Source organism: Notolabrus celidotus, chromosome 20 (assembly GCF_009762535.1).
Source record: "Notolabrus celidotus isolate fNotCel1 chromosome 20, fNotCel1.pri, whole genome shotgun sequence".
Lineage (NCBI taxonomy): Eukaryota > Metazoa > Chordata > Actinopteri > Labriformes > Labridae > Notolabrus > Notolabrus celidotus.
The window spans coordinates 21,264,298-21,408,476 of record NC_048291.1 but is presented as its reverse complement, the minus strand read 5'-3'; the positions used below and the strand labels follow the sequence as shown (position 1 = coordinate 21,408,476).

Below are 144,179 nucleotides of genomic sequence, written 5' to 3'. Positions count from 1 at the left end.
CATTTGCTAATTACCAGCTGTGTAAGTGCAGCCTCACAGAGCTGCTAGCATGACCATAAACTTTGAATCCTCCATCTGTGTCTTCACACGAGGTTTTAATTATTGTATGTGTGAAACAGAAGATAAGACTTGAGCATTTAAACCCACGTCTGTGTGCTTAATGATAGGTTTACATAGCTAGGTAGAAAACTCAGGGCGCCACTGCCATTTAAATTCCATCTCTCCTCCTGAATGAAACTGTCTAAATGTCGGCCTGACGGAACTTCCAGAGGCCCAGATGAGCTGTGAGCGGTGCTGCACATTTCCATGCACGGGAAGAATAGCGGAGGGAGGCAGCTGTCTCTGATTCTCCACCTGATTTACCAATAACTGACATGCAGAGTGGGTTTCCACAATAGTTCTGCTCTACTGGGCTGGGATTTAGTTTCACACGTTGCGTCAGATGTCAGAAAAACAAGAGGGTCAGAGTTTATTGCAGGCATCAGGAAAAAAAATCAGATTTAAGTCCCCCCCTTGGGTGCCTTCGTGGTGAACCTGAATCTCATCTTTCTGCACACCTCCTCCTCCTTTGCCTCCTCCTTTCCTCCTGTACAGTGTTTTTAAGCATGAAATAAACAAAGAGAACACATACTGTCTGAGTGTAAACCTCAGTGCTGTGCTTTCTTTTAACACGCAGGTTAAGACGAATGGTTGATAAGCTTCAACTGTGTCAGCCGTGAGACTGTGTAATAGAAAAGATGTCCCTCAAGTACCACAGCAGCCAATGGTTAAACTGCTGCTAAACCCTGTGTTAATTCGTTAGGTCTTCTCTGTCTGAGACTTTTTTTCGTCCCTGGACAGAGCTGTTTGAGCTTTTAACTGGACTAGATGACTAGTCTATAGTATGTAAACACTAAATGTGCTCAATTTATTAAACATGGTTAACTAGTGTCCACACCGTATTGCGTGTTGCCTTTTAAATTGATAATTGAAGAACTTCACCTTGGCAGAGCACATCTGTGTTCTGCAAATAGTGCAAAAACAAAAAGGGCTTTCTGGTGGCAACGTGCTGAAAAGATTCCAAACAGAGCGTACATCTACAGAGGTGGAAAAAAGTTTTCAGACACCCCAAATATTGCATTGAGAATTACTCTTAGGTATAGACATATTGAAACTGTCAAGAATTTAGCTTTGTTAGTTTTCTAGTAAACAATAAACAAAACAAAACAAAAAACATTTGTATTTGTTTATTTCTGTCTACTACTTGAAACACAAAAAAGATTTTTCCACAAATATTTCATGACAATATTTGAGATTGTGTAAAATTTTGAGGGTGTCTGAAAACTTTTTTCCACCACTGTACATCTAGATAACTGTTTGGTTTGGAGTGTTTGACAAATGACTTATTTACGTGGCAGACTCAGCCTCTTCTTCAGTGAACTGTAGCTTAGCTTGCGTGTCATTTCCTGGCAGTTCCTCATTGAAGAGGTTGAGCTAGCCAGCATCAATTGTTGCTAGTTTAATTACTAGCGACATGTAACTCAAACATCCCCACTTAAAAAATACTGAAATATCCATTTAAAGACACACAATTTAAACAGCGCAGCTGGGTGGATTTCAAACGGGAACTGCATGTCAGTTGGAAAGAAAAAGAAATGCAGGTCCACCCTCTAGGAGTATGTGGTGGGAAAATCATTTAAAAAGTATGCATGTAGTTTCATGGAAGGAAAGGAAGCATAATTGAGATTTGAACACTACTAACATGTATAAACATGCACATCATCATGACTGAATGCACGTTCAACTAAATTATTTAAAAGTTTTACAAAAATTGTGCCTTAACTCGAAGCTGTACAAAAATGACGAGGTGTGAGCATCGGTAATAAGCGTGGTAATTGTAGGGTGAGTGGCAGATATGTGAAGTGGGATGTGTTGTGTGAAATAAACTACAAAGACAGCAAAAGCCAACTAAACAAAAACCATGGGGCCATGTGGAGCATCATGGAGAAGACAGGATATACTTTGCTGGTTTAACGTTGCTAACTTTAGGTTCATTCAGTCCACAAAACAGTAGAGGGGAAGGAGTGTACACGCTTTGCCGAACCAGGTCTCTTTGTTCACACACATTCACTACAAATACCTCCTAAGGAATACCAACGATCACACACATTGCTACATCAGGCAGGACAGAGTCAGGCCAGTAACACTGCGTTTCAGCTTTAACACAACAGGTAACCTGCACTGTGGGCTGAACGTAGTACAAATATTAACCTGGCATTTGAAATACAAGGACATGGATTAGCTTTATTGTAACTGAAAGCCCCATAAGATTTACATTTGTAATTCTGATTAACCTAAAGTGACTTTTATAATTGATTTTGACATTTCAAATGAACCTCACTGTCTTTCAGGCATACTTGCACCATAGTTTGTTCCCTATGTGTTGGATGAAACTGAAAAAAAGGGAATTTTATGTTTCTTCCTGTGAACAAACAAAGAGCAATTTAAAGGATTTATTACAGCACAGACTTGCTGGGTACAAAGGGAACATTTGTCCACATGTGAGATTCAGGATATACAGTACCTCTCCATTCAGAGAGGACCAGGGGGTAAATGTTTTCATGGACAAGAAATATGGTCCCGCTCACTGGAGTTTGATAACAGCCAGACAGAGGTTAAGTTTATCCACTATGTCCGGAGATAAAGATTCAGGTTTGTTTTTTTCCATTTCTTCGAGGATACACACAGTTCTTATCAGAAAAGTGTGACAAGGGGGGAAAACAGAAAGGCTGAAGTTGTTGGAATAGCCCTCCAAAGGCTGAGCAGTGGTGGTGTGTTTGTCTGTGTGATGCTATTATTAGACATAGGTCCCTTTAATTTAAGATTTTGAAGTATAAATGATGCCTTTTTTAAATGTAATCTGTTTGTAAGAATGGTCATTTGGGGGTTAAAACTGGTCATTTATATTATTATACTTAAAAACTATGCTATCAGTATATCATACAGTCTATTGCATTGTCACCTTCTTAATCAGCACTACAACAGTTGCTGCAGTATTGCAGATTGATAGACTTCCTCTGAGTGTTTTAGCTCATTTTTTTATTTTTAAAGCATCATCTTCAAGTTTTAAATAAGGTATCAAGAAGTCAACAAATAGAAAAATAAATCAATAATTAAATGTTACATTTTAATTTGAAGAACATAAAAAAGTGATGTCATTGTGTCGGTGGAATTAAAAATTAAAAACGTCTTTATTTTTGAGCAAATTACAGAAGTTTTCACTTGAGTGGATTTTATGCAACGCCTTAATGCAAACACATAATTTTTACTTATTTAATTTTTATTAATAATAATAATACTACTACGACCACTACTACTACTACTACTACTACTACTACTACTACTAATAATAATAATAATAATAATAATAATAATAATAATAATAATAATAACGAAATGCATTTTAAAACATATTTTGGTTTGTTAAATGTCCACTGGGATGTGGAAAGAATCAAAATTAGTTCTTGTTTTTGAGTTTGGGTTTTGAAGTTTTTCTGACTCATACAGGATATAAAAAATCATTGAGCAGATTAATCCACCTCAATTTCGCCTGGAGTCTGCCAGGACTGCACAACAGGCTTTCCATGGGAAAGCAAATTAAACGGTAGAGCTGGATTTGAGTTTGGACTTCAGCTCTTTCGGAGGACACACACTGAACTAAATTGATGGAAAAACTTTACTATAAAATTTTTTTTCTTTATTAGATAAGAGAGCTGAAGAAAAGACAGGAAATGTCGGGATGGCAAGCAGCAATACGTCCCAGCCAGGTGGCCAAGCCAGTGATAGCTGCAATGAGGGCTTTTGTCTTGTACATGGGGTGGGCGAATACATTGCTAAACCAACCTGCACAAGAATATTTGCTTTTGTTCAGTATTTTATTGATTTATTTTTACATTACAAGTTGCACCTTCATAGCCTTCCTTAAGCTGCATAGCCTTTCTGACCTTCCATTGGCCATCTTGAATTACCAGGTTGGCCAGTAGCAGGCAGTGTACAGGATGACTTTATGTCCATTGATGTGGCTGCTGTGAAACCAACCAATCAAAGCCCATGCATTTAATTGAAAATGGCTTTTGAATAGCTGTCCACTGTGGTGACATCTGTGCATGAAAGGTTTAAATCCTGAATAAAAATATGGAATTTCTAAAAACCCTTCAAGTGCAACTTTAGCAAACAGTTCTATCTTTCTTTATGGTGAATAAAAACAGAATATAGAGTTGTATAATAACTGGAAATATGATTTTGTCATAGTAAATGAAATATTCAAACAGCAGCTATATTTTTCACCTTGTACGTGTGAATGTGGTACTCTGACAGCTTTGAATGGCCCTTGAATCAAAAGGGACTCTAAAAGGAGCCAAACAAAAACATCCATTTGCAGCACAGTGAAGGTCACAGGGAACTTGCCCAGGCAGCACAGGGACATTTACACATTCATGCCAGGGATTGAATGAAAAGCAACCCAAGCTTTACCATCAATCCATGAGACCCTCCGCTGCCTAATTAGTCTTATCTGTGCTTTGCAAGAACAAAAATATGTCATTTAATAGGAAAATGTGATAGAAATGTATGAATGTAACTGTCCAAAGAATCATGAATGGAATATATCACCAATTTAATTCCTAATTATCTAATCATTTTTAAGCTGTGGCGGTGTCAGTGCGGGCTTTATGGTGGTGCCACGGGTGATTGTGCCCAAAATGACAAACGAAGATTTCAATTAAAGATGGCTTTTCAAGGGGAGAAATTACACTGGTCTGTCTTACAGTAACAGTTTTATACCTCCAATATGTGTGTTATTTAATTCTTGATGGCGCATCAAACTGCAGGAGGAAGTTGTATGAGAAATACGCTGTGATGAATCAACCTCCTAGTGGGAAGAACAGTTTGGGAAGAAGGAATTTTCTGATTTTAGTTGTAGTTCACCATATGAAAAAATACACCTTAATACCATTCAGCCTACATGCCATCATGCTGTACCAAGGTTCATTTGAACCACTCCAAATATTCATTTATCTGTCATTTAAAGCTCCATTTTTCCAGCAGAGCAACTGCATTCTAACTGCAATGAAAAGTGACTGGAGTGGACTGTGTGTTTGTGAATAAGACAGCTTCTTTATCAGATGATAGACACGTCTGCAACGCGTCCCCGGCAAATGTTTGCAGAGTATTCCCGCAGTCGAATTTTTAGACATCAAACAGTGTCATTACATCTGCCGTCATCAAGGACACCTCTCACTTGAAACAATTCTGCACTCCTCCGCGGGCGAGTTGTTACTTCTCAGCAGGTGCCTGTTGCAATTGGAAGTATATAAATCATAGAGCGGGAAGGCTGTCAGCCGTGATGACACTCCTCATAAACACTGCTGACCGCTGGCCATGGCATTGTACTTCTTCATCAGCTTTCCCCATCACAGACGAGTGCTGAGGGCGCCGTCCACATCCTGGCTGGAGGGGAGCACCAAACTCTGTCTGACAGAAAAATAAAACAGCTCTACAGTCTGGATTGCAAAGCTTTGAATTGTTGTGATGTTTTCCTGGCAAAAATTGAAGCCTAAGCGCCCCAGGCATTGATGAAGCAAAACAAAATTTGATTGCAGCAAGTTTACATCACATTGTAATACCACACAGGCTTTTATCAACCTCAGCAAGCTGGGCCACCATGACTGGATATCTGCTTCATATAATTTTTTCTCTCAAGGCTGTTATATTTATGAAGAAAAACAGACTTTATGTATTTCTACACAGCTAATGAAGTCTGATGATAACTCAGTGAGACAGCAGCAACTTGACAGAGGTTTAAGTGATATTCTGTTGCACTCTATGATCTTGTATTTTAATTAAAGAAAACGTGCTGGCTAAAGTCGGGGCTAAGTTGTTTGTTTGTGCCGACCACTTCACGTCTGACTGCTTCAACAACAAGGGCTAAGAACATAAGTTACACAGGCACGAAAGAAGGAGTAATACTCAAATTTCAACGTACAACTCAGAGACACGCTTTGGTAACGGAGGCTGCAACACGTCCTCCTCCTGTATGGGGTCAGATTCTGGATCATGTGGGCAGTGTACCCCATGTTTGGTGTGAACCAAGTATGTTTTGATGTTTTTCTGCCTTTGCATCCATCTGCACCAGAATGCCTTTTACCCCCTCAGACAACACTGAGGCAGCTGACTTCAAAAACGATAAGGACATGTTGTAAACAGCTAAAAAATACCATGATATGGGGTCTTTAACATAATTATTGTAAAGTACCTGCAATATTAGAAGTATCTGCAGTCTTGGGCGAGAATGACGCCATTAGCTTTAATGTTTCGAGGATTACCAAATGTTTCAGTTCAACACATAACTTACGCCGACTCCACCTGATATATTCTCAGGCGGGCTAGTAGGAAAAAGTTTGAGTAAAGTCTGGGTGAAAAATTCAGCTCTTTGTGTTCACATATGCAACCCAGGTCAGCTTTATAGCTTGGTTCAAGGTCTCACTGTGCCTTAAAAGTATTTATGAAAATCTTGAGATCAATTTAAATCTTACTATTAGCCAAAGAAGGTGAGTTCTGACTTGAGTAATATGAAGTCTGATTTAATGACTGTTGAAATTCTTGCTGCAGAACAAGCTGGAGGCCTCCGATTGATTTTTGACTGAGGCCAGTTTAGAGAGAGTTGCTGTAGTCCAGATGAGATCCAATAACAGCATTGTTAAGCTTCTTTGACTCAGCATGAGACAAAAAAATGACTCAATTATTAATGGATTTCAGGGTTGAAAAAATAACAGGTGTGTACCTCTTTAGACCATACTATAACTTCCAACCTTGGGTTTCTTTGAGGTAGTTATATAAGGATTCGGGTGGTTTAGGAAAATGTATTACATTTGGTTGGATCCAACTGTGTGTTGTCTGCAAAGCACCGAATAGGTCTGAAAAACTAAAGTTATGAGAAACGCTGATGTAATTACCTAAGTTTGTGCATGGCAATCGTTGGTATGTAATGCGCCAAAGTGGCAGGCTACTTGTTTTAGCCTGCATCGTAGTCTGTCTTTATACGTGTGGAAATAGGCTAAGTCAATATTCACTGTCAATTTGGCAGCCTGACTGTTATGTTCACTGTTTCCCTATAGCACCATTGAAGTGTTTTCATTTAATAATTAATTTAATAAGTATTAGGTGACCTCACGTCTTGGTAATAGCATGTTTGTGTTTAGTCTAGTTTAAAAGCTCCAACATACACAAGCATTGAGGAATAATGTGGCGTCTGTGACACTGTACCAAGAATTAGACCTGAAGGCAGCACTCAAGAGGCAGGCAAAAGTTCAAAGTCTGTGTAATCAAAAGCAAGGCTCGGTACACAGGTGAGCAGTCAAACAGGCAAAAGACAAGGTCAAAAAATCACAAGCACTGGTCAAAAAGCAAAGGCAAACATAAGGGAACAGAGGCTGGAACGCTGACTGAGAAGTACGAGAAGAACTGGCACAGAAGGGAGGGAAGAATGAGCTTAAATACACACAGGGAGTGGGGATAACAAGAAAGGTGAAGCACATTAGGGTAATCAGAGTAGCAGGAAACACAGAAGGGCAGGAAGTCATTGAACCCGTAACAAGAAACAAGGGTGTGTATTCAAAATAAAACAGGAAACACGAGACATAAAACACGAGGGAAGGAAATAAAGCAACTTCATGAACCCAGAGACGTTACATAATCAATGTCAATACAAAGTTTAGTCCCCCAAAGTTTAGGTTTTATGGCTGACAATGACCTGCCTAAGTTTCTTATACCATTGATCATGTAAAAGATGTTCATTTGTTGGTACATACAAAAATTTGAAATTGTCCAGTAGGCCGATTGGAGAGTTAAACTTTAAACCAGGAGGCTGGCTCCATTTTCAAAGACAACTATCATCCAAATGAACTAAAATGATGAATTTCAGCCTCATTTGTCAGGATGAAGCTCTGCAGTACCAACTCGTAAAACCAAGTGATCATGGTCACCCTTATAGCCTAGAGCGCTGTCATGACTCTCTTTATTAACTCCACTAAGTCTGTCTTGTGCTATTGATTGTGTGTCAAAGGAGGTCAACTTACTTTACCAACAAGTGCAAATAATACATCAAATTTGTGACTGGGTAGATACATTTATTAACAAAACATCCTGATTATGTTAAAAGTAAACATTATCTCAGTAACAAACCATCTCCCTAGTTCTCTCAATCCCTATAAGTGGTATATAAAAGATAATTCTTGGATCCTGAGATGAGCGTTTGTGTCCAATCGCTGACTCAGAGCTTCTAGCATGACTCTTATTATTCCATAAAACCATTAATCTGTCACAATACATGACCTATTTTATTTGCATGTTTTTACATAGAGCTTTGAGTGCCTTTTTCCTCCCTCTGGTACGTGCAATATATTTAAAAAAGGACGTAAAGTCCTTGTGTGACCCTACTGTAGGGATGAAACTCTTTTCTTTAGTGAATTCTGGGTAAAACAGGTGAACAAATCCTTTCATTTATTTTGGCCAGAGGTTAGCAGTAAATCTCTGTCTGCTGATTGAAAGCCTTACTCTCTGAAACTGGGGCTATGACTTTCATTATTTTCATGTTTTCCTCCTTGCACCAACAGTTTGATTTCCAGTTTATACTTTAATAACTCTCCATAAAATAAATGAGATGTGAATTTTGTTAGTGGTGGCCGCTTTTTCCTCAGGGTATCGGGGACAAAGAGGCCTGTGATTAATAATTCATGTGATCTGTTTGATCCGCATCATCATGGAAATAGGTTCCTCTGGCTTAATGTCCATCAGTCCAAAATTAAATAATTTTATGAATCAAATAACGGATGTCTCTGGAGGACAGTACACCTCGCCTCTCCTCTAATGGCTCTATTGCTCTTACTACTTTGGCACATGCTGCATTTCTAAGAACATGTGTTGATAGGTGAAGGAATGAACATCATTTCAGAGCAAACTTCAGTAGCTGGATTAGATTTTACCTCGGAGGATTGTTAACAGAAGTACTCTGCTTGTATTGGATGCACAGAAGGGACCTGACTGCAAAATGAGCGTGCGTCTAACCAGGTTTCTGCACGACATTGGTTCACTCTGGGGAACATTTCATCGAGCGCACCTTAAGGACCCAGGACATTGTTGAGGGGTGACGACGAAATGGACTGTGGAATGAAAAGTAAAGTTTCATTATGAGGTGTTGCAGCCTGCTTTTATACCAGACACTCTGACTCTTTTAATATATAAGATCACACTTCTGTTCCTTTCTGTTCTTTTGTGCAAGAACCAGCCTCTTTAGCTGGAGAGAGAGCCTCATTATTTTATGCTAATCACTTTAGTGCTATTTGTATGTGGCAGTAAAAGCATGACACATGCCTGTCCTTGCTGTTTGAAATGCAGAAAGCTTAACGTCCATGTTTCTCAGGCTTAATGGAAAGGCATTACGCAAAGGCGGTGACTGAGGATTAAAACAAATAGCTGCATTTATAACACAGTCCAAGGTCTGATGCATAATGGTCAACTGGCAATAAATCCAGGCTTAGGTCTATAAACAACAGAGGAAATCATGTGTCAGGCTGAGTGATCTCAATTTTTTAAACAGCAAAGCGTGTTGATATTGATCGGTTTTCCAATTCACTTAATCAATGCGCACAGGAATTTAATCTGTCAGGTATGTAAGAGCAGAACGTCTTTTATGTGTGTTTTAAGAGGTCTGACAAAGGGGGAGCTATGCACTGATCAATGGCTGCTCATATATATGAGGCTGGATGTTTTTATTATCATCTCTAATCAAGCTTAGACTCACTGAAGCTTCAAAGATTTATTTCCTGAAGATAGGCAGTAAAAGATTTCGAGATTGCGACAGATGTTTTCTTTTGTTTGTAACACATCAACTGGGCGATAATGTATGAAGAGTCAAAGCAGAATCATGAAACAAGGAAAAAACAGCCAAAAAGAAAGCATAATTTTATCTTCATGACATTATATACCAGCAGAAACATTACCACATTGAATCATCATACGTTCATCAAATCCAGAGTTTTATTCAAAATAAAAAAGGCACAACATTTGGGAAGAGGAATTTAACATTTTTAAAAGCCTGCGGGTGCTGCATTGTTTACACAATTAATACAGAATATTAGTTCCAACAAATCTCTTGTGGGTCCAAGGCATGAATTCTTTCTCTTTTTACTTAAACAAGGATTCATGACAGGGGAAAACAAACGTAATAAACTGCTGGAATCAAGTACCGAAAATCTGTAATATGGGTTACAGCAACAGTTTCAGATAAAGTTTGTTTTTGGAAGAAAAGAGTGTTACCCTCTTTCTGTATGGTGATTTCCATTGCACTCAGCAATGTCAGCAATGTGAATAAAATGTCCTTTTAATTGGCCAACAGGCCATGAGAACACATGGAAAGGTTGATGACAATCTGACAAAGAAGGGGAGGCACTGGGACAATTACACTGAAGCTAATCAAGAAACAGGTGTGGCAAACGAGAAACAGGTGAAACTTATCAAGGCAGTCAAAGAGGCGGAAAAACAAAAAAAGACAGGAAGTCAAAATAAAGCATACACACTAAGGGTGCTTCTCAAAGCTCTAAACTGCAGTCTCCTCGCTCCTCGGCCGAACCGGAAGTACTTACTGACGCGCAATTTTAACTTGCGTCCCAAAGCTCTTAACGCTGCTGGAGGAGAGAGGAGCGAGGAGACTGATCCGAGGAGGGATAATCGAGGAAACACGAGAGCAGACTTTGCAGAAGTCTTTTCTCTGACAGACACGCCCCCTTATCAGATATCACTCACTGATTGGATGCTGTAGCGGCTCAGACTTAACCGAAACTTAACATCAGCTGAGTTTAATAATAGAGAAAAGACGGACCTTAAAACAGTCACTAAGGGTGCCCTGAAACTGAAGTAATGAATAATTTAATAATGAAGCATTTTACCGGTGAATCGATCCGTGATGCTTTAGGACAGGATAAACAGAGAGCTGATTCTCTTCATGTGCAGGTGTGTGTTAAACAGGTAAACACAGAGACAGAGCTCTGTACATTTATCAGAGTTATTACAGTGAACATGTGTGCAGACACAAACAGCTGTTAAAGCCGTCATCACAAACCGACGTCGCTTCACGTGACGCTCCGGAGGAGAGGACGTCTCATTTCTCTAAATACAAATATCCTCCCTCCTCTCTCCTCTCGTTTCATTTCCTCGCATCTGTGGTGGGCGGGACTAAGGCGCAAGGAAGAGACACGAGGATGAGACACGAGGATGGACGTTTAGAGCTTTCAGAAGCACCCTAAGACAGGGAATCAAAGCAAGATTACAGCACTAAACAACAAGAACCTGTGACAGTGGTTGCATTGATGGTTGTGAGGTGCTGCCAGTTCACAATTCACCAAGACCCACACTTCAGACCTCCACTGGTTAGTTGAGGTTTTGAATTGAGGAGTCTTTTCAATCAAACCAGCATTCTGCTTATATATAGATTGTTTACTTCTGTTTTCAGGCGCCACCTGCATGAGCGCACATTAAAAAAAGGTATGAAATGTGCATTATACACTGTATCATACTATTTGTATCTTATTTCCAGTAATCCCTTTATTTTAGCTAGATCAGATATCAATTTGACATGGGATTTTAATGTGGTTTCAAAGCTGAACAATTTTTATAACACTGAATTGAATGTATCTAAAGCCATTTATGGTGTATTAGAATCAGAGCATTAAAGCTGCTGTTCGGAACTTTGGGTTTGAGTCGGTTTTGGCGCCCTCTGTGGACAAAGATGTACATCTCGTCGCTGCTGATGAAAGAAAGGAATCCTGCCTTCTTTTAACAGTTAAATGTATGACTCTTTGTGAATACTTGCTGGTGAAACTGTAAAAAAGGCTGTTCTCCAGTGTGCTGTCATTCCTTCTAGCATCAGCTAGAGAAAAACAAGCATTTTTAAACAAGTGTTTGGACAACATGAGCAATATAAAATGAAGTCTTTGATTTCCCCCCTGGCAGAGTTGAAGGTTATGTTGTGCACATTAATGTTCAAGTAAGAAGGGTATTAAACTGAATCTGTTTGCTGAATGAAAACATTGACATTTTTAGAAATAACGCTCCAAGAAATGACAGAAAATATAAAGCTATGATTCACTGATCAAGGTTGTCATGTTCACATAATTTAATTACTTTCAGCTTAACATTAAAATCGACAGAACATCCTGATAAATACAATGACCTTTACAAAAGGTCTGAACTGAATCAGGTTTAAACACAGTTATTTCACAGGTGCTTTGCATGCAGATCTCAGCAACAGGTTGAATTCTCTGAACTCTCTGTCTGAAGAAGTGTGTGTGCAGAACATGTCCTTTAGTAGAAGTTTTCAAATCAGTTTAACTTGATAAGGTTTCTAAAGTAGGTTTTTACTTAGGTTGCACTCACACAAGGCAATCTGTACCATGCTCAGGCTTGTTCACCCTTTTTGTCAAGTTTGGTTGACTACTGAGAGTGCTACATGCATGCTCAAGCACAAGCACGGTGCACTTCCTTGGCCCTGGCATGGTTGGAGGTGGGCTTCAGCAAGGTACAGTTGTTCGTGCTTAAAAACAAACATAAGTACGTGGACATGATTTATTTCAACATATTGGACCAAATGGAAAAGAGAAATGGGAGTCACCAATCAGGGGGAAATAAAATGAAGGACATCTTGCCACTGAGTCAAACACAGACTTTCTTTCAACTGAAAACAAAGAAAGCCAACTGATGGTGTTGACCTCCTCGTGAGCAAAAAACAAACTGAACATGAAGAACTCAGCCTCCTTATATAACCTCTCCCAGCTGAATGCCATCAGCTGTGGAAGGGACATCACAGGTGAATCCAATGGGAGCGGATTGGTAAGGAAACCTGTGACTCAGATTTGGATCTCTTACCAAACAAAACTTCCCAAAACGTTTATTTTATTTAATTTTCAATCCAATCCACTTTATTTACATAGCACATTAAAAAAATAAAATAAAATAATAAGTGTACTGAAGTGTCGACAGTGAGGTAAAATAAGTAAAAACACAGAACATAAAACACTGTAAAAAATAAATTCAATTAAAGAATCACAATAAAAACACTTAAAAAAAATACTTAAAGACACATATAAATAATAATTTTGAACATACTGGATCTGTCCATAAAATGGACTGTATAAATAATGGACGTAGTATCTGTGATGTCATCCATCTGTTTCTGAAGCCCTGTTATGGAGGCAGTCGCTAGTGGGAGCCATATTGGAAATGCTGAACACAACCTAACTTCTGTCGAGCTAGTGTGAGGTAAAGAGGCAGGCTTTGAGCCTCCTAGTCAACAGCTACAATGTTCCTGCCTGTCAATCAAGTCAGCTGTGCCTCTCCTAATGGAAAACTCGGAATTTTAATATCTTCCAAACTACTGCATTATGAAAAAATTCAACCCCTGACAGTGTGTGCCGACAAGAATTGAGCTATCCAGACTACACTTGTTTTTGGTGCCCGGCTTTAAACATGTTTTTTTCTGCTGTAAAGATCGGCTTTTTTTTAATTATTTATTTATTTATTTTATTTTTTTACTTTTTCCTCTTGTCTGCATATATATTTCTGGTTTGTGTCATGTTTGTCACAAACTGTCAAATATTAATGCAATTTATTCTTGCAGCAAAAGAAAAGAAAGAAAACATTTTTCTTCTGTGCTTGTGACTGTGTGCATGCGACCATCACCATCCCTCTTAGAACTCTGGCCTATCTTTTATTGACAGCTAATATCATGTTCTGTGCACACCTAGGTGGGCAGCCGCGGACCAGGCCCCTGCAGGGGAGGGGGCAGCAGTGGGACAGAGGGTGACAGGGACACCAGCCACCCACCCAGCCCCGATGGACCCCCAACGAGTAGGGCCCCGCCAAACACTAAGGCCCCGCCAAACCTGAACTGTGTTTGTGTCATATGATTTGAGTTTTGTTTTGTTTTGTTTTTTTTGTTGTATGTATGTTAGGGAGGTGGATTAAAATAGGGGGGGGAGGAAGGGAGGCGGGAGAGGGGGGAGCCGTAGTGCACTACTGCATCACAATCCGCCCCCCCCGTATAAAACCCGCCCCCCCAACCCTATGTCTTTACCTATATCAGTATCTAGTGAGGTGCATTAAAATAGGGGGGGTGGAAGGGAGGCGGGAGAGAGGGGGGAGAGCCGTAGTGAACAACCGCACCACAATCTGTACCCATCTGTAAGCTCAGCCACACACCCTAATTATGATGACTTCTGAAAAATGTACTTCCTGAAAAGTGTTTCTTCAAGAGGAAACTTGAGAAACTTCAGTTTTTTGACACTCTCCCCATTGGCTTCATTTAATGTGCCACCTGGTGCAACCTGTTACTACCATACCATACTATGGTCTCACTGGTCTCACTTTGGGCCATGAAGGTGGCCCAAATCGGATTTGAAAAGGTTCAGGTTACATCTGACATGTGTTGTTCAAAACTATAATAGAACATAATCTTAACTGAGCTATTTATGAGCAAAGAGAAGTCAGATTGGGTTCTGCCTGCAGTGAGAACACAGCTCTATTTATTTATCCAGTCACACAATTATACACGTTCAATTAGAAAGGCTTGACTCAGTCCTTTAAATAAGTATCTCAATTTTGTAATTTCCTTTACCATAATATGTTGTAATGCAACTCTTACACAGCGCCGTGGTTTTTACTGAACAGCTTATCCTTCAAAAAAATGACTCAACCAACTGCCACCTACACATCCAATCGAGAGCAAACATAAGCCTGTATCACTAATGGGGGAAAAATATCCCCTGATGTTGTAATCTAGGTCAAACAGAAACCACTGGCTAGCAGTCGTTTGCCTGAATGAAGTTATCTTTGTGCTTTTAATGCCATAAGAACACCACTGAGTAAGACAGTGTGTATCTATTTCAGGCGAGATTAATGGCAAAGTCTCCCTGAGCAGTCAAGCTGATCAGGGATTTTCTATACTTCAAACTCAGGCATATGTAATCTCCTATAGTAAGATAGAGATAGCAGCGTTACACAGTAGATACTGTACGAATAAGTCCGCAGATTTGCAGGAACTTTACAGCTTTTAAAATAGTAAAGTGCTTTAGAGAGTTAAATTCCCATGCAGTCACCTTCCATATGCATTACATCAGCAGGCAGGACGAGGTGCTGGTTGGTGTATTGCTATAGCTAGAGTATGAAGGCACCTGATCCTTTGTGTGTGGATTCTGCAGGGACTGGATGCAGTTGAGCAGCAGAGAGGAGCTGACATGCACCTTTATCACATGGCTTAAGGAGACTGAGGCTGAGGAGGAGACAGGGCCTGCTGATGAATGGGCTGCAGGCCTTGCCTCCTCTCTTCCTTTGACAGAGCTGCTGTAATCTGTTACAGAGCTTCCCTTGCCTCTATTAACTTCTGACACATGCAGACCTGCACACTCACTACAGCTGACCTTCCATTCCTCGGTATTCAGTCCCATTCTTCCCACCTCTGAGGTGAGGGAACGAGAGTGAGTGGTGCTTAATATTGAAGTGTGTAGGATCTTCTATCATACCAGTTAATAGTACCAGCATTTTCCTTCTGTTATTTGTACCACAGTTGGTCTCTCAGTGTAAGCTGATGGATCTTCCCAACCTCAACGACTTTTCAGTTATTTGTTGATTAAACAGCAGGGTTAAACCTTTCTTTCATCTAAACACCGCAAGATATTGAATTCAATCAAGGCTGTGCTAAACACTGAGGAGAATCTGATATCTTTGTCTTTGTTTGTCTCCCAGAGGTTTTGGTGTCAAGGAAACTGAAATTATGTTTGTGTCAACATCTGCCAAAGCAAATACTTAACCTCATCATTCTTTGAAAAATTAAAGTGGATCTAAATAATGTATTGAGTGGTGATAAAGGCAACAAATATGAAGCAACTTTGACTGCTGAGGATGAACTTGATTGTATATAAATGGCATGACACGCCTCCATCTACTCCTGTCGTAAACCAGTGAAGCCAAAGTACTGCCATGATGAATGCTGACATACTGCACCTGTGACATACTCTCAAGTCCAAGCATGCACAGAAGCAATCTGGCTGGTAGAGCTGCGAGATTGATGTAACATACCTCTCCACCAACCAGAGGACGCATTCAACTTACAGATGAAACATGAAGATCCCTCAGGTCGGTACAGTCCTCAGCAGAATAGATTCCTCTGTTGATGTGGAATGGACAGTTCAATGACTCTTGTGTACGTTTTAGTTCCTCCTCTGCTGTAAACCGGTAGGAACACTGCTGGAGTCGCATGTGATGTTAAGTCCTCTTTTGCTTAGACTCGAATGACAAATCAAAACTAAGCTTCTCCGAAAAACAAACACTCCCGCTTTTATTGGCAGAAGTGTCACCACAAAACAATGTTTAGGAAAAAATGTATGATTTGTATTCTAATTCTCTGGCTTGACCCAAAGACTGTATATGAAAAGTCAGTCATTATAGTTAGTTCTTAAATGCTGATTTATCTCCAAGTGTTAATTCTTCGGAGAGGTTCAATTTTGATTGACAGCTCTGTTGACGAATAAGAGCTCCTGCAGTGTTCTGATTAGCAAAGTAGAGGAGGAACGGTGAGGGAAAACGTAACAAAACTAACACATCAGTCCCGTGGCTCTACCTTGGCTGCATCACTGCAATATGTCAGTATTTGTGGAGGTGGTCTTTCGGCTTCAAGGCTTGCAATGGTCGAAAATTAAGGCACAATGTCCATTCAAGACACAGTCAATGGTTTGATCCACATCTCATCTGTTACAATGAAGGAGGCAGGCTTTATGACTTGTACCGCAGCCAGTCATCAGGGGGCGCTCTGGATGTTTTGGCTTCACTTTTGGGGAGCTGTTGTGATGTCCATTTTTTGAAATACAATTAGTGATTCTGACATTAAAAAGTTGGATCTCAGGCTGCCTTAAAATGTCTGAAGTTTTGTGAGTACCTAATGGGAAGAGTTTGTAGTGAATTTCCAGGATAATCTTTTTGCGTCGTCTTTTTTTGGTCTTTACTGGAATTCCACAACTCCAAATATTTTATCGACATTGCTTTTCACTTACAAACACTGACATCTGTATTTAATAGTCACACATGCCTTTAAACAACCCTTTTAATAAGCTTTCTTAAGCAGGTTTCTGTTTTACCACATTACCACAATCCACAATCTCAGACACCAAAACCAAAACTTATTCTATAAAATTAAAATGGAGGTATCAGGGTATAATTGGAATTTAATTAATTTGAAATGTTTTGTAAAACAGACAATCACTTGTAATATGAAAAGTCTCTGTTTTTTCTACAAATGAATGAATCCATCTACTGATGAAACATTTAAACAGAAAACACATTTCATCATATCCAACAGTTTTGTAGTAAAAACCTGCAAGCGAGAAAATGTGTCAGGTATTCAAAGTACTTACTGTCTCTTTTGACTCTCTTAATCTTTTCTCCCCTGTTAGCGCACCAGGCGTGTAGCTACCTCACAATAAGTGGAGAAGAGGATTAAAATCTGATAGCAGTCGACACTCAGTGGCCTTTAAGTGCCTTATCTGCCGTCTTAATGGGATCGAGAGCATATCCATTACTCATATAGGATTGTGAAAGGGTCAAGGAGACAACTATCAGAAAGATCTATGTAATGAATCTACACAACCACAAAATAATTTTCGCTGTGGTGTGACTTTTACTCTGAAATCACCTTCACTGTATTCAGCGAGCCCTCAAAAGTAACACTGATTTATTATACAGCATATTCAGATTATACCGTATTTCTCTTTGTCTACCTTTACTTCATAAGACTGACAGATTTCAAACACTTTGAGTGCTCCCGTTGTGTTTCAGGCTCGCTATAAATCATTATAATGTGCACTCTGTATATTTCCTGAGTGGGCTAGTCTGATTAAATATAACCACTATTGTGGTATGTATTGTTAATGCATAAGGTATGATTAACACACTTTGATGGCTTCGATGAAAAGGAACAATCAATGCTAACGTCAGCAGCTACGAAACAGCAATGACGTTGTAATTTGCAGGTACAAAACAGGATTGAGTGTAAGAACAGACATCATGCCATTTAATCACTGCATAAAATTATGAAAAGCATCAGGGTATTCAATAAATCGAGATGTGATGTTCCCCTTGTATTACACCGGTGAAGTACGCAGTGAGAGCACGTCTGCAGGGTCACCCAATCCCCAAAGCCTACAGAGGAAGTCAATCATGGTGAGTCGCTGCAGCACTGCAGGTTACAGAGGCTACTACCTGCATTTATTTACTGGCACAGACATAATTACCCAAGGATGAACCGGGTTATTGAACTCATTCAGTTTCAGTCGTTAATGAGACGAGCTCGGGCTTCTCAATGAACTAGAAATCTGTCACAGAGTTTAGCATGAAATCCAGACGGTGTCAGACCAGACTTAACTCAAAATGTGTTGACCGTATGTAAAAGCTGAAACAACTGATCATTTAAGATCACTTTGATTTCAGAAATATTTAATGGTATTGACCTGTTTTTATTATTTTTATACATGAGACATTTTCCTGTTGTTTCTTGGGGTTCATTTTTGTGGGTACAGGAGGTCACTTATGAACCAGAGTTTACAGAGGAAGAACAAGACCCAACAGACAAAAGGATAAACGTATGTGCTAACAGGAGAGCAGGAAAGATCCCAAGTTACCTGGTGGTGCAAATGTGTAAACTGTGAGCTCATGACCACAAACCGAGAGAGCGATTGCTGTAAAGAGCAGGACTTTGGACCTCTCTGAATCAGAGGACATCAGTGGCTCACGTTTGGGTTGGAGCTTCTTAAAAGCTTATTGTATTGTAGCTTTGACCTCGTCTGCAGCGGTTCAGGCCTAGCCTTCATGCTAGGTGTCCACCCAATTTCAGAAAGGCAGAGCCTTTGGTAAAAGATTAACTATTAACAGTGCCTCATAAACCAGTCTTCAAAAACAAATTATCCTTGTAATGCAGGATTACATTCTTGACTTTTAAATCAGATGGAATCATTGTGTTCACTGTTTGGAAGTAACATAAGCTTGCTGATGGAAGGACAATAAAGTTGGTCCTCTTAAAAACTTTCAATTTGTCCACTGATTTTAGCCATGGCTGCAGCATGTGGTGGCTAATTTTAGCGTAATCCTGGGTATTCTCTTTAACTTTTCTTATTGAGTTTTCCATAAACTTTACCATAATACATTTATTCACAGCACACATTGCTGGTAAATAATACAAAAAAAAACATAGAACAGGTGCTGAAGTATTTAAGGTTCCATTCCCCTTCCATGCCCCACCCTATCCCACCCCAGCCCTCCCTTCAACCCCACAGCCCAAATTTACATAGTATGTAAGTAAGCAAAAGGGGAAGCAAGATAATACATTAGTAATAAATAAATAAAAACATAAATAAATAAACACAAAACAAAACAAGAATTGGAATTGAAATTGAAATTAAATTTGGGAAAAAAAAAAATCTACTCTGCTATTGTTCATCTCTATTCAGAGGGACTTGTAAGCTGTCATAATATTCTAAAAAGGGGGTCCGAGTCTTACTAAAATTGTGTAAGGAGCCTTTCAAGGTGTATTTTATTTTTTCAAGTTTAAGAAAATGCATGGTGTCTGTAACTTATCTAGTGAAGCTGGGAGGTGATGGCGCTTTCCAGGAAATAAGTATGAGACGCCTGGCTATTAAGGAGGTGAACACTATTACTGCATGAGCGTTTATAGTAAAGGGATCTCCTGGCTGTATCCAACTAGGGTACACATTGGATTGGGAATGCCATCTTACTATATGCACCAAAATGACTGACCAAAATGTTTTAAGTCTTGGACAGGACCAGAACATGTGCATATGGTCTGCAGGTTGGCCTCGACAACAAGGACATGAAGGGTCTGTATTAGGAATATAGTCGCCTGGTCAAGTGTACCCTCAGCACAACCTTGAGCTGTATCAGGCGGTGCTCAGGGGGAGGAGGTATTTATTAGTTTAAGCACATTTGGGGATAGTGACAGAATATAATCAATTGTGTTATTTGTTGGGAAATTAAGGAAGGAGGTACGACTCTTCTGGACAAAATGTCTAATTTGTAGATACCTGAAGAAGTAGACATTGGGTAGATTTAATAACTGGGAAAGCTGGGTAAATGGTCCAAACTTGCCATTAATGTACAGGTCAGAGGTAGATAGAATACCTGTAATCCTGGGTATTCAATCAATTAATCAATCAACCTTTTTTATCTAGAGATCGTTGAGGGGCAACCCTCATTTACAATGATAACAAGTCAATTACAGTGGCATTTAAAAAAACAAACAACAAAGAAAGGCATCAAGGCAATCAAAGTCATCAAATGGGATAATTTGTGATTTTGAGATAAAAACAATTAAACGACAAAATAAAATGATATAAATTAAAGGAGTTGTGGGGGAGTGACTATAAAATGCACTTAAATAGGAAGGGACTATTGATTAAAATGAATCAATGAATATACACAGGTACACCTAGCTAAAACAGTTACAAAGAGGGGTTAAAAGGTTGAAAATCAAGTTTCTAAATTGTCCAAATTGTATTACTGCATAATGTTTGAGCACTTACCATTACCATGCACACACTACTTGTGTCCACATTTTCAGCTATTAGCACAAGTCACACTACTTCACCATGTTTTTCTGATGAGGTGTCCCAAGGCTTTTAGTTTTTAACAAGTCCTAAGAGTCATTGTAATGGAGTGGATGACTTCTGTTAACAATGAGGAGTAACCAATGTCTAGCCAGTGGCTAAGTAACTTGGGTCTTTATCAAGAGGCAGCCTCTGGTGTGCAAAAAATGAAGCTAATGCAGAAGAGCAGACGAGTGCAGTTCCCCCAGTTTCACTGGAGGCTGGTTCCAAAAGCCAAGAAGACTCCATGAGAGCCCAAATTAAAAAGCACATTTTTACAGCAGGACATAAGAAAAGGTTTTGGTCTCTTTAGCTCATTTCTCATTTATTTGCAACAACCATACAAGGGGTGGGATTTTTTTCTTATCTTTTTTCTCAAATATGATTCATCCTTTTTGTTTTAGTAAGACTCAAAGGTGGCATCCTTCAAAAAACCCAGCTTATAATGGACTCAGCCCTCTTGGACTCAGCGAACCGCTCAGGCTGAACTGAAATGAGTCTGGTTAGCAAGGATGTTCCCACCTTACACTCGCGTTCTTTATGTGCAATATACATGTGTCTGGCTTAGAACAATTACTCAAAGATGTATGGATCCCACAGACTCTGTCTCAGTGAAGGTACCTTTGAAACCCAAACAGAAATGATACATTTTTCCAGCGCTGACAGAAGTAGAAAGCTGAGGTTGTAACCCTTGTTGTATCTCTTGGGCGCCATAAACGTACACATAAAGATGACAGACATGTCTATCCCGCTGTGTTTAGGCCAATGGCCACATGGAAACACTGATAAAGACTGAAAAATCAATAGGCCACCCGGTGCTTTATGATCTTTGTGCAGCAGGAGTGCTTATGCAGCATCTGGCCTCTGACCCTCGAGTGAATTTCCAACACTTGCTTTCTGTTACTGTCTTTTATGTCTCCAACAAACCCTGAAGGCCTAACATCCCCGGACATCAGAGGTCACAAAGTATCATTCACTTTTATTTTATTAGTTTCACCTCATCCAATTTTAGTGGAATCCAATCACGAGCGTAGAGAAGTCTGGACCGGCCTCAAAGGGAACGGTGCTCAAGAAGCCATAACAACCCCGGCATCCTTACAATGAATAGTTGCCTCTAACAACGCTTCCTGGCTGTAGCAACAAAGGTGAGAGTTCATTTGTTTTCATGAGGTGTGTCCAGAGAAGGAGGAAGACAAATTGCAGAGCGTGTGTGTGTGTGTGTGTGTGTGTGTGTGTGTGTGTGTGTGTGTGTGTGTGTATATGTGTGTGTGCACGCGCGCTGTGTTTGCTATTTGGCTGAGTGCCTCGTCCTGCCGAAGCCTCCCCAGAGTGTCCCGCTGCTGGCGTCAGGTTCCTGGAGGGGAGGGAGGGCAGTTGGCGCAGAGGGGGGTATCAGCTCCTGCCCACACAATCAAAATATAACATGCAGGATGCCTTCCAGCGGCTGACTCAAGTAACGCTGTAATCCAACACCCAATGTTGCACAGATCATTAAGGTCATGCTCTGATCTTGGAGACGCAACAAACAAATGGTTGTGGCAGTGTGATGTGGCCGTGTTTCACTGTGACGGATTTAGCTGTGGAGCATTTGACAGGATGGACAAACTTTGTAAATCTTCCACTTGGACCTTAGTGTAAATCTTTCACGCCCCGGCTCTTTTAATAAATCTAAAAATTTGTCTTTGTATTTGCACTGACTCCTCATTTGCAGCCAGTGGTCGCTCGGCTGATTGGCTCTGCATTTCTTCCTTGAAAATAAGCACTTAATTGGCTTTCCTTGCACTTGCACTTGCAGACATTCTCTGATTTGCTGCGTGTGTGTACGCGCTCAGATGCTTTATAGAGCTGCCTGTATTTGGCGCATTAATGTGTGAATGGATGTGTCATGTGTAACCACATAGGAGTGTCTGCAAGATAAGGGCATGATGCAACATTCTTCATGCTTTGTGTTCTCTTGAAGCAGCAGCAATTTTGATTTTTTTTTTCTCCCCCAGCTTGTCAGATGAAGGCCTAGACTTTTATGGAAATGAGGGAACCCAGCCACAGGGCGTACATGTTGAATGAGGCACTAGATAGAGTCAATCTATATTGGCTGTTCATCATCTTTTTTTCTTCCTCCCCTCCCTGGCCTGTTTTAAGTTCCAGTTTGAACTTTCCTCAGCTTAGCCTTTCATCTCCTCAAGAGTTGCAGCAATTTACACTTTGTCTTTCAATTCATTCCTGTCTGATGTAGCGCCTGGTTATCAGCTCACCTCATCCCCCCCCCCCCCAGTCAGACTTCTAAAAAGGTTGCAGGAGCACTCACGCCACTGTATATGAGGCAACCCCCCTCCCGCTAAAAACACCCTCCTCTTTATTTAATGTCGGCGCACACGTTCCATTTCATCTCAGGCGAGAAGCGAGAGAGAATTTTCCCTCATGTTGACATCATAAATCTGAACTAGATTAAAAGTACTACTACACTGTTGGGGAAGCTCTATGTTCTCATCTGTCACCTGTAGAGGAGTTCACACTGGAGAGTAGAATGAAAAAAAGAAGGAGAATGGATGCCTGTTCAACTACTGCCATCTGCAGTCCGTTCCAGTCAAAGCCAGCTCTCTGTTGCTGCTGCTGCTGCTGCTGCAGCAGCTCCCTTTCACTATTCAATTACAGCTGGAGGAAATGTGCAGTGGCTCAGTGATTAGTGTCTATTGTATGCAGAACCAACAAGCATGAAATATAGAACAGAGTAATTACAGCCCAAACTAAGCAGACCTCAGGCACAGTCTGCAGCGAAATACCTTATAGCTACAACAAACATTTAGCAGCCGTGACTTTGCCTAGAAGAGGATGCTGAAAAACAAACAGCCCCTTATTATGTCTATTTGCTGTGTCGAGCCGCTGTAATCTGTTAGTGTGAACAGAATGAGAAGAGACACGGCCTGTAATGCTTTAAGAAAAGCACATCATTGGGCGATGACTTCGCCGCCTTATACCTGCGGAAATCCCGGAGCAAAAACGCAAAGAAGCAGCGGGGGACTAAAGATGTTTATTCAAGGGGAACAATTCAAAAGCTCGTACGGCAAATGACACCAGCACCATCCTCTCAAGAAACGTTCTCCTTTCACAAATCAAGATCTAAAGGAGAAGACAATATAAATTTTCAATTTATATTCTGTCTATCACAGAAATGGGACCTGTTGGCAACACTGGAGGGGGACACATGAATCAGAATATGTGGCTGCACTAAACCAAAAGGATCCAGAAATAGTCATTGGATCTGTCTCTGCATGTGTGTGTGTTTTGCTGCGAAATGATGAGCAAATACTCTGCCAAATCTCCCACTTAAAATGCCGACAATTTAGTGACCTTGATGCTGCAGCTTGATGTTGCTAATACAATAGTAAAACCCCTTAACCTTGCTGCTTAGAATAACGTGTCCAGAAAACAAACAGCACAGCCGCTCCTCTGGAAGGATTAAGAGTTATTAAAATATTTAATAGATTTGTGCCTTTTACTATCACTTAAAAACAGTGGGATAACCCAGCTGTTGTACACAGTGTAAGCCGGTGTGGGTTTAATCTTTTCATGTGCACACGTTTGGGTCGAAAGAGCAGGTCAGCACAACCACAATCCCATCTAATCTGTGCTGCTCACTGTCTGACTCCAACGCGCCGTTTCTGGCACCTCTCTCTGTTTGGATTTAAACCCTCCAGCCTGGATGTGGTCCCTTATCCCCCCAATCCCACCTCTCCACACACAAACACACATTCACAAACATATTCACACACATGCAGCCAACTGACCTCTGACCTGCACTGCATGCTGTACATGTGCTTTCTGACACAGTCCCATTTTTACACCTGCTTAGATCTGAGAAATGAAAATGCCACTTGTATCCACGAGGTGAGCGGTCAGATGTGAGTGCTGGATTGCGGAGATACGATCTATGTTATTCATTGGCTCCAGTGCCCTGTCAACACTGGAATAACCTACATAATTCTGGTGTCTGCACAACTCGATAGGGAGAGGAGCTGCAGAGGGAATAAGGGTGTCTTCCTGTTTCTTCTAAAATCTGCATTCATCTCAATTATTCCAAAAGCAAAGTCCTCTCTCTACATTTTCTGTACAAAGTGAACCCAAACACTGATTACACAGTACTTGTGCAGATAGGCATCTGTCTGAACTTTGCTCTCTGCCAGGTTTTTCAGGCCTCCAGATATAATCAAATTTCCTGACTCACGCCAGCTCCTACAGATTGAATGAACAAGCACCTGCTGTGCCAGTCTGGGAAGGGGACAGGGCTGGCAGCTTGTAGATTAAATAAAGCTGTCTCGTCCGTGCCAAGGTAATGGCTTCTCAAAGCAGAGTTAAATGTAATACTGATTCTGTGTCAGTGTTGCTTTGTTGGATCTCTCTGTTCGGGGGTATTGAACAGGGAGCCCAGTGCACATGTTGTCTTCAGGGCTCCAGCTGAGATGGGCTTGATTCTGGGTCCACAGGGGGCCCAAAAGTGATCACTTAGAACACAGACAGAAATAAAAAGGAAATATGGCAACCAGTGGCGGCTGGCCAATAGGGGCGCTAGGGCGCTGCCCCACCACCCACCACAAGACATTAAATGTTTTTCCGGTTTTCCCCCGGGGCGCAGAAATCTTTGGCCATAGACTCTCGTTAAAAGTTGTACATGCGCAGTAGCTCCTCTTCAATACAAGAGATAGGGTCATGTCGGGGCACACCTTCTCTGCGCCCAGAGCTGAATGCAGCTTGATTTACATACCACCACCCTCCTGTCATGGGGCTGACGTCACAGCCGTGTGTCATCAAGCGCGGCTGATTGACAGCTCAAGCCGTGGGAGTAGGAGACGATCGGACGGAGACGCAAAATGGAGGGAGAGAAAGTAAATAACTCAGTGAAGTCACTCAAAACATCACCTTTTGAGAGGAGAACATACCAGGAGAAGCTCCACGTGAAAGAGCGTGGACCTGATCAGCCGAACATCACCATTAATCATCAGTCCAAAGACAGAGGGAGACAGTACACCCGGTCTTTTTCCAGGACCTGGTTTAGCAACAAGGCTAACTACATGCAGTGATGCTAATGCGTTATTCTGCTTTCCCTGCCTCCTTTTCCAAACGTCAGGATCTGACCCAGCATGGATAAAGACAGGTATCACTGATTTCAAGCACTTTTCAGAAAAGTTAAACTGGCAGGAATAGTAATGCTATTATTTGACAGATTATTTGCTAAAAAGCATTATACATAGTGTAACAGCGCCCTCTGCTGGCGAGCATGTAATATCATTACTACACACACATTAATTGGTGATACATTAATAATATCTACACCTCTTTAAATAAGTACTGAGACAATGATTAGCTTACAAAGCTTATACAAATGGTAAACAGAAATCTTATTAATCAATGATCTACTGTGACACCATCACCATGGTCACTTATCTATTACAGGTGATGCAGCAAGACAATCGAATGAATCTTGCTGAATCTGCGAGGTGCTTCTCAACACTGAAGAGAATCAAGACCTTCCTCAGGAACACAATGTCACAGGATCGTCTCAATGCATTGGCCATGCTCTCTACGGAGAAGAAACTTGTCAAAAGCATCCCTGACTTTAACCATCATTGAGTCATTGAGAAATGTATTTCTCTAAAGGAAAGAAGAGCAAAATTTATGTACAAAAGTTAGAACAGCACATGAAATTATAATGTTGCTTTTGCTGTTTTCGTGTATGTAAATACACTGGTGTGATACCTCAGACATTTACCAAAAAGCAAGCAAACATATACTATTTTGGAGTTATAGCCCCCCCTGGAGAAAACTCCACCAGCCGCCACTGATGGCAACCTAATAAATCTGAACTTTTTTAAAAAAGTGAACGTATAAATAAAATGACTTATCTAGCTAAAGCTTGATCTGCCAAAAATTGCCAAAGGATTAAAAATGTGCCCACATTTATTGTTTTGAAAACGGCCTTTTCTCTGCGCAGGGCAAACTCAACTTTTCTCCCTCATTCAAGGAAAACAGAGATGTACTGTCAAATGAATAAATCTTGTAGAGTGCTGGTTTGATTGAAGCCACAACTGGATCTGTGTCCGGTAAGTCACGGCACCAGATCTGATAGGTTTTTAATGCAAGTCAATGTGTTAACTTCCACCGGATCCGCTCCGTTGCAGCTCCGTCTGTGATCCGGCAGCTTGGAGCACTCTGGATGAGATACGCAAGACTTCAATTTTTGCCGGATGCCGGAGCATGACAGATAAATCTCAACACAGCAGGTCAAGCAGGGCAGGAAGTCAGCCACCAAAACAGAATTAAAACATACAGTTAATTTTCAGAATAAAACACTGCGTTATCACCAGATCATTTTTTACCTGAACTACGACAACAAACCATCATGATGAGTGGAGCCTGGCCTCAAGGTTTTAAGGTCAGAAGTTTTCAGAGGACGATAAGGACAACATGGAGGAGGATAGGAGGAGGATAATCGTTGATTCAGTAATTACAGCAGGAAAACCTTGGTCACATGACTCCAGCTGTCCTGTGGTTGTGCTCCATGCTGCATTCTGAAAACGCAACCAGTGGGTGTTGATGGACAGGAGAGCAGGGATCCGGACTGCAGAGGATTAGAGACAGACTAGACACAGATCTGGTGGGAGTTTGATGTAAGTTTAAAAAACAGTGACCAGCAGAGGTGGATAGCACAAGTGGGTCTAGACCAGACCGATGGCTAGCTGGCCTGGTGAAAACAGATATTACTAGAGGAACTACACAGAATCTACACATTGCAGAATTTGTTGAATCTCACCACAGGGGGCTCTGACAAGCAGAAGAATGAATGACATTTAGTAGGTCCTACAGAAAAGTAGATGTACTGTAGCGTCCGTCCGGACGTTGTAGGGATGACGAGCAGTCATCCACGATAAATGCGTGAACACGTTGATCTTTATTAACCGGTCACTGTTGGCCGTGATCACGCCAACCAACAAGCAACAATCAGTGTTTGAATGAGTGAAAAACTTCTCCTCTTGTCTCTCCTCTCTCCAGCTCGCCACTCTCTACACCTCAGTCTCCTGATGCCTTCACCAAAGGCTGATTTATACTTCTGCGTTGAATCAACGGCGTACCCTACGCTGGGGGTCTGCGTAGCTCCCGTACCTACGCCGAGGCCTACGCATGTAAGTGATGTGCCACCTCCTCCAAAATGTAACTCCCCGTAGAGCTGACATGGACTGCAAGCCCTGTGATTGGTCCACTCTGCGGCTTTGTCTTTCCGCATTTACAGCACTTCCGGGATCCCGGACATCGACCGCACATCGGCCGTGTATTTCATCTCTTCCTCTCTATTCTTCATGTAATCATGTCTGTATGATAAACAGCAACATGTATCAGCTGTAGATTAACATAACACGCTCTGAATCTCTGTGGAAAAGTAAACAGAGATCGTAGTGGGACCGGAAGCAGGCGGCCGGCTATCAGAGAGACCGCACTGCCCTCATGCATTTCGGCGGAGAATTGCTGTGCGACACAGTACACACGACGCACAAGTATGTAAGGCTCATGTCCGCGTCAGCCCCTGCTGGGTAGGGGAGATGCATAAGTATAAATCAGCCTTAACTGTCAACACTGTAGGAATTAAGAACCTCTACACTGAACACGTTTAACAAACAGTAGAGTTGTTACAGTTTTAAATGTGTTATAACTTTTCTCCTGATATTGTGTCACCAGCACAACTGGATAATGCTAGCACGACAGTTGTGAGTACTAACAGCAGCCATGTTTGTTTGTGTTTTTAACTTTCACTATGATAATGTTTTGGTGAGGACTGGTTTTGAATCACTCACGATCATATGGTCGCAAGTCAGCGGCGCTCGTGCATGTGAGCGGGGGCGTCGTTTTGAAGGAGCTCTGAGGGAGGAGGGGAGGGGTTAGACAAAGTCATGAGGAAATGCTACATTCAAATTCATGCTTTCCAAGACTATCAACCCCAGCTTCAAGTGCAAAATCGTTTTTAAAAGAAGTGTAATATATATCTGGATCCAAATGCTTGTTGTCTCGCTAGCTAAACACTTTCTGTTGACTAACTTGTCAATAAAAAATTAATAAAATGTAAAAATTAAGAAGTCATCACATGACCAAAACACATGGAAACTGTAGAAAAGTACTGTGTAATCTTATCAGCTCAGCCTGTCATCAACACTAGTAAAGGTTAAACAAGCAATGATGCCTAGCTCTGCAAATACTGTACAATCCACATGCTAACACTGATCATTCACTAACAGGTTTAACAAATCATAATATTAAGTCTTCCTTTTTGCTCTGCTTTTATCAATCTTAAAGTTTAGCACATTTAACTGATCCCAGGACCGTAAGAAATATAACATAACAACTTCTTCCAGGACTCAAGGATGAAACATCTGCTGAATGGAAGCAGCATATAACTTCCAAAAGTTGGTGGTTACTTTTGAAATTTCTAAATGATCATTGTTTTGCATTTCACTTTGAATATTGATATGAGTGTCATACACTTAAAAAAAAATCCCTCCATTTAAAGAACATTTTATGCATAAAAATTCACACACGTAGATCCAGCTCTTTGTATTGAATCTGTTCCATTAACATGGCCGCTATGCTGGAGAAATCTGTGTTATGTCACAGCTTCCATGAAAGCAACACACAATGTGCATATTTATGACTTTTCAGCTCCAGTGGGTTATATTAATGCATTCATGTAGGAATATTGTAATATGAACTGTTTCAATCTGACACCAAGGTCTCTGTCATATCGATGTAATGTGCTCATTTTCTGCTGAAATTTGCTTTAGTATTCTTTTTTTTTAGGCTGGCTAGAAAATAAGAGCAGTTGCTTTTTGACATATCTACATCAGCAAACAGTTTGTTATTCAGATTCATCGCATCAAAATATGTCAACACATTACACATGAATGGCTGCTCTTAAAAGCTACAGATCAGCTTGAGGTTTTAGACTATTACATGCAACACTTAACAATGCTGCATACAGTGTGATTCCATATATGGCTTCAAGACAAACTTGACTTTGAACTTTATAAACCTACCTTGAAATAAAGAAAAACACAAATAAAAGTAAGATATTCTCAGAAATGGTTCTACTTCTTTTAACCTTAGATGTTACCCTCAACCACTCGCTAATGGTAAATCAACATGTCACACCAGCTTAACCTGACATTTTCCCAGGGGCGGTGGCAGGGAAATTTAGGTAAAGTTAGGGTGAAAATTTTCACTGTTTGCGTTCACACATGCAGCCCATCCTGCAAATTTCAGTATGTTTTAAAGAGTGCATTCACACCTGGAAACGGGGCGCTTCGCTACTTGGCCTAGTTGTTTGGGACAGTAATTGCACTCTGATGTGAAACAAACTGAGCAAGCCAAGATTGCACAGAAGAGGCAGTGAGGACACCAGTGGTATACTCAGGTTGGGAAAAAAAGGGCACTCCCTTTCAAACCCCAAGCTAGTCATGTATCTTAAAGCTGCTGTTGGTAGGAATGGTGTAAAAAACGTTTTCTTTTTTCTGCTGGGTTTGGAGAAAGGTGATAATGCCCGTCAGTACTCATCGGCAAGTGAAGTAATTCTAGACGATTGCGAAATCTCTGCCTTTTCTTAGCCTTTGTATTAAGCAATGTTATTATTTCCCTTGTTCCCGTTATGACGGACCAATCATAGCTAATCTCCAATCCTCTGTCCTGATGGTTAAGGGGCGGCCCGTACAACATCCTCTGATTGGTTATGAGTCCGGCACTATCATGACTGTTCACACCAACCTGTGTTGGGGGGGCTAAGAGGAAATCTGGTTGGGAGGGATAGTGTTCACGTTCGAAGTCCCTCTCTCTGAACAGATGTTTACTCTGTGACTACCAACAGCGGCTTTAACATATTTCTGTCAGAATTGATTTGCCTTTTGTCCAACACTCCTCAGTAGAGAGATGAAATACCCCCCATTTTACTTTGTTAACTTGCTTATTTATTTATTTATTTTTGAATGGAGTCCAACATTTGACAAAATCTGCCCAAAAACACAGTAAACCAGCGACAAGTGTGAAAGCACCCCAAGAGTTTTGTGCATGTGTGAATTCATCTTTAGATTCTTAAAAAACACAACAGAATGATGCTGTGCTTTATAATTAGGTGAGGGAATGCGCATTATGAGCATTGTTATTATCACATTGCTTTGTCAAAGTAACAACTGGTTTGTATTTGATAGTTTTGAATAAAACTGACATTCCTTTGTATTTTATTGGGTCAAAGAGACCATATTTTCTTTTAAACACACCAGTTCATTAACACAGGTCATGGGTTGTGGAAAGAGTTACTCAACCATCTAAAAATATCAATTTTCTTCACAACATTTGAAGTGTAAGTGATGTGCGGGGAGACACATTAAGTCTTACGTCAATGTGTGATGGAAGGAGTAAAATAACTACAGAACAACAGCAGGTCCAAGAGACATGATGAACCTTTCAAAATGCAATGAGTGATGTGTTTTCAGTTTTTCATACCGTCATCTTTCTGCAGTGAAAAAATCATTTTGCCCTTCACTCTATCGAGACATGATATAGATTTCTTCACAAGTCAGTTTCAGTCTGAGAAAATGCAATTTCTTATTTCATGACTACACACACTGCTGGTTGCCATGACAAAGAATCAATCCTGAACTGTAACAAATGGCCTCGATTCATAGAGGAAAATGGTTCCCATTTGTCCCCAGCTGGTCACTACACATTTGAGGTCCAATGGAGAGCTCCTTAATGAATGTGCTGCTGCTTGTTTACCCTGCATGGGAGACTGAGACGTAATTTCAGGCTGCATGTCTCTGGCCACATTCTGCTGGGGTTCATGCCATGATTACTGCAAAGCTGGTTTGTTACAAAATGTTCTGGGCTGATCAGGCTTTCTCTTTGGCATGCTGTAGCACATTCAACAGCAGAGTAAAGGATGGAGATAATCACCCCAGCTTTGTATGCTTTACTCGCCTCCCTGTTTTTAAAGGGCAGTGCTTAAGAATGCTACACCCAGAAGACAAGCACACAGTCGGCAATACCTAAAATACATGAAAAACTCTGGAGGCTGACCTATACTATACACATCTTGGGTTGTGATAAAAGGACATTACACTTTCTTTGCATATAAAGCAGTGTAAGTGCTACGAGGGGGTTCAAGGACAGGGGCCAATTCATAATCAATACCTGCTAAAGATTCTAATTTAGCTCATTAGTCATGTTGATAGGCTCATGATTACAGATGGATGGATAACATTGCTGGGATGACAAACATAAACAGGTGAATGAAGGACCACTTATTGGAAAAAGGTTGAGGAGACAGTGGGATCTAAATGGAAGATCACTGTTACCCCTTTTCGACTGAGGCAGTTTCAGGGCTGGTTCAGAGCCGGCACTCAATTGAGAACCGGTTTTTCGTGGTTTAACTCTGAGTGAACCGGCTCCTGGCCGGGAAAACCAGTTCCAGAGTGACACCAACTCTTGCCGGTCTAGAACCGCGAACCGATTATGTCAGGGGCGGGTTACCGTGATCAAAAACACAACCAAATGTGTTTCTGCCATTGCCCTGCAGCAAAAAAAACCAAAAAAAAACCAAATGGATTCCAAGGCAAAGGAGTGGTCGGCCGAGGAGAAAAGCTGCCGTTGTCCGTCATTGTTGTTGTTGTGAGGGAAAGTTTGCGCTAGTGCTGCTGGGAAAAGCGGTCACGTAAATCTGACGTGCCTCTTTCACAAGCTCGAGTGGGCGGAAAAACAAACGGGTGCTGTGTTGGTCCAGCTCTGAACCAGCGCGAGCACCAGCCCGGAAATACAATTAATCAATCAGTCAATCAATCAATCTTTATTTGTATAGCTCCAAATCACAACAAACGTTATCTCAAGACGCTTTTACAAACATAGGAGGTCTAGACCACTCTATGTCAAATTATGAACAGACCCAACTTCAAGACAGGGTAAGACTCAGTCTGACCCCACCTTAATCCACCATGAGCATTGCACATTGCAGTATTTAGCTAGTTACAGTGGCGAGGAAAAACGTCCTTTTAACAGGCAGAAACCTCAGGCAGAACCAGACTCATGTTAGACAGCCATCATGCCTCGACCGAGTTGGGTCTGGAAAGACAGATAGAGGGGAGTAAGAGAGAGAAGTGATAGGGATGAGACGAGTCATAGAAGCTGTTGCCGCTGGAGTCCAGCATGTCCGTATCAGCTGGAGTCCAGATCGTCCGCAGCAGGAGGACGTCTACGGCAGCTCAGAGGAATCTACGAGACAATGGAGCTCAGGGACTCCAGAAAGGTCTATGTTTAGTAACTTTAATGGGACAGGCAGAGTTAATGTAAGTGATGAAGGGCTTGGGGGGAAGGGGGTGAGCTAGGATCCCAGTGTGTCAGTGCGCCAGTTCCCCTGGCAGTCTAGGCCTATAGCAGGATGACAAAAGCTGGTCCAAGCCTGAGCCAGCTCTAACTATAAGCTTTATCAAAAAGGAAAGTTTTAAGCCTACTCTTAAAAGTGGAGAGGGTGTCTGCCTCCCCGACCCTGACTGGTAGATGATTCCAAAGGAGAGGGGCCTGATAAATACAACCCAGTTCGCATTGGTCGAAAAGAGGTATGTGTAACCTAGTGAAAAATGTGTGTGGTTTCCAGTGTGTCTGAAGCCAGCCTCAAAAGAGGTATGTGTTACCAAGTGAAAAATAATAAAAATCAAACCAACCAGTATTTGGGTTAAAGCACTTTGCCATACTTTGTTGAAAAGATTGTTTAAAATCAAAAAGGGTTCTAAAGATGTGGAACTGATTCCAGCAATGTTGACACCTGGCACGGTTTCCAAGGAGTTTGTTTGCACCTTATTCAAATTCAAGACCTCCAGCCTTTACGTTAAGTGAAATGTTTATGAGCAACTTCGAATCCCAACAGGGTGAGCCAGGCCCAGATGTGTCTATGGAAGCACTACCGCCGTTGGTAGGTTATTTAGTCCCATGCCCAAGGATTCTTATCCTCTTACTTGCAGGACAAATAAACACTAAACTGACCACTTCAATTGATGGTCAAAACATAAGCCTGCATCAAACCATGCAGCAACCTGTGGTCATGGAGTATGAATCCAATGTATAAGTGCTGAAAACTGCAGTTCCTCAAGCATCCACTGAAGGCGGAGACAAACCTTATGGCAGAAAAAAACGGTTATTTTTTCAACTCGTTATTTTGAAGATATTAAACTGACGAGTTTTGCTTAACTAAGGGCATGGCTAACTTGACTGAAAGGTGGGCATAATGTAGCTGTTAGCAAGGCAGCTAAAGGCCCACCCTTTTGACACTTGCTAGGTTGACTGATAGTTAAGTTGAATCATAGACTGTATAAAAGATGGACATAGTATCCGTGACGTCACCAATCTGTTCCTGAACCACTGTTTTGAAGTGGGTTCCATATTGGAAATGCTGAACACAACCTAACTTCATCCAAGTTAAGTGCGTGAGCTAGTAAGAGTTTGAGGTAAAGAGGCGGGCCTTTAGCCTTGTAAGTTTAATATCTGCAAAAATGACGAGTCATAAAATATTTCACCCCCTGTACAGTGTGTGACGATAGAGAAGTTAGATATTCAGACCTAAACCGCATTTTGAACCAGGCTGTAAACATGTTTATTATTGCTGCAAAGATCGTCCTTTTTAATGGGTGTGTATGTGGTTTCAAGTGTTTCTGCTGCCAGCCTAAGACCAGAGGTTGCCACTTGGGTTGAGTCAACATTTGCAATATGGCAATCGCTGACAATAGGCTTCAAAAATCCTCTTCAGAAACAGATTAGTGGAGACTACGTCCATTTGTTATACAGCATCAAAGTGACCATTCCAGTGGTAGGTCAAGTTAGACAAGCTGAGCGGGACTTACTTCACTACTACTAATACTACTAATACTTTAAGTAAGCATCAGGAAGTTAGTGATGCATTCACTGGCTCTATTGCCGTTACCTGTATTGCAGTGCAGGATCCAATATTAAAATGCCCTTCATGATTCGACATGAAGTGTGATACGGTCGTCCCTGGTGTCTCTTCTGCTGTTGAATATGAATTACTGTCATTATGGGGCTTTGACCAATCAGAACCAAGTATTTAACACAACTGGGGGGTTAGGATGAAAATCAGGTTTCAACTTACTGTAGTAAATGTTAAAGAAATCTTAAAGTTTTTTATCAACGGAAGAGCATATGAAGACTTGTACAAACACAAAATGCAATAAGTGCAAGGGGGATGATTCTTTGTAGTACACCCTGAAGCCCGTCTGACAGTAGCGGAGCCGCATTTGATCCCAAAGTCTGGCAGGAACTCGAGCAGATTTGGATTGTCTCCTAGACACAATAGCCAACAATGCCTCCCTTCACTTCAACTGACAATGAAGTCAAATTAAAGAGACTTGGCAATACTTTAGAGCAAGTTAAATCATTAACTCACTTTACAGAAAAAGATACATTGTTCATTTCAGACAGCCATGGGGAATCTAAAAATGCTCCAAGGCTTCAAAGTGATAAAGCCTGGGCTTTTAACATATTCCCATTTCTGCTATTAAATGTGACTAATCATGGAGGTTGGTGCCATTAACTCCTCCTCTATTGGGAGAACAGGCATATTTTTTACATTAGAATTTTTTTGTACATCACATTTTCATAAACCTCTGCATGATAAGTCATAGCAGAACACTTAACAAGGCTTTCTATAACCTGGAAGGACCTCTGTGCCCCTGACTACAAATCCACAAGACTCAGTTCTACCCCTTTTCTTTTTTTAAGTCAAATGTAGGACAACATGCAGCTCTGCATTTAAAATTCACATGCTTAGAGTAGATTCATGTCTTTAGCAGTTAACTGGAGCTTTCAGAAATCATAAAGGGAAGAGTTGAGTTTGTGATGCCACTTCTGACCACAAGATGACTCTAATGCATCTCTTTCTGAGTCTAAAGCTGTAGTGATGGGTTACATTGAGACATTACCCACAGAAGAAGAAACAGACAATGCTTGCTGTGACCTGTGTCCACTGAGTTTGGGATTTCATACCTACCATTCTGCTCATCATTTATTTAGACGACTTCAGCAGATCATTATGTATACTGTTGAGCACTTATATATTCTTCAGTGTGGATATTTCCCTGTCACTGTTTTTTGACATGAAATGAGATACATGAAATACATTATTGTACTGCAGGATTAGACATCATAAAATACAAATGTCATGGCACATATTTTAAAAGATGGGATCATTTGGAGGATGAGGAGGACTAGATTTTTACCAGCTGCTGTGTGTTGGCAACATATTCTCTGTGATAGATTATACATCAACCAAAATGAATGATGACTCTGATCTGTCCACCTGCTTTAGTGTCTCACGAGAGGAGATAATCAGAGTACATCTGCACAATAATAGAGCACTGTTACATTTATATATTTGATAGTTGATGATTTCACCACTCAATGACAATGTTGTAATTTTAAACTAGATAAATGATCCCTTTATAAAAATGCTTTGTCATATTTGGTATACCTTGATTGTGAACTCTCTACACTCGAATGCTGACAGCATGCAAATATTACTGCACTTTTCTTTTTAACATGCTGGTTTTAAACTGTTTTTATTTATTTACTGAAGGTTTTCAGGGTTTCTTTTTATTTATTTATAGGGTCTATTTTATTTATTTTATTTTTTGTTAGCTTGTTATTTATCTGTTGTTGGACCTCTGTTTTCGTTCCTTCCTGTTTTTAACATGATTTAATAACAAAGTGAACCTTGAACCTTGCTGTTAGGCCTCTTACGTCAAATCTACTTTTTCTGGCTTGTTTGAACGTCACATTCTACTCGCTAAGATTAACCTTATGTCTGCACTGTGCAACCATAGACTGTATGAAATATCGACGTAGTATCCGTGACGTCACCCATCTGTTCCTAAGAGCTGTTTGGAAGCCAATCGACGGCGGCAGCCATATTGGAAATGCGGAACTCAACCAGGCAGAGTGTGACGAAAAGTGGCGGAGTTTGAGCCTCCTAGCCAACAGCTATGTGTTCCCGACCGGGAGTCACGTCAGTCATGTCCTCATTTGGGCAAAAACTCGTAATCTTAATATCTTCTGAACCGTCGCGTTAGAAAAAAAATCCCCCCCGTACAGTGTGTGCTGATAGAGAGATTAGCTTCGTAGAGCCAAGCCGTTTTTTGAAACCAGGCTGTAAACATGTTTATTAATGCTGCAAAGGTTGTCTTTTTCCCATTCATGTCTATGTGGTTTCTGGTGTTTCTGCAGCCAGCCTCAAGCAGATTGAGTGACACAGATATCAGCAGAGTGGAGCTAAGAGCTCAAGCCCAGAATGTTTCCCAAAGCCATACATTTGTTTTATTTTGATATAACTCTGAGTCAATCCCATCAGTCCACAGATAAATCAATAGAGGAAGTTTATCAATGGGGAAATATCGTCATCTGTTGTTCTGTCCTAACAGCCTCAGGGTAATCTGCTGCAAGCTTTTGTTGTTGTGATCATTGAGCATGTCAGATAGCAAGTGTTTGTGGACTAATGAAATGAACATTGAGTTTTTCACTACTAAACTGCATCAGCCGGAATACACAGAGTGGAGCAGCGGCTTCAGCAGCCAGTGAACCGGGAGCATTAGCTTCAGGTTAGTGAACGAGCTTGGAGCAGAGAGTGAGTGAAGTGAGTTAGCGTGCTAACACTAGTGGCAGTTAGCCAAAGACTGTAAATAAAATGGACAGCGTTGCTCCGCCTTTTACCATTGAATGGTTTTGGAGCCAAAATATCCCGTTCCAGAACGTTGCCATTTTGTAAATTTTTCTGCAGCCAGAGTCTGCGCAGTAGAGAATTTCTGTGTTGCCAGGGTAATTTCTGTGTGGCCACAGTAATTTCTGTGTTGCCATGGTAACGAGCTCCGCCTCAAAGCGTAGTGTCACGAGATCCTATGGAGTTTCCCTCTACGGCAGCTGTCAATCAAAGCAAACCCGGAAGTAAAACCCTGTTTTTTAACTTCTAGTAACTAACGAAAAAAACACTTTTCAGAAAAAGAGGCCTTGAACAGAAAACAGTCAAATAATAACTACATATCACCACAGCATAAGGATGTGAGAAACATTCGTACCACATGTATTTATTTTTAAGGTTTGACTGCAGCCCCATTTAAACCAAAGGGGGAGACAGAGTTTTTGACCTATACTGCAGCCAGCCAATAGGGGTAGGAGTTTTTGTGGAAGCTTCACTTCCAGCTAAGCGAGCTGCACCCCTGCGGTTAGCCCGTCCGCTAATGCTAATCGCGGCTAGCTCGCCTGCTACGTATGTCTACTAAGCTATTTTTAAAGCGACACAGGCTATTTTAAGATCCCAGGAGAGAGAGAACTGCACCCAGAGTCTTGCACAGAGATAGAGGGCTATAGCAGCTGGGGAAGTAACAGAACGGAACCATACTGGATACATTACGTGCACTAAAGTCACAGTCAATATCAGGCTGTGAGGCTTTTCCTGGACCACTTCACAGTTTGTCAAATGTGGTGAGGTAGTTTATATAGGGTACGGTGACAGAAGCACATACCAAATACGTCAAAAACTCTACTGCAGTAGAGAGGTTTCGACCAAGCGGCAACCTCCGGTCTAAAAATATGAGTCCAATGTGGAAGTGCTAAAAACTGCAGTTCATTGAGGATCTGCTTGCACGAGGACATATTTGATACACATGTTCGTCAAGTTTTCACGTGTATTTGTTTTCTATTCTAGGTTGTATTTTATGACAATTAGACATGCAATAAAATGCTTAAAAGATGTTCCCCTCTAGACGACATAAAGATCTAAAGATCAATATGACAGGTACAGCTGGCAGAGGATTGCACTTCCAGGGTCCTCTGTCTTTCTGGCAAAACATCTAAACATTTCAGTCCTCTTATTTGTCAGTGGTTTTCTCCTCCATATGGCGCCCTTGACGTCAATTCATTCAGTCTGTGCAGCAGTGCCTGTTGGAATTACCTTTAAATCATTTTAAGACAAAAGACGATGGGGAGTGCTGCACATTTATCCTGCTGTTCATTTTATGATTCAGAGAAAATTCAGAGTTTGCCCACCAAGTGGCTCCCTTTCCAAACACTAACATGACTATGCAAAGCAGACGCAGTCATAGTCTGGTGCTGTGTGTTCATGGGAAAAATCATCATTTCTGTACGATATGATATATGTGTATATTTCATGTTTACTGCGATAGATAGATAGATAGATAGATAGATAGATAGATAGATAGATAGATAGATAGATAGATAGATAGATAGATAGATAGATAGATAGATAGATAGATAGATAGATAGTGGTTTAGAATAAAATAAAAAACAGACAGTTATTTAAAAAGGTCTGTATCATTTTATAAACTTAACTAATACATTAATTTAAATGCATATCAGGGATACAATGACAGTGTTTTAATAAGTCAGTATGGCTCGTGGCATATCAAGCAACTAGAAATTTAGAAAAGAGAGCGACACTCATGCTGCACAAAGTTCCACTCTGCAAGATAACCTCTTTTTCGAAGGGGTATTAATGCGTGAAAACACTAAATCTGATGCAAAGTCACGTGTAGGAGATACAAACACAGTTGTAAAAAAGAAAAAGCCATCAAAAAATAAGAAGATAGTTTTGCATGGAACCCACGTCAACTGCTGACCTTTCTTGATTGAGTGTAATAGCATACAGAGCAAATGCAAAAAGGTCACTAGTGGAGACAGCTTTAATATTATAATTGCACTTTTTTGGAGACAACTCTGCTGCAAAGACAGTACACACTTCTTCCTGAAAAAAAAACTATTATTCATTCTTGACAATGTATGTGCAGGCCTGTCCTGTGATAAAGATGTGTTGAAACATGTCTTTATGCATCCTAAGAAGTTCCTTTGTCTTTGCCAAAGACAAACAACCTTAGTATGATGGTCAAGGGTAGCATTTTGTTTGCTGAAATATGCAGCAAGGGAAATAATGGTAAAAAAAACAAAAACCAGCATTATTTTATTATGCTCAGCCCGACATTTACGGACTTGGTACTCTTCCAACACGGGGCCTCGGTCATCTTCAGGCATAATCATCACTGTGCTCCTCTGCTCTACGTAGGCTAATCAGCAGAGAAAAATATGGTGTTCTGTGACTGTTAAGCACCTTCAAGTATTCACTGCTTGCCCTCTCCTTGTGCCATAATGATGAGCAAGCTGTCTGCCCAAGTTAATAACTGTTATTCAGGCAGGTTAGCTTGGTACGTGGGCCACATTGTTAAAGGCCAAATCTGAGAATACAGAGTGAGGCACATGGTGGGAACATCTTTGTTCACCCTGTGCTGCTTTGTTTGCATTGTTATTGACTGGATCAAAGACATTGTCACATTGCCATGTCGGACTATTTCTTATTGAAGGACGGACAGTTTCGCATGAATGTTGCACCTGTAGAGGTGTTTGTGATGTTTGATGAGTGAGAGAGAGAGCTATGATGGAATAAATCAGAGCTGAAGGTCATTCAGTGTAACAGTTTGCCATATTTGACCTGCAGAGCACGCTATTATAAAAGTGTTGCTGGTTGAATGGTGGTATGGGTGGCGGGAGTCTTGCTTGCAATGCAGTGCCTCCATACCAAGCAGCAACCGCTAGTCTTAAAAGACGAAGACCATGCGAAAGTGCTAAAAACTGCAGTTAATCTGGCGTCCACTTGAGGCTGGCTGCAGAAAAACCACAAACCACATACACATCCGTTCAAAAAAGATGATTTTTACGGCATTATAAACATGTTTACAGTCGGTTTAGGTTTGAATAGCTTATTTATTTGCAGATATTAAACTTATGAGTTCTGCCTAAATAAGGGCATGGCTTACTTAATTGACAGGCACCCCCTGTAGCTGTTAGCAAAAAGGCTAAAGGCCCACCTATTTATCTCATACTAGCTCGGACAAGTTAGGCTGTGTTCAGCATTTCCAATATGGCTCCTGCCAACGCTAGGCCTCAAAACAGTGCTTCAGGAACAGATGGGTGAGGTCACAGATACTAGGTCCTTTTAGCATACAGTCTATGGTCTATACCTAACAGCTATAAAAGCTACCATAGGCTGAGCTTAACTACTGTACAAGTAGATGGAAGGATTGCAAACTTCACCAAGCAAAAGCAGATGGTAGCAGACAGAGAAAGAGCAACACAGCTGCACATAAAATGCATGTTTTGGACTTTTCTGAACGCAATTGTCACAGAAGAACATTTTTCACTCAGAGACCCTCAGATACAAATTGCATCTTATATAAAACTGAGACTAATATTCCATAACTGATATTGCATGTAGTCTAATTTGAGCTCCAGGGTCTTTAATAATGAAATCATGAAATATAAACACATTTATTTATTTTCATGTCAGCAAGCTGAATGTCCCAAATGTAGTTACATTATAATAATGGCACCAGTAGATAGAGTAATTGTTTTCCTAGAAGCTTAATAATAGGTTTAGCTCAATGGCTTATTTGTTCTGGGTTATGTAAATACAGAGCTTTCTAATTAATGTAATTGGGTAAACAGAGATAATTGGGAAACATCACACGAAGCAGTTGTGTGCCTCGCTTAGTAAAAAGGTCCCAGCAGTGAAATACAACATCCAGTGCATCATAGTCATAAAGCAGGTAGCTGAGTGTACATACTGCGAAAATACATTTTGAAAAACTTTATACTGCACATCATGACAAGCTTTGTGCGTGTGTGTGTGTGTGTGTGTGTGTGTGTGTGTGTGTGTGTGTGTGTGTGTAATAACCATGGCACCTGTGATTCAGACCTCTTTTTTCATGCAGGGGGCTTTGGAAAAAATGGTATCATGGCAGCAATTGATAGATAAGGTTCAGTCAGGGGAGGATTTGTGTAGGATTGATTGGTGTGTCAGAGAACTCTGAAGTGACATCTCATCTCAAGAGGTGCCATTGTTCTGTTGTGGAGCACAAGTCTTCAGGCCAGGAGTGAGGTTTTTTTTTTATCTTATTTCTGCCAAAAATTAGTTAAAAAGCATTTTTTTATCTGAAAAATTGCACATCAGAGTTTCAACTATTTCCCAAATTGAAAAAACTGTTATTTATTGTCCTTTTATATGAAACTCAGGCATCCATGATATTGACATCCATTCCCACAACACAATTGTTTTTATTTAAGACTCGCTCAGACCTTCTTCCACAATGGGACATTTTGTGTTCTTCTTCCAGATTTTGTGGAAACCTTAGTGTTGAAAAATAAAGCAAATGCATGATTCTTAAAATCTGCAGTTCCTCAAGTGTCCACGTCGCTGAAAAAGTAAAGTAACCCACAAGCAGCAACCTCCAGCCACGAGAATTGAAGCCAATACAGAAGTGTGAAAAACTGCAGTTTCTGGAGTGTCCGCTTGAGGCTGGCCCTGAAAGTACAGGAAACCACATACACACCAATTCAAAAAAGTTGATCGTTAAAGCATAAATAAACATGTTTACAGCCTGTTACAAAAAAACAAGTGTAGTCTGGATAGCTCATTTCTCGATCTGCACTCACTGTGCAGGGGGTGTGTGGCAAATTTGAAGATATTAAAATTACAAGTTTTCCATTATGAGAGGCACATCTGACTTGATTGACAGGCAGGAAGACTGTAGCTGTTGGCTAGGGGGCTCAAAGCCCGCCTCTTCACCTCACACTAGGTCGACAGCAATTAGGTTGACTTCAGCATTTCCAATATGGCCCCCGCCGACAATTGGCTTTGGAAACAGATGGGTGACGTCATACTTTGTCCATTATTTATACAGTCTATAGTAACCATAGAGTGTAAATAAAAATGGACAGCGTTGCTCCGCCTCTTCCCGCTGTACGGTTCTGAAGCCAAAAAATCCCCCTCCTGGGCGCCGCCATTGTGCAGCCAGAGACTGTGAAGCCACTGTAATAAGCTCCGCCCTACAGCGTAGCGTCATAAGACGCTGTGTGTCCTTTGAAGTTTCACTCCCCGGTGGCTGTGAATCAAAGGAAACCTGGAAGTAAAACCCCGTTTTTGAAACTCTAATAACGAAAAAGAAACTTTTCAGGAAAAAGAGGCCTTGAACACAAAACACTGTGGTGTCAGCTGTTTTTGGAGGTGTTCACTCTCAGTTCAACTTTTTCAACACTACAACGGAGTAGAGACAAATCAGATTTGCATTTTCAAGGGTAAAAATTTAATTTTGAAGGTGCCAGGCAACGATTCCATTGTTTTTGCTCTGTGAAATCCACTCATATAGAAGCAGAGTGTATACAGAACATTGTATACAAACTCAATAATCAGGGAAGTGCTTTAAGACAACTTTTTCAACTTAGCAATAGTTAGCGCCTGCGAGAATTGCACTGAAATTTAGGTTGTGGGTGCTTCCTGTGCATAGAAAAGCTGTCAGTGGACACAGGCCCTGAAACTACTGCGCCCAAGTATGTTAACATTGAAAGTTTGGCATAGACTTCCCGGGCCCGTATATACGTCCAGCCATCACACAAGTGTTAGCCACATGCACGACTGCAAATAAATGGCCAATTAACTAATTGCGCCATGAAAGCGAGGCTGGTACAAAACGTCATATGTCCAGGGAACCTCCTGGAAAACCCCTATCCAACAAATTTGAATTGCGCATGCCTACTACACATAAACAACGATAAACATGGTGAGCGGTACCGTTGTGACTGAGAGAAGATCAAGAAAAAACTATTTTGCAGCAGAAGAAATGGACATTTTATGACAATAATATAGAATGACCAAACAGCTATTATCAGCAAGTGAATCGTCAATGATAACAAACAAGGATAAAGGGAAAATTTGGCTGAATTTCTTGAACTGGATAAATGAGCGCACAGTATAGAAGACCTAAAAAATAAAATAATGTCTTTGCATATTTCGTCTTAACTGGTAATGCATAAGCACGATGTCCGCCATCCTTTAAACAGCCTAGGAAGTGCGGTAATGCTGCCGTTAGCACCTGTAATGTTGGGGTCTAACGCCATTAAATGTAAACCTGGCTCATGCATACTGCTAATTGATTTTTTTTTTCACCTATTGGCCCAGGTCTTTAAGCACTTAATGGTTACATATTTAGTATGCAACTAATAATAAATAGTTAAAATATTAGTGGCATGAATACAGAAGAAGAAAAAATCAACATGTAAAAGTTCACAAACAAGAGGCTGAGATAACTCAGAGAATCCGTCTGTGGGAATGATAGATGCGTTAATGTCTCCAAGTGCTGATTCATTTCTCTGAGTCAGTCAAGGCCAACACAGTCTGTGACAAACACCTGTCTGTATGCACCTGTGAGCCCCCTTCATGCTATCATGATGAAAGCATTTAATGGCTCCCTCTCAGTAACACATTGACATTGTCCACCCAAGATCCTCTCTGAGATGGCTTGATTTACCAAACCCCTCGAAAGGGGGAAAAAAAAATCTCATTGAGGAGACGGATTGCTGAGCGGGCTCTGCAGCAGGCCTATAAATCATTCTTTAATCAGAGCGCACTGAGAGTGAGGTTACACACTCAGACCCCACATTAGCACCACTGACTCTCAGCTGTCTGTGGTGCTGCTCCTGCACTCTGCTTTCCAAACTCCTTCTCTGCTCCTTTGCCCTCCATCTTCTCTTTTCCTCTACAGGCTGCAATACAAAGCAGAATGTGGTTCACCTGAGCGACATGTTCCCTGTGCAAAATTAAATCTTTTAGACACTGAAGCACGGTCATATAATTATTAGATATTGTATTAAAAAATGAGTAAAACTGTGGACTGACATTTTTCACTTGAGGCTGTTGTCAGCTACCTTTCTGAGCAGCATGGGACGAATTTTGTGCATATACTGTCTCAAGATTTGAAAATGTTTGTCCCTGCCAATGTTAGTTTTAGAAAACTTCATGGCATAGCAGAAAAAAGGAACAATGCTTGAAAGGATTGAAAAAATTCTCATAACAAATTCTTCCATTTAGTAATATAATTCATCAGCATAATTTATCTTGTCATAGCTATGCTGACGAAACCCTGTTACATCCACTGTTAAACATCATTAAACCCTTGTTTCCTGAGTCAGAGACTACCAGCAGAAGACAAGTGGCAAAAGAAAGAGTCAATGGAGGGGGCCAACTAAATAGGGGGTGGGAGGTTGTTCCACATGCCAGGAGGCCCATGTCTGATGATCTCAGGGGCCTGGAGCTTGTATAAGGGCTCAGGAGGTCCATTATAGGAGAGGGGAAGGCTCTTCAAGGCTTTAAAAAAAACAAATAATGCAACCTTTAAGTCAGTCTTGAAGCAGAGTGGAAGCCAGTGAAGAGAAGCAAGGATGAGACCTATATGATCCCTCTCCCTGAAACCAGTCAGACATTTTAGACCAGCGGCAGGCGGAACCGGGACGACTTGTAGAGAGACTTGTAGATAGAGGAGAGAATAGGGCCTAGGATGGAACCTTGTGGAACCCCACATGTTAAACTAGGTCTTTGGAGATGGGGAACAGGAGACAGACTTATTTCTTATTATTGATGAAGACTTAATAATTGATGAAGAGGTGCCACAAATCGCTCTCATGGATTTTACAGCAACTAGCGTTGTTCGATATTTAAAGAACCATAGAACAAAGAACTGGACAACTAATTGAGATTCTTCAGTTAGCCTAATCGGGCTGTCTCGGTCATTACAGAATGCTTGCTTACAGCAATATAATCAACTACAGTGACTCAAACACTCGGTACAAGATGTTTGGTTTGTCATAATTCAGATTAATAGCAGTAGAGTTAGAGGTGTTTTGAGTTTACCATACTCCTGGAGTGATCTGCACAGAATCAATGAGTAGAAATCATGGCTACATTTTTTTGGGCAGCCAGAGGCTGAGACAAGATTTATAATGGTCTCAGAAACTTTAAATCTTTTGTTATGCTAGCAGCCAGAAACTCAGGGATGACTTTTGATAGTACTCTTTCTCTAACTCTAAGTTTGTTACCCTGCTATCAGAACAACGTAGATTCTTGTTCTGGGGCCTTATCTAGCCTCTGTTGTTATGATCGCTCACTCACTCTGGTGTGGAATTGAAAAGTTTTTCTGCACTGGAGTTGGAGCGTTCCAGAGACTGTGTAAATGTCAAGTTTGCCATCTGCAGCAGTAAACAAAGATAAGAGTTACATCCAGTGTCAAGAGTAACTCTGCTTCCTGCAAGTAGACATCTGACTGTCCTTGTTTAGCCAAATCTAACAATATCAACAAAGTGAAGTCATTTCTATGAACTTCTGATTTAGTGAAGGTAATCTTTTGCTTTATTGTAATCTTGTTAAGACAATAGCAACTCCCTCTCTACCAGAGTGACCAGGTGCCACCAAGGCAAATGTGGTTTGTTCAGGACCATGTGGGAAATGTTGCTTTGATGATGAGGCTGTTTAGATTTCCATATCATGTCCATTCTACCTTAAAATGTAACAATTTTAATGGAGACCACTAGCTCATAAAAATCAACAACAATGCTTTACCACAGGTTGATTGAGTGCACTTTTTCCAAACTCCATAGCAAAACAATCAATCAATCTTTTTTTTTACTGTGCCAAGTCACAGCAAACATTATCTCAAGACGCTTTTCCGAACATCGCAGGCCTAGACCGTACTTTGTGTTAAATATTAACAAAGACCCATCAATGTCACTAAACAAGCTCTTCTTGAAAGCCTGTCCGTCTACCACAGTGCTGTTAAGGCTGCTAAAATGGAATATTTTTCCAATCTTGTCTCTTGTAATAGTCATTAGCCTCAGGTTCTTTTTAACATTTTTTAACTCCCTTGTAAATCCTTGTGATAACTCTCCAGTAGTACCCTTGCTCACCCTCTGTGAGAGTTTTCTCAAATTTTTCATTGAAAAAATCTCTGCTCTTAGACCATCTGCCTTCTCTTCTGCTGGCCCAAGCTCTGATCTCACTGTTCCTCCTCTGTATGCTGTTTTGGATCAGTTTGAGACTGCATCCCTCCCCTCACTGGCCACTGTAGTTAAGCATCTGCGGCCTACGAACTGTCCCTCAGACACCATCCCCTCTCATCTTTTAAAGAGGTATTCAGTACGGTGGGCTCTGTTATTCTCTTATTTATTAATTCCTGTCTCAGCACTGGATGTGCCTCTGATCAAAAAGAAAAATCTGGATCCCCCTGTGGGCAGTCCAACTTCAGGCCAATCTCTAAGCTACCATTTCTGTCCAAAATTCTAGACAGTGTTTTTTTTTTCAGCTTCAGTCATTCTTGGTGGATAATGATATCTACGGGAAATTCCAATATGGCTTTAAACCACGCCATAGCACAGCAACAGCATTACTAAGTATTTTCAATGATCTGCTGGTAACTGTTGACTCAGGAAACCCTGCCATGCTAGTGCTCCTTGACTTAACAGCTGCCTTTGATACTGTAGATCATTGGATCCTCTTTTGGCACAATTGGAGCAGTGGGTGGTCATTACAGGCTCTGCTCTCTCATGGTTCAAGTCTTACCTGTCTGATTGGAGTTTCTCTGTGCAGCTAGGGGAATTCACCTCATCCTCAGCACCTCTCACCTCTGGGGTTCCCCATGGCTCCATCCTCGGGCTGATTCTTTTCTTGCTTTATATGCTGCCATTGGGGTCAGTTTTCAAGAAATATGTTTCCTTTCACTGTTATGCCGATGATTGTTAGATCTACCTGCCTTTAACTTCAAAATCCAATGATTCGGTTAAAACATTGCTAGACTGCCTGAATGATGTTAAATCCTGGATGGCCGCAAACTTTTGCACTTCAATGAAAAAAAGACATACATCATAATGTTTGGATGTGGTCCAGCAGATTTTCCAGCTGGTTTTCTGACCCCCCTTACACCAAACAACTGGTCATCAGTAAAGAATCTCTGTGTAATATTTGATGACAGACTGGAACTTGATCGCCAGGTTAGCTCAGTCGTTAAAAACAGCTTTTATCATTTGAAGAAAGTAAAGGGGTACCTGCCATATAGAGATTTTGAGACTGTAATCCATGCTTTTGTTAACACAGGACTGGATTACTGCAACTCACTGTATTTTAGCCTGAACCATTCACTATTGCACCACTTGCAGCTGGCACAAAACGCAGCTGCCCGTCTCCTCACTAGCAAACACAAGCATGGCCACATATCTGAGGAGATCAGGCAAGCCGCATCCTTGTCCTCTTTTATATCTCTTTTTTAAAAACACACTTTTTTAAATGTGCTTTTACTTTTTAGCTCATCACTGACTTTTTAATTTCTGCTTGTTTTTTATTATTGTTTTTACGTAATTAATTTTAGCTCTCCTTACCTTTGTCATGTGCTTCAGTGTTTTCACTGGCTATGTCTTGCACTATGTAAAGCACTTTGTAAACATGTTTTTAAAAGGTGCAATATACATAACATGTATTATTATTATTTATTTATTTTTATTTTATTTATTTATTTTTATTTTTTTTATTATATCCCCTGTCTTAGCTTCGCTGCACTTGCTCCTGGTTGCTTTTTAGAATAGATTTTAAAATTGTATTGTTTGTTTTTAAAGCTCTTAATGGCCTAGCCCCCTAGTACCTGACCGAGCTTCTCCATTACCATGTTCCTGCCAAGGTTTAGTGGACATCTGGCAAAATCTTAATTAAATTTAAATGTATTTTATTCTATCTTGTTTTATTATATATTTGCACTGTGTTTATGTATCTTAGTATTGTATTTTTGGCATTGTTTGGGTTATTTTTGTCATTTGTGCTACTTTTGATCTGTACTCCTCCCTCACCACTGGTACTGTACCCCCCACTCTCAAACTGGCTGCTATCACACCCATCCTGAAAAAACCCGGTGCTGACCCAGCTGACCTGAACCTCTACCGGCCCATCTCCAACCTCCCCTTCATCTCCAAAACACTTGAAAGGGTGGTTGCCGCTCAACTACAGTCCCACCTCGACACAAACAACCTCCATGAACCCTTCCAATCTCGTTTCCGTCCACAACACAGCACCGAAACAGCCCTGGTAAAAATCACCAACGACCTCCTCCGGGCAGCTGACTCCGGACTACACACCATTCTCATCCTTCTCGACCTCAGCGCAGCATTCGACACCATCTCCCACCCACTGCTCCTGGACCGCCTGGCTGGCATTGGGATCACTGGTGCTGCGCATTCCTGGTTCACATCATACCTCACCGACCGTCAACAATTTGTGCAGTTAAGGAACCACAAGTCTGGGTGTTTGGGTGTTTCACTGGGTGTCCCCCAAGGGTCAGTTTTGGGTCCAATCCTTTTCACCATTTACCTCCTCCCCCTGGGCACACTCCTCCGTCACCATGGGGTCCATTTTCACTGCTACGCCGATGACACTCAGGTCTACATCTCCTCCAAACCCACTGCTGCCATTCCTCCCATCTCCCTCATCACCTGCCTTGCAGACATCCGGAGCTGGATGAGCAGGAACTTCCTAAAACGCAATGGGAATAAAATTGAGGCCCTGCTCATCGGCTCCAAATCCACCCTCACCAAATCCCAACACATCCCAGTCCCACCCATCATCATCGACGGATTCCCTGTACCCTTCTCACCCCAAGTCAAGAGCCTCTGCGTTATTCTGGACAGCACCCTCTCATTCGCACCTCACATTCAAAACATCACCCGGACTGCATTCTTCCACCTCCACAACATCTCCAGACTCCGCCCATCACTGTCCCAATCCAGCACCGAAATCCTGGTTCACTCATTCGTCACTTCCCATATTGATTATTGCAACGCCCTCCTCACCGGACTCCCCACCAAACTCATCAACAGACTGCAAATCATTCAGAACTAGGCCACCCAGATCATCACCCGCACCAAATCATCTGACCAAATCACTTCTGTTCTCATCCAACTTCACTGGCTCCCTGTCCCATACCGCATCCACTACAAAAACCTTCTCCTCACCTACAAAGGTCTTCATAACCTGGCCCCCACTTACCTCCGCGACCTCCTTCATGAATACACTCCCTCCCGCTCCCTCCGCTCAACCTCAGCTGGACTATTAACCATCCCACCGTCACGCCTCAGTACCATTGGTGCCCGAGCCTTCAGCTGCTCAGCACCAAGACTCTGGAACTCCCTCCCCCCACATATAAGACAGTCGAACTCCACAACATCATTCAAATCCCAACTCAAAACTCACCTTTTCAAACTGGCTTACTCCCTCTAACTGGACTCTCTGTACTTCCCTAGTCTTTAGTTTTTATTTATGACTCTTTCCATTTGTTTGTTTGTTTTTATGATGTTTTAATGATGACTGTTTTTATTATCTGTAAGGTGACCTTGGGTGATTTGAAAGGCGCCCAAAATAAAATGTATTATTATTATTATTATGTACAGCACTTTGGTCAACTCTGGTTGTGTTAATCGTGCTCTATAAATAAAGTTTGAGTTGAGTTGAGCAGATCAAGACAAGATAAGATCCAGTCCCCTCTTGTAGACAGGACTCAGGCTTATCCCATCTTAAACCACAGTGAGCATTGCATCTTGCAGTATTTAGCAAGTGACAGCGGCAAGTTCAAACCTCCAGACGAACCAGACTCATGTTAGACAGCCATCTGCCTGGACCGAGTTGTGGTTAGAAAGAGGGATAGAGGAGACTGGAACAAATGCAGTTATTGAAAGCTGATGAAGTTTCAAAGTTCTTATGGGACAGTTTTCATGTAATTCATTGTCAAGCTGTGTTAACTATCTCTGTCTAACTAATCTCAATGGTGTCCGGTGCAAGCATATCTGTAACTATCGTTGCAGCTTTTGCAGGAATACATGACATCTTTTTTGCAATCTCTTAGTCTAGAAACAATATCAGAGGAATTTATTGTGATATCTGCATGTAGTATGTCACTTAAAGCCATTCTCCTCCATGAAAGATTGAAAGTAAACACTGGAAAAGGTCCCAAAAAACTTTCTGGGAATCCGCCTCCACTAGCATCACAAGAATAAGTGAATAAATTCCAAGAGTTTTTGCAGCTGCATTTCTCTTTCTTTTTCGTAGGTAGCAGCATTTTCTGCATTTGTGTAACAAGTGCATCTCAGTAGCTTGTGCCTTTATGCCAGTTGGACAAAAATAAAGGCAACAACTATCAGGCTGGCGAGCCCTTGACCCCACATTTGTTGATTGATTGACATCCAACATAGGCATTGGTGACAGCCTCTACTTGCTTTCTACACAACCATTGGATGTTCCCCAGGTTGTAGGAAGACCACAGCGTTACAGTGTGGAAAACAAGAGCAAGTGAAATGTGGGACATTGTCTCAATTTGCAGGATACAGAATGAGTGATTTAATATGGGACCAAGCGGCAACCTCAGACCGCGAGAACTGATGTCAATGCGAAAGTGTTAAAACTGCAGTTTCTCGAGTGTCCACTTGAGGCTGGCTCTGGAAGTACTGGAAACCACATACACACAAATTCACAAAAGCCGATCTTTACAGCAGAACTAAACATGTTTACAGCCTGGTAAAAAAAAACAAAAACAGTGTATTCTGGATAGCTAATTTCCTGATCAGCACACACTGTACGGGGGGTGAATTTTTTCATAAATTGGCAATAGGTTGTTTGCAATAACGTCATGCCAGTGACGTGTGAAATTCAAACAGGGGTTAGGAAGTAAATTTCAGAATGGATGCAACCGAGGAAAGCCCATTCTGTGCTGCTCTAGACACCGTGATAAGACAGAGATACTGAAAAAAAAATCTGGATTATGTCGGAAGAGATCCTCCTCTCATGAGGACTTCCGATTTTTTAACTGACCCAAGTTTATTTCTGAATGTGTCTGCCGTTCACATCACAAACTACCTCGTCGTTCCAGACTTCATTTTGCACCACCAAGCAGATGAAGGTGTTCAAAAGCCTCCAGGCTCCGTTTTCTTGAGTGGTTGGGTCCACGACCTGGGTATCAAGGTGCTCAACAACGATTGTCGCTAGGTTTTCTCCAGGGTGAGTATTTTTAAATGAATGTCCATATGAATTGTCCTTCTCACCACAATGCTATCAACACTAACGTTAGTTTACTTACAGCAGGTTAACCGCTCTAAACGCTCCAGTCAATGGGAGTATATACATACATTACTTTAACTTACCCTGGACAAAGTGGTCACCACACACATGGGCAGAATCCAAATCTGCTCCTCTGGACGGTAAACAAAGGTTTGCTATCCACTGTTTCCTCGTTTTTCAGAGAGTTTTTAACATTTTCCCCCTTGAGAACCACGACCTTTAGGACACGATAAACACTTGTGGACTTCTCACTGTTCGATCGGTTAGGGAAACCTTAAAAAACACAAACCAAAGGCATGTTTATGTGTTTATGTGTCTGCGCAGACTGCTGCAAATCAAGATTGAAGATTCAAAGGTTTTATTGTCAATTTTCACTGTATATACGAGACATACAGGAAAAACAAGATGCTGTTTCTCTCTTCCAGCTCACTTCCTGACCCCCATCTGCATTTCACGCCACTACCTAGCAATGGAAATGACGTCATATGCAAACAACCTATTTCGAAGATATTGATTTCCATTATGAGAGGCACAGCTGACTTGATTGACAGGCAGGAACATTGTAGCTATTGGCTAGGAGGCTCAAAGTTACGTCACACTAGCTCGACAGAAGTTAGGTTGAATTCAGCATTTCCAAGATGGCTCCAGCCGACGATCGGCTTCAAAACAGTGCTTCTGAAACAGATGGGTGACGTCACGGATACTACGACCAATATTTATACAGTCTATGTAAGGGATACCTGGTCACCCTACACTCCACCTGGACATGTCTGAAGCTTGCTAGCTGCTAAGAAATTAATAGCAGCTAGCATGTTAACTGGCACTAAAGGTAGAGACCATATCACCCTTGTTTTAGCACCCACCTGCATCAGTGATCATAAGTTTAGTGTTCATATATTCAGTTTGAGGAATAGTCCCTTTCCCTTAAGAAGAGTAAAGTCAGAGATTAGCGTTCTCATTAGGTCTGCTGTGTTTCCACACACTCACAGATGAGGAAGTACACACAGTTGAGGTTCAACTTCTTTCAACTCACTTCAAAAGCACTCTTATACTGATAGCGTGGCAAAAATTCAAGCTTCAACGGGGAACATCACAGCCTCACTCTCTGGATGCGTCAGCTTCATCATCTGGAGCCTTTTGGTTGTCATCTTCTTCAAACAGGATGTGTTCAGCTTGACTAAGATAGGGAATAGAGAGACTGTAATTCAGTCTGTGTACGAGGACATCAAGTGTGCTCGGTTTGAGGGTCGTGTACGGAACTCATTCACATGCACTACACTCTCCCTTTTAAAGAGGAGACTGTAGCGTAGATAATATGCAGCATATTCCCCAGAGAGTGAAGAGTTAAATACGCATTACAGGGAAGGTTGCAGTGGTTGCTCTCTCTCTGATTTTGCTGTAATGTAAGCATGTTCAGGTGTTGTAAACTCATATTTACCGAGCTCTACAGTGCGATCTCTTGTTGTGCAGAGCAGTGTTTTTTTTCTCCTGACATCCCTTTGATGTAGCAACACTTTTGACAACATGTGACAGCAACAAATGATCATGTTCCATGTTTGAGTGACCTGTGAGGTTTATTCCAGAATCAACACTGCATTTTTCTGCTTTATGAGCCAACTTTATTTGGCAGCCTTCAGAGCATGTGTGGTAAACTCTGCACGTATTGTATATTCCGCCCACTGATAAACATTAACCTTACATTAACCTCTGCATACTGAAGAGCAATGTGCTCACTGCTCTTATATCTACTTCCTGGAGAAGCTCCCTGCAGGCTTTCACTCAGTTGGCAGCGTTGTTGGTTCTATAGCTCACAACCTTGCATTTAGTCCCCTGTTTACTCTGTGTTTACGAACACAAACTGGCTGCAGTCCTTTGAGGTGGGGGATTTAGCTCCTCCTGTTTGTGATATCCTTGAAAGCCAATGTCAGTGTCTTTGCTGCCATTGCTATTGAAATATAACAGTTGTGTTTGTTGGATGGAGATATAACGCCTTGTATTAAGTGGTCTCTGGCTCTGTGTGGTCTTGTGCCAACAATATTTTATCAAAAGCCACCTCATTGAAATATCTGTGCTGTTCTGTGTTACATCGCAAACTCTATGCATATATAAATGAATATTGTGGATATGTGTATACTGGTCCTTGAGATTGTGTGTATCTGTGATAAGATGTGTTTGCAAGTAAATTTGACATGGAGGAAGAAATGCTAGAATTTCTCTCAGGAAGTTGCCTCAAGTCCCAAAAGAAGGTTTGAGTCTTTTTCTCTGAGAGGACAAACAAATTGTAGTTTGGAATTTGAGGAGTTTAATAGGAGTTGTCATCTACAGTATCCAATCAGCTATCATGGATGACCCAACTTCATAAATATTCATGAATCAACCTTAATGAAAAACCTAGTGGGCGTGTTTCTCTTGTGATGCTGCTCAACAGGGTCAGTCCTTGGAGATTTACTTTACCCTTTTTTTTTTTCTGGCTTTCACCTTTTCCAATTTTGTTTTCTTTTCAATACTTTTTTACCTCATTACATCATTACCATACATTTAGATAAAGCAACGAGGCATTATGTCCAGCCAGTGTAGAGAGAATAGACTGTATAATAAGTGGACGTTGCATCCATAACATCCCCCAGATTATTGGTTAGTCATAATTCAGATAAATAGCAGTTAGAGGTATTTTGAGTTTACCAGACACCTGCAGTGATCTGCAGAATAATCAATGGGTAGGTTTCAAGGTTATATTTTTTGGGCAGCCAAAGGCAGAGACAAGATTTTTAATGGTCTCAGGAACTTTAAATCTTTTGTAGTGCCAGCAGCCAGAACGGTTTTGTAGATTTCTATATGAATTTGATCAATTATGCTTTTATCAACTCTTAATATTGTAGTATGGGCTCTATTATTACTCCCTGGTTATTTAGTATGTCAGTGATATTGAAATAGCTACCCATCTGTTTCTGAAGCGCTGTTTTGAAGCCTATCGTTGGAGGGTGCCTGATTGGAAATGCTGAACTCAACCTAACTTCTGTAAAGCTAGTGTGGAGTAAAGAGGAGGGCTTTGAGCCTCCGTGCCAGCAGCTACAGTTTTCCCGCCTGTCAGTCAAGTTAGCTGTGCCACTAATTATAGAAACTCGTAATCTTAATATCTTGGAAACTGCTGCGTTACGAAAAAAGTCACCCCAGACTAAACTGGTTTCTTGTTTCTTTGAACGTGTTTATTTTTGCTGTAAAGGTTAGCTCTTTAATTGGTGTGTCTGTGGTTTCTAGTACTTTCAGAGCCAGCCTCAAGTGGAAACTCAGGAAACTGCAGTTTTTAACACTTCAACATAGGCTACAATTTCTTAGTCAGAGGTTGCTGCTCGGTGGAGAGCCAGTGTTGCCGAAGAGGCTCGAAATGCACAACATGAAGTGACCAGGGGAGGTGGGTGGCCAGTATCTTGGTAAATTGCTGGACACTTAAAGGAGGGACTAAGCGGCAACCTCCGGCCGTGAGAAATGAAGCTGATGCTGAGGTGTTAAAAACTGCAGTTCATCGAGTGTCCACATGAGGCTGGCTCCAAAAGTACCAGAAACCACATAACCACTCATTCAAAAACCATAATCTTAACAGTAAAAATAACCATGTTTACAGCCTGGTGCAAAAAATGGTTTTGGTCTAAATTCAGTAGTTTAGAAGATACAAAGATTACAAGTTTTGCATAAGTAGAGGCACAGCTGACTTGACTGACAGGTGGGCACCCTGTAGCTGTTGGCAAAGAGCCTAAAGGCCCGCCCCAACTCTGAGTCTTTGCGTCATACTAAAGTTAGGTTGAGTCAGCATTTCCCATATGGCATCCTCCGATGATAGGCTTCATAGTTCTGCTACAGATACAAATGGGCGACATTAATAGAGACTACGTCCAATTGTTATACAGTCTATGGGAAGGACACCGCAGGACATCTTTTATGGTAACAGGCCATTTCTGTGTCAGCAGGTACTAGCATCATGTTGGTGTTTCTGTGACAAAGTAATGTTTAGAGTTATTTATATCACTTTATATGCCAGAAAGACACTTATATTTTAAATAATGGCATAAAAATACACAAGAATACAGGATTGGTTGACTCAATATCCCCATAAATGTTGTACTGAAAACCATGCCCTTGATAGAAGGTTTACAGTCTGCTTCTCGTTGAGATAGACAAGAGGAGGCAATTTTACCGGGTTGGTTTATCAGCTTCAAGCAGCAGCATAATACTCTTCACTATGTCTTTAGCTTTTGTTTGCTGAGTCAGTTCGTCTTCTAATGCTTTGAGAGACGTGGCTTTGGTTCAGTCAGGTCACTCCTGAGAAGAAGTGCCAGCCTGCATCACAGCTCTAGTTTGCAGAGATGTCTTGTTCTTGCAAAGCCCAGAGGTGTAGGCATGATCATAAATAAATCTGCTGTACAACATTTGCTTTTGTTAAATGATTTATTCATATCGCTGATGTGCCCTACATCTGCTAACAAGAGGCAAATGGGGAAAGGAGCAAACCCTTACGCACACAACAAATCTGCATCTAAGACAACAGAGACAGTGAAATGAAAATAGCTTTACATTGAGCTTTAACGCCCTAAGGAGCTGAAAGCAAATTTGCTGACCATCTGATATGCTAGCTTGTTATTTATTTATAAATATAATAACTCATACAGACTCCTTTTAGTTGATATTTCTAAATGTTCCTCTGTTTTTCAATTCACTTTTGTTGTTTGTACTTTGGAGTTTCTTCTCTACTTGAGGCCTTAACTTTTATCTTGGCATGAAAACAGCAGAACAAGTACTTTAAAGACAAAGCAAAACGCACAAGTGGTAATGAATCCCTCACTTCTGATCTTCTGGGTTTCTGGAAGATCTTTCCCTGGGCAAATTGTAGCACTTTACACTTCTGTCCGCTGTCCAGAATCTATGACAAATCACCCTGAAAACAACCCTGTCTGTTTCTGCAGTTTTACCAACCCTGAATCTTGTTTTTTTGTATTCTGAATCTTCACCTCTGTGACTCTGGTGTTCGAAGAGGTGATGAATGATTGAAGCTCTCTCTCCCTCCATTTTTTTTTTTTTTTATTCCTCTGTGCGGTTGCAACACTATCTCGTCTGACAGACCCTGGCTGTGTGGAGAGTTTCCCCCCTTGGCGGTACAAGAATGGTGTGGATGCAGAGTCAGCCCTCTGTGAAAGACAAACTAGGCAGAAAATTGAACACAAACATCAGTATTTGCAACAATCAATTTGTTTAAATGAAATATTTATGCATCAATCCTGAAGCTTACATGATATACAGACTTCTGTGGGGTGTCTTTAGGAAACCAGGGCTGGATTAAAATGTACAAAACCCTGCTATGCAACCTAGCCTGATCCCAGAGATTGTACAAAACTGAAACAAAAAGATGCAGAAACCAATCCTGTACGATTAATTCATTTCTGTGTCTGCATAAGAACACAGTTTCATTTATTCCTGTAGTTTCCATGGTCACTGCCAAGCACCTTTCTTTTCAAATCCTCACCCAAATCTTGATAAGAACATTAATTGAGACCAGATTCCTGGAGGATAAAGGCGGCGAGACTGCACGGATGACAGTAAATGAGATCGGAATATGTAGTGAGGCCCAAGAAGGATTTAAATATAAATTATGAATATGGCAGACACTCAGAGTGCTCTAAAAATTCTCCCTCACGCTTCAATAATAGATGCGGTTTAGTGGTCCAACGATCCAAATGGGATCCACGTTAACACGCTGGTGTTTGTGAGTGTAATACCAAATGATCTCTGCTCCTTTGCACATGACGGAGAGGGAAATTCTAATTTGGTTTTAGCTTTACCTGATAAGTACACTGTCAAAAATGCAATAAAAAATACCCTACTTAATTTAAGGTCAGGGTTTCAGGTGAATATGCACAGATTCCAGGCACCAGAAACATCTTCAAATGAATTAAAAACTCAGATATCACATTCCTCCATACAGTTTGTGACTTATATCTAACTCTGATAAGTTGCACGGCACTGAGTGTTACATCTCAGTGGGGTTGCTATGTTAAGACATCTATGATACAACATATTAAGTTTCTTTTACAAACACCTTCCAAAATAGAAGCTGAAAGCTAAGGTCTTTTTTTCACAGCGGGGTAGCAGAGCTGTGCTTCCTCATGCACTCACAGAGCTCATATGCCGAGGTGTGACTGAAGAAGCGCAAAAACTTCTCAGGGAAATCAAAAGTTGAGTGAGCAGGCTGGGGGGGGAGTCAGAATCAGGTGTCTTTTAAGATTCATCGTTCAATGACAAAGTAGGAATGTAGGAGGAGGAGGAAAGTACAAACACGTTTCACTGTTCTTTTCACATTTTGTCCTTAAATTTTCACTCAAATTTGAACTGTACTTTTGACTCCTTACATATTCAGAACATGCTTGTGACATTAGCACACATAACTTGATTCAAACAGTGACAAAGATGTAGCAGGATAAAACACAAGACAAGATTGACTAGCAAGGACACACCATCAACATGATGCAATTTGACATGACATTGATTTAATTGTAATAGTGATTCTGAATTTGACATTGAACTTATCACTGGTGCTGGTTTGGGGAAGGTTATTAAGGGATCCATGGAAGCTCCCGGGCAAGACAAACTCTCCTTTAGAGCTCTAAGTACAGGCAGAAAGAGAGGAATAGAAAGAAAAAACGGTGGGAGGGAAGGGTGCGGAATGTGAGAACAACAGGGAAAGAGAAGGATGTGCGTGGTCCTGCTCCTGAAACTTTGCTCTTAAGTATCATGAAATTAACTGCAGCTAAGTATGAACTTGGGAACATGATGTTGATATGTGACAGGTACAACTTGCATTAACATGGACTAAAGTGACTCATTAAGATTGCAGAGGTAACCAGTCGAGATTCAAGCAACTGAAAACACAAGGACACTCAAGAAGATAAATCCCAAATAACACTGAAGGCGAGGGAGGAAACACAGAGACTAAACACACGCTGGATAATGAGCAACAGGTGTGAGCACAGGACACAGGTGTTACTAATGAGGTGCAATCAAAGTGTAGGGAAAAACACACAGGCAGGAAGTAAAACAAGGCACAGAACACAGGAAACAATACACACACAGAGGCTGTTTTCAAAGCTGCCTGCTCCATACTACCCATAAATGTAGTATGCAGTACGTACTGCATACTACATTTATGGGTAGTATATAGTATGGCTGTTCTGTTGGATCTATTCTGCAGTGTGCTGGGCCAGGCATTGCAGGATTGTAAACAATGACGAAGCTGATAGCAAAACTGTTTCTTTTAGCATCCACTTATGATTTAAAGAGTTAAGAAGTGGTTTACATGGAATTAAATAATTTTCACATTACCTAAAAACGGAGTGCCCGCCGTTATATACAGAAAAAAGAAGCAGAACATTAGCCCTGTGGATTGTGGGAAACAGTACTCGAGGGAGACTGGTCCACTGTATACTGAGAAATTTCCCAAATCAGTAGTTTTAGCATACTGCAGATTTTGCTCTTGTCCACATACTACATACTGACTTTTGGCCAAATCACTGCTAGTATAGTAGGCGGTTTCGAAAACAGCCAAGGAGTACTGAAACAAGTGCTTGATCACAGAAAAGTATATTTGAATAAAGACCAGTGTTCCGTTTGTCTCCACAGCAAATGCACGTGTTAGCGAGGGCTACATCTGTAAGACTGTAGGTGAAGGTGCTCATGGGAAATGCAGTCTTCATTACAGGAAAACAACACCTGACATATCCCAGAGGAATAGTTATAAATCCAGGGCTTTGAGGACACAAAGGTATAATTAATGTTTTGATAAAATATACGGTAAAGCACTTGAGTTAGATTTGATTCCTGTAATGACTTTAGTCACTAAACCAACAGATGCATAACTTGTGTTTTTATGTCAATCTTTAGTTTTTTGTTGTCTCCTGACATGACACATTTGGCCTTTTTTTTTCATTTTCAGTGTAGTTTCTTCACACAAGATTTTGTGTCCGTGTCTGTCCCTGCTCTGTATGCCGGTTTGGAGAGTCTGCTTGATTGGAAAGAGTTGAGACCTCATAAATGCTCCACGTAATATTCTGAGCATGCGGTCACATCAGCCTGTGTGAAAATTAAACACTCCACAGTTTGGCTTGAAGCAAAATATCATCAAATTAAATATTCTCATCTCTGTTGGACATAATTCGCCTCAGGACATGTGCATCTATTATTGTCACTGTTAATTATGTCTTCAGGCCATAAAGGAGATGACTCAAACTGAAATGTGGGATGTTTGAAAAAGGTAATATCTGATGTAACAAATCTGACATATTTGTGGCAACACTTGTTAGGACTTTGACAATGAAGATGGGATTAAGTGAGTAAACTGATTGGTTTAATAAATATTAGCTCATTCCAGAGCTGAGCAGGGGCATGCAATTTATTCTCCACACAATCGCAACAAGTTTGTTTGCTGTGAGAAACTTGTGTGTCAGAAGTCATTATCTCTCCTTTTCGCTGTTTCCAGCTCCAAATTTGTTCTGCGATACCAGGTGCCTCTGAGGGACAGTTCTCATTTTGTTTGGATTCAGCATTGTTGAGCTTCAGAATAACAGCAGGGATTAGCTTCTCCCTGCTTGTGCTTCCCACAGGGTGCCAGCCATCCAGAATAAAGAATCTGTGGAGATGCAATCAAAGAAAAACAAATCTGAGAGCGACTGAAAAGACATCGAAATCCACTTCACGGCCATCAATCGACTCTTGTTGCATTTAGGCGAAAAGAAGCAGAGGTGTCGCCTTCTATACGCGGGGGATCAATCACCCGCCGAAGCAGATCTTTGTCTGTGTCACTGGGACCCAAATAAAAACACAAAACCCCTCAGTCATGTGGTTTGTCCTCAGTCAATGAGAAGTTGTGTTCAGAATTTCTTGCAGCAAATTTTTTTGGCAGAGATCATGGACCCGTTGAGTGGCAGCTGTCTGTCATCAGAGAGAAGTTGCATTATTGTGGACTTCAACTACCGACAAAGGTACATAACGACAGTAAACCCTGGGGCTTACTTCACATCGACTTGGCTTCTTTTAGTTTTAGTCAGACAACTCAAGTTTACTTAAGATAAAGTTTATTGCAGCATACAGTATTGTGTTTGGCGTATGGGTTCCGAATGTCATTACTCCTTGTAGATTATTTAAATGGAGACATTTAGGAGTAATGAGATAGGACTAACCCCGGAGCCGCAGATGGATGTCGGGGACGAGGTGGTTATGAAGTTTGCACACAGCATTGAGCAGGATAGCAGGAGCACTGGCAAAGCAGAGGCAGAGACAGGGAGCCTTGCAGCTTAAGGCCGCCAAATGAGGATGTTGAGATCAGCTGATAGAGAGGATGATGACGTGTCAGTATGAATCAGCGCAGCTCGAGTTGTCTGCCTGAACTAGCTTGCAGGTGGCGCTCCATTTTTTTTCAACTTAGGCCAAGAGTTGGTTTAAATCTCTCTCTTTCTCTTCATCCCACACTTAACACTAACTAAACATATAGACGTCAAGCTCCCCGTCTTCTTTTTGCGAACTGTTTACAGTTAGCACCACACCACTGTTTGTAATAAAGCTGTGTATCTACTAGCAATGGTTTGATCTTCATAGCAAGTAGTTTGTCTGGACTGTCTTAATTGACCAATCAGAATTGGTTATTTACCACAGCCTTGTAATAAGCAGGATCATGTAAAGTGAGCAGATTGCCACAGCAGTGTATAAGGCAAAACCCCTCTGCTCCACGTTGTGGTGCAGCTCACCCTGTCAAAGTCCAATCTGCCAGGACAACCTGCATCACACTTACTAAAATGGATACTTACTAAAGAAGCTGTCATTTTACAAAAATCTTAATTTAAATTGTGGTTTGTTTCTGCACAAAAATATAGTTGTTGGATTGTACAGTCAGTGGCTGATTGGCCACCTTGAAATCCTAAACCATGATTGGCAATTTACTTGTTCATATGTTGAAATCAGGCTGCTAGTAGCTTCTTCTTTTTCAATGTGGAACATTTTCTTCTGTAAGTACTTTAAATGGTGACTTGGAAAAACATCTTAACTTGAGTCCTTAAAAATGAAGGTCAGCAAGAAAATAAACCCATTTTTAATATTGTAAGTTAAATTGGATGTCATTTGTGGAGATAACCCTCATTAGTTTTGGTAAGCCCCTAATGTTTATCACGCTGGCCACCCCTGCAAAAGTCAATGCCCCAGTTTGGCCACCCTAGTCAGAAAAGTCTGGCTCCATTGCTGTTCCTAGTTCACAGTTCACCATTAAAAAATAATAACACTACTCAGCTCTCCTTACATAGGACACTGGCCCACTGCAGGGTGTACGGTACCTTGGCCAAAACTTAGTCTGTGGTAGCATTCTGATGCCCTCAACTTGGTATATGAAGCTAAATTGCTTATATGGCATAATTAAGCCAATCTGGCATTTTCATATAAAGTAGTAATCTATAACAAATAATTAGCAGTTTATGTTTTTGGATACACAAATAACTTCCTGAAATCCCAAATTGTGAAAACAGAGCTGCTGAAAGTTTGATCTTTGCCTTCATGATCCGCTAATCAGCTGCTAGAGTGTTTGTACGACTAAAGACAAGATGGCGGGTGAACTGATGCTTATTGCTGATTGGTTAGGTGTATCAAAGTCGATAGTTTTGGCATTTTACTGCAGCCTCAAAAAGAGCTAAATATTAGCTGTTAACTAGTTGTTATTGTTCACATTACACTGAGCATTTCCCCTGATGACTGTGGAGTGAGCAGTGAATGGATATTGATTACTTCAGGTGCCATTTTCAATTTGGTAGATTTCCGCATCATGGGCAAAAGCTTTCAGTTTTTATCTTTTATCCTCCTTGCTTTTCCTCTGCTGTTTTTATCTCTCCTATTTTTCTCTACAGTCTTTAAATGAACAAATTAAAAAGGTTTGGCCTCTGAAGTCTATGATTACAGCTGATTGGTCTGTTATAAAAATGTATCAGACCTGTAAGAATGCTTTATCCGACCAATCAGAATTAAATATTTACTACAGCTGTGTAAAATGCAGGATAAAGAGGTGAGCAGGTTGTTGCAGTGCTATAACCAAGTTCTGCTGTCACTACATCTCTGTACTTACAGTGTGCAACAGCATAATGTTGCTGTTCAAGTGTGGGATTTCACATTGCATTAGAGGCACAGCGTGTAAACACACAAGCCGGAGCGCCTGACACACACACATAGTGCTATTTCACAACTCTCATGCTAGCTTTCACCACGTCTTTCCCTCATTTCGCCCCTGTTACTTCCTCTAGCGGTGGATTAGAGGCAGAACAACCTCACCCCATCATTCTCAGTCTGTTCGTTACACATTGTAAACGTAATGTAATAGGGGCGTAAATATCCTGCCTTGATCTGGCAGTCTCACAGACCACACTGCTCACCATGTGTAGTTCCATTCTGCCATACAACATGCTCACGATTCATACATTATCCCTACTTTGAAAAGCAAACATTACAAACAAAATGTTGATTTCTTCCCCAAGGACTGACTTTCAATTATACATATCAATTGGTTGGATAGCCCTTGATAGGTTGGCGACCTGTCCAGGTGGTACCCTGCCTTCCGCCCGAGAGCCAGCTGGGATAGGCTCCAGCCCCCCGTGACCTCTAACGGGATAAGCGGTCAAGATAATGGATGGATGGATGGATTGGTTGGATAACTTCAGGCTTGATACTCTAGTTTCCCGGCGGTCTGAAGCTCCTGTGGTTGTTAGAGAAAGTCACAGAGGCTGCTAGTGCGTATTCAGATCCTTATTTGACCAAAGCTACGCAGTTCCTTTAGCAAAGCTTTCTGTCAATTAGAAACTATTCTCCATAAAAAACTTGTAGGTTTTGTTTACATCTCCACAAAGTTGTGTTTTGGCACAGTAGCAAGAGGACATGACATGCTGCATAAAACAATACCTGATCAATTCAGTGTTTGATTTTTTTTTTCTGTACCATATTCCAACAATAAAGCTGTGTCACTTTGCGCCCCCACGAGGCCTGGAGCACCTCTGTCCAAACAGTGTTGACTCAGATCATTTGTATCATTTTGCAGCGGTTTCTGGTTTTGTGTGTATAAGTTGCACATTTGCTGTTGTGCATTTGCTTCTGCTGTTGCAATTGTTTTGATCTTTGCAGGTGTTTTTAAATTTGCATCGTATCTGCATTTGCAGCAAGTTTCTCTTAATGAGGATCGTTCAGGCTGTAGCAGATTGTCTTGTTTGGCGCCGTAGCTGGGTTATAAATTGGGTCGTAAAAACAAACAATAGACAAAACAAACCTTGCAAGCTATGTATAACTTATAAACAATCAAATGTGAAGAAACGTATCAAGTTTGCAACAACATGCTAAATTCCTAGCTATAACCTTACAATGCAATTAAAACACGGGATGTTTAGATTGAGTATTATCTCAGTGCAGCAGGTTCTTCTTCTTTGGGCGTCTGTTTCATTCATTTGAAACTAATTTGAATTCTGGGACTCTTCCTGACAGTTCGCAGTCTTTGTTACCTGACAGGCAGATCTGCTGGATGTTGACTGTACCCTCCGTGCAGGAGGATCAGATATATTTGCAGTATTCAAGAAACTGCTCCGTGCTTGTCAAAGCAGACTGCGAGATAATGAGACTTATTTTTTCTTTTTTTTTTCCAAACATGCTCAGTAAAATGGCAAAGAGGATGGCATTTCTGAACCACATCCCCCTTTTGTGGAGAAACAAAAGAAAGCTATGCATCCGAACACTTTTGATCGAAACAACACGGGTAAAATGTCAGCAGCAATTAGCTGACACTGCGGCTGGGGAAGAGAGAGGTTACCTGCTGTTCAATGGCCTTTAGTTAGTGCTTGACTTTTGTTCTTGTTGTCTTTCCTCAGTGGATCAGCAACAAAATACACACCGGCAGAGGAAGACGATGAATACCAACATGGAGAGAAGAAGCACAATTAGTAGAAATTGTTAAAAGTAAAACTGATGTCAGATGCAGATTTTCCAAACTGTATTTCATCCCACTACAGGCTTTTGTAATTAAAATTTGGATCTGCCTTTGGGGGAAAAATGTCTCCTATTTATACAAAACAAAGAGCTATTAGTGAACCCAACACTGTATGTGTCTTTTGGTCCTGTCTATACAGCAAGCCTTTTTTCTTTGTTTACTTTTCACGGATATCTTCCCCCTATGTTGTAAAATCAAATACTATTTGTGTAGCGTATGAGATACTTGTCAATAGTAGTTGTATTACCCACAGGAGATGTTGAGAAACTAAGAATGGAAGCTTGGCTACCACTGTAGCAAAATGTAGCTGCACAAAAAGTCAAACCCAAACAGTAATATTAGTACAAAAAAAATAATACTGTACATTTGGACATTTTTCAGCACTTAACTTCATTCTACAGAAATTCCCTTGTCGTATTAGTATTGTATTGATCCCAGGGGGAATTTCAGTTGTTGCAGCAACACAAACATAATAGTAATAGCAGCAAAAATTGAGTATAAATAAATAAAATAAATAAATACAATTGATTAATTAATTTATAACAATAATAATACAAAAAAATAGATAAATAAATAAATTAATTAAAGGTATATACACATGTTACATATAGTTTAAATAGTTTAAACAGGCAGACAAAAAAACAGACACCTCTATGAACCAGAGTTTACTGAGGAAGAACGAGGACTCAACAGACCAAAGGAAAGGGAAGAGAAACTTCAGAGCTAACTGGAGAGCAGGAGAGATCCCAAGTTACCTGGTGGGACCTTTCTGAATCAAAGGACACCAGTGGCTCATACAACTGCAGGATTGCATCACTCCAGATTTCCATGAACGCTGCTGTTTTACTAACTTACTTTCATATACAACAGTTAAGCTGGAAAAGCTGAATGAAAGTGCAGCTTCAAAGTAAGTTTTCAGCTTTCAAACACAGCTATTACTGATTCAGTCTGATAATGCTCAGCATTTGGTGCTTAAAACTGATGATGCAAAAATATAAAAATTCATTATATATCAGTGACTCACACACCAAAGACTCAATTAGCTGATTAGTGGGCTGCAGCTAGACAAAGACGAGTTCAAGAGTAAGGCTTCAACAAAGAGGCTTTTGGCAGCAATTGAAAATATTTCACAAGTGACTGCACTTAACCCCTCACATATTTTTGTTGGGAATTTTACCCAAAAGTTAACAGAGACCAGAGGTACATAATGCGGATACTTTCTGATGATTGCCAAGGAAAATGCTAACTGTTAACTAGAAGGACAAAGCCACCAACACGCTCAGTGGAAACAGAGACTAATGCAGGTCTGGCACAATGAAACAGAAGACTGCAGGTCTACAATTGAACTTAGACATTTAAATTCAAAGTTGGAACTGGCTGTTCAAATTTATTTGGGTAGGTAATGAAGTGATATGTAACAAACATATGAGCTCTGCATTACAGTGTTGCTGTGTGATTGACCTGACCTCTGCTGGAAAGCGGACTGTCCTAGTTTATGTGCCAATCTTAAGTTTTATTTTCATTACTTCATTCTATTTTATTTATATAATTGTTTTAATTAAATATATATATATATATATATATAATACAAATATACATATATATATACAAATATACATAATATTATTCAACTATGTATTTATTTTTGTTTCTTTATTGCATAGCTGGTAAGTTATTCAGAAATTGTGTGTCAATTTTTTTTATTTTTTTGTAAAAAATCAAAATGACGGTTAAAAAAAAAAAAGTTGCCAAACTGACCTGTCGCAGTGGTTGCTAGCCTTGCTTCAGTGCCACTTCTCCAGCTGGTTTCTCAACAAAGGGTCCTAGCATCCCTTGCCTGTAACACACCTACTTTTGACAAGTATGCCACTTCACTGTTGAGTGACAGTATTTTTAGGTACATCTTCTTTAATTGTGACTAAACTGATCCTCCCTCCCACCAAGCGCAGATAAAGAACACAGAACTGTTAGTAATAGAAATGTAATCCAAATACTGTCACAGTTTTAATAAATCCAACAGGACATTTCATAACTGTGTCGACAAGTCAGTGTCATGTTTCCTTCATTAAACACCTACGTGCTGAAAGCTAACCTGTATGTGTTTGTTCTGAAATTAAACCCGATGGCGGTTGTAATGGCTGCTGTACAGAATATGTGCTGGTGTAAGAATCACTTCACTTTAATGCTCTTTCAGGTTTTTGTTCCAATCTATTTTAATGCCCTTCATTGTTTTATTCCATCTGTCCAGTTGTGAGTTGTATTCCTGGAAATGTGCGTGTGTGACTGACAGCAGGGGAGGAAATGTCTTCGACTCTCACTCCTCTGCTGAAGGAGCAATCAGACCATCGGATTTACAACAGCCCACGTCTCTGTCCCTGCCTTGACATTTTGATGAGCTTCCTGTTTGTTCAGTAGGAGTATGATACTGTGTAAATGGATTCAGTGGAGGGAGTGAACTCAACGAATACTCTTTGTTCTCCCAGAAAACATTAGTCCAGGCTATCTGCAAAGACAGAGGCGGGATTAATGTTACTCTTTGAACTTGTTCGCAAGAGTATGCTCTTCTAGTCACCTGACCACGAGGGTGCCTTAAAATAAAGTCTTACACTAGTTTGCTGCCGCGTAACTCAACTGTTCAACTATTGATCATCTAAACTGCAGGCGGTTTCTTCTGGAGTCATTTTGGATTAATATCCTGCCTTAGGATACTTTGATCCCAGGTCCTCTAGTCTACAAGTCAAACAACTGCCCCTCTAATATGAAGGCGACCCCACAGCCAAAACCACCCATCACATAACACATCATGAGATGTCTGCAGTTCAATTTATCCTAGTGTGCCGGTACCTTGGACCAATTTAGTAAGACGTTTTGAAGTTTGGATCTACTCTTGGTCGTCAATCGATAAATCAATCTTTATTTATATAGCACCAAATCACAACAAAAGTTTTCTCAAAACACTTTGAAAAAACAGAGCAGGTCTAGACCATAATCCATATTAAATTATTAACAAAGACCAAACATCAAGACAGGATACGACTCAGTCTGATCTTATCTTAATCCACAATAAGAAGGGCAAAATCTAAAGGTATATACAAATGTAAACATATAAATAGTTGTTATTATACAGGCAGTAAGGACATTATGCAGAAGTGGCAGGTTGGCATGGTGACATGGTGTAATTATAACAAATGGTAACAGAGTCATTCCAGGGTGATATAAAAAGACAAAATATAATGTGCATTGTTAGACTTCATTCAATATACAGTATATGGACATATAGATATGTCTACATACAGAGATAGAGAATATTAAAAAGTACTATATAATGAATAACATGATCAATTGTAATAAATAATATTATTACCCGGCTCTCTTACCGATCTTCTGGCTGTGTAAGATTCTGTTTCTGATTGGTCAAAAACCCCTTGGACAACGGTTATTAGCTTTCACTAACATGGAGCAACGCCAGAGGCAAAACTGACACACGTCATGTGAAATCAATTGTGGAAAAGAGTTCTGGCAAATTTTGCTTCTGCTTGTTGACCACCATAGAGCATAAAGTCAAGTAAAACCGTAGCTTTTGTTAGCATCAAAACAATGTGGCTAAAACGTTAGTTTTGTTTAACGTCTGGTTGGACAAGAACACTCTTCATGTCAGGGTCTTGGTCTCACCCAGTTGGGGACTCTTTTTCCCATAAAAAACTGCTAACCATACATTAATAATAATAGCTACAGGGAAAAAAAGACTAAAATGTGCTCAAACTAACAGATTTTTTTTGGCTGAACACTTAATCTCAAAATTTGCCAAAATGAACAGTCACAATCAAACTGCGCAGGTTCTTCTGTAACTTTTAACATGTAGAATAAAGTCAAGATTGAGAGCTTTGTTCTTTCATGGCTTTAAGTTTTCATTGTTGTAAAGCTCACCATCTCCTGCTTTTATGACACTCCATCTCTAAGAGATTTTTTAGGTCACACGAGGACGGTGAGGATAACAGTCACTATCTGATTTGCCACCAACAGAGAGGGATCTGTAGGAAAAATTGAGTGGGTGTTTACCACAAATAAAGACGACACACTTTACTGTAGAACCACCTCTGGCTCTCATTACGTCTGTCAAACTTCCCCCAAAAAGAAACAATTGTTTCTGTCCTAACACAAGATCTTTTTCAAGTTTATCCACAGCGACAGTGTGCCACCTAATTGAGCCCTACGTAAGGATTCCCATGTGGAGTGGGTGGAATAACTTAATGCTGTCAAACCCACAGATCTTTAATCCTACAATCTCCAAATAGCAAGAAAGTAAATGAAAAAAGAAAGATACCCTGATATCCTTGGAGTTAGGACGACGGCAAGAAGAAGGGAAGGTGTTTCATTGCCACGGGGCGCTCTGCTGCGCCGCTCGTGCTGAAGCTCGGCAAGGTGCTTTTTTTCTCTGAGGTTATATCAACTTAAAGGGAGAGATTATTTGACATCCCCTGGAACAACATCCTCTGTTGGAAACATGAGCTGCAGCTTGGGCACAGCTGGCAGTGTCGCAACATTAACATAGCAGTGAGATGGAGAAAGATGTGAGGCTAATTGGTGTGGAGCAGCAAGTGGTCAAGAAGACGTTCTGTGTTTGAAGGCATTGCTGTTGATTTCTATGAATCTGATATAAGAAGAGAAGGTGTAGGAGATAATGTACATGATTAGACTCTTTTGTGTTGCTGTGCTGTAGGGATCTCTTCCATAAAAGTGAGGATTCTGCCCTACAAATGTCACATTTTCAGAAAGTTGCCTCATGACAACTTTCACATATTGCAGAGGCGTCTAGTTTATAGGAACAATTTCTGGGCTACCTGCACACATCAGACAGGAGTTGTATATATTTGGTTCTTTTACTCATTGCACATTTGAGCATAATACAAAAAACCTTCCAGAGCTTCAAAGTTCTCCCAACTGGGGAAGGCAGGCATACAGTGGAGTTAAAACATCCTCCCATGGTTTGATGGTTTTCAGTGTTTTCCAACATTAAAACTTGAAGCTTGTTGTAATGACAATCCTCCTTCCCTCCACACAGCATCTCAGGAGGCTGGACTGCAGAGCAGAAGTTCATCTCTCACTGTGTAGAGGAAGTGAGGGCAGACAGGTGCTGTGTCGGTCCACGAGTATAAATGTTGTGGGAAGTGTTCAGAAAGGCTTTTTCAGCACCTCCTGTTTGTGTGAGTGGAATGTAAGTGGGTGAATGAGTTTTTTTTCTGGGTGTTTGTCTGTGTGTGGAGTGAGGAGTGAAAGCTTTATTTTCTTATCAGTACACCAGTGGATCTCTATGTGAGGTTACTGTGAAAGCAGAAGTCCATTAAAGACTGGTTTATACTTTCGGTTCACTCTCTGCCTAGAGGTAACTATGCAGGTCATCGTAGAAGCTTTACATTTACCTCCTCAAAAATTTGACTACATCTCAATGTGACGCAGAACACAAGCCCTGTGATTGGTCCGCTGGGTAGCTTTATAATTCCATACATATCTATGTTACATCTCTTCGACATATCCTTTATTTTAATTTTTTTGCATGATTGCTGTATGATCAACTACTGCTCAACATGTATTAGCTCCAACTTTGGCATAATATGTTTGGACAACACAATCTGAGTCCCCAATTTTTCTGTGCAGGAACAATCAGAGAATGCGGCATTTCCATAAACTAGCTAGCGTGAAATTTAACATCTGGATAGTGTATTGCAGAGCCAATAGACACTCCAATGGACAAGTATGCATAGCTCACGACGGCATCGACTGCCATGACGTAACTACAGCATAGAACCAATGCTGAAGTATAAACCAAGCTTACTGCAGGGTACCACACAAAGGGTTTTTTCACGCTTATGCCTCATTTGCTTTGTTCTGATTAAGATAATGAATTCATATATCATCCTTTTTCCCATGGGTCATTTTGTCTTCACAATGTTGTGGGCCAAAGCACACCTCATTGAAATGCTGTTCTTACATTATTACATCATATGGCCCGATCTACTAAAGGTTTGCGTGTATAAAACACGTGCAAATTTGAAAGCGCGGGAAAGCAGATTTACTAACCGGGAGCACCGAGGACTGCGCCTGTCAAATGAGCAAAATAGCACTCGCTATCCATTTAGCGTGTTTGCCTTCATGAATATGCAGAATACATGTAGATCATCGTGTAGATCATCAGAACGTGCAAAATACTGGGAGGAGGAGATTCAAATGTAATCATTGAGCACACGCAATGTGATTTATCAAACCTGAAGCAGATAGCGAGTGGTATTTTTGCGTCTATATTTAGCACGTTTGAAAGGCAGGTGCAAACTGGCACAGCGTTACGCACACATGGCTGCGGTTACTGCAAAGCTCATCATAACTTTACAACATGCCCGCAACAGCGGGGCTTACGAGCATTACTACAGTTTTTACACACAGATACGGACATGAAGTCTAACAAACCAAGAGAACAACACAAATAAATAAATAAAACAAGACAAATTCAAAGCAATTCAACACCACGGAATGCGACCGCATCATTCTGACACCTACTTTAACTTTTTCAACTAATGAGATGACAGTAGGCCACCGTATCAACAGCTATAAAGTTTAGTCAAATTGGCACATCGGCCCACATCTTCACATACAAACAAAAAATCAATATGATCTAGGCCTACTCACCACTGTTTGGACGAGCCTTAAGCTCCACGGACTTCCCACGATGCGCTGTATGTCCATTTTCTTTGATCTGTCATTCTCAATAGATAACAAAGATGTCCACTCAGTCTCTCCTGTCCCACCGTGCTCATCAAGGGGTTTTAGTTAGTTTTAACTTGGAGAATGAGCGCTCATAAGGTGCAACGTTGACGGGAAGAGTAAAAAATAAAAGCAGGGACAGGCCTCATCAAATTGCTCTCTGAACTCCATCAAAACACTGATTGCGTTTTGGAGTAGAGTAGATGCGTTTATTTCATCTGTAGATCTTCTGCTTTTTCTCACAGCATTCACCTTTTCTGGAGTTCCACCGATGTGTTTATTTCCCTCCTCCACAAAGACCTCCAACTCTATGGCTTCAAACTTCATTATCGCTTAAGACCACTTTGCTCTCTCAAACTCTCCATGGTGACAGCCGATAGCACACGTAAAATACTCATTAAAGGGCGGGTCTGTATCACTTTTGCACTTGTTATCATTTGCGCATGCAGTCATAAGTAGATCACCCGCAACACGCCCAGAAATAGCACGTGCAAATTATTATTTGCACACACAAATTGGCTCTCCTATTTGGGATCTTAGAAGTTCAGGCCCATAGTCTCCTATTCCCATGGAGTGGGGGAACAAATGCTATGTTACTGGTCAAACTGGATGCTAAAATTAGTTGTTGACTTGGAGCAGCATGAAGGTAAATTGCCTCAATATTTGGGTAGATGAGCATATTTGTTCAATGTTTGACGCCACTTACACAAATACCTAAGTTGAGTCCATGTTGCTATGCAGAGCTTTTTTGCTGATTTAATTGGATGATTGAATGACAAGTTGCACAGGCCACTTTGACATTCCTATAATAATAGGTTTGCCCACACCATGGGTCGCCGGTGCGTCACTGCGCTGTCATACACTTTCCAGTAAACTTCATGAAGTAGTCCAAATGGATTATAAGCTCACATATTTCAGTTAATATTTTTCATCTACATTTTGAATGATTGAATGTGATCCGCAGTTGAAGGGAGGCTGAAAAAATGAAAGAATAACTTGGATTTTTATCGGCGGGTCCAGGAATTCAAACGCCTGGTCAGTGACTTTCCTCCACTTAGATCTATCATCATTTGATGTCGTGTTTGGTATTCCACATTTTCATCATCTGTTAACATTAAAAAAAAAAAAATTGTGTGCACCAGGCTGACAGGATTGATTAGCAATTTACGGTACAAGCCACTTAACTGCAAATGAATTGCTGAGTAAACAAATGCAGGTGAATTACAAAGCAAAAGCCACAACGCATCCAACATTGGACAATTAAAATGATGGAAACATATGAAAAATGACAGATTATGTAAACTTCTCCACTTTTGTGTCCCTGAATTTCATTTCTGAAAGCAATATCATTCATACCTTCTACAAATATGCGAGTCCTTGTAGTTCAGGGCCGGTCTCACAGATGCAGTCTTATACTGAGACATTATGACAGAAGCAAGTGAATGCCTCACTGCAGTTTGTTAAGCTTTACTTCTGTATTCTATAAAATGGTTTTAAAAAGTCAGTTGTTCCTATCCTTTCTTTATCCGTGAAGTGTTTTTTTATTTCTGATACGTTGAACTGACAAAAACAAAGGCAGACTCTGGGATTTCTGAGTTCACCTGGCAGTATATTTCATCACACTATTTAGGAGTGGTAGCATTATCTGACATCCTTCACCATTAGCCCATGGAGGCGAGAATGTTCTGTTAAAGCAGCACCTAAATCCACATTTCCAACTTATATAATGTGAAAAGCCTTTTTGAATAGTCTCCCCAAATAATTATGTTACTTTAAGTCTCAGTTTCATTGTAAATTCTTAAAGTGTGGCTTTTATGAGCACTGTATGCTGCTGTCCTATGATAATGTGGAGTTGGTTGAGAACGTATAGTTTCTTTATAAAAGCTGTTTCACCTTCACCTCCCTGCACCTCCTCTGCTTTCCTTGGGTAATACAGTACGTCTCGACTTTTTTCATTATAATCCTTTAGAATAGAAGCTCATTTCACTTCTGTGCTTCATCCTCTTTAAAGAACTGTTCTACTCGAAGCAGTTAGTCTATACTGCCACAAAGTTCCTCCACTTCTGAACGCCTCATATCAGTGTTGCTACGAGAACGCTACACAGCTACAAACCACAGCCAACTTCATGTAAAAAGACGAATCAACCCAACCAAGTAGATGTCAAATGCCTCCATTTTTTGTGTGTCATTATATATTTTTTAAAGCTACTCATTTAGAACAATTACCAGTAGTTGGCAGAAGAAAACAGTTTGTCAGTGAAACTGTTTTTTCCAGTGGTTCCCAAAATGTCTTTGTTCTTTATCCCTTAATGTGCAACCAAATACAAAAATCGTAATACTTTTTAATAAAAACATGCAAGGAAAACATGTTTCCAGTTTTCTGCTTTTCTTTGTTCCCACAGGAAACAACAAAAAGCACCAGTAGCAGCAGGTTTGTGTCACTGCATGAGCCTAAACATGAAGATTACTCTTATTCTGCTTGCAGCCTTTTTTAAATGACTATAAACTAATAATATGATTGTTTTGGCTGTTTTTGTTCTGTCATGTTGTGCTAATGCCCTTTTTTAATTGACCTCTTGGGGCTTGTGTGCGCTGTTGGCAATGTTTAACCACTCGAAACATGGTGAGTCTCCAGCACTATTATTTTGCAGGTTTTTGGAACTACCATGCTTTAACCAGCATCCACAGTGGGTACACAGGTACAGACTCCTCAAAAACTATAATGAAGGACGAAAGACTAAACTTAAAATGTTTAAGATGGACACAAAGTCATCTCGAATTATGTCCCAATAGCTGAAAAGTACTGCCAGACTTTGAATAATAGATAGGGCAGAGATCCACAGCTAAGTATTTTGGTGTGTTAAAGTCTTCAAGGACAGACTTTCCAATTTCAAGCACTGGATTCTAGGTGTGTCCAAAGTTGCTTGTTTAGTTTTGAATCATTGTATTTTGGTCCCCACTTCCTGTTTTGTTTAGTAGTTCTACCATGTGTTTCTCATGTTGTCCTACATCCTGTTTTTCACAGTCCGTGAGTTATTGTGATTTTTAGTTATCATTTGATTGTGTCATTTTGAAAGCTAGTACCCTTGTTTTCTTGTACTCCATGTTTCCTGTTATTTTTCATAAGTCCTTGCCCCAGTGAGCCTGGTTTAGTTTTACTTCCTGTCTTTATGTTTTTTGCAGCCTCAGTTATTGTGTGCCTCGCCCTGCTGTGTTTCACTTTTGTTATGTTTGACCCGCCTCTGTATGATTACCTTGAATGTAGTTAGTCTCTGTGTTTCCTCCCCTCTTGTCCTTCATTGTGTCTTCCTCTGGTGTCTTACCACTTGTGATCTCCTGAGCTTCTTTTTGGCTTTTGTATTAAACTTTTGTTCAAAATGAAGTTATAATTATTTTGCTGTTTGGCCTTTTTGTTAATACATCTGTAAGCAGGTACTCTTCCTTTTAGTGGAGCAGATAATTGGCATATATAGCCAGAATCGTTCACTTTGTGATACAAGCATGAAATTTGGTATATATACTCTTCAAACCCCACTCTTTTCAAAAATAACGCTGGCCATGCAAAATTCCAAGATGGCGGCCCCAAAATTCAAGATGTCTGCCCAAAAATGTGTTTTTTCCTAATAACTCGAAATGCATTGATTTTAAGCCCTATAAATGTATTGAAGTTGAATATAAAGTTTGGTCTTGCGGATATTTTGGTACCAAGTACATGCCTGTATCTATTACGGTTCTTGAGATACAGCAGATAGATACTTGTACAGACTCAGGAGAGCGAGACATTTGTAACATTGATTCTTGTTCAGTGAATATGGTTATATGAAAATGTTATTTTCATAACCTGTTATTTCCAGTAGTGTTATGACATAAAATTCTAAAACCAAGATGGAGTCCAAGATGGCTGCCATTAACTTGAAGAAGCAATCATAAATTCAGTACAGTATTTAGACGTTGATAATAGCAGATATGTTGGTACCATGTGCATCTATTACGGTTCGTAAGATACAGCATATATGAGTTACACCTCACAGTTGCAACTGCACAGAGCTGTACACATGAGACCCAGTTTATAGCACTTGCACCTGCCACAACAGCCAGATTTACAGCCACATTTGGTGAGCAGTTCGCAAGTCTTGGCTATTGGAGAGTTGGCTGTCCAGAAGACCTACCATTCCTCACCAACCTTCTGCCATCCCCAGTCTGCAGGGTCCTCTGCTTCTGGCTGACACTGGGTAGCCTGGGCCCACACACAACCAGCCTGGTAGGCAGCACGCCTGGTCTGTTGGAGCAGAGCTGCTCTGGTTGGTGGGAGTGACTCATAAGGCCTCTGTTTTCTGGTGAACATGTCAAGCCTGGCCTCATCCACAGTAGCAGCTGTGCTGGATCTGTCATACATTAGGATGACAAACTTCTCCAAAATCTCTAGGTCACAATCCTCAGCTGTGGGAGGGTAAGTACTCAGTTTGGAGAATACAGGTGAGGCCTCTGGACATATGTCCCATGTCTGCCAAGCAGTTTTCTTGCCTTTGTTGCGGAAGGCTAACACAGTGTCACATCCTGTAAAGGCATGAAAGAATAGCATGCCTTTGACCTTCTCCTGGCCAACATACTGAAATATGTCATGCACACTGATCCAGCGAAGGTTCTGACCTTGCCCAAATGCAACCCACATCTGCTGTAGCCCAGCCTCTTGGAGACCGGCGAAGACACTTAGTGCTAAGACGAGAACATCTGTCATTTGCCTTGATCATGATGGATTGGCTACCATGTTCTGTAGCATGTTTGGCATGTTTGGCATGCACTTGTGAGAGCATTTATCCAGTCCATCAAAACCAGTTCCATGAGTGCTGAGGACAGCAGGTCCCTTTGTGACAATGACCATATTTGGGGCAAACATTTGTGCAACTTTGTCGTCAAGAAAGTGGTACAACTCTGTCTTGTTGTCATTGTGCCTCAGGAAGTTATGCCAGTTAGATGGCATGGTGTTCTTGTTTGTCACCTTGAGTCTTCCCCCCCTGGCCACGTTTGGACCTGGTTTCAGCTTTAAGGCTTGAAGGGCTGTACACATCAAAGACCAGAGTGTCATTGTGTACTTGCTGGAGTACATGTATATCACTGGTAGGAAGTCGAGAGCTGCATAGCCCTCAAATGTCTTGGATCTCTTTGGTGGCAGGGCATGGACCAGAGCTGACCCATCTACAATGAGAACGTCTGCCTCAGGTTCCTTGTCAACTGGTGGGACATAAGTCTCAAGGATAGAGGTCAGCTGAGACTTCTGGCAAGAGTACAGTCTTCCACCCTTGCTCAATGCAGCAGGGAAGGACTGGTTCGCATGCTGAAAGAACTCCTGCAGGTCACACTCTCGGCTCTGACAAGAGATGAAAAGCTTTGAGAACAGCTGACAGTCCTCCTTGAGAAGCTTCTGCTTTGAGGGTTCAGCAGAAGAAGAGTCCTGTCTGAAGTCAGCTTTGTTCTTCTTGATTGGCTCATAGAAAAAGGACGGATTGTTTTCCAGGGCCTGTGAAAACTCCAGAAATCTTGCCTGACCTCTCTCCAAGTGAGACTGCAGAAGTTCTGCAGAGTCGGGGTGAGCAATGTCTTTGGTGTCAAGCGAATACAGGTCTTTACTGTCTTCCTGGATGGGTTGCCTAGGTCTTTTAGAGGGGACAACTTATCAACCCTCTCCTTGAAAGTTTTCTGTGCCTGTGGAGTTTGCTCATGGTGGCTTCTGTGCTCACTGGCCTCTTTGGTTAGGCCAGGGGGTCTAACCCAAACATGATCTTAGACGACACCATCTTGGTTTTAGAATGTATGTTATAACCCGACTGGAAATAACAGGTTATGAAAATAACATTTTCATATAACCATATTCACTGAACAAGAATCAATGTTACAAATTTCTCGCTCTCCTGAGTCTGTAAAAGTATCTATATGCTGTTTCTCAAGAACCGTAATAGATACAGACATGTACTTGGTACCAAAATATCCGCAAGACCCAACTTTTATTCAACTTCAATACATATATGGTGCTTAAAATCAATGCATTTCGAGTTATTAAGGAAAAAAAACAAAATTTGGGGCGGACATCTTGGATTTGGTGGTCGCCATCATGGAATTTCGCGTGGCCAGCGTTATTTTTGAAAGAGTGGGGTTTGAAGAGCATATGTACCAAATTTCATGCTTGTATCACAAGTGAACCATTCTTTCATTATCTGCTCCACTATTTATTTCACAACCCATTAGGACAGAGTTGTCCACATTTGGCTGCGTACTCTCTCCGTCAATTGAAAACCATTTCTAGAAAGATATGGGTTCATTAGCAATAAATGCTTGTGGACATAGGCCCCAAAACAGTTCGTTGGCTACAGCAACTTTGAAAAACAGAAAACTCCTCATCCGGGGAGTTATGTGTTGATCGAACTGCTTTGGACAAAGCTCTACATCAAGGTACCATCAGCATATACTCCTAATATTCACAAGTTTACATCCACATCAGGGCTGTACGAATTAATAAGAATCCCATTTGTTTTCAAAAATGTACCCTCAGCATTTCACGGTACTATAGAATATAGCCTTGAAAGGTCTTAGGTTCAAACTATGCATTCCATACTCTGACAATGTGTTGAACAACAGAAAGACTGGAGAATTGAGCTGAGACCTTGTGACCCGTTCAAAAATATGGTGTGCTATGCTGAAAATCTGTTCTCACCTTCAGGCTATATTATGGGTGTTAAAGAAGTAGCTGCTGGGCAGGCTTTAAAAAATACAAATAAGATCTGTGAGACAGTCTGTGGTTTTGTCAGATGTAACCAAGAGGAAGGAGTTGAAGCTGAAGTGCCTGTTAACCTGAAAAAAGCCAAAGATTGTGAGTCTATGAGTGTATTTTGGTCAAAATCCTCAATGAGTCCTCTCAAGCCTTGTAAACTGGTAATTAAAAGAGCAAAACATGTGGACAAAAGGGCTGGCCAACAGATTTTCATCAGGAGAAATGGGCTGCAAATTAAAAAAATATGCAAATGCAGAATCACACAGTCCAAAAATAATACAAAAAAGGAAACATGCTGCGAAGAAAACAGACTGCTAACTGCAAAAGCCTTTCTAATGCATTAACAGCAAAACCAATGCAAATGTATTGGAGTGCTACGGAGCCCCTAAAGTGACATGTGCAGAATTTTTTTTTTGGAAAGTATCTTGTGCGCACGAGATACTTTCTCGTGCTCACCAGATACTTTCTCGTGCGCACCAGATACTTTCTCGTGCGCACGAGATACCAAGTTAGCACTGGAGATCAACCAGTTTCGATCTAAAATGACAGTACAGCAGTTAGTTGAGCTTTATTTCAACCTTGGGCTGCCTTGTATCTTGTTACATTTATATACGGACTGTTCAGTCTGCATTTACGAACTGTTTGTAATTTGTGAACCTCACTGCATTTGTGAATGGAATTTTTGAGACTGCAGGGCAATGTCTGTAACCAATCAGATGTCTCACTCCTATGCAGCCAATCATAGTGTAGATTCCAGGGTATGTGGTTGTGAAGCGATCCCTTTAGCCATGCCCGAGACCAGAGCGCACCGAGACCAGAGCGCACCGAGACCAGAGCACACCGAGACCAGAGCGCAGCGAGACCAAGACTAGTCGATATCATCCCGCATTTAGGCAGTTATTTAATGAGGACTATGTTTGATCCTTTGTTACAATGGGTAGCCTATCTGCTGACGTCTCTGCAAACGTTTTATCCTCAGCCCGTTACTGTATTATTGATCAGTCTGACGTTCGTTTACCTGCATATGAAAAGTGCTATAATTCCTTTAATTTGAACATTATACTGAAGAACTGATTTAGCTTTGGTAGCTTTGGTAGTCTTTGGTAGTCTTTGGCAAATCAAAGTGCACTTATTTTTATTGATCAGATATTATCTGTGGCAATAATACTGTTAAATGTGGTCACTAGATGGCGCCCTTGCTCTTTGTATTGTACTGTTCTGTCAAAGGTTACACTGTGCGTGCAGATGTGACGTCATCACACAGTATTTGCGCCCTGTTATGTTAATGAAGAGGAGAGCAGGAGATTATGTTTTATGCCAGGATATTAATGATGAAACCTCCTGTACGGCCTCAATAAATATGTCAAAGTCTAAAGAGTAGAGACCGACTCAAGCTTTGCTTATTCTCCACAGCAAGAAGACACCTGCGCACTCCAGTGCTTTATAAATACATTGAGTAATTTCCTAATCAGTGTTCTATTAGCTTTGATATACCAGCAGTGTAAAACAGACTTCAGCAAATCCGGACCAAGCATAAAACATCATCAAAGTGTTAACATAATGGGTTAAAGGAATTAAAGCACTTTTCATATGCAGGTAAACGAACGTCAGACTGATCAATAATATAGTAACAGGGTGAGGATAAAACGTTTGCAGATAGGCTACCCATTGTAACAAAGGACCAAACATAGTCCTCATTAAATAACTGCCTAAATGCGGGATGATATCGACTAGTCTTGGTCTCGGTGCGCTCTGGTCTCGGTGCGTTCTGGTCTCGGTGCGCTCTGGTCTCGGTGCGCTTCTGGTCTCGGTGCGCTCTGGTCTCGGTGCGTTCTGGTCTCGGTGCGTTCTGGTCTCGGTGCGCTCTGGTCTCGGTGCGCTCTGGTCTCGGTGCGTTCTGGTCTCGGTGCGCTCTGGTCTCGGGCATGGCTAAAGGGATCGCTTCACAACCACATACCCTGGAATCTACACTATGATTGGCTGATACTTTCTCGTGAGCAACAGATACTTTCTCGTGCGCACGAGATACTTTCTCGTGCGCACGTGAAAGTATCTCGTGCGCACGAGAAAGTATCTGGTGCTCACGAGAAAGTATCTGGTGCTCACGAGAAAGTATCTGGTGCTCACGAGAAAGTATCTCGTGCGCACGAGATACTTTCCAAAAAAAAATTTCTGCACATGTCACTTTAGGGCTCCGTAGAGTGCATAGTTGGACACACAAATCAAGATAACAAGGAAGGCAAAAATAGCTGCATAATGGGCATCACAGTAGAAGTGCGCCAATCCTGTAGAGGGCGCAAGGTGGACTTTCATTTTTTATTTTTTTTTTGTCTATATTTGAAACCTATCTTGGTATCTTTAGTATGAGGCTTCATATTTAACAAAAACAGCAAGTGGTTTTACATGTTCTGGCTCTCATGATGTCCCTTATACCAACATTAATATCTTAAAATTAGCTAAATCGCGTGGTAAAATTGACCCGGTCTGCAGCAGTTGAAAGCCTACCTTCTGTGCCGGTTTTCCAACCACTTTCTTTAAAAAGGGGCGGAGCTAGCACCACATATGACACCACTTTTTTTTTTTTTAAACGGAACTATCCCTTTAACACTAACAAGACAGTTATTTTAGCTAGACCAGTGTGTTTTTCTTTTTACCTTGACATGCTACATTTTTTTTTTTTTTGCTACTTTTTTCTAGGCTGCATAAACATTACACAGAAGTGACAGCATGGACAAAGGAGATACCAGACAGAGTGATGAAGCAGCAGAGGAACTTATGGCGAGATTAAAATGTGTGAATATGTTGGTACCATTTCCCTGTAATACATGCAATGAAAGTACCTAAACCTTTTACCTGTTTACTAAGATACACTGACAGAAAGGAGAGTATATGAAAGATATGATTACTGTGGAGCTGTGGGAGGAGGTTACATAAACGTAGACTAAAACTGCAGCTAATCACACTTACGCTGAAAACAAGGTTGTGAAACTCTGGCGCAAATATGTGGAACAAGATACTGAACGTTAACAGCAAACCTAACCGGATTTAAAGGCATCTTGGGTTGTGGCGCAAATCTATAGTAAAAGGCACACAACTTGTGGATTTAGGGTGGCTCCAGCTGAAACCCTTAACGCTGCACAAACACACAAACCATTCACAGAGTAAGCTCAAGTTGTAACCCACCAGTCATCCCAACCACACATCCCTATGTTTGCCATCTACAGTATGGTGCAGTTTTGCCTCTTCCTCCTCTCTGCATCCTTTTGGGTGGCTCAGGCTCCTTGCGCCCGTAGTAGCAAGAGAAGCAAGCTGCAGCGTTATTTGCTTCAAACCTTCTGCTGCTCAGTAGCCTTTAAGTTACTTTGAATTGAAATTTCACCATTCCTTCTCAAGAATAGTCAAGATAAAGGCAATGCATTCAAGCACCAGTAGTTGAGATGGGTGTTAAAGTACTGGCACTACAAAGTGAAAAACAACTCCCTCCAAGCCACATAGGAACCATGCTGAAAGATTTAATTACAGCTTGATGTCAATACTGCCAACCTTGAATTGCCAGGAGAGGGGATGTTGGAGTAACTCTTGCATATGTTTTAAGTTGAACATGTTAGAAGCTGCATGGCCAATAACACAGAGGCCAACTTTTTCTACTCTCTGTAGGCCCAATATGCCTCTGAACTTGTTCTTTGGTTTAGTTAATGAGGACAAATGCAACTACCCTACAAGTATGCTTAAACCATGAATGGAAACAACACATACAGGTCCTGTATGCATTAAACTATTGATTCCTGTCATGGTAAACTTTGTGACTTTACATACTTGCTAACCTTTAGGCCTGAGGCTTCCACACTATTAGTAAGCCATCATTAGAAAGTGATGCAGTTTACTTCTTTGACTCAGTTTTAGCAACAGATCTGTGGCAGTTTCCACACTCCAAAGTTGCACTCTACCAGCTATGGATGAGGTTAGCCACTAACATCTGATGAGCTGCACCTGTATGCTTAGCACATAGATGGTAGCTAAATCTTGATGTGTTTAAGTAAGATCAAGGGCTTATACTGTTTACTTGTCGACGGAGCAGTCTGGGAGTTTTTAAAGTGAAATTATTTTTTTAACACGGTGACAACAGGAAGCAGGAAGATGTGCGGTGGCTTGACTATGGCAAGCAGAAATGGACAAAATAGGGGGAAAACGTTAATTTGGATCTTAGTGGCATGGCGATTAACGTGTTAAGCTGAAAGCCTAAATTAGAGTAAGATGACAGATGCCTGATATCGCATTTATGTATTTGAATTATACATCCTGTTCCATGTTGTGCTTCAAGATAAAGGCGATTCAATTGATAAGCTAAATTTGGGTGCATGTTAGCATTTTCTGCTTTTATAACATGACCAGTTTCCCAAAGAAGGTAATGAAAGACATTCACTGAAGTATTACAAGTATCAATTACTGTATTGTGTGTATAAAAATCTGAAAAGGGCATTGGGTTTTATGTTTTTCACATAATGAGCTTTTTTAACACTGAGGAAGCAAGTCTTGTACATTATGTCGAATTACCAATTTTCAAAAATACCCCACTTTTTTCACTATGTCCAGGACATGCTACCACGCACATTGGCAGAAGCAACCACACATGCACAACCAGGCAACCTATGGACATGCATTAATGAAGAGATGTCAGAGTGAGGGAGCTCGCATATGGACAACTCCCCAACAAGCAGTTGGTGGTTTGGTGCTTCGCTCAAGGGCCCAAGGAAGTGAACCTGCAGCCCTCCAGCTACCGGCCCAATTACCGAACTTGGTCCGCATTGAGACCTCAACCTGCGACCATTTGGGATCTGGACTGAGCTACTGTCACCCCAAAACTGAGCGACTGCTACTGCTATTAATGAGCTCAAAAACCAACACAAACACATTGTGTATTTTTGTGAGTTTGAATTTGGGAGCAGTTGTTGTTTGGCTGCAATATGCAACCTTTACATGTTTTTTTAATTCATTTGCTAACTGATATGGACCTGGATTTTTGGGAGAATGTTTCAAGTAGAGAATCATTTACTAAAGCCCATAAGGCTCCATTAATAATCCATGTTTAAGAGCCCATCTTTCTTTGCAGCAGAAATAAAAACGCTCACAGCCTGGTACAAAAACAGTTTGGGTTTAGTCCATATCTCTATTCATAATGTCCACACAGCAGAGTGACTATATTCATACTCCAGTTTTTAAAAGCAGATGAACCTGAATATTGCATTAAGACATTCAAGGACATAATGAAACCAACTTAGCGTGTCATTGATAGGGCTGAAAAGTTTTGCATTCCTGCATTCAGCTTGCACTATGGCAACACAGAGGATCAAGTGTGATCTTGACTCCTAGAGGCTGCTGATGCTGCGCTTACACAGAACACTGTGAATGTTCAGCCTTGATAAATCATGCTGTTACACGTGCAGAAGAAAACATGTTGCACAAAGCAGGAAAGTGATTACAAAATTGTTGACAGCTGCTTTCAACTGTTTGTAGAACTCACCTGGAAAACACATGTTGTTAATTAATTGAACACCACCTTTTAGAGATACTATATCTCTAAAGGTGTAGTTAAAGCTTTGACATACTGATTAACAAAAACCTATTCTATAAATTGATGCCACTAAGGATGCTGAGCGTTGCTGAAATCTCAGATGTGCCTAAAAGTATTTAGGATGTGCCTTTAAAAGACTAAAACGCATATAGAATATGATCATCTCATGACGTCAGAGGGGTACCATTAAATATTTATGGCCGTCAGCCTAAGAGCATTTATCTCCACAACTTCATTATAAAACGGAAACGTGGATTGAGCATGCAATCCCGTCACAGGCGAGGAGAACAATCGCGCTTGTGAGACTTTTAAGGACTCTGGAGGACGCGTCGGACTTTCTACTTACTGGACTAAAGAGATGAAGATGGACGACCAGATCCTCTGGGATTCGTTTTAAGGCACTGACTGATCTGGATTTACTGACCTCTAACTAAAGAAAACTTGTTGAAACGCGGACTGGCCTATTTTGTCCCCTCCTAGGTGCTGTATTCTGCCCAAGTTTCTCGCACCTTTAGGCAGCCTATGAAAAGAAAAAAACGGCACTTACGCGCAGTTGATGCCTCCGAGAAGCCACCCCTACCCCTCATATGCCAGTCTGTCTGACTTTACAACCTTTATTGTTACCAGACTCCGACTGCAGACCAAGAGGGGAGGAAGACTCCGATGGAAAATCATGCAGCGCGTTGAACCCATGGAGGACATGGCACATAGGTTCCTCTCCTCTACGAACAGATTCAGCGCCAGATTCGCCTTCATAGTCACTGTGTCACTGTCCTGCACCTATTTATTCTATAGTATTATTTTCTGCCGCGGCACAATCATGGCAAATCAGGGTTACGAGGGGAAAAGATGCCCGCCGAGCAAGAACGCAGGAGGGAAGAAACTTCTTGAGAGATTGGACAATTGCGCTTCGTTGGGAGTCAGGTCCGCTCTGGATGCTTCCGCTGCCAAGCGAGGATTGAGTGATACCCGTGAGCAAAGTAAAGCTCCTGACTCCTCTGGGAGTCACTGGGCTGACATGAAGTTGGAGAACATGAGTGTGGCGCAGAAATATGGGAATAAGAAGCTGCCTAATGCGTTGATAGTCGGGGTGAAGAAAGGAGGCACACGGGCGGTGCTGGAGTTCATCCGGATACATCCAGATGTGCGCGCGCTTGGAACAGAACCACACTTTTTCGACAGGAACTATGACAGAGGACTGGACTGGTACAGGTGAGGGAAATCATGAAACATTGTTCTAATCATCAGTAATGTTTCAAGGATAGATTCTGCCTTGGTTCATGTCTGAATTTTTTTTTCTTTGTTGTTTTGTTTTGTTTCTACTTCTTCCCTCAGTGTAGTCCTCGCTTCAGTCAGCACTCCACTCTTACATCTGTTTGTGGGGCCACCACACACAAACACACAAGCACACAAGCACAGCTCCTTGCAAACACACTTGAAAAACTGTCAAAACAGAATACCAGCACTGAGAGTTCCAGTTTTTAGTCTACTTGTTGGAACGATGCTGTTTTCCCACCGTGGTGCTGAACGGACAGCTCCGTGACGCTAATATAGAGTTAGTTTGCAGCCCCGGATTACCAGCTGTGTCAAACAGGCTACAGGAGGACACAAATGTTCCCCTGTTGAGTCAAATCACTGGAAAAGTCATAGTACTTTTGTATTTTCTACTTCTCTTTATTGAAACTGGAGGTTTAAGGTTCCTCTCCACAGATAGCCACGCAGATCAGCACAAAACTGACTCTCAGTGCTGCACTCAAGTCTGCGAATATCCTCCAAAAGGGCCTTAATGACATTGTGCACTGTGAGGGTACAGCTGCCTCCAGCTTTCCAGTCACAGTTTCACCTGCAGCAGAGGAACAGACTTAAAGGAGTACTTCCCCGAACATGAAGCAGGTGAAGAAGGCAGCAAGTCACCTCAGAACAGAACAGCAGCATCAAATTATCACATATATGCATGCCTGCCAGTCATGTCATCCCTTCTCAGCCTATAGTCTGCTGCTGGACAAAATATAAGACTTCTTTTTTTTTTATCCATCTTCTTCTGTGGATGGTTAAGTCAGAGTAAATGCAGATAAAGAAATGAAATGACAGCAATGAGCCATAATAAGTGTACTCAGCAGCAGATCTGAGACAATCCACTGCACCCACACACAAACTCAAGGCCAATATATTAAAAGATGCGTTAATGTAAGACACAAAATCACAAAGTCGGCTGTTTTAAATACAACACTTGTTCAAAAATGTGCATGTTTATTCAGTTCGCTTTATAATTGCAATCAGAATCGGAAACCGGTTTATTGCTATGTGTTTTTTCACATAAGAGGAATTTGTCTGGTGTTTTTGTGCTTAGTAAACATAGAATAACAATAGAAAAAAAGAAAAGTAGCCTATATAAATGTAAAATAGAAATATATATCAAGTAATGATAATAAAAGATATAATTATTAAAATTGTATAAAACTATATGGACAGAACCTGAACAGAGTACACAAAGGTGCAGGATGATAGGAATGCAAAATCTAGCAGTACATGTGCAAACAAGGCAGTACATGTTCATGTAATGCAATAGTCGTCTTAATAATTTTAACATAACTTTGATGTTAAGTGAGAGCATGAGAGTCTGTGTCAGGTAGGGGGTAGGGGGTAGGGGTGGAGCCGGGGCATTGTTCATTAGGTTTGTAGCTGAGGGGAAGAAAGTGTTCCTGTGGTGTGGGGTTTTAGTCCTTACAGACGGCAGCCTCTTGCCTGAGGGGACGGTTTCAAAAAGTCTGGGTGTAAAGGGTCTGCCACTATCTTACCTGCACACCTCAGGGTTCTGGAGGTGTGCAGGTCCTGTAGAGATGTCAGGAAGCAGCTGATCACCCTCTCTGCAGAGCTAATGATGCGCTGCAGCCTGCTTGTGTACTCAGAAAGGAGTCCATAAGGAAGTCGTCGTCTGCGTACTGAAGGAGCTTGATAGACAGGTCTGTAGTCATTTAGTCCTGTGGTCATAGGTTTTTAGAGACAGGAATGATAGTTGAAGACTTAGAGCAGGCTGGCACGTGGCATGTGGCAGGTCTCCAGTGATTTGTTGAAGATGTCTGTAAACACTGGAAACAGCTGATCAGAGCAGTGCTTCAAGGTGGAGGGGGGAGAGTCCAGCCCAGCTTCTTTGATTTTGTTATAATCTCTCTCCATGTTACCTGACTTCATGTCTGCATGCATCTTCATCATGTGATGGCAGCCATGGTGAGAACTCTAGTTTTAACCAGTTATTTGATTTAAAAAAAGAAGGGATGGGACATAATTACCGATAGCTCCGTTAAGAAATGGGCCCCTACATTATTCTGTAATGAATTATCAGTGAATATGCAGTGAATTCCACTACAGAGTCAAGTCTGTTTTATTAAGCAGTGCCCTCTGCACAGACATTTCTCCAGATTCTCTGAATCTTTCAATGATATTATGTACTGTAGATGATGAAATCTAAAATTACATTTCAATTTTAGGCTGAGGAACATTATTCTGAAATTGCTGAACTATTTGCTCAGACATTTCTCATAGAGCAGTGAGCCTCTTCCACTCTTTACCTCTGAGAGACTCCTCTCTGGAGTGTCCTTTTTACACCAGGTCATGTTACCAACTTGTTGCAAATTAATAGTTAATAGTTAGGAGAAATTCCTCCAGGTTTTTTTTTTCATTTATTTTTGGCATAACACAACTTTTTCAGTGTCCTGTTTCCCCTCAAATTTAATGAGCATACATTTTTAATAAAACAAAACACAAGATTCAGATTCAACATCTAAAATGCTGTCTTATTGCACCATCTTTAATTAAATATTGGGTTGTAATTAACAAACAAAAAAATCTTTTTTTTTTATATTTGACACAGTGTCCCAACTTTCAGGAATTTGGGGCTGTACTGATGTCCCTTGCAGAGAATTAAAAAGCTGGAACATTGCACATTTCTGCAAGCTGACAGTTCATACACTCAAAATAAATACTTTAGTAATACTGCAGAAACAAAGACTGGTTTAAACAAACGTATAATTCAACCTGTCAAGTTACTGGATGATGTTGATTTTTTAGGCTGGCCTGCAGTGATTATCCGTCACAATGTTTGGGTCATTTGAAGCAAGTCACATTAAATGGCTTTTCAATTTGATTAACTGTCACTTTTTTCTCTATAGGTGGGAACATAATGTGTTTGTACAAGGTGTTGCTCTGCTTCTGCATGAGTAATCAATATATCTTGTAGGTATAAGTACAGGTGTAACTTTTTTATTAATTACATACAGTATATCAACATTTTGATTATCAACTCATGCCATGGCTCAAATGATCTCAAAAGAAGACATGCTGTAAATTCTGAAACGAAGCAAATTCAAAATAGCATACATTAAAGGTCCGAAACGCCTCAAATATTTAAAAAAGCAATAATAAAAAGATGGCTACAACTCTCACCAACAACTCCCGGCAGACAGTAAAAATGTCACCTAACTGTGCATGGCTATTAGTGCTGGTGTTTCTAAATTACATGTTACTTGCAATGAGGTTTATGTCAAAGAAAGGGGCCAATTTTGCCCTAAATAAAAGCATAATGGCTCTTTAAAAAAGGTGCAAAAAACACCAGCTTAAAGAGATTCTATCTGTTCTGTTCAATGCAGTTTTAACCCTTTACGCATGCTTTGAGAATTAAAAAGTGTCTTTTTGTATAATTTGCACAAGATTGACAAACCCAGAAGTGATCCTTTTAGGCCCAGACTGTGCACTGGCTGTAAGACCCAATTGGTCTTGTAGAGCCTGTAATGTTAACATTACTTCCTGTCTCAGTATTCATTGGTTTTCATTTGTATTTTGTTCATGTGTTTCTCTATGTTTTGCATCAGGTTTGCTTTTAATGCAGTTGTTTCCCTTTCTTTGCACGTTTCCACTGCTGCATTTGTCTTTGAATTTTTTATGTATTTTCGAATTTGCATCAGTTCTGAATTTGCAGCACATTCCTCCTAATGGAGATCATTTGGGCTGTTGGAGATCGGTTGGGCTTGTCCTACGGTGGCTGGCAAGGGCAGACGGTCTGCAACAGCTTGTTCGATCCTCATTAGGAGAAACGTGCTGCAAATGCAGAAATAATGCACTCAACAACTGCAAAATGTAAATACTGCAGACTTTTTAACGAAAGCGTTGCAGTCCTGTAGGGGCGCTAAGTGACACAGCTTTACACTAAACTTATGCCTGTGGGAAGGTGACACAGTTTGATATTAGAGAGTAACATCAAAATGTTAAAAACATTAAACCATGTTAAAAGTCTGGATTTGCAGCATTTATTATGTGCAGTTGTTTTCTAATTTTGTGTTAATTGTGGACTTTTCCATGTGATTTTGCATTTGCATTGTACATTTCATCTAACGAGGATCCACTACCACTGTACTTGTAAGCCACCCTACATTAAACTTATGATACAAAACAATCATTTCGTTTCAATCTCTGCGGTTGCAACAACCAATCATGTTGTCACACAAACTACAATAATGTTAAGACAGAACAACTTCAGTAATTAAAACACATCCATGAATGCGACATAAACTTAATTGATAACAAAAGAAAGCTGAACCTTGAAATCCCGGAGAGGAAATAAGAAGTCTAATGAACTAAAGGAATGCACTTCGTTATTATTCCTCATGTGTAATGAGCAGTATAGTCATGCAGGCGCACTGGTTATTAAATGACTCTGATGATTAATTGATTATGAAAATTGCCAGTGACTCATTTGATATTAATGTGACTAATGAATTTGGACATGGAGGTTTATTATTGACCTTGACCAGGGCCATATCAAGGCTTAGGCTATAGCCCACAAGAGTGATTCACTAATGTTTCAGAAGGAAGATTAGTGATGCAGTTTCTCTGGTAACTCATATTTATGGTATTTTTAAAGCCTATTGTTCTGCCCTCACTGTTGGACCTTAGCACAGCTATGCAGACAGGCGACTCCTCAACAATGACAAGTGTATGCTTTTGTAATGTGACATATTCCTCACCGTTAATAGAGTAAAAAGACAATGCTTTCCTCAGAACAACAAAAAGGATGGATATGGATTGAATTCTGACACTTCCAAACTCTGTCCCTGTCGGCCATTACTGAACATGTAACACTGGCTTCCTGTTTTTTCTAGCCAGCATAAGCCTGATTGGCTAATAGAATACATCCTGTGACCATTGACTGTATTGACTGCAGCCATATTGCTGCTGTCGTGCGATTGTGACGTAAAGAGGCGGGCTTTGAGCCTCTTAGCCAACAGCTCCAGTGTTCCCGCCTGTCAATCAAGTCAGCTGTGCCTCTCATTGGAAGACTCGTGATCTCAATATCTTCAAAATTGCAGCGTAAGAAAAAATTCACCGCCCCCCCTACAATGTGTGCCGATCAAAAAATTAGCTATGCAGACTACACTCATCTTTTGTACCAAGCTTTAGAGGTGACATATTACTCTTTCTTCATCAATATATATTGGTCTAACTTTGAAATAAGATTTTGGTATGCCTAAAAAACTCTCCTCTTCAGCCCTGCTCATAACGGTCTGTTTTCTCTCTGACCAAGCCCCCTCAGGAAGTGGATGTGGCCTCGACTCTCCAGCACGTTGATCTAATGTTTACATGTTGGCTGAATATACACACTGCTCACAGACCCGTTACTTCAACCCTCTGAATTTTTTTCCAGAATCTGATCCTGACGGAGAGGCACCTGCAGCAGGACCTTTCTGAAGGATTGGTCACAGATTTTGTGTTTCTTGTTGTTTTATTTGTCAGTATGTCGACCTGTGTCTTGGTACACAGCTACAGCTACGAACATGTAGCTATGGTAACTAGCGCTAGCACTTTTCCATGAAAAATTAAAATTATCCACTAGATCTTCAAATCTGCAGATGTGGGGAGTAAAACCGACCTTTGTGTTTATTAAGACAGCCTACAACTAGCATGCCTCCCTCCTAAGCTCCTTGTTAGCACACGTGTGCAGGTAATGAAAAACGGAGGGGGGGTTGAGTTGTACTTTATACAGTCTATGGGCTGAACAAGCTCCGAACTCTGACTCCGTTACAGACCGTATATTGTTGTGACGTAAGAAAATCACGGAAATCTGAAACGGCTCGTTTCACACACATTTACAGAAAGGTGGAGAAATCAAAACAGGGGCAGAATGGATTTTTTTCATTTTCAGGGGGTTTGTAGACATGCCAGGGAAACATATTTCAGGTAGAGAACCATTAAAAGTCGATTTTGCATGATATGTCACCTTTAAACATGTTTATTCTGCTGTAAAGATTGGCTTTTTTTAATTGGTGTGTATGTGGTTTCTGGTACTTCCGGAGCCAGCCTCAAGCAAATCCTTGATGAACTGCAGTTTTTACCCCCTCTGCATTGGACTCATATTTTCAGACCGAAGGTTGCCGCTTGCACGTGACACACAAAGGAAACAACAGCAACACCTGCTGGTGTGGCAGCACACCTATTATTCTCTTTACTGTGACTGAAGGGGCTGCTGTTCAATTATCAGGCGCCACTACTCTGATGCTACAGCATGCATTTATGTGATGTGATGATATGTAGACAGATCTGTATCTGAAAATGTGTGTATTCTGCCTTAAAGGATTGGATCTGTATGCCAGATTGTGGTTTCTGAAAGTGTCAGGTTCCTGTTGTAGTTTGTAGACTACAGGCATTGGTAGTATGTGTCCCGTGGGGTAAAACAACAAAGGAAGAAGCACCCAAGGGCAGCTATATTAGATTAATTAGTAACAGATCAAAGAGGAATAAGTCGAACAACTACCTAATTTAAATGTCCATAAACTAAATCTAAATGAAAGTAACGGCACAAGAGCACTGGAGGCATGAAACGCAGGTACCACAGATCACAGCAAGAAACACTCAATGATCTGACAACACAAGGGAGGAAACAGGGACTAATTAGGCTAACGAGCAACAGGTGTGGACACAGGAAACAGGTAAAACTAATCAAAGTGGAGGGAAACACACAAGAAGTAAAACTAAATCAACACACAGGGAGCAGAACTACAAAATAAACAAGAGACACAATAAAGTTTAGACTGAACAAAATGTACTCTTAAAAACTCCACATAATGTTTTCTGAAGAGAAGAAAAAGCTCCATTCATAATACAATCCTAAACTTTTTGTACATTTTCTCAGCAGCTGCAAACTGTAGCGCAGACAGAAACATACAACATGTGACACCCAATTAATCGTCAGTTCCAGTGTCCTGGCTGGTTGTTCTGCTCAGTGTGTCCTGTTACATTAAGCGTGTGACAGGTCATTTAGGCTGAGAAGAAAAATGGTGCGGTGTTCATTACAGCGTCTCTTGAACAGAACACATGCATGGCCTCATTTATTTTGTGCATGTGTCCACACAACCACACAGGACCCGATAAAACACTCGTCTCACTGCCACTTATTTCCTCCCACTTCTCTTGCCACGTTTTTCCTGTTCTCCGCAGAATCATAAAGATCAAACACAAACACGTCACCATACACTATGAGGACTTAAAAGGGCATCTCAGATCTATTGATTTCACAGGAGTCAGAAGCATTTCCAGTAGATTCCCTGAGAAGGGTTGAAATTGTTTGAGAGGCTGCAGCTACAAATATTCTCTTGGTCCACATTAATTGGCTTGGGGAGGCAGGGAGCTGAGGAACAGTATCATCAGAAAGGTTGATGAGGACAGAAAGTTAGATGGTTCTCATTTAACACAGAAAACTGCACATTATACAGCGGGGGATGGTAAGGCGCAACTCTGCATTATTAATGAGCTGTCTTCATTTCAGTGCAGCACAGAGACATGCTGTGGTTAACATTAATTACCAAACATCTCTTTTTTAAAGATGTTTCCCCTAAATGAGGCTGGTCTCAAGCACAGAGAGATGGTGCCTGTTATTTATGTTATAGAATAATTCCACAAAATATTGTTAACATGCATACATTACATCCACAATGCAAAATCAATTGCACATCTAATCAAATATCAAATAATGCAAGTTCTGTCTGGCAACTTTTAATGAAAGAGAGAAGAGGCAGAAATTAGCCAGCTGGTCAGTCCACCACTGAAATATCTCAAAAGGCATTACATGGATTTCCTTTAACTTTGTTGCACACATTCAAGCGCATCTTTTGTTTGAATTTTGTTTGAAAGAGACGATGTAACAGGGAAACACAGAGGAGGAAACACAGAGACTCAATACACAAAGGATAATCAAACACAGGTGCGACACAGGTGAAACCAATCAGGGTGGGGCACACAATCACAGAGGATGGAAGACTCAGCAAGTAAAACTAGAATTGAAACACTAGGGAGAAATACATAAAATAAAACAGAGAACACAACAAGAACTCAAGGGTAAACAATGACAGTACAACACAAGGAATAGCAACTGAATAACAACTCTGAGAAAGCAATTAGCCAACATCAGAAAAGCGAGAGGAACGACATGACGCACAAGGAGGATCTACAAAACAGAATAAGAAATCAAAGCAGATACAACACTAAGCAAAACAACTTATGGCATTACCCAGCGACTGACTGAATCCATGAACAGCTTGACACAAAATGTTGATTTAAAGGAGATTTTATTTATTATTATCTAAGAAAGTAGTCCCAGCAATTCTGTAGTTCTGTGGCAACAGATTCATGTAAGCCCCCATGTGGGATGAATTAACACTAAACTGGATGTTACAATTCATGCTCAGGTTACAACCATGGGCCTACCTAGTTGATATAATACACGTTAAACTGAATATTGAAGCTATAATTAGCCGGCATAATTCACCTCCAAGTTTCGCTACCACTCGTTGTCTATGTTACTTTGCAGGACAGGATCTTGTTAAATTTTTTCCCTATCAGAGAGGGTCCAGTATCTCCTCAGGCTGCTCTCACATCTGTGCCTGTTAACTCATTACTTCCTGACTCTCAAAACCAGCCTGTGACGGAAACCAACGTTTTTTTTACCAATGTAGAATGCTGACAGAAATTAACGTTTTTGCCACAGTGTCGACAGGCAGAGGTGAAATGTGCTGGACAATTTTCTATTGATTTGATTTCAAATAAAGTGTGTGATCAGGTTGTCCTTGACCTTGCTTTTGCTGTTGATAATCAGTGACTGGGGTTATGTAATACTTTATTCTAACCGATCAGTCTCAAGTATTGTATAATCATCATTGTATCATTATCCTTGGCTCACACTCTGTCTGAGCTTTTCCTCCTGAGTCTCTACTTATTCTGTCCTTTTGTACATCTACACCAACTTAGTGAAGAAAGTCTACTTAAGGTGTGTGGACGTCTGCTCTCAATTTAGAAATACCCTTGACTGTCACATTGCTGGAGGCTAACATGTATGCCTAGGAAAGAACTTCTTTGAGCTCCAAAGTTTGGTGAAAATTCAAGAAATCTCTGTGCATGTTAGTTAAGGTGCTGCTGTGAAAGTGCACCATCATCTACATACCCGATCAGGAATTCACAGTGTCACATTGCATTTTAAGTCTATCAAACTTTTTAACCCATGATGCAGCATGGTAAAAAAAAATCCTAAACTGACCGAAATCAGCTGTAAGTTCTTCAAAAATCAAACAAAAGAAGCGGCAACCTGCTTCTGAGAAAGCTCTGTTAGGATTCCAGAGGCTTTCTCTCCTGTCTGAGTGTTTCATTTAAGCGTCCGTGGATACTTTCCCGCCGCCACATGTTAATGTGACAGCTCGTAGCTCAGCTCAATTCAACGCGTTTATTGTTCAAGGAGAGCAAGTGTCAGTCATTTCTCTCTGCACCAGCAAACCATGAATAATTGTTATTTCAAAGATACACGAGCCTAGTGTTGAAATGACAGCGATTAAATGGGTTTTGGTTCAAGGTTAAATACATTATGCAAATTTTTTTCCCACCATCACAGAACTGTATTGTCCTGCTTTGAATCTGTTGGGCTGAGGGCAGGCCTCTTGTCAAAACCGTTCCTTAACATCAAGACATCTAGCGTAGCCGGTTTGGCCATTTTCAACCAATTTGTCTTCAATTAATTTAGAAAAATAAGTGTAACTTTCGTGATTGTCATCCCTTCTGTTCCTCACCTGGCTGAATTGCCCACAGGATTGCTTTAATCCTCTGGACTGCTCTTGTTAACTCTTAATCGACTTTCACGGCGCGCAGGGCTTCTGTTTCTGGTGATAATGATCACATGTCCATCACAGCTGTAATCTGAGTGAGTGATACTTTAATAATGAGCAGCCGTCTCCGCCACAGACTGGATCCGTGCCCTCATATCCAGAGAGCTAAAGGAAGATGCCATTTTTAGGAAGGGCGGTGGCACAGATACTATGAGATTCATGCAGTGCAAGGACATATTCCTTGCACTGTCAGCCTAAGTAATACTAACTGGTACTGGGCTTGACTGGAGGGAAGAAGTCTATGTGTGGTTTGGCTTTTTATAACATTTTGGGATAAATGCTTTGTATGAAATTTACAAAGTTGGTCTCTAAAAGTGTGGAAAAGAAGTTTATTAATCCCACAAGACTTTGGGTTCTATAGAACCCCTGAAGCCCCACATGGTGATAATTCTTATTTCATGCGTGCAAGAACGCAGAAGTGACTCTATTGGCCATCAGTTTCCATAATTTGTCATCAAATGTCGTCATTTGCCTGTCATCTGTTTTGTGTGTTGGTGTTAAAGGCACAATGAGGAGTTTCTCCACCAACATTACACAAAACCCTCATGAATGTGCTGCTCAAGCCTGATTTATACTTCTGCGTCGAATCAACGGCGTAGCCTACGCTGTAGCCTACGTCATAGCTCCAGTACCAATGCAGAGGCCTAAGCACATAGCCAACGCGCACCTCCTCCGAAATGTAACTACGAGTCGAATCGACGCAGACCGCTAGCCCTGTGATTGGTCCGCTCGTCTGCATCATATTTCCCACATGTATAGCACTTCCGGGATCCCTGCACATCGGCCATGTATTTAATCTCCTCCTCTCTATTTTTCCCTGTAATTATTGCTGTATGATAAACAGCAGCATGAACAGAATCATGTTTAAAGTTAAACACAAAATGTAGCAGGGCCGGAAACAGACGACTCAACTATCAGAGACCACACTGCCCTCTAGTGTTTCAGCTGAGTATTGCTGCGCATCATGGACACCAACGCACAAGTATGTGGAGCTCATGTCCGTGTCGACCACTGCTGCGTAGGGTCGACGCAGAAGTATTAACCATTCTTCAGTGTGTCTCTTTATCACCTAGCCCATACCTGAGCACTAATAGTACTCAGGTGCACAGCCGGCAAAGGGGGGAGGGACCAGAGAGACGGAAGAGAGAGAGAGAAGAGAAAGATAGAAGAGAGAGAGAGGAGAGAGAGAGAGAGAGAGGAGAGAGGAGAGAGAGAGAGAGAGAGAGAGAGAGAGAGAGAGAGAGAGACGGACATAACAACAAACAAAACTTCAAACAAATAAAATAAGTGCTCCTGCCAAAAAAAGATGTGCTGCAGAAATGAAAACCTAGTACATTAACAAGAAGCACATAAAAATGTGAGTCCAAAGAAAGAGCAAAACAAGAGTGCATTTTCAGTCATCACAATGAAAATCTCTTGCATGGTTGCGGTGCATTTGCCCTTCAAACGCAATTTTGTTTCAACCTACTATTCTGGAGATATTAATATTAATAATAATAATAATAATAATAATAATATAATAATAATAATAATTTTATTTGTAGAGCACTTTTCAAAACCGAGTTACAAAGTGCTTTACATGAGCAGCAAAATAAAACAGGCAGTTCATAAAAGACATGAAATTCCCCTCTAAGAACTGTAAAGGAATGACATTTTTAAAATATATTTCTTAAAACGGTTAAAATAAAATAAAATTCAGATAAAATCCGGGAAGGCTCTGTGATAAAAGTTTGTTTTAAGAAGGGATTTAAAAGAGCTCATTGACTCAGCAGACCTAATCCCCACGGGCAGATGGTTTCAGAGTGTCAAACCCCTCGCTGCGAACGCCCTGTCAGTTTTTGTAACTGGAATGCATAATAAACCTCTGCCTGAGGATCTCAATGCATGCGTTCGTTGTAGGGTGTTAAAAGGTCTGCTATATAGCTCGGAGTAAGTCCAAGATAACATCATTAACCAAAATTTGCAACTTTAATTATTGATTATCGTGTATTGAACGCAATTTTCCAGCACACTGTGACCCTCATTCCTCTGCACGCTGCTAACTCTACTAACACACGAGCAACGAGAGCCTGAGAGACCCTTCTTCTAATTTACGGTGTTACTGTTTTGTTGTTAAATTACCCCAGAGACCGCACAAACACTGCAAATCATGCATTCTTTGATTCATGTATCCCACTGGTCAGCCTGTGGGTCTGCAGGGTTCATTATTAGGCCTTTTAATGACAAATGTGTGTAGACCAGTGGGAGGTAAAGACCCTTATCTGGATCTCTTTTCCCCTGTGGACACACTTTACATTGAGATTAATGGTTTCTCAGTCATTAAATCCCAATCAGGTGAGACTGAAATCCCCTGACTATTAAAACAGTTTAATAGTGATACATCTTGATTCACTAAAGGGAGATAAGGTTGCTTTTCTGATTCTGCATTTTTAGCCTTTTTGCATTATAATTTTATTTCTGCAAACAATTGCAGGCAGCTTGTCTCAAACTCACACTGTGCAACATTCTGTTATAAGTTCAACCCGCTGTGAAATGACAGTAATAATTCGGAGTCCATTGATCGTTCACGACGACGATGATCCAAAGCTGACCTTTACCCTGTTTCAACGGTCTGCATCCCTGATGAACCTGAGCTGCTCTTTGCAAAGTTGAAGTTGTTTAAAAAAGACTCACTTATCTGGAGCTGAATAGTCTGCCGTGTCCATGTGTTGCTTGTCTTCACACTAGGAGAGAGAATTGTGCACATACCTTGGGTTGATGCAGCAATTTGCACCTTTCGGGTGATATATATTCAGCGTTAAATGCAGGCGGTAAAGGCAGTGGGGAGGGATGTGTCACAGAGCTGTTATGATGTTCAGCAGTCTCTTTTTAAAAGCTTCGAAATTTGGCTTCATGTAAAGTTTGTGTCAGAGGTTTTGGGTTGCACTGTTTGAATTCTACTGCTGTGCTGGATTCCAGTATGGGATGAAGTGGGTGATAAAAAGTTTTTTTGGGGTGGAACAGCTGAAGGGAAGACAAACAAACTGCAGCAATGTGAGGCCGTTTTTATTCTTAAAGCAATCCCAGCTGCTGAACAAAAAGTATTGTGAAGCTTTTTTTCAGTTATCAAAGAAATACAGGACAGGCCCAACTGTGAATCATAAATAAACACACACAACACATTACCACCAATGCTCATTACCTCCAGAGAGCAACAACATAACTCAGAGTCACCACATCTACAACAGTTAACAGCTAGGCTTGGTGTAACTTACAAAAACGGATGGTCTAATATTTATTATCATATTAAGATTTACTCGCCACAGTTTGTCTGGATAAGAAGACACTGTGGGGCTTAGGGGAGGCAGGGGTCCTAAATCACCTCTGTTTTTAATGCTTTTTATGCAAGCCGGGCATCTTATTAAGATCCAAAATACATGTTTTAAATCATTTTGAATAATATGAGATGTGTACTTTACATGCAAACTTGATATAATGAAAAAAATAATGATGAGAGTTAAGCAACATGCATCAACGCAACCATTACTTTGTTCAATACTACGACCATTTTCAGATGACCTTGAATTAATGCGGTGTGGTGTCTGCACTGTTTACCTCTCATCATCTGCTGCTGTGCTCTCCTTTCTTTTTCTCCATCATATTTTTTCATCAGCTGCCTGCCTGTCTGTCTGTCTGTCTGTCTGTCTGTCTGTCTGACTGACTGACTGACTGACTGACTGACTGACTGACTGACTGACTGACTGACTGACTGACTGACTGACTGACTGTCATGAGGCCTAATGCCACATTATGAGTTTGTGTTAATGCTGTTGTTTGTGTCAAGAGGAAGGTGCACATTCCTCTTGATTCCTCCTCATTCCTCACCTGAAGTAGGTTCCACTGATGGGGAGCTGCCGCCTGATTGGCCAAGTGAGCAGGTGACCAGCTTTAAAATGAGCTGCAGGAAAATGGCCGCTCTCTCTACACTGCTGTGTGACCTGAGGCCAGAAGAAGAGCCTTTGAGCCTGATGTAAACTTTTCTCAATTTTCTTTTGTTATCACAGGGAGCCCAGCAAACTGTGTGTTTTCCCTAAATATAACTGGCTGAATAAAATATGAGCCTACACTTCAAGGAACACCTGGTTGGAAGTTTTCTTCATTGTTTCCACTCACACTTGCCTGCTTCCCACAGTATAACACTGACTGACTGACTGACTGATTGAACGGTAAGGTTTATGTCGGATTGCATAAGAGCATGCTATGAGATCTCACAATAAAGGAGAGCTAATACACATAGCACACCGCAGAGAAACGTTGACCTCATGTTATTTTAAGCTAAGTTCCTTCAAGGTTTATTTTCATCACCCATACTGTAACAATAAGAAGGGACTGAGCAGTGGCGGCTGGTGGAGTTTTGTCCAGGGGGGGCTATAACTCCAAAATAGTACATGTTTGCTTGCTTTTTGGTAATGTCTGGGGTATCACACCAGTGTATTTACATACACGAAAACAGCAAAGCAACATTGTAATGTCATGTACTGTTCTAAACTTTTGTACATAATTTTGCTCTTCTTTCCTTGAGAGAAATAAATTTCTCAATGACTCTATGGTTAAAGTCAGCGATGCTTTTGACAAGTTTCTTCTCCATAGAGAGCATGGCCAATGCATTGAGACGATCCTGTGACATTGTGTTCCTGAGGAGGTCTTGATTCTCTTCAGTGTTGAGAAGCACCTCGCAGATTCAGTGAGATTCATTTGATTGTCTTGCTGCATCACCTGTAATAGATAAGTGACCATGGTGATGGTGTCTCATGGCTGCAGTATTCAGGCTGCCACTGGTGCAGTAGGCTAAATAGCTACAGTAGTTCATTGATTAATAAGATTTGTGTTTACCATTTGTATAAGCTGTGTAAGCTAATCATTGTCTCAGTACTTATTTAAAGAGGTGTAGATATTATTCATGCATCACCAATTACTGTGTGTGTAGTAATGATATTACATGCTCGCCAGCAGAGGGCGCTGTTACACTGTGTATAATGCTTGTTAACAATAATCTGTCAAATAATAGCATTACTATTCCTGCCAGTTTAACTTTTCTGAAAAGTGCTTTAAATCAGTAATACCTGTCTTTATCCATGATGGTCAGATCCTGACGTTTGGAAAAGGAGGCAGGGAAAGCAGACTAACGCATTAGCATCACTGCATGAAGTTAGCCTTGTTGCTAAACCAGGTCCTGGAAAAAGAGCGGGTGTATTGTCTCCCTCTGTCTTTGGACTGATGATTAATGTTGATGTTCGGCTGATCAGGTCCACGCTCTTTCACGTGGAGCTTCTCCTGATATGTTCTCCTCTCTAAAGGTGATGTTTTGAGTGACTTCACTGAGTTATTTACTTTCTCTCCCTTCATTTTGCGTCTCTGTCCGATCGTCTCCAACTCCCACGGCTCGAGCTGTCAATCAGCCGCGCTTGATGACAGACGGCTGTGACGTCAGCCCCATGACAGGAGGGTGATGGTATGTAAATCAAGCTGCATTCAGCTCTGGGCGCATGGAAGGTGCGCCCCCGACATGGCCCTATCTCTTGTATTGAAGAGGAGCTACTGCGCATGTACAACTTTTAACGAGGAGTCTATGGCAAAGATTTCTGCGCCCCGGAGGAAAACCGGAGAAAACCAGTCTATGGGGAAAACCCATGGGGAACATACGTCACCAATCAGACAACACAGATGAACGAAACAGCTTTGCTAATAATTATTTAACTATACAATATTAATCTTGCTCATTTTAAAATATATATACATACAGTTCAGAATATTATTTTATTATTTAATTATTTTTATTTATTTATTTTATTTTTTTAATGTCTTGATGTGGGTGGTGGGGCGGCGCCCTAAGCGCCCCTATTGCCAGCCGCCACTGGGACTGAGGTGTTTTTTTTTCTGCAATGTCTGTCCTCTCCTGTAACTTGGCATTAATTAGCAGTGCTGGTGTGTACATGAAGGACCAATCACACAGAGCGCTGTGTGCACAGAAGGCTGTTTTTCGCCAGGTTGCACACAGCCACGCAACTGGAGGTAGCCATTGAGAGAGAAGCCTCAAATCAGCTGACTGGCAAGAGTTTTAGGACTCACATACACAACCATTTGACTGGTGCCCCCACGACCAGGAAGGATAAGTATATGGCCTAAATTAGAACATGTCAAATACCTTTTCTCAAACATGGTTCCATCCTTATAGTTTGATCTTACCATGCTGATCTTTTTCCGAGTGTTCATCTTCCTGAGAGCTTATTTGACACTATTCATATAACCCCATGATTGAGAGCTCTCTTGACGAATGCAAACGCTATACCTCCCAAAGGCAATTGACAGAAGACTAGTAATAAACACTAATGAACACTAACACAAGAATCATAGACCATTCCGTATAGATGCGTGTCCCCCCCCCCCCCTTTTTTTTGGCCTTACTTTAGTCCAATGGTAGATGGTAGAGATGTGTCGTCCATTGTTATATACACTAAAGAGATGTAACATAAAATTTGGGGCCAAATTTGTCCCACTGGCAACCTTAATTTAGCCTTTTAACCATGTATAAAGATTATTTTTTCCAATGACAGACATAACCTCTAAAGAAAGCAATGCAGAGCAAACATCAGTTCATCAGTGTATTGTCTGATTAGTAGCTGATTAAGCCTTTTTTTTCGGTTTTGCTTTTTAAACCCATCTACTGTGGTGAGTTCAAAGTTAAAAAAAAATGCATATGTCAATAAACAGTATTTTATTACCCAGGCTGTAAAAAAAGAAGATTTAAGATAGTCAAACTGAAAAAAAAAGGGTAATTAACATTCGTTATCAAATCAATAGCCTCCTTTTATTAATTGAGACTCTTTTGTAACTAACACTTCATGGTCTTTATATTTTTCAATGCTTAAATAATAGGCCTGGTGAAGGTTTCCAAGTTCTGGTCTCCACTTTTTCTGCAGATTAGAACGATTTAAAATGTTCAGTTAATTGAATACCACAGATAAATGACTACAACCTTAGGGTCCCATGGGAGGTTGAGTGTAAGAGCTGTAGAACAACTGATCAGTCAGTAGATGTTAAGTAGCTCCTGAAAGTTAAATGAATCATTACACAGATTATTCCTAAGATCTGTTGCTGATTAGTTCTGAGAAATATTTCAATTTTCAGGGAACAAATTGTACCTTTTAGTGTTGTAAGCCCAAACCCATGGTGCTGCATTTGTTCTGCTGTAGTAAAAAAAAAGTGCAGCATGTTCTTCCAGTGGAGCTGCACACTGCAGGAGGACGGCATATCTGGCTTTAATGGGCTTCCTTTGGACTTTGGAATAAAGACACCCATGTTTGTGGCTTATTCCTTCGTAATGATATAGCAGTGTCCAGAGGGAACTAAGTGTAAACTCCTGCCTCCACTCTGCTGACAGAGATAAAGTGTCGAGCGAGACAGCAGCAGGTTCTTTTCAGGGTCACTACTATATGCAGACTGGCTTTTAGCGTTATGTGGCTAATTAATGAGAGGGTGAACAGAGAAAGAACGACAGTCATTGAAAAACTACCTGAAGATTAGAGACGTAGATGATGCTGATTCTTCAGGGTTTTTTTTTCTTTCTCTCTTCTCCCCATATTTTGCTGATGATCAAAGATATCCATTGAAAATAGCACAAAGACAAAATGTGAAATGTTGAAACTGAGAAATGTCACTGCTGTGCCAATGTGTCAAACACTTTAAATGGGTGACAAAAAATGCAAACAGGTCAGTTTAGCACCTGGACTCTGTCTTGCAGAATGCAGTCTGGCATTGCCTCGCTGAAATGAGCAAGACCTTACCTCATAAAGATCTTATCTATATGTTGCTCCAGGACCTGTTTTCATCAGTCAGCATTAATGCATTCACAAATGTACAGGTTACCCATGCCATGTTCACTAATTCATCCTAACACCATCATGGATGCTGGCTTTAAGCTGATAATATGCCAGATATTTGGTGTCCATGTTTTTCAAAAGAATGTCAACTTTTGATTTGACAGACCACAGGACAGTTTTCAACCCAAAAGTACATGTTACCCATGTCATGTGCAACAATGCATCCTTCCACCATCATGGATGCTAGCTTTCGCTGTAAGCTGATAATATGCCAGGTATTTGGTGTCCATGATTTCCAAAAAATGTAAACTTTGGATTTCTCAGACCACAGGACCATTTTCAACTTCCCCTCAGTTCGTCTGAAACGGGCCTGGCTCAGGGAAGTTGCCTGCGTTTCTGGATCAAGTCTATGCATGGTATCCTCTTTGACTTGTTTTAGCAGCATGCTGGATGCAGTGATGAACTGTGTTAACAGACAATGGTTTTTGGAAGTTATACTCTGTCCCCTGTAGAATACATGAACGCCTGAGGGGCTGAAGATCACTGCCAGAAAATTTGGGTTTTTGGCCCTGTCCTTTATGGAGAGAGTTCTCCCGATTGTCCGTTTTTTTTTAATTATACCATGTACTGAAGATTATTAAAAACATAATTGAAGAATTGTTTGGGCACAAGCCGTTCTTTTAGGCTACAGGCATTTATTAGCATATCCGTGCATTAGAGCGTGAGGTGAGAATTAAGATAATACAGTAATAATAAAGTGAGCTTGGTGAAGTCCAAAAACAAATCACATCCCCATAGAGAACAGACATTCAGTAAATCTCATAAACACAGAGCATAGCTTTCAAATCTATACAATTCAACAATATAAGCCGTTCAGCTTAAAATCACATAAACAGGTCTTTCCAGAGAATTATAAAGCAACTTAAACTATAGTCCTCTCTGACAGGTGCTCTTTGCTGCATGGCAAGCATGACATGATGCTAACAACAATGACCTGCCCCTCCCTGTATCTCCACAACATTAGCTCCACTGTGAAGTACGTGACAGGACATATTCTACTAACATCACTATCATCTCTCTCTTTTATCTCCTCTATCCCTCTTTCCAACCCCATTTCAGTAGAGGCAGATGGCTGTCTAATGAGTCTGGTCCTGCTCTAGGTTTCTGCCTGTTAATGGAAGTTTTTCCTTGTTGCTGTAACTTGCTAAAAGCTGCAAAGTGATCAACTCATGGTGGATTAAGATGAGATAAGTCTGAGGCCTGCCTGTATGATGGTACTTGAACTTATGCTGTCTTTGTGTTGGGTCTTTGTTAATAATATACATAGAGTACAGTCTAGACCTGCTATGTTTGTAAGAGCATCCTGAGATAACGTTTGTTGTGATTTGGCGCTATATAAATAAAGAATGACTGATTCTTAACATACTTATTTATGCTAAATAGCAAAAGATTTTAGCTCTAAATTATTCTTGTATTTTAACTTAAATTATAACCGAACCGAAATGACTTCATCAATGAAATCAACCGTCCCTGATGGCAGCTACAGTCACTCTATTGATTAGCACCATTTCTCCCAGAGTGGTAAACCCTCCTCATTTTTACTCCGGAAAGACTCAGCCTCTCTGGAATGTTCTTTTTGTACCTAGTCGTCTTAGTGACCTGTTGCGAGTAAACCAAATTATATGTGAGACATCATTTGTTTTCTCGGTATGTGAGGGCTCATAATAACCCTGATAGATTAATCCAAACCGGCCGGGCCGATTTCAATTATGTTAGTTATGTAGAAATATTGAGCTGCTGGTGTAATCAGAAAAATATATAGTGAAGACCATAAATACTGATCATGTTAGGGCAACATTCAGCTCAATCACACCTTGAAAGAATAATGTTTGCCCTTTTTCTGCAAAAATTACAAACAAGATTGTGGCATCGCATGAAATGTTGCAGTGACCAGAAGAAATTAGCTTTCCTCCATGTTTCCGTATTTACTCATCTACAGTGTTGAGGCAGTTCGACCACACCTGAGGTAATTTTCTCAGAGTGATTAAAATGTCACAGCCGAGTCTGTAATACAACCTGACTTAAAGCTTCATCAAGAATCACGAAGAAGACTGTGAATTACCCCAAAAGATTCAGTGTTGTCTCTGAGTGAGAAGGTGGTAATCAATTAGAGTACTTCACTCAAATGTCACTTAATCAAGGTGTGTGTGTCTGTGCTTGTGTCACATCTGTATCCCTCCTAAAAAAAAAGCCAAGTTGCTCACATTAACGTGTATTTTAAAGTGTTTTTCCCCCTGCTGTTAGGTGCATACTTTTTAAGATGCTAAAGTTTCAGACTGAGTACCCTCCAGGCGATCCTTTGGAATTACAATCATGTAGATTTTTCCAACTGCAAATAATCATCACCGAGCAAGGACTGAAGAGCTTTTTAGTAAAAGGACACCACTACCCTCTGCCACAAAGACCCTCAGTTTTATCTCCTAATTTCAGATTCAGTGCTGGTACTTTCTCGGGGCATGTGGAGAAGAAAAAATCCTGCTGGTAGGTTCAGACACATGCCTGAGGTATCACATGTTCCCCTTCAGTCTGGGCTCTGCTATCTCACTAACGAATAGAAGATGTATAAAATAGAAGAGAAGCTGCCTCCATGTTTCAAGTTAGCTGAGGAAATTAGTTAGTAATTACCAGCATTCTGTTTGCTAAATAGCTATTGATTGGCTTTTAGTATTTCATTTACTGTATTCAAAATGAGCTGCAGCAGATGTAGCTTTATGTAAATGCTAAATTAGTGATCAAAGCAGAGACTGAAATCTCTGTCTGGTTGCTTCTTGTTTCTCTTTCTGCACTAACGGAGAGTCAAAGAATCCTTCAAATAGACATCCATGAATCAATTCTTTATCTTCTAGCGTTTGTCTCTGTTTGCAGCAGATTGGTTGATGGCATGCAAATTGTGAGGCCAAGCATTGCGAGGGAAGAAAGGCAGGGTTCTCCTTCGAGGCTTACTTGCGTCAATCATGCGGTGCTTGATGTACACACTGTGACTATCCTGCAAGTCATTTTCAGCCTATTGAAGCTGCTTATATGTTAATGTCTCTATGATTATAACCTTTGTTTGGTCGACACGATAGGTGTACTTCTGTGTCGAAATAGTGCCCTTGACAGTGTTTTGTTGGGGACTGCATCTCATACCGACACACAAGGCAGCCTTCACCGTTGTCATGATAGGCACTCGGCTAAGGTTGCATTCACATCAGAGTTGTTTGGTCCACTTTAAACAAACCCTTGTCCATTTCCTGGGATAGCCCTGGACGTTTGAAGTGGTGTGAAGCTCATACCACTCGTCAAAACCAGGGTCTTGGTTGGCTTCCAAGCAAATCCTGGTGCGGTTTTTTGAGGGTGGAAAGCAAAGCCGACAAATTTTCAAATCCTTGTCAATATCTTGCTCGTTAAACCAGGGCAATTGTCATAGTCTCTCGTTCTCATCAGGGCCCAAGACAGACGTACTTTGTTGTTGAAAAATGAAAAAAAAATTGCCTTACATTATTCACTATTTAGCTAAAAATGACTGGTCTTTTTGTTATCCTCAACCAGTTATTTCCTGGAAAACTTTCTTTGGAGTGGGCTAAAGGGCTAATAAAGACCCCTCTGCTTTGTGCCTATTCCCACCCTGAAGGGATTCTATTACACATAACGCCGCTCCCACATTATCCTCCTCCATTCCCCGGCTACCAACACTAAGATACAACCAAGTTGACTATATCAAGCAACCTGGATAGAAACGTGCCCAAGCAGCAGAGTCTTCTACGTAACGGATAATGTATGTTAACAGTAAGTTATGGGAAATAGAAGCCTGTCGAAGTAGCACGCTCACTGAATTAACGTTTTAGCCACATTGTTTTGATACGAATGGAAACTACGGTTTTACCTCCCTTACAGTCTATGGTATCAACAGCACAGGCAACATGTGATGAGATTATTTTCTGCAGATTAATTTGACATGACGTGTGATCAGTTTGCTCTGGCATTGCTCATGTTAGTGAAGTTAATAACCGTTGTCAAGGGGTTGTCAATCAGAATCAGCATCTGAACAGCCGTAACATCAGTAAGGAGTCGGCTAATAAGAGAAAACTAACACACTGATGCTGTAATGACCCTGACATCTCTTGTCACATCTTTTAAACATCCATCCTTCTGATACCAGTGGCTCCTCCTAACCTGTCAGTTGTAAGTTTTTTTCTTCACCTCTTTGTAAAAGTTGCGTTAGTTTCTCTTCCTGAGCCTCACTGGGAGGAAACAAACAGAACAGTTGTAAAAATCAATAGCTCAAGGTAAGTCAGGACATGTTGCAACTTCCTCTGACAGACAAGCTCACTGTGGTTGTTATTGGCTGGATACAGAATACAGAAGCCAGTGTAGGTGAATCATTTCACTGTGAAATCTACTCTACCTTATATAATTACATTTCTATCATTTCTTTTTAATGAACTCACATTCTCAGTGTTCTCGTGCTGTGGTGTGAAAATATGTTTTCTACAGAAGCGGGCTGTGTACAGTTGAACTGTCAGCAGCACAGAGTCGTCTAAAGACTATTTTGAGCAGAACCATCTGTGACCTTTAACTGTACATGTTCACACTGTCAGAGCAGTTTTGCACTCACATGATGAGTCGCAGGTTTGAACCAGCACGCTCGAGCTCATCCCATCTTCACAATCTTCCTCTCCAAGGATGGTGAAAACATTCAGAACTGACAGGCCAGATAACGAAGACCAGTTTCCTCAGCACACAAGCAAAGATGTTTACATTCTGCACCTCCTGGAGGAAAAAGAAACCTGCAAGTTTTACTGTGTAGGAAAGCTGTTTGCTTGAAAAGGTGCTGTTCTCATAAAAGATTAATAGTCGCTAGTGGCCCTCAGGCACCCAAGCCAACAACTCAGGATTCATAATAAAGCTAAATGGATCAATATTTCCAAGACTTCAGAGGTAACCTATGCCAAGCACTACCTTTGGAGAGAAAACTCTGAGAAAGGTTAGGTTTTAATCGCAGCTTCCAAACAGTTATAATAAAGAAAGAGTGCTTTTTAATCATCCAACTGTGTGGGAATGTACCTAAAAATCCAAGAACAGTTCACAGGCTGTGAAATAGAAAAATCCACGGACTATATCTTCTCAAATCATCATGTAAAAAAAAAAAAACAGTATTGGTTTTATTCCCACAGTTCAGAGGCATTTTTCTGGGGAAACAAAACAAAGTATGGATCATCTGAATCGTGGCCGAGACATTTCTCCTCTCAATGGCCAACATCAAGCAATCATCAATCATGAACCGAAGCGCCACAACAGAATGACATATTCCTCTGAGGAGGAAATCTCACATGACAATATGACACAAAGAGACATTTGCCTGTAGTTTGCTGAGCCATATTTATCACAGATTGGTGATAATTATGATGCATGTTTAGATTATACGAGCTCTGCAGTCACCACTGACTTTCTGAGATGTGTGTTATTTGATATTCTAGGCCTGCTTCACACAGGGACTGCATGGTTTTTGTTCCTGCTCAACTCATGCAAGTCAGACGAGGTGTTTTTTTAAAGATGCAGTGCCACATTTAGCAGCATTTAGCAGAGCAGACTTGGTATATTGAATGCAGATTTCTAAGTATGACGAAAATATTTTAATCACCTGAATCCAAATTTTTCTTTTTAACTTAAGTCGACTTCGGGTCCCTTTCTACGGCAGTCCCCATCTTGCAAAGTCATGTTTCTATGGTAGCATAAAATGAAAAAAATAGCAACATATTCATTATTGGACCGCAGGAAATGCACTGGTTTTAGGTTAAAGAAGAAGAAGATGATATTTGGTTCTGTGCACAAAATAATTTGTATTCACAGAAGTTTTAATGGTAGAAACTTGAAAAAGGAGGATCATAACCTATCATGCATCACAGGTACTGTACTTCTTGTCTTTAAAGGCCATCATCACTTCAGTGTCAGGAGGGGGGAGCAGGGATGCATTTCAATCTAAAATCTGATTACTAGATACTGCTAAATATTTCTGCACACTGCACCTTTAATTTACAAAGTACATGCAAAGGGTTACATGCACCCCAAGTTGTGTTGCACATCAAATAGCATCTCTTCATTCAGGTGCTGTTTGTACATGTTTTAATTAGCTATTTTTGTATTGATTTTAGGCTAAATTGGGTCCTCATTGGATGTGTTTCAGACAAATAAGAATGGTAATGAAAACTAGTGTTTTTGCCACGGTGTCACAGGCAGAGGTGAAATGTGCTGAACTCTTTTCCACAGATTGATTTGATATCAGTTGTGTGATCAGGTTTTCCCTGATATCACTTCTGCTGTTGGGAGTTAACCACCAATGTTGTGGGATTTTGGCCAATCTGAATCGATTACTTAACACAGCAAGGTAATAACAAGTGCTAAAAGAGGTACTTCTCTTCCTTCCAAATGTTAATGAAAAGACAAAAAAACGAACGGTGTAACTAAAAAGAGAGTGGATCTGCTGCATTGAGTATTTTTACTTTTCATGAAAACACTTTTGTAATATCTCTTCAGTCAAACTTTGAATGCAAGACTTACAATTTGTTGTCATATATCACAAGACACGTTTTTATTACTTGACAAGTTTTGTTTATTATTTGAATGACTTCAGACACAATCTGTCTAACTTTTCTTTGTTTATCTTTCTAAAATGTGATTATTGTTCACTTATCAAAACAAATGTTAAGACTGAAGTTGATTTTAATACCTTTCTCTGTGACACCGGTAAAGATAAGTATTTCCAATCCTGAACTAAGACTTCTCTCTTACTGTCACCCGAGAAAAACGAAAGCAGTCTTGAAATGCTCCCAGACAGGAAAATAACAAGTCTTGCTGACTCATCCATTTTTTTTTTATGCTTTTGTTTCTCTCCCAAGGGGACTGATGCCACGAACACTCGACAGCCAGATCACATTAGAGAAGACCCCCAGCTACTTTGTCACCAGAGAGGCGCCCAGACGCATTGCCAGCATGTCTCATGGGACCAAGCTGATAGTTGTGGTGCGTAACCCTGTCACAAGAGCAATCTCCGACTACACACAGACTCTCTCCAAAAAGCCTGACATTCCTACATTTGAAGAGCTGGCCTTTAAGAACAGAAGTCAGGGTCTCGTCGATTCTTCATGGAACGCCATTCGGATCGGGATGTACATTCTGCACCTGGAAAACTGGCTACAGTACTTCCGCCCATCACAGATGCACTTTGTGAGTGGGAGCGGCTGATCACTGACCCGGCAGGAGAAATGGGACGAGTTCAGGACTTCTTAGGACTGAAACGAATAATCACGGATAAGCACTTCTACTTTAATCGAACCAAAGGCTTCCCCTGTTTGAAGAAGCCAGAGAGCAGCAGCCAGCCGCGCTGCCTCGGCAAATCTAAAGGTAGAACTCACGTACAGATCGAGCAGGAGGTCATAGAGCAGCTGCAGGAGTTTACAGGCCATTTAACATCAAGTTCTATGAAACTGTGGGACATGACTTCAAGTGGGATTAAGAGGGCCATGCACAAACAGAAACATCATGCCTTTGGACACGTGAAATATAAATGAGGGTATCATCAGCAAAATGTTAAATGAAAAAAGTTGAAGTAAAAGTTTATGGAGAAAAATGTATACCTTGACCAAATCAATATAGAAATATATACCTTCTAGACATTATATATATATATATATATATATATATATATATATATATATATATATATATATATATATATATATATATATATATATCAGTGGTTTCACACCATGATAAAGTGCCATTTCTTTAAGAAAGTATATACAGATCTACATTTCTTCACCACAAACATTGCATTCGAATTCAACTGACAACCAGCATTAATTCATCAACCAAGTTATTAATCAGCAACTGTCACCATGCCACCCTGTCATTTAGCCACACCACCTACATTAATGACATCGCTTGACTATTCACTATCTAGATTGATTATTTATTCATACTTTCAGCTCAAAAGAACCTCTGGCTTTACTGCTAAAATAAGCTCTCAATGGGAAGTTGCAGCAAAATGTCAAATGAGTAATAAAATCAGCTTTTCAATTATTCTGCAGTAAAAATTATAAAAAGTTCATAGGCACAGTGACAAATTTACTGAACAAATGTACTGTAACTGAGAAGATAGACAATACATTAAGAGACATTGATAAAGTTATTTTATTTGTTGTATTTTGTTGTGATCACCAAAATAAAGGTAAAGTATGAAATGCAAAACTTCAGTTGAGAAATGTCCTGGTTTTCTTGCCTGTAGCAGAGTAAAGATAAGTTGTTGTGTTTTCTTCTTGTCAATGGATTATGTATTCCCCTCATTTGTGGTGTATTTGTGTCCTCCGAATATTGATCAGTATGTGATCTAGCACTGCAAGGGCAGCACACTAATTTAGGGGTTTCCATCACACACACTGATCAAACCTGCTGCCAGTGTGTGTTAAACAGATAGTAAAAGCAGAGTCTCTAAGAAAAGAGTTGGCCTGCAGTTACATCCATACCTTATGGGATTTGAGTTTTACCTGCAAATTTGAACATGCCATTCTCTCCAAGCTAAACTTCCAGGAATACATAACATACTTTTTTAAAGATGTTTTGTAGTGAGTCTGTTGAAAGATAAAACTCCCTGAACAGAACGCTGCCATGCATGTCATTGATCTCATTCACTTTCAAATTCCTCTCTTGATGGATGTGATCGTGCTCCCTCTAAATGGGCCTCCATGCAAGCAGCTAGATTACCTCCTAAATTCACGCCCTGAAGGCAATCAGAGTTGTCATTAATAATTTCCACTGAAGCCTCCAAAAATTCTCGACACAAAAGGGAAAAAGGCAGACAACCATAGAATATGTGTGAAAAAGTACACATAAAAATATAACACCAAACTGATGAAATGCTAATTTATGCTGGACGTATCTGTCTTCTGGAAATATGGCAGCAAATGCACAGTAGACAGATTAAAGATGTGAGATTAGCACACCTCTGCGGTTATTTCAAATGAAGTCCCAGGGTAATATTTGTGTCCTGTATGAATACAGCTTTAGATTTGACTTTCATTGTGAACTCACTCGAACATGACCTTCCAAAGCTGCTGAAACTGCAAGAGCTGGCATGTTGCTTCTTGGCTTAATATTCAATTAATTACAGAGACTAATTACTCTGAGATGTTCTTCTCATATCAGGTCTCTTGATCTGTTTCAAAGGCACTGACACACTTAGTGATTTTTGCTTACAATACATCTATTTGTTTGTTGGAAGAAAAGAAGCAGCAGGGAAATTTGAAGTTATTTTCATTGATATGGCAAAATGGTTGGGATCTGACCAACCACTGACACAAACTTAAGAAAGATTAACTCTGATCTTTAAAGTATTGTTAAAAAACACAATACATTACAACCTCAGAACAACATTTTCATACGATACGATAAGATGTGTTACAATACGATCCAATGTGATATGACATAATACAATTTCAGTCAGACAACTCACGTTTACTTAAATAAGTTTATGCAGCATACAGTATTGTGTTTGGCGTGTGGGCTCCGAACTTCATTTACTCCTCGTAGATTATTTAAATGCAGACAATAGGAGTAATGAGATAGGCTTAACCCCCTCGGAGCCTGCAAGTGGAAGTCGGGGAGGAGGTGGGGACGAACTTTCACACAGCACTGAACAGGACAGCAGGAGCACTGGCAAGCAGAGGCAGAGACAGGGAGACCTGCAGTTTAAATAGACCGCGAAAGAGGATGTTGAGATCAGCTGATAGAGAGGTGATGACGTGTCAGTATGAATGAGCGCAGCTCGAGTTGTCTGCCTGAACTAGCTTGCAAGCAGCGCTCCATACGATACAGTACAACACAACACGCTATGATATGACAATAAGAAATGATGAAAAACAACACACTACGACATGGAACTATTGAAACCTCACATTCGGCTACAACACGATACAATACAGTATTGTTTGTTATGGTACGATACAATATTGTATGGTTCAAATTATATGATACAACACAGTACTGTACGGAAGGGATAATGTATGCAGGCAGTTATGGGAAATAGAGTCCTAACTGGGAAGGATAATAACTGTTGTCAAGGGTTTTAACCTATCGAATCAAGCATCTTACACAGCCGGATGATCAGTAAGACAGTTGGGTAATAATGTATATTACAATATGATACATTAAGATATGATACAATGTAAGAAACAATACAATGTAATACAATACAGAATGGTAAGGTACCATAAGATACATCTGGTACAATGCAATAGGATACGATACAACATTATACAATACAATTTGGTATGGCACGGTACGTCATAACAGGATACAATACGATGCTTTACGATACAATATGATACACCCCATTCTGATACAATACAATCAGATACATTACGACGTGAAACAATAGGATAAAGAGATATGATATGAAGCAATGCAATACACTTTCTGCAGGGCAATCTGGAACATTAAAACTGCTCTCATAGGAAGTGTATTATATATTATATTATATTATGAAAATTGAAAACAGACTTGTCTTCCAAGGAATATGTGAATCACCAATATTAACAGCTAAAACTGTAATAATTTCACAGTGTAGATGAAATGCAAATAATAACTCTTTCTCCAGGGGATAGCAGCTGATAAAGTGACTACTCTCTAAATTCCATACATATAACAAATCCATTACTTTAACATTTCTTAAGCAGGTTCATTGATACTATTTATTAAAAGATGATATGATAATCCAAGTACAGCACAGTGGCTGAAACAGACTAATATGGTAATAATGAAAGAGTGACTTCCTCCATTGGTGTGACATTGCCATTACTTATTTAACGACTGCAGGACTTTGCATGGAGCAGTCTTATCCAGTTACACTTAGACTTATGAGCAAAGTTGTGACAATGTGACCTTTCATATTAGGGAATGAGATATTCACCTGCGTCACAACTCTACTGTTGCAGCGGGAGTGTGTGTTTTATGATATTCTCCGTATAATTTGATAAACCTGCCAATGCTGTTTGCAGCTGCCTGCTACTGAGTGAGCCATCAGCAGACGTCCCAGTTAAAGCAATACGCTTAAGTTTATCTCAGCTCAGTTAATTATAATTTTTCCTCAAGAATGCCTAGGGCGTTATGACATGGCACTGAGAAAAAAAAATCCCTTACCGCTGCCACCGTATGATACTGAAAGAATACTTTGATGTGCTATTGTAGCATACAACCCCTTATATAAAACTTCTTCTTTTTGGGGGTACCTGTACCTGAGTTATAAGACTATCATCACAAACTCTACTTGTTTGTGATGTCAGGCACTACCAAAGTACCTGACATGGAATATTAAATGCATGTAAAAACAAAAAAGGAGTGCTTGAACAAAAAGTGTGTTATATCTACAAGATAGGAGTAAAATGTGATTGAAAAATGATGAATACATTTTAAAAAAACAGGTAAAAAATTAGGATGTAGAAAGAAATAATAGTAAAAATAATGGTTAAAATAAAATGAAAGATTAAAACCTAAATAAATGAGTGGCGTGTGGTAGAATCCATTTTAAAAGATGTTCACTACAGCAGAGCAAAGCTAATTTAAAAAATAGCATTAATCTGGAAAGTCATAGCTAGATAAAAGCTAAAGTAGTCAGATTTTTGCATTTATTTGTAACCCTCCTATTATCCTTTGGGTCAATTGGACCCCATTCAATGTTTAACGTCTCTAAATGGATGACTAACATCATTTGGCTTCATATTTCATGACTTTTCCTCATTTAGTTGGGACAACTGGGAAAACTTAAAATGTTGATATGTTCCAATTTCCTGTGAAAAAAAACATTAGGCATCAGAGTTCCTTGGGGTCAATTTGACCCCAGGTTGTTTTAGCTGTATAAAACATAAGACATTCAACATTTTACATACATTTGTTTTAGTTGAGTTGGATGATATTGAGGTCACTATAACATACATTTTCATAACCTAAAAGAAATATAAAGTACCTGAAACATAAACCTGGGTAACAATCAGTTTCTGGAGGTTTCAATTGCAGGGGTCAAATTGACCCCAAGGATACAATATGTTAGTAAATTTGAGGGTAACAGGAGGGTTAAGTTTTGGCTGCTGGAGAGTATAGGAAGTGTGTTCCCTCTCATTGGGATGTAACTGGCGATGGCTGAATCCCTGATATACTTCAAGCAATCAATATTTATTTATATAGCGCCACATCATAACAAATGTGGCGCTATATAACACTTTTACAAACAGAGCAGGTCTAGACCGTACTCTGTAACTGTATTATCAACAAAGACCCAACATCAAGACAGAATAAGACCATTAGCATTTAGCTAGTTAGCAAGTTACAGTGGCAAGGACAAACTTCCTTTAACAAGCAGAAACCTCGAGCAGAACAAGACTCATCTTAGACAGCCACCTGCCTCTACCGAGTTGGGGTTGAAAAGAGGGATAGAGGAGATGAAAAGAGAGAGAGATGATAGTGGTGAGACAGATAGTAGCAGTTGTAGCCGCTGGCATGTCCATGGCAGCTGTAGTCTGGAACGTCCACAGTAGCAGGCCACCTTCAGCAGCTACTCAGGGAACCTACGAGACAAGGGATCTCAGAGACTCCAGAAAAGTCTATGGTTAGTAGCTCCTTTAGTTCTGCACATCTTTTCCCTGAGTGCTTGTTCCCATATAACTTTTATACTTCCCTGCAGCAGTGAAGGTGGCCTACACCTGTAGGGTCATACTCGAGCCTTGGTAATGAAAACAGTGTTCATTCATGTGTATAATGTATCAGCACTTCATTATAAAAGGAAGGACGTGTTCATTGTGCAACTACAAGCTGTCTGACTGACCATTCTAACCTTCAACGTAAATACCATAGAAGCTATTGTAAATGTCATGAACTTTGAAAGACTCTGAGGTAAAATTCACCTCTGCCACTCATCAGAAATGTCTAACAGTACACAATAAAATCAATTACCATGAAGTACTTTTTTCACTCTCTCATTAAAAGGAGAGAAATAATAAAGCAGCATTCAGATATGTGTTTTGCGACCTCTTTTTACAGACTACAAAATTGTGGAGGTTTTTTTTTTTTATAAGTCCTGCCTTGAAAATCAATTGAAATTCTACTGAGGCTCCAACACTGAAACATCACACACACATTACAAACCTGTGTCTGTAATCTCTGTTTTGTGGAGACAAAATCTAAAGAAAAAGAGCTGCGAATGGGCCGTGTCCCAGAAAACACAGTCACTATTCGTGCTTCAAAGAAATGCACGAATAACAAAAAAAAATCAAACGCAAAATCCAAAGAGAAATGTATTTTATTATATCATATCTATATGTAATGCTGCTATATTTAGCTTGTTTTGCACTGGATTGTATAATTTCCTCAAGAAGAGTTCACCCTTTGCCTCCAGTGTTGAAGGATTTGAATCCAGACATCTCCTTGTCCCCTGTAATAAGGTAAAGCTGTGGAGGATAATGAGGATGTTCCTTTTTCCAGTGGACAATGAGAAGAGCAGACTTCCCTTTAGTTGATTTTACACTTGGCAGCCAGAAACCCCTCCAGAGGAAATCTCATTAAATACCAAAATGGCATGTGAGCTAACCTCTACCTGCATCATTGCGCCTTTTCATTATGTCACCGCTCCCTGAGGTTTCTCCCAGAACAAGTTCTATCCTTGTGTATCAAACCTCAAGCTGCTCTCTGAATTAACCAAAAATCTTCATTTTGCATTCTCTGTGGATGCTTCTCTGTATTTTCTCAGGATGTGTCATTGCCGTGTCTGTGACATAGCCTCACAACCCGTGTCACACTAATGAAAAGATTCCCGCTCAAGTAGCCGTGCGTTCTCAGGGAAAACAGAGCTACACATGAACACCCACTGTATTTATATACACACACACATGCACACACACAGAACTAACCAAAGTGGAAACCTTTCCCCTCATCTCATTTCCTCTGGTCTGTTGAACATGTGCTGCTTGCCTTACCTTCACAAAGGTCAAGTGCAGAATAGGTCTCCAGGCACACAGTCGACTAATTAAGCAGTGGTGGTGAAAAATGCATACCAGCTCCCGGGAAACAGCAGCGGTCAGTTTGTTGGTCGGTAGCCGCCCTCAGGGTAGCAACAAACATATTGTTACATGTGCAGGAAGGGATTTGCATTTCATGGTTCTCTTGCAACAGAAAAATGAATGTACTTTTGCTTGAAAGAAGTACATTGGTACCATTTAACACTCTTTAATGCCTCTTTCTCTCTTTGTTACAACATAATTAATCAGAAAAGGCACAATTTGAAATCCTGTAGTTTTCACTGCTGGTATTTTATCTTCTAGCAATAGTTTCTTGACAGGAACTTTGAAAAAGTGCATGTAACTGTCATGTCTATTCCCTGGTTGGGACCAAATGTATGAAGTATAACACCCTGTGAAGCTCAAACTGTTTACGCACTTTGTATATCACACTTTTAATCTCAATGAAAGACAAAGTGTTGATTAGTGGCAACTTGAGAGGTGCGAGTTGGCAGGTTATCTTTCACTCTGGGACAGAGCGGGGCAAGCGGCTCCTCCGTCTCAAGTCTTTTTTTGTTAAGCTAAGATAACCTGATGCTAAGCTATAGACTACGTGGATGAAAAGCTACGTAGATTTAGCATAAATGTACAAAATATCACAACACCAGGGCTCTCACACACATTTCGACCTGTTCACACACTCACACGCCACACCTTGTATTTCTAATGCAGAATAATTACTAGGACAACGGCAACCAAGTTTCCCCGTTTTTCCTTAAACTGTGGAACAGGCAGGAATCAAGTGGGTGTCCTGTAGAGTTTAGAATGAGCTTGCCATGCACCAGCTAATCAAAAAGAAAGAAAGAAATAAAGCTATCCAACAGCCAATCAAAAAATAGCATCACTGTATCAGGGTAAAACAACGCAACAATGTTATGTTCCAAAGAAAAGGGTGCACATGCGCAATGCAGACTGACCGCAGGTTAGAATACGCGGTGTGTCTGCAAGATGTCAGCTTTCTGGAATGGGATGTTTTGGCTTCAAAACCGTACAATGGGAAAAGGTGGAGCGACGCTGTCCATTATATATACAGTCTATGGTAAACCCACATTCATACGACATTTAACCTGGAACACTGAGGTCCAATGTTTTACCAGCGCTAGCGTATCCAACCATGGGTGTGACTCCCAAGAAAAATCTATCATTTGAATATGATGGATTGCCGTAATATTGGGAGCATGTGACATGTCAGCTTACAGTATTATGTTCAAATGCGATTTAACTGATTGATCTGTTTCATTGAAATAACATTTAAAGTCTTTCCATTGTCATCACTTAAATGCTTTCAGATTTAACGGCATCATTCTTAAGGATTTGGAGGCTGCAAGTCATAGAATTATTGGCAGAGGACCACTCTCTGCCAGCTACCTTAAATATTTTTTATAACCTTATAACTACACACCCCTTCTTTTCCTCTGGGGGCTCTTTAGCTGCAGTCCTGTACGCTGAATTGCCTTCCTCTGTGATTCAGACACCCTCTCCTGAACCTCTAATACATACAGTCAGTCTAACTCTGTGACTCGGATAATTAGCTCCTTACTCAGCCAAGGAAATGTGCCCAACGGTGTGTTCAGGAGAGCACAGGGAGCATGGGAAGCTTTGCCAAATGACCACCAATTATCTTAACTCTCACCATTTTTGTCATTAATGCTGAATCGGGACGACAACGATAAGATCACGAAACTTTTCCTTTCCCATGAGGAGGCCAAAATAAATGCAGGGGGTAATCTTAAATACTTGTGTGTGGGGACAAAAGCTAAAGATGTTGGTAATCTGAATGCAATGAGAGCCACTCAGCTATCATTCACTTGTTTCTCATAAAAGTGCATCTTTTTTCACCTACTGGAAGCCTGGATATTGTGCTCATTATCTTGATTTCATATTCCCGACCACCTCAGGTACATGAAGAGGCAACAAAAAGGTGTCAAGAGAGCTGCAGTATTTAAACATCTCATAGTCCCGGTGTTGCAGCTATATTATAAGACTAATGCTTCTGTTCGGCCTCTTGATCAATACTGTACGCCTGTGTTGCTTATTCAGTTGTAATTATTAATGTAAGTCTGAGATTTATGAAGGCATCTCTAATGAAATGGAACCATTAAGCTGTCATGATTGTTTTCGGGGTGTGAATAAAATGCCATCACTGCTATAAACATGGATAGAGGACGTGCTCGGCTGATATAATGCCTCATTGACTGTTAATGCGAAGGCATTTCCGCAAAAAAAAAAAAGGCGAATCATTCTTGTAAAAAAAATCTCTGTAAATGTGGAACTAATGGCCTTACTTTGGAGAACAGGAGACAAGAATCAGAGCAAATGCATAGCCGCTGAGATTGCCTCTGCCTGCCTGGGATACATTCTCCGAGGTAAATTATCATAGATTGTAGCGTAGCTCTTTGCAATCACAATGGCTCTGGTTCATTGTAATGAGACTTATCAAAGCATTTCCATTGTATCATCACTTTCATGCTTTCAGAGAAAATGGGCGCATTCATTCAGCGTCAGTCGGACTCCTTCTCTTCTCTTGTCTCTCGCCATCTCCCCCTTTGCAGCAGCCCACAACACATTAAATATTTTAAGATATTTGCTGCTCACTCCAGCCAGATGTCTGACTCTTCCTCACAGGGTTTCAGTCTGAGGCTGTAAGCTCTGAGGTGAAAGAAAAGCATCTGTGAGCATGTTTCTTCACTGATTTTTTTTAGAGTGAAAGAAAACAGACATCAATATTTAATTTGAAAAATGAAAAAAAGATTAAAAATGTGTGGATTTTTTTTTGTCGCAATGTTTGACATGTATATTTCAAGCTTCACAACATCACAGAATTGGCCATTGCGATTATATTCAATTTTTAACACGTTCAAGAGTGCAAGTGCATGAGTTTTTCCAACATATTCAGCTACAGAGATCTGTTTCTTAGAGCTAAATGAATGGTAAAGAGATAGTTAGGGAGCATATAAATTGAAAACAGATGGTATCTGTCAGGTTTTGTAAGGACTCAAAAACAGACAGAAGGCAGGTTCAATCAGATTTATTTTACGGTGAGGTTGGTAGGTTGAGTTTGAGGCTGTGGAGGAGAAGGATCTTAAAGCTGGGCAGGTTCAGGTGCACTAGCTAATAATCTGAGAGGAGTTGGAATGCTAAGAAAGAGGGAGACCAAAAGTTTGTCTTAAATCCTTAATGAGACACAAATCCAAAGTTTGTATAAAGTTGTGTGGCCATAGCAAAGTATCGCATGCAGAACTGAACACTCTCGCTGTGGAGCTGAGGTGTACATACTGCAGGAGCTTGATTAGTCGATTGGTCTCTGGTGTGCAGCAGGTGTGTGATTGTGAGCCACACCTTGACAGACAGACAGACAGAATAGGGGGGAATAAGACAGATATTGATCAAAACAACATGTAAGAGACAAGGAAGCAAAAATATTCAGCTTTAACTTGAGGAAGGTTAATAAATAACCAAACACAAAAGTTTGACGAAAAGGAAGAAATAGTTGAATGTAATAAAAATTACAGACAAGGAACTTCTTCAATCAATCGAAGGAACCTCAGGGTAAGTTTCTATGTAAGCTGGAAAAAAAACATGCTGAAGTTGTGAGTTCACTTTAAAGGATGTCAATAAGAAAGAACTTAGAATGAAAACACAAAGTCATATTAAAAAAAAGAGACTACTGCCCACAGCTGTATGATCGCACCAATATTTCTCCTTCTGCATTGACTGCGTTAGATTTGATTATTTGATTATTATACGAGATATTTTACCTTGGCATATTTAGAAAACTATTTTAACCTCAAAGAAAACGCGCGTAATCTTTCATTGTAGAGATGCATCAATGTATGAGGCAATGTGAAGCAGAAAATGTTGCATTGAAGCCTGAGTGAAGAACCTTGTTTGTGCTGAATTTGGCGCCCCCTGTGGACAAAGCAGTACCTCTCATGTCTTATCTAGTTTGTCCAGTAAATGTAGATAGTGTTGTCTGATGTCTGAAAATCATATCCATCTCATCTTCTTTATTGACCTTTCACTGACTGTGAATATCTGCTGTGGGAAATGTAAAAAAGCCTTTTTCTTCACTGTTCTGTTTATCATCCTGTCTGACACCTACCCACAGCAGTGACAGCTAGAGTCTCATTTGAGAAAAAACAGACTTAAATTTATTTTTATTTTACTGAGGAAAATAAGTAAGGGATAATGTATGGTTAGTAGGTTCGCGTTGGGGTCTTTTCTCACACTGTCTGGATTATTTTTCCCATAACAACCTGCTAACCATACATATCCCGCCTATTACCCGGCTACTAACTTAAAATACAAACACGTTGTCAAAAAACATTGATTAGAAGATTAGTTTACTGATTTAAAGTGATTTATGTACACAGTTTTTAAAAATAGTCCCAGTGATTCCCAGTCAGTTAGCGTTCCATGGCAATGGATTCTTATCTGCCTGTTGCGGTCGATTTAACTTGAAACTGTCTTCATCCAGCTCTCCTTCTTCTCTCAGCACTGCGGTTCACACACCTTAAAAAATAAACGAGGCAAATGTCACAACACAAGCATCTTACATAACCGGGAGATCGTCAAAAAGCCGGGTAATAATGTATGATATTTTTCCTGAAACAACAGTCTCCAACACATTCATATAAAGCCAGTACATAATTTTTATTGGTTCATTTATTCACCTAATAGTATATCAAATACTGTGAGCTTCAGTTATGGTAGCCGTTGGTTGACGTAATCCTCGCAATCCATTCTTCATCTTTTCCATTGATTTTTTGCTGCAAGATAAGTGAATGCTTGGTTACCATTTCGTATAGGTCCTCACGATACATAGCTGCTAGCTGACATAAAGAGTAAGCTTGTTATATATTGACAGTAAGGCAGGAGAACTTGCGCCATCTACTAGCATTGAGATGCGGCCCATATCAGCTGACAGCTCAACTGATTACATCTATGAATCTAATTGACATAGCAAAATTGGCATTATATTTAAACTGCCTCTGCCTGCCTTCTCTTGCTGCTCCCCCTGCAAACCACTTTCCAACCCACCTCCACCCCAGCTCTTCCTTTTCTGCTGTGTCTGATTTACCAGTGTCATATGTATCGTCACTGATGCCCCCTCAGTTCTGTACCCTCAGTGTTTTTTTTGCTGCTGCTCTCCCTGCCTTGGCTTTTCATGTTTGCAAATGGAAGAGAGGGGAGGTGTGCTCTACCCACCTCAGACTTTGGCATTCCACGTAGGCACATGGAAGTGCAGGGAGCTCCAGGAACAGAGCCATACCAACAAATATAACATATTGCATGCAAAGATTGATTATCTGTGAAGAGAGGGGCATATGACTGTCCCCCCTTCAGTCAGGACCAACCAGTGATAAAAACTGAATAACCAGAGGGGGTATTCGAAAAGTGAAATGAGGAGAAATTTGTGCCCAGGTTATAGGCATAAAAATAACAATACAGAAATCGTCAGTCATATTTTTGACACTATTGATTTTTTTTGTGGATCATAAAGAGGCGTCACTGTTGATTTCCATCTGTTTCATAACCAGCTTAAAACTCTCTACAGGTGCTTTAATGCACCTTAAATACAACACTAAAGCAGTCTGTCGCTTCCTGGGTATATTGGAGAAAATGACTTACTGTATTTGAGATTTCAGCTGTTCTCCTCTTATGCAAGTGCAGTAATTAACATCTATAGACTCCAAACACACACACCAAATCTAAGGAATAAATGTAAAAGATATAACAAGGCTTATCTGCTCTTTCGGCACATAAAGTGGGCCCAGCTTAATGAATTGTGATTGGTGGAAGAAATCTAAAGCTATGTGAGGGCAACCAAGGAATCAATCTCAAATATTTGACAAGTTTCACTGAATGGTTCCAAATACAAGGAGATTATTAATGGTTGTTGACATAACTAGGACTTCGAGAGAGCTCCACTTGAATTGTCATCGTTTGTGTCTTACAGCATCAAAGTTGTTTGACTACTGAATCATTAAAACCAGTCTATCAACAATATTTATAGTTTGAAGTTCACGTACAGGACTTTGCTTTATACAGAGAAAGCAAAGGAAACATGATAGAAAGGATGGAGGTTATCAAAGGGTTGGTAGAGCGGGACATGGGTATATTTCTATCTTCAGAGGAGGGGAAGAATTGATTCCAAGATCAAAGTTGTAATCAATGGTTTAGGACATGTTCAGTTACAGTGAATAGCTAAATAAATATCTTACAGAAAAAACAGGAAACATCCTCTTCGCATTGGATTTCCCTGAGATAGAAAAAGGGCTCTTCATAATGTAACAATCCAGCAAATTTGCATATGTTTAAAGTGCCTGAGTTATTTGTAACTACCAAGAGATGAGTAACCAAAAGAAAGAAAAAAAGCAGCGAACAAGTATGCTGCTGATCTTTCTTTTCGCTGAAGTCTCTGTCGGTGCTTTGACACAGAAGGAGATCACCGCTTGACTTTGAAGTGAATGTCGTTCTCTTTTAGACACACCAACGCTTCCTCACTTCTTCAAGGAGCTCAAACTGAAGGTTTCCAAACATGTTTTTCTCTCACTCAAAATAAATGACTTGTGTGCTGCACCTGGCAGCAAGAGTCAGAACACGAGGATGTTCTGTTGGCACTTCAAAATTCAAGGACTACACAGGGAGACTTGTGCCTGTTTAAGGTTATCAAAGTTGGAATTACATAATTATCAATAGTGGTGTTAATTGAAAAAAGATGTAAAGCATGCAAGGTTATGTTTTGACTTCTTTTTAGACAGCCAGCTGTCTTGGCTAAAGTAAGTTTAGTAACTTCAAAGAAATAAGAAGCTTGAAGGCTCCCAGTTTTGTCAGGTTTTCATCTTTACCCTAGCATTACTTTTTGCAAAGATGCATTATCATTTTAAAGGGAAGTAGATGGCACCCTGTTTAAAATTCATTTCTGTATTTGTGTGTTCATGCACTATCTTAGTTGTTAGTTACAGAATTCAAGATTAAAAGACTGATAGTTGAGCACATTCATATGGCAGGGCTGAATAAAAGTGAGAAAACTATAACAATAGAGACTGGGTTATAAAAAATATTGTTTCTTTTACAATTTTTAAAAAATGTATCTTGTATCTAATTGTCGATTCATTCTGTCTCATTAAGCAGTGCTTGTCAGGCACAGAATGTCATTTAAGCATGCAGGCTAACAGGATAGAGCCTTAGCACGTCATATGAGAAGCATCACTCAGATGCTATCTACAGGCTGCTCATTGGCGGCTTTATTGATAGGATGCATCACAGACATAGGGGAAAATAATTAATATTATTAAATTAAAAATTGCCTTCTCATGTCTAATTTCTTTATTAAAGGTCCCATAATGAAAAACACAATTTTCCTAGCCTATTCATTTATAATTTAGCCATCTTCTTACCTTGCAAACCTGAGAAAGAGGAAGCAAAAAAGCCTCTGCTTTCCTAGTGGGCTACTGAAAAAATTCATAGCTTCCACATTTGCGATTCGACTTCCTACACTATTGTGTGATTGCTCTGGTGTTGCAGAATCAAGATATCACAGACTACTGCTAGATATGCTAGCTCTGATGTTCTTGTGTGTTACGATAATCAATACCACAGCACTAAATACAGCACTCCAAACAGATTTCCCTTTACATTTGACTCACCGTATCACTATTCATGACTCCCTGTTGGTTGGGCTTCAGTGAAGGGAACGTGAAAAGATGTTCAGAGATAGTAGAAGGCAGTGCGATGATGTTGGACAGCAGTGAAAGCAGTTAAGAGATGGGCTGACAGAAGAAGCTTTTCCAGCTTTTTATGCTGAGGCAAGAGGAAAGATGGAGGATGCACTCTAGTCTGCAGAGAGAGTTGCACTCTGGACTTAAAATGGGGAGTGACTCTCATGTAGGATTCTGTGGCATGTTATTGACAACAAGTAGGGAATGCATTCCTGTGTGGTGCAAAATAGCATAATTCCATAAGACTTTGGTGCTCATACGGCAGAAATGTTCCAGAAGTAAAAAGAAATGGAAAGCAGACCAAAAAGAGACCTGGCTGTAGTTATTGTCATTGCAGCATATACAACTGTGACTGTTACAGGTTCAGTCATACAAGTTAAAATAAAAGTGTGTTGTGTTTTAAAACTTGAGCATGAAATGAGAACAAGCTTACATACAGGTTGTAATGCTAGTCAAGCACTTAACTGTTTAGGCGTATTCATTCATAGGCGTGCCTTTCTGTAATTTAATCTACAGGCATAAAAATGTACATTATTTAATCTATATTGATTATTGCAGTATCGCTGTAATGTGATATTATTATCATGGGCCACATACCACCTATCCTACCATATACTACTGTGTAAGTCAACTAATGATTTCCACCCCTTGCTGAAAGACACCAGCCCAATAGCAAAAAATATGCCATGCACCGATATTTAATTATTGTGTTGCATTAATCCAATAATGGTAATCTAGTTAACCTAACTGCTGATTAAAAAAATAGTCATTTTTTAGGAAGATGAAGTCACCTGTTGGACAAACACAGATTTGTTGTAATAGTCAACTGTGAAAGCAAATGTAGACAGTGTGAGAGTGTTACACTGGCTCTGAGAAAGATCAGAGACATGTTGTTTTGAAGACATGTTCCATTAACATTTCAAGAACAGGGACTATGGGCATCAGTTTAAAACATTTAGAATCTCATAGCTCACTTGGAAACAGACATGAATATGGCAATGCATTCGGAATTGGATAAATCTTACACATTAGTGCAGGCTCTTATTTGTACAATCGGTGCATCTTTAGAAAGTGCAAAAGAAGAAAAATGATTCCCTCTTTATGTCACCAACATTACATGCAAATAAAGGAAGCAGAGAGAGAGAGAGAGAGAGAGAGAGAGAGAGAGAGAGAGACACAGGTGAGATTTATAGTGCTTTAACAGAAATGGGTTGGAAAAAGGCTGCTGACAAAAGAAAGTGGAACCAAGCGAAGAAATAAAAAATGTTTCCTCTTTTTCTTTCAAGCTAGAAACACATTAGAGCAAATAAAGGGGGATGATGTGAGGGAACAGCTTTGATTCATGGTGCCAAGCAAACACAGTCTGTGCTAGCTGCTTGTTAAATGTTGTGAAAATGGATAGTGGCCTTTCAAACCCCCCAGAACTCACTGCAATGTCATGCATTCTTGCACTGAGGAGAGTTGAGCCTCTTTGCCAAAGACTCCCAAGACAAACGATATGTCAGGACTGTGGCCCCACGTGGTTCATCATGTAAAGGTCACACATTCAGCTGCATGGAGGGCCTGATAAGCATCCAAAGAGAGAGGGGGCCCTGGTAGGACGACAGGAGCTGCAATTTAACATACAGACTCTGTTTGGTGCAGATTATTACAAAACACTTTTCAGCCTCAAAGCCTGAGTAAACCTTATTTCACACTGTAAAATAATGTCTTCTCCTGCTTTTCAAACAGGCTGTGTGTAATTTCTTCATTTGGCAACCTTGAGTCAACCTGCCGACTCAAGGCTGATTATACTTCTGCATCTCCCCTACGCAGCAGGGCTGACGCGGACATGAGCTCCACATACTTGTGCGTCGTTGTGTCTGTGTCGCACAGTAATTCTCCGCCGAAACGCACGAGGGCAGTGCGGTCTCTCTGATAGCCGGCCGCCTGCTTCCGGTCCCGCTACGATCTCTGTTTACTTTTCCACAGAGTTTCAGAGCGTGTTATGTTTAATCTACAGCTGATACATGTTGCTGTTTATCATACAGACATGATTACATGAAGAATAGAGGAGGAGATGAAATACACGGCCGATGTGCGGCCGATGTTCGGAGATCCCGGAAGTGTTGTAAATGCGGGAAAGACAAAGCCGCCGAGCGGACCAATCACAGAGCTTGCGGTCCGCGTCGGCTCTACGGGGAGTTACATTTTGGAGGAGGTGCACGTCAGCTACGTGCGTAGGCCACGGTGTAGGTATGGAGCTACGCGGACCCCGGCGTAGGGTACGCCGTTGATTCAACGCAGAAGTATAAATCAGCTAAATCAGTCACACATAACACACCAGGTTTAAACTCTGCATAATGAGGTGTTAACAAGTGAAATGCTGACATTGTCATTCATAGTGAAACAACTGAAGTGAGACAACTGAAGCCTCCTCGAGACAGGACCACACTTAAAGGATCAGTTCAAATAAAAGCCAAACATTCACTACAGTATCCACTCATTTTGGAACCAGTTTTCAGTTCTTTTACCAGGAGGAGGGTTATTTAGCTGATTTATTTCTTCCAGTGTCAAAGTTATTTCCAGTAATCCGCAGTCCTGATTATGTACAGTCTCATTAAGATCTATTTTCTACCAAAGCACGTCAAGCAACCATTTCCCTCCTCGTGGAAGGATGCTAAAATCTATGTTAATGATGCCACTGATGGCTGACATTTGTGGATGTTTTCAAACTGCACCCCAACACTGTTTGAAAAGGAAGTGATTAGAATATTAATCTGCATGGAATAAGTTAGCAAATTGGTTCAAAACACCGACATGTGAAATACAACTTTTATAAATTGGCACAAATGATGAATAGTCTGTGCACAGAGATTGTTTGCTATTTTAAGGCAAGCATTGCGTTATAGACAAAGAACATAAAGAAACAAACTGCATGTTGTTTTATATTCTTAGATGCCACTGAACAAAGACTCTGTTCAACTGAGTTACTGCAGAAATGATTAAAACTGAGATAAAATGAAAGAAAAGAAGTCTATTTTCTTCTATGAGTGACATCAAAACAAAAGCATTTCATACGCCACTGAACTGCACTATGTTTGTAAGATGCCGTTCCTGTATACGGTTGTGATATTCAAAACAGATGAGAGCGTGATAACACACCTGTAGGGGTTATGAATGTCACTGAATCAGCAATGTTTGAAATCAGGAGCCTTCAGCAGAACTGCCGGGAACTTCAAAGGAAATCAGCTCAGCACTGTAGTTTTTGATCATTTCAGACAATTGATCTCTGGTCTTCAAAGGATATTTATGCTTCCAGGCATCCCTCAGAAACATTTCAAACAAGCTGTCATGAAGTGTGTGATTGTAATATCAATGCCTAGAAAGATGCAAACAACCACTTGATGGTACAGTATCTGCTTTCCTACAAATACGAAGCAGTTTCCTGAACAGATGGAAATCGTCCCAGACGGTCTGTGAATCCAATCAGCTGGATATGTACTGGCAGGTAGAGGTCAATCAAGCAATCAATCAAAGTGTATTCACATAATTCCAATCAAAGTTATCTAAGGATACTTTTAAAAAGATCAGGTCTTATCCGTAGTGTTTAGAGAGACCAGACACTAACTTACCACTCATGTATAGTTTAATGACACAGGTTCTTCTGGAGCGCTCACCGACTCTGTTTGGTGGCTGGTTTAACAGTTATCTTAACCATCATTACCCAGCGCTTGGCAGTATTTGCAAGAGTGGACAGGAGAAACTTCCTTTCATAAACCTTCAGAAGCACCAAATTCATCAGAGAACAGCTATCTGCACAGCTGGATGGACCATTAAACCATGTCTATCCATCTCTCCTTGTATCTCCCTCTATCCAAAACATACAGAGCAAGAAATAACAACATATAATAAGACCTCTAAGCTATATAAGTATGACTTACCATAATGATATAGCTGTTGGAGTCATACAGATCCACAACAGAAGACAGTCCCAAATTCACAGGAACCTGAGATATATACAGTCACGGCCAAAAGTTTTGAGAATGACACAATATTACATTTTCACAAAGTCTGCTGCTTCAGTTTTTATAATGGCAATTTGCATATACTCCAGAATGTTATGAGGAGTGATCAGCTCAACTGCAATTAATTGCAAAGTCCCTCTTTGCCTTGAAAATGAACTTTATCACCAAAAACACATTTCCACTGCATTTCAGCCCTGCCACAAAAGGACCAGCTGACATCATTTCAATGACACACAGGTGTCACACACATTAACAAAGGTGTGGGTGTTGATGAGGACAAGGCTGGCGATCGATCTGTCAGTGATTGAGTGACTGGACACTTTAAAAGGAAGATGGTGCATGACACCATTGTTCCTCATCTGTTAGCCATGGTTACCTGCAAGGAAACACGTGCAGCCATCATTGCATTGCACAAAAAGGGCCTAACCGGGAAGTTTTATAGCAGCGAGTAAGATTGCACCTCAGTCAACCGTCTATCTAATTATCAAGAACTTCAAGGAGAGAGGTTCAATTGTTGCCAAACAGGCTCCAGGGCGCCCAAGAAAGTCCAGCAAGCGCCAGGACCGTCTCCTGAAGGTGTTACAGCTGCGGGATCGGGCCACCACCAGTGCAGAGCTTGCTCAGGAATGGCAGCAGGCAGGTGTGAGTGCATCTGCACGCACAGTGAGGCGAAGACTTTTGGAGGAAGGCCTGGTGTCAAGGAGGGCAGCAAAGAAGCCACTTCTCTCCAGTAAAAACATCAGGGACAGACTGATATTCTGCAGAAGGTACAGGGACTGGACTGCTGAGACTTTTCATTTTCTCTGATGAATCCCCTTTCCGATTGTTTGGGGCATCTGGAGGAAGGCTTGTACAGAGAAGACGAGGTGAGCGCTACCATCAGTCCTGTCTCTTGCCAACAGTGAAGCATCCTGAGACCATTCATGTGTGGGGTTGCTTTTCGGTCAAGGGAGTGGGCTCTCTCACAATCTTGCCTAAAAACACAGCCATGAATAAAGAATGGTACCAGAACGTCCTCCGAGAGCAACTTCTCCCAACCATCCAAGGGGCAGTTTGGTGATGAAGAATGCCTTTTCCAGCATGATGGAGCACCTTGCCATAAAGCAAAAGTCATAACAAAATGGCTCGGGGAACAAAACATTAAGATTTTGGCCCTTGGCCAGGAAACTCCCCAGATCTTAATCCCATTGAGAACTTGTGGTCAATCCTCAAGAGGCGGGTGGACAATCAAAAACCCACAAATTCTGACAAACTCCAAGCATTGGTTATGCAAGAATGGACTGCCATCAGTCAGGATTTGGTCCAGAAGTTGATTGACAGCATGCCAGGGAGAATTGTAGAGGTCTTGAAAAAGAAGGGTCAACACTGCAAATATTGACTTATTGCATGAATTCTGTGTAATTCTCAATAAAGCTTTTGATACTATGAAATGCTTCTAATTGTATTTCATTATACCAATAGAAACATCTGACAAAAACACCTAAAAACCCTGAAGCAGCAGACTTTGTGAAAATGTAATATTTGTGTCATTCTCAAAACTTTTGGCCATGACTGTATATATATATTGTTAAATACATTAATGGATTTGAATGCTTACATAGTGAGAGGGAGAGAGCAACAGAGAGAGAGACAGAACTTTGGTGAGTCTGGGAGTCCTAAGCCTATAGCAGCATAACTAGGACCTGGTCCAAGGCAAGCCGATACCAGCCTTAACTATAAGCTCCATCATACTGAAACATTTAGGTCTAGTCTCAGAATTAGAGAGGGTTTTCTTCCTCTCAAGATCTTACTAAAAGTTAATTCCAAGCAATTGAAGGCTCAACCTCCCATATTACTCTTGAAGACTTGGGACCCAGGCCTGGATTCTGGGAACATAATGTCCTAGAGATGGTGGTGTCAGCCCATAATAGCTTTTCAGGTCAAAGGGAGAGTACAAGGTACATGCTACAGCATCTCAGACCAGCCGATAAGTCTTTTGAAACCAACTAAAGAATAATGATAATGGGAGACTGCAAAAAGTTAAGCTAAAGCATCAGCTAGATAGCTTACAGGCTTGTAGCACTGATATTCATGCACTTGGAAGTAGAAGTATTTTAAACCCCTTACATACACTCAGGAAGCTCAGCAGTGAACAAAAATGTGCCTCACACATTCAGTCAGAAGAGCTCTCTGCAGCGCTTGCCAAACAATTACACCAGCAAGTGTATTTATTTCAACGACAGGAAGACCAAGTTAATTCTGTAAATCAATGTCACACTGCTCTGTGTGGAAGTGGGAACGTGGCAGGGGAAGTTATTTCAGTGCTTTGTGTGAGAGAACAGATGCATGGTGTAAAAAAGGCAAAGTGAACAAAAGTTCTTCAAGAGTAACTTTGTCCCCAACTTAACTTTAGCTCTGAGTTCATGAACACAGATTTAGTTTATTCTAAAGTTAGTTTTTATTCTGGGGATAGAGCAGTTATAGTGTTATTCATTGATTTAAAAATGAAACCACAAATGTAGCATGTAATCAATTCAGTTTTTAAAATCATAGCTGTAAAAACATGGATGTAGTCTCAGTGGCGCACCCATTGGTTTGTACAGAAAGTTTACAAAGCCTATTGATGGCGGTCACCATAAAGGAGACGCTAACTCAACCTAACTTTTTTGGCGACCTAGCATAAGGCAAAGTGGCAGATTTGAGGCGCTACAGCATGACTGCCTGTCACTCAAGTCAGCCAAACAACGACTATGAAAAACTCGTAACCTTGATATTTTAAAAACTAATGAGTTACAAGCTGATGAAGAAATTAGCTTTTGAGACCAAAATCGCGTTTTGAACCAGGCTGTAAACATATTTCTTCCACTTTGTGCCTTTGCGACAAAATACTTTGTGAGCAGCACTGAGGTCAACTTAAAAAAAATACAACATGAAATGATGAAATGAGATCCAAACTCTCCATGAACAACATCCGGACAAAAGCTTTTGGACGCCTGACCATTAAACCAACAGTGACCGACAATGACATTTTGATATGGAGTTGGTCCTCCTTTTGAAGCTTCAACAGCTTCCACTCTTCTTGGAAGGCTTTCCTCCATATTTTTGAGTGTTTCTGAGGGAATTGGTGCCATTCATTCTGTAGAGCATTTATGAGTTCAGGCACTGATGTTGGACGAGAAGGCCTGGCTCTGTTCCAGTCCATCCTAGGTGCTCGATGGGGTTGAGGTCAGGGCTCTGTTCTTCCACACCGCACTGGGGCACTGTCATGTTAGAATAGAGAAGGGCTTTCCCCAAACTGTTGCCACAAAGTTGGATGCACAGCATTGACCAAAAAGTCTTGGTATGCTGAAGCATTACGTTTGCCCTACACTGGAGATAAGGGGCCTGATTGAAACACATGAATTCAGAAATTGACAGGTATGTGCTTTGATTTAACCTTTGACTAACGGGACCTTTTGTCCATATTGTACATATTTAAATCATTTAAATCCATTAACAGGCCAAACCAAACAGAAACAATTCCCTTACAGACAATACAACTACATAAAATATGTATTGATCTATATTTTGCAACACCTGTGAGTTGAATTTAAGTGAAAAATGTGGAGAAGCTGCATTATCCTCAACTTTCAACCAAGTTGAAACTTGTTATAACCAGTGCTCAAACTGTTCGTTGCAGATTATGTAGTTTGGTCTTGTGCAGCAGCAGCCTTGACAGGAGGCCAGTGAGTGATTTATAGAAGCATCAGAAACAGTTTCGAAGAGGTCAGACTTCTCTCACTTCAGAGAAGAAGTCTGGCTCTTCCACAGAGGTCACTCAGATCAGAGTGACCGACCCCTGCAAAGCTTGCAGAGACTGTGCTTTGATTTAACCTTTGACTAACGGGTTTGATTTAATTCACAGGCTGGAAAAAATAAAAGAACAAACAGAACCTTGAGTTGCCACATGTCTGGAACCAAAAACTCCCTGACTGTTTTAGAAGCACTGCCCTACATGTACAGGAAACAGGACAGACTGGAGGAGGCTGTGTATCCTCCCAACAGTCTGTGCACCAAACCCGCTCTCCATTTGGTATGAATGAAAATGTCTCAGTTTGAATGAGCACTTACATACAAAGACACTTTTATCATCTAGCCCCTTTAGGCAATGAACAGTATATAAAAATCTGAGATATGGTATTTCATGAGCACTTGTACTTTATGAACTCAAAAAGGACTGCTCTTTGCTTAGAAATCAATATATGGCAGATGCCCGATCTGCTGAAACTGCCATGTATCTGTTGGTAATTGAATATTTATGTGTCACACACATTTGGCCTGCAGGAACAATCAGATGGCTCGGCTGTGGGAATCAGATCGCAGCTCTATGACTGCTCACCAGCCACACACAAGCTGCTCATTTGCACCAGCTTCACACTTCTGATGTCACAAGTGGTGTGACTTGCAGCGTGCATGATGAACAGTGTCAGGTTTTTTTTTTTCTTGTTTCCAAAGCAGAGTATCTCTCCCAAAATCACTTGCACCCTTTACTTTTGGCAGAAGAGAGAGCCCATGAGGAACCTAGGGGCTGCAAAGTACAAAAAGTGGCCATGATACTGACTGATAATTACTGATGCTTAGCCTTTAGCCTCTGTATAATCTTAGCATCCAGAAAATGGGAATGACATCTTAAAAAGCTCTTTTTTTCTCTCTTTTAATTTGCTATAATTTAAATTTTTGTCGACTTTTCGTGTGAAAAAAATCAGACATCAGTCACACAAAAGCATGAATGTGACCTACAGGGAGCTTATTTTTGTTTTAATCTCAATATTCAGGGTCATTTTACCATACAAAGAATTTCAATCCCAGCTTCTTTTCAAGTAGGGTGGAAAAAGAATCCTCTTGTCCTAATAAAAATGATAAATGATTCCTAATTGCAACCATTATGCGTTTAAACTACATTCAACCTTATTTGAATTAGCGCTCTCCCGAGGCTAATGGTCATGATTGAGCTTAATTGCCCAGCAAAACTTGCAACACTGAAGCATTTCCAGCTTCATAGTTGCATCTTATTGAAGTGAGGATTTGAAATCCCTCTATTAAACTCCCACTCATTCAGTCTTTTGCAATTAGCGCACAGCCAATGGGCCCTGAAACGGTTTTATCTTCATTAGGAGAGTTATTTTTCACTTTAGATATAAGCTGGAGTTGAACACAAAAGAAACAAGCAGTATATTTTATATTTAATGGGACTTTAATCCACCAGTAAGCTAGATAACAGACCTCTGTTTTGTTTGCTAAAAGTTTGAAACAATGATCTTACTTATTTTAATCCCCCATTTAGCCTATTTAAACATAAATGATTTATAACCCACAGTGATGTGGTTGTACTTGTTGAATTAATTAGCAACTATAAATCAACTCTTTTAATAATGGGCACCAACAAGAGGAGATCAGACAATACAGTCAAACACAGTTTTAATTAATCAAATGCTACAGTCAGAACTGTTAACACCTTAAAATAATGAACACTCAAAATTGCCCTTAAATTAAGTCTGCCCCAACAATGACAGTGTAAAAAATCAGTAGTTCCTCAAAAGTCCTCTAGTGGCTAGTTCCAAAGCCAAGTAATTCTCATTAGCTTCCATGTTAAAAAACCATTTGGATCCATTGTGTGTTTTTTTTTTTTAATACACCCAGTATGGTTATATTAAAGCTAGAAATAATGCATATATAGGGGCCTGACTGAGTTGACTGACAGGTCAGCACTTTGTAGTGGTTTGCTAAGAGGCTCTTGCCTGTGTTTAGGTTGACCAAAAGTTAAAGTCACCACGTCTGCATGGCCAATGTTTCCCTGGTTGGCAAAACACTTTAAAAGAACCAAACGCTGGAGCATCGTTGAGAGCAATGAAAGTGAAATTGTCTGACTGCTGCCTCAGGCTACATGTGGGAAGAGGTACAAACACAATGTGCAACATCATTATTACAATTCTGATTCTGAATGTGATGTTCGGCCAGTTTTACAGTAGTTTTAACAGATGAGTGATAAGATTATTTAATTTGACGGGGAAAAGAAACAGATCATCTGAAATATAAAATATAATGGGCAGGAGATATTTATTCAGTGGAATTGTTATTTTCATGAAAGCTTGGTCCACTGTACTCCGGTCTGGTGTTACAGAACGGCAACAGTCTGGGGAATAACATGTCCAAGTGACACGCTGTTTTGTTGGCTGGGCTCAGAGCGAAGGCGGATGGGCCACTGCCCTCAGAAACAATCAAGTGTACATCACCTCGGCCCCGTCCAAAACTGCGACTAAAAACAGACAGGAATAAAAAAAACTGAGACAAGCAACGTGATAAAAGTGTTTTGGGTGCTTTTTTTTTTCTTTTTTTTCCATCAAGAGGCTCGTGTCTTATTATTATTCAGAGATGAGAGCAGGAGATGTAGAGACAATTCAGCATCTTTATAATTCATCAGAGAAAAGTTTGATGTTTGGAGCAGTGTGCACAGGGTTATACATGTGATCTGTTTCTAACTGTATTTGGCGACTGATGATGATCATTACCCTCAATGATTGACAGATTGACAAAGCTTGAGTGTGAGGATTACACCAACATCAGCCACCTGTGTGTGAAAATGTGCAAGATCCCAATAAAAAAGGCTTAAATCCTGTGTATCTTGAAAATGGATCACAGGGAGCTGGTTTCTCTTAGTAGTCTAAGTGTTTGCCCAACGTAGGGAAGGTTCAACTTCCGCTGCTCTCATCCAATCATTCCTGTTCCCTTCAGCTGTCCTGTCAGTAAAAGTATTTTCTCTTTCTTCTATACAAAATGTACATTATTGTATTTTCTGTTCATACCTTCAAAGTAAGCTAATTCAAAGCATCTGTGTAACTCACTATTTACAGTGAAACTGAGACTTGCAAAAGGCAGATGAACTGGAGCTCCTCTGTTGGAGTGTATGATCCAAAAACTGATGATGTTTATTTTGCAGATAGATCTGGAGGGGAGAACGTCTCTTCAGTTTTGATCTGAACTCGCGATTTTTTCCAAAGTTGCTAAATTCACTGTAAAAAAAATGCCCCTCACTGACAAGGGGATCTTGGCTGGAAGTGGGTCAATCCCTTATTACAGGCTACACTGGAACACCTGTAAAGCTGGTCGTCACTCCTAGAGGCTAATCATTGCCAGACGATAGCCAATGGGTCCCAAGATTGGTAAAGGTACAATATGGCCATAGAATAACCATAAAGAAGTCAGGCCCACAAAACAAACACCAAAAAAAAAAACATGTTAAAGCCAACTGCCTCCATACTGCAATACTTCAATTCCCTAAAGTAGTGATCATTGGTCTGTTTTAAAATGCTCTGTGTGCTTCGTACCTGCTTTATTGATAGGTATCATGTCATTGCATTAGTAGCAGCTCCATACAAGGAAATCGTACCTCAAAAAAAGAAGCGTGATAACTTTTCTCCAAGTACAGACCTTCTCCATTGTTTTTGACCAAAGTTGATACCAGAAGTCCCGCCCCTTCTGTGTCTGATTGTTCGGGGATGAAGAAGTGACATTGATGAGCCGGTGGTGTTCTGAAAGTTTAACTATTTTCAACTGAGAGTGCTGTGACAAAATCAGCTGATGCTGAGGGTGTTTTTGCGCTGAGGACGTTGAGCGCTGGAAACCCCTGAATCCTTTGAACATATAATAGACATTGCCAGTGAAAAATACAGTGTTAGTAGACATGGCACCCTAAATATGCTCCTACTTCACATCACGGCCTTGTGACACTCATGCGGCCCTTCCTTATTGAGTGTCTCATAATGTACTGTATTTTTCCCCGTTTTACTTCATACAAACAAATCAGAGCACAAATTACCTTCTTTGAATACTAATGAATAGCCTCTGCGGACAGTGATGGAAGCTGCTTGACAGGAAAAATGACAAAATACTCCTGAAAAGCCGCTTGCAGAAGGAAGCGTAATAAATAACAGTGAGCGGGTACTGTATGTATGACGAAAGGGCCAGTCATGCTTGAATTGCCTTTCTGATCTTTGTGAGCACTCTGCTTTTATTTGTCCAAACACTCCTAACACACTAGCTAGACATGTTGACTCTCAGTTAGTGGTAACTGGAAGGAAAAGAGTCTCAGTCTTTTACTGCTTCAGACAAGAAAGCTTTTCTTGTCTAAACCGCCCACGGGGAACAGGCATTTTCTATATTTGTTCAAGCTTCTTTTTTTTTTTTTTTTGCTCATGCAGTGTTGTATTGTGCCAGGAGTGTATGTGTGTGTGTGTGTGTGTGTGTGTAATGGTGTAGGTATCTGACATGCTCACCTGTCCTCTGTTACAGGCAACAGAGTGCGACGATCAGTTCATCTTGAGCTGCTGAGCGAGGAATATTTTCGAAGATCCACGGCAACTTTAGCGACGGTGTCAAATCAGCTGGCAACTGCGGATGAGAATAAAAGAAGGAGGGAGAGGAAGGAGAGGCGGAAAGAGATAGAGCGAGGTGAAAAGTTAATACATCCCACGCGACACTCCTGCATATCACCCAAGTGAAATAACAGCAAGTCCATCAATGCAAATATGCACCATTACGGCAGTGTAGTTTGTATTTTAAACATGTCGCTGGGATTTGCAGCTTGAACTTGAGTCTTAAGGAAGAGTCAGAGAAAAAAGCAGCTGCTGCCTTGTGCGTGGATCAACGCAATTATCTTTGTAATATTAAAACACGTTCATATTCAGAGTGAGGCAGAACAAGAGGATCTAGCCTCAAACAGGCTCACAGAGCAACTGAATCTGTATTCAATCAAACTTAAATCCCTGCAGTCGTTCCTAATGTATGAAAACTGTTTTAAAAAGGGCTTTCAGTGTATTTACCACCCGGCACTCATTAGCATTCTATCGCACCCTCTTAGCTCTGGGTCATTAAAAATACCTGACGGGAAATCCTACAGCACACTGTGTTCTTTCACACATTTGAATAAATAAATTGCCACAATTAAACTAAATACCCATTCGACTTCAGCCCCCGAGCTCGCAGCCATATTTCATTCCACATTTCATCTATTAGGCTCCTGTGTGTGAACAGAAAATAGATACTGTATTACCATGGGCAGCATACCGGTATTAGCTCCAGACTCTGACCTCGGTCTGTCTCTCCCCAATGACTTTTCTTTTTTAGTTTCAAATATATACAGCTGTCGTCTCTGATATTTACAGTATGATTAAGTATTAAATACCAGAACAGGAAGGGAGAGTCTGAGTGAACAAAAAATGACACAAGCTTCTGCTGTTCTGACAAATACAATAAGAAAAGAGAAGATGGAGCTTATTAAGCTGAAGGGAATTCCAGTGACAGATTGAATCAAATCTATGTACAAAATATGAACACAGAAGGAGCATTCAATATAACAGTATTTAAGATTATTGAGGCTTACAACAATGAGAGTGTAAAAAAGATAGATGACTTGTCCACCAACCCAACGACATCAAATGATACTGTGTACTGGCAATGAAGATTGGAGCCAGAGTCAAGCAGAAGGCCGTCCTTAACCATGTTTTCCCACACTCCCTACATTTCCTGTCTCTCTTCAGCTGTCGTATCAATAAAAGGTGAAAATGTCAATAATATAACTTTAAAAAATAATGACTACATTTTGATTTGATTTTAATACAGTGTACACTTATACTGACAGTTAGTCTTTGGGTCAGACTTTCTAAACATAGCTGAATTATGCAGTAAAATTTGCCCCATCTACAGCAGCTGATATCCCAGCTTCCGAGCAGGTTCCTGGCTGGTTTCTCAACCAAAGGGGTCGAGTTGACCAAGCAGGATCTTCCCCCCTTAGGGAAACTCCCTTACTTTTGTCAGATAGTTTTATACAGGGGGGAAGGGCAGATGATGGGGCATTAGTGCACCAAGGCTCCCCCCCCCCCCCTCTCCCGCCTCCCTTCCCCCCTTATTTTAATGCACCTCACTAGATACTGATATAGGTAAAGACATGGGGTGGGGGTTGGGTGGACCGGTTTTATACGGGGGGGGGGGGGGGCAGATTGTGGTGCAGTAGTGCGCTACGGCTCTCCCCCCTCTCTCCCCCCCCCCCCCCCCCCCCCCCTATTTTAATGCACCTCACTAGATACTGATATAGGTAAAGATATAGGGTTGGGGGGCAGGTTTTATACGGGGGGGGGGGGCGGCGGCGGATTGTGATGCAGTAGTGCACTACGGCTCTCCCCCCTCTCTCCGCCTCCCTTCCTGCCCCCCTATTTTGCCCCCTCCCTGTGGGGCCTGGTCCGCGGCTGCCCTCGGGGGGCGGGTTTCCGGGGTTCCCTCGCGGTCCTCTTTGGGGGGTGGGGTGGCGTGCAGCTGGGGGGTGTTACTACGGCAGCCATTGGAGTGTTCCAGTGTCCCCCGCGGCCTAGTCCATCAGTCGCAGGGCGTGGGTGGGGGGCGGGCTGGGGGGGGAGTGGTCGGGCCGCCTGGGGGGGGCGGGGGGATTGGCCCTGCGCCTCCGCCCTCCGCCCTCCCCCCGCTCCGGCGCGCGGTTGGCGGGCTCTGGTCCTGGTCCTGCCCGTCTGCTGGCTGTCTGCTCTGGTCGGGCCCCCTCGGCCCTGGTGGCTCCTTTGGCTCCGTCTTGGGGGGCTGGGGGCAGTGTTGTGGGGGTGTCCCTCGGGGGGGCTGCGGGATCTCTCCCCTCGCCCCCCTTTCTCCTACTGGGTGACCTGGGGGTCCCTGTGCTCCGGCGGTACTGTTTGCTTCCGGTCTGGGTCCTTGGCTTGTCCCTGGCCTGGTCTCCGCGGCGGGTGCCGGCCGTACCGCCCGGCTGATCTGACCCAAGTGGTTTAATCTGCACCAGTGGTGGTCTCGTTACACAATAGAACACAGCACAGCGGCAACCCTCTGCGACCCAAGCTTCAGTAATGATTGTGGACACTAAGGGTTGCTTAATCATTAGTATCACCCCAAGGATTTTTTTTGGCATCATGGTGAGATGGTCCCTCTCCATCTAAGTGTGTTAGGTCTCTCTCTCCTTCTCTCTCCCTGTCCCTTTGTATATCCTTATGTAATCTTTCTTTCACTTTCTCAAATTTTTTATTTTTTATTTTTTGGCCCACCTAGGTGTGCACGCCCTCTTTTACAGAACATGATATTAGCTGCCAATAAAAGATAGGCCAGAGAGTTCTAAGAGGGATGGTGATGGTTGCATGCACACAGTCACAAGCACAGAAGAAAAAGGTTTTCTTTCTTTTCTTTTGCTGCAAGAATAAATTGCATTAATATTTGACAGTTTGTGACAAACATGACACAAACCAGAAATATATATGCAGACAAGGGAAGAAAAAAAAAAAAAAAAAAAAAAAAAGATAGTACAACCCCACTTAAAAAATAAAGAACTATCCCTTTAATATTGCCAGTTACACTAAAATAGTAATTATGCTAGTATAAAATGTAAGTTCTGTCAGATCGTTAATGTTCCCTAGCATATAATATAAATTTTCCTGTAAGTTATGATAATGAAAAGTAATTATGCACAATACCAAAAGTGTTGAATATTGTGTTGTATTATTAAGAGTGATGCATCAATTTTGCATATGACCTACACATCTCAATAGAAACATGGAGGTGATATTTTTCCTTTACATTCCTACTGCGTCATCCTTTATGTATGATAATGAAACGATTGATTTAGGCCTGTGTTGTAGTGATAACCATGAAGCTGTGAGAATACACCTCTGTTTCAAATATATTCTTGTGTTTTCTTTGGGGAAACAATTTAATACAACCAGTGGTGATTTATGACACAATAAACTACAGTGAAAAAGACTAAATACAGCTTTATAATCATTGCCTATGGAGTCCGATAGCCTGGGAGCAGGCATGATGTGTTATACTAACTTATTTCTACTTGCATGCACGAGAATCCCAAAAGATACCGCAAATCATTCCTCCAACCTCTTCACTTCTCCTCCGTGGCAGCCGATTGTGTTCAATTCCCTCTTTTCTTCTTTATTAAAAGACAGGAATGCAGGTCCACGCTGACAGCACACCAATCTCTGAAGCACACATAACACCCTCCCCTGCCACCTCCTGCCCTGAAATTAAGATTAATTACAGAACAGGCCAATATGCTGAAATGGGAAATTATATGCTCCCAGGAACGGAGCTCTATAGATGCTCCGTCTCAGTTAGCGTAGCAGCTTTTTAGATTGCTCTCACATATCCTTATGCTGAGCACAGCAGGGGTGGGATTGACTGTCTCGCTGTATTCGGGGGGCTTGATAATACCTGGCAGGAGGGTCTCAGGATATGATGACACTTAATAAAGCAGATTTTATTGCTTGCCAGGTGGGGAGGAATTCCTCTTATCTTTTTAATCAGTCATTACGCACAGAGAGACAATGCACATCATGCCTTCAGTGTGATGTGATGCACGTCTGGATCTGACAGGCCCCATACACACTTAGTTATATGTGCAAAGACATGTGACAGCATTGACTGACTGTGTGTGCATTTGCTGCAACTGGAAATATGCTTCACTTTGTCAGTGAGAGATGTATGCAGACGCTTTATACCTGGTATGATTCATTTGTAGTATTTTTTTCTCCACTGGAGAAAGTGGAAACCAACACCAAGTTTCAAACACCACATTGGAGTATTTACCTTCCATTAAGAAACTTGCTCCCAAACTGTTCCTTGTTTATACATCAGGGTTTATTACATGTCTGGTCTATTGAATGGAGAAAGACCAATTTTCATCCTTTTTAGTTCAGGTTGTTCTCTTAATTTAGCTACTTCAGTATGTTCAACAGAGTTGGTAACCATAGGTGCTTTTCCACCGCAGAAACTTTACCCCGTAACTATGTGCTGTTTGACCTCAGGAACCAAGGTCTAAATGTTGTCTTTAGTAGTTAATCTCCCTCACTGAAAAGCCCCTTCTGATAGGTCAGGCACTGTTAGTGTTTTCATTGGACCCAGAGCAAGAAGAGACCTGTATGATGGAAATGTATCAAATTGGTGTACACAACTTAGAAGATGTAGCCAATGTGAGGCCTCAAATTTGAACGATGCCAAGAAACAGGAAGTGGTTTACTCAGCGATACATGCTCCAATCTGGCCCAAACGTCACATGTAGGGGAGAACGGGGTTGGTTGTCACACGGGTTGGTTGGCACACTCGTTACATCTCACCACCAGAGGGCCCTGTCTCTCAAATTGGGGTATGGACATTTCCAGAATTAGAATAAGAGCTCACCTACATAGTCTTCTCTGGAGTAAGACAGCTGAACTTTAGGTGAGAGGAGTTTTTGTATTTTTCATGTCAAATTGTAAATATTCAGCTCCTCAGTATTTTTCTTCTAGGCTTTTAAACGATGGGTTTATAACAAAAACAAGTGTTACCCTTACAAAGTGTGAGGGGAAAGCTATGTTTTAGATTTGTATTAGCTAGCTAACTAGTGGTTTGATAGTTGTTATACTTGATGCTAGCAAAAAATTCCAGTTGGGGTTGGTTGTCACATTCTCTTTGGGGTTGGTTGTCACATGTAACAACCAACCCCTATGTTGGCAAATCATGCATGGTGAAATTAGTTGGAGTGCGCAGACCCTACATTTGCCATCACTGTGACTCAGAAAGTGACTGTATGTAGCCTAGTTGAATAGGCCATTATTGTTCGGCCTATTTGTTTTGTTCTTTACGTTGTTATATAGGCTGGCCTAAAGATGTGTTTCCTGTTCATGTTCCTTGCTCATTTATGTTAAAATGCATTAAGTTATGTAGGCCTATCACTTGTCAGTGCAATTAAACTTTCAAATTTAGTTCTGCCTTCTTGCCTTTTTTAAAATAATTTTCCCATTAAAATACCATTGTGACAACCAACCCCATAGTGTGTGACAACCATCCCTGTGATGGGGTTGGTTGTCACAATGTGTCAGAGTGTCTTTGATAGTTAATTGCCTCTTTGTTGCAATGAATTGGAAAATGAGAGGGATACACATTTCAAGCTTCAATTTAATGTAGGAATGACTATTGAAAAGTTTTGATGATGAGCAATCATCAAAACAGTAAAAAGTGTGACAACCAACCCCATTCTCCCCTATTTAGTCTTGTTAAGTATTTGCTCCTAGCAATAAGTTCCAAGCCTACTGAACATATCAACACCAAATAGGCCCAGAAAACCCTTAAGAAATTAGTCTTACATTGTAGTTGAATTAGTGAGGCCACGTTTGAGAGTGCGTCCATGGCCACACGGCAAATTTCTCTTGATGTCTTACCATAAAAATGTATGCGGTTAAAAATCAGTTGTGCATGATCCTATCTGCATTGAATTACATGGGTTGTTGAATTACAACAGAATCCTAGGCTCTTTTCTATAATCATTTTGGTAACTATCATTTTAGCCAGGTTCCACTCTAATTTGATTCTGTTCATTCTAAGACATTGGTGTTATAAAAGAACATTGCATGCAAAATTCAACATTGACAGATTTTTGCAGATTTGTCCTTGTCAGAGTTTTTGTGGTGCTGTGATAAGTATTCAGATAGTAAGAAAAAACACTATTGAGTTCTCTGGTTCGACAAATTTGGTTTTAAGTGTTGATAATTGGACATCTTTGGGTTTGCATTTAAAGATGCCATCTTCCACTCTCGCAGTCTGTGATGGATGAGGCAGCCTGATCTCCCTGTTGTCGCTACCCATAATTTTATTTGCAGGGTAGTTAGAAGTTAGTAATTAGAGCAGAACTTAAGAGTTAAGACTTGATATCTTAGCCTAAAATGTCACTTTGTTTTATGATTCATTCACAGATCATAAAAAAAACTCCACATTGTCACTGACGAGTCAGTGTCAGCTCTACTGACATTGAGCTGGAGGTCATTTTTCTGAAATTCTGGCTGTGATAATTCCATTATGTATTTCTTTAAATCCACATGAAACAGCAGCTTTAATACTTCACTTCCTGTTTCCAAGGGAAACACTACAAATACATGGGGAAAAATGTCACTTTGTCCCTCTCTATGGAAGTTTAACATTTTGAGAAAGCCCCTGCAAATTTTGCATCACACTGCACATACATTTTATCCTCGTTTCCCATATTCTTTAAAGTCACTTCTGGGCATTTATCCATATTAACACGGAACAAGAGAGAGTCTGTCTTGCCACAGACCTGTTTTTGTCATCAGCCCAGATTCACTGTTGTCACTTCAGAATTTGTCACTTACATTTCACAAGTGGCAGCACTGATATTTGCACATTAAAATAGAAAATGCAGTGAAATACTTTAATGCTTCATGTTAGCCAAGCACATCTCACCAGTGACTACACTGGCTGCCAACTTTTCTTTTTTGCCTTTACAGTATCGCCATCA

General features: G+C 40.7%; 1 protein-coding gene and 1 long non-coding RNA gene across 2 annotated transcripts; one reads left to right on the top strand and one right to left on the bottom strand.

Annotated features, from left to right (window-relative positions):
* Positions 1-84,628: 84,628 nt before the first annotated feature.
* On the top strand, positions 84,629-110,689 carry hs3st2 (heparan sulfate (glucosamine) 3-O-sulfotransferase 2). Its single transcript, XM_034711589.1, is given in 4 exon segments — positions 84,629-85,140; positions 109,924-110,258; positions 110,261-110,476; positions 110,479-110,689. Coding segments are annotated over 4 exon segments (1,125 nt in total). The 3' UTR covers positions 110,541-110,689.
* A 10,899-nt stretch (positions 110,690-121,588) lies between these two features.
* Positions 121,589-124,973, bottom strand: LOC117832457. Its single transcript, XR_004635185.1, has 3 exons — positions 124,779-124,973; positions 121,800-121,895; positions 121,589-121,638 (listed from the first exon to the last, which is right to left on the bottom strand). It is a non-coding gene; the product is annotated as an uncharacterized LOC117832457 (long non-coding RNA).
* Positions 124,974-144,179: the final 19,206 nt, after the last annotated feature.